The sequence below is a fragment of the Macaca mulatta genome, chromosome 16, assembly GCF_049350105.2.
Source record: "Macaca mulatta isolate MMU2019108-1 chromosome 16, T2T-MMU8v2.0, whole genome shotgun sequence".
NCBI classification, from domain to species: domain Eukaryota; kingdom Metazoa; phylum Chordata; class Mammalia; order Primates; family Cercopithecidae; genus Macaca; species Macaca mulatta.
This window is the reverse complement of record NC_133421.1, coordinates 63797098-63939664: the sequence shown is the minus strand read 5'-3', so window position 1 is coordinate 63939664 and position 142567 is coordinate 63797098. Positions and strand designations below refer to the sequence as shown.

Here is a 142567-nt window from a genome sequence, read left to right as displayed (position 1 = left end):
CACCTCCATGTGATCCCAGCATTCAGCTACCACTTATAAGTGAGAGCATGCAGTGTTTGGTTTTCTGTTACTGCTTTAGTTTGTGGCAGATAATGGCTTCTAGCTTCACACATGTTCCTGCAAAGCACATGCTCTCATTCTTTTTATGGCTGCATAGTATTCCGTGGTGTATATGTACCACACTTTCTTTATCCAGTCTATCATTGATGGGCATTTGGATTTTCTTTGTTGTTGTTGTTGCTGTTGTTTTTGAGACAGAGTCTCACTCTGTCACCCAGGCTGGGGTGCAGTGGTGCAATAATGGCTCACTGCAACCTCGACCTCCCGGGCTCAAGTGACCCTCCCACCTCAGACTCCCAAGTAGCTGGGACGACAGGCGTGGGCCACCATGCCTGGTTAATTTTTTTTCTTTTTTTGAGATGAGGTCTTACTGTGTTGCCTAGGTTGGCCAAGTCTGAATTCTTTATCCACATGTCTTTCCACCTGCTTCTCCTCTTGGCTCCACCACTGCAATGAATGGCAGCACCCAGTTCAAGAGAGAAACCTGAGAGTCACCTTTAAGCTCACCTTGTCCCTCACTCTCCACATAGACTCTCACTAAGAATCACTGCTTCTTGCTCCAAAGTGCATCCCAAATCCAGGCTCTTCTCTCCTTCCTCAGTGTTTTTCCCCCTGAGCCAGGTCACATCAACTCTCCCCTGGGTCTCTACATCTCTGCTTCAGTCTCTTACCTTGCCCCTCTCTGATCCATTCTCTCATAGCAGCTGGGGTAATCTTTTTTTTTTTTTTTTTTTTTTTTAAGCCAGAGTCTCACTCCATCAACCAGGCTGGAGTGCAGTGGCACGATCTCAGCTCACTGCAACCTCCACTTCCCAAGTTCAAGCGATTCTCCTGTCTCAGCCTCCCAAGTAGTGGGAACTACAGGCGCCCGCCACCACACTCAGCTAATTTTTGTATTTTTTTTTAGTAGAGATGGGGTTTCACCATGTTGGCCAGGCTGGTCTGGAACTCCTGATCTTGTGATCCTCCCGCCTAGGCCTCCCAAAGTGCTAGGATTATGGGCGTGAGCCACCGCACCTGGCCTGAGGCAATCTTTTTTTTTTTTTTTTTTTGAGATGGAGTCTCGCTCTGTCGCCCAGGCTGGAGTGCAGTGGCCAGATCTCAGCTCACAGCAACCTCTGCCTCCCGGGTTCACGCCATTCTCCTACCTCAGCCTCCTGAGTAATTGGGACTACAGGCGCCCGCCACCTCGCCTGGTTAGTTTTTTGTATTTTTTAGTAGAGACGGGGTTTCACCATGTTAGCCAGGATGGTCTCGATCTCCTGACCTTGTGATCCACCCGTCTCGGCCTCCCAAAGTGCTGGGATTACAGGCTTGAGCCACCGCGCCCGGCCTGGCAATCTTTTAAAAATATAGGCTGGGTCATTTTACTCCCTGGCTTAAAACCCCCCAGTCTTTAGCATATAGAATAAAATAACTCTGGTTGCCTAAAGCTTGGGGGCTTGGAGGAAAATGGGGAGTCATTTTGAATGGGTATACTTTCTTTTTGGGGTGATGAAAGAATTCAAGCCTGATTGTAATCATGGTCCTCACCTCCCTTCCTGGTGTCCTTTTCTGTCTCTCCTGCTCCCTCTCTATGCACCAGCCTCACTGGCTTTTCATTCCATTTTGCAAACACTAAGAGCCCCATCCTAGGACCTGGGTTTTTTTTTTTTTTTTTTTTTTTTTTTTTTTTTTTTTTACAGAGTCTAGTTCTGTTTTGCCCAGGCTGGAATGCAGTGGTGCGATCTCGGCTCACTGCAATCTCCACCTCCTTTATTCAAGTAATTCTCCTGCCTCAACCTCCCGAGTAGCTGGGATTACAGGCACCCGCCACCATGCCTGGCTAATTTTTGTATTTTTAGTAGAGTCGGAGTTTCACCAGGTTGGCCAGGCTGGTCTTGAACTCCTGATCTCAGATGATCCGCCTGGGCTGCTTTCTGAGAACCAATTTCCTCAACTCCCTCCCACTCTTGGGTTGGCTGACTCGTTTTTATCTTTCGAATCTCAGCTTGCCCATTCACCTAGAAACGCTTTCTGATCTCTTTGCCCAAGGCAGATCCCCCAGGTATTCTCTAGTTCAGCATCCTGTTATTTCCTTCGAGGCACTTGCAGTGCTTTGTTAAACTGTTGGCTGTTTTTGGTTTTGGGTTTTTTTCTTTTTGTTGTTGTTGTTGTTGTTTTTGGTCAGCCTCGTCTCCTGGTGTGTAAGCTCTCTGAAAGCAGGGATCATAGTATTTGTTCTGCTTCCATTGTACACTCTGGGCCCGGCAAGGAAGAGGTACTTACAAATGTGGGTTGAATATTAGAATTGATTAATGCTTCGGCATCTTTGAAGAGGGGTTGGGAAGGATAAGTAGGTCCTCTGACCTGGGTTCCAACCTGCCTCATTAGGACTTGGTCCCACCTTTCTTCCTCTCAGGAGGCCAGTCTGCTGGCAGCCTCCTAATTATGTTTTACTTGACTATAAATCTTTTCGTTAAACGTAATTGAAAAATACAGCTTTTGAATCATCGCATTAACCAAGCATCAGCAGGAAGATGGTAATTAATGCCTTCCTAGAATCTCCCACTAGGTTGAAGAGAACAGGCTCTGAAATAATCTTCTGCCAACCCCAAATGTGTAGGCACTAGTCCTTCTGCCCCCAGGGAAGGTGGAGGTGCAGGAGCTAGAATGACCACGAATGGGTCAGGCTCAAGGGCGATGAGCAATGTCTTCCACTTCTTTCCCCACTGCAGGAGTCAGATAACTAAGAACGATGCCCAAGCCCCCTGCCCAGTACTCCTTTGGGACCTAAGGTCTGCCATATTCCTCCCCCTCATTCTTTCGTGGGCCCCTGGCTCAGAGCAGTCTCAGTTAGAAGGCCAGAAAAGAAGGGGATAGGAATGGAGTGAATGCTCCACAAGCACCTGAAATGAGTCAGGTCCGTCCCCATCAGTCTCTGCAGCTGATTGAGTACAAGTTGAGGAAACTGATGCTCAGAGATATTCTGAAATATAATAGGGTTAATATTCAAATTAAAAAGCCAGGGTCAGCTGGGAACCATGGCTCATGCCTGTAATCCCAAAACTTTGGGAGGCTGAGGCAGGTGGAATTACTTCAGGTCAGGAGTTCAAGACCAGACTGGCCAACATGGTGAAATCCCGTCTCTACTAAAAATACAAACAATTAGCCGGGGGTGGTGGCACACACCTGTAATCCCAGCTACTCAGAGGCTGAGGCAGAAGAGTCACTTGAACCCGGGACTCAGAGGTTGAATGAGCCAAGACTGCACCACTGCACTGAAGCCTGGGCAACAGAGCAAGTCTCCATCTCTAAATCAATCAATCAATCAATCAATCCAATCAATCAATAAAAAACTAAAAAGCCAGGGTCTTACAACCTAAATTCTAAGGGCAATCTCAGCACTGCCCTTGAAGGCCCATGCCCTCAGGCCATCCCTTCCTCCTTTCCAGAACTCCAGTTCTTCAACTATTCTAGTTTACGTTCTTGTATATCCCACATTTGATTCATCAGGGAATTTGTCTGCTCTGCCTTCAAAATAAATCCAGAATCAGCGCATTTCTCCCTCCACTGCTCCCCACTGCCTTCCCTCTCTCCTGGATGACCACAGTTTCTGCCCTTGGTCCGCTCCTGTAGTCTATTCTCAGTGCAACAGTCAGAGTGATTTTTTAAAAAACAGAACAGCTTCGTTGAGATATAAGTCACCCATTTAACATGTACAACGGGCTGGGCATGGTAGCTCACGCCTGTAATCCCGGCACTTTGGGAGACCGAGGCGGGTGGATCATTTGAGATCAGGAGTTGGAGACCAGCCTGGCCAACATGGTGAAATCCCATCTCTACTAAAAATACTAAAAAAATTAGCCAGGTGTGGCGGTGCACACCTTTAATCCTAGCTACTCGGGAGGTTGAGGTGAGAGGATATTTTGAACTTGGCAGGCAGAGGTTGCAGTGAGCCAAGACTGCACCACTGCATTCCAGCATGGGTAACAGAGCGAGACTCCATCTCAAAAAATAAAAAAAAATTTTAAAAAATAAAGTGTACAACAGGGCCAGGCGCGGCAGCTAGTGCCTGTAATCCCAGCACTTTTGGAGGCCGAGGCGGGCAGATCACCTGAGGTGACTCAGGCATTCAAGACCAGCCTTGCCAACATGGTGAAACTCCATCTCTATTAAAAATACAAAAACTAGCTGGTTGTGGTGGCAGGTACCTGTAGTCTCAGCTACTTGGGTGGCTGCGGCACAAGAATCACTTGAGCCTGGGAGGTGGAGAGTGCAGTGAGCTGAGATTGCACCACTGCACTCCAGCCTCAGCGATATTTTAAGATATTTTATTATCTTAAAAATAACAAATAATAACAAATAAATAAAGTATACAACAGGCCAGGAGTGATGGCTCATGCCTGTAATCCCAGTGCTTTGGGAGGTTGAGGTAGGAGTATCACTTGAGGCCAGGAGTTCAAGACCAAGTTGGGCAACACAGTAAGACCTTGTCTATACAAAACATTTAAAAATTAGGCAGGTACGACAGGGCATGCCTCTAGTCCCAGCTACCCAGGAGGCTAAGGCGGGAGGATGGCTTGAACCCAGGAGTTGAAGGCTGCAGTGAGCCATGATCATGTCACTGCACTCCCTCCTGGGTGACATAGACTCTGTCTCAAAAAAATAAATATGTAGGCTGGGCGCAGTGGCTCATACCTGTTATCCCAGCACTTTGGGAGGCCGAGAGGTGGGCGGATCACCTGAGGTCGGGAGTTTGAGACCAGCCTGACCAACATGGAGAAACCCCATCTCTACTAAAAATACAAAATTAGCCGGGTGTGATGGCGCATGCCTGTAATCCCAGCTACTCGGGAGGCTGAGTCAGGAGAATCACTTGAACCTGGGAGGCAGAGGTTGCGGTGAGCCGAGATCGCGCCAATGCACTCCAGCCTGGGCAACAAGAGTGAAACTCCATCTCAAAAATAATAATAATAATAACAAACAAATAAATAAGTAAATAAATATGTAAATAAAACATAAAGTGTACAATACAATGATTTTTAGTATATTTATAAATTTGCATGGCCATCACCACATAATTTTGAACATTTTTCCTTTTTATTTTGAGACAGAATCTCGCTCTGTCACCAAGGCTGGAGTGCAGTGGTGCAATCTTGGCTTACTGCAACCTCTGCCTCCTGGGTTCAAGCAATTCTCCCGCCTCAGCCTCCCGAGTAGCTAGAACTACATGTGCCCACCACCACGCCCAGCTAATTTTTGTATTTTTAGTAGAGACAGGGTTTTGCCATATTGGCCAGGCTGGTCTCGAACTCCGGACCTTGTGATCCGCCCGCCTCAGCATCCCAAAGTGCTGGGATTACAGGTGTGAGCCACCGAGCCCTGCTCTTTTTTTTTTTTTTTTTGAGACAGAGTCTTGCTCTGTCACCCAGACTGGAGTGCAGTGGTGTGACCTCAGCTCACTGCAACCTCTGCCTCCCAGGTTCAACCTCCGAATAGCTGTAATTATAACTGTGCACCACAACACCTGGCTAACTTTTGTATTTTTAGTAGAGATGGTGTTTTGCCACGTTGGCCAGGCTTGTCTCAAACTCCTGAACTCAAGTGATCCACCTGCCTCAGCCTCCCAAAGTGCTGGGATTACAGGCATGAGCCACCACAACTGGCCAATTTTGTGCATTTTCATCACTCTAATAAGAAGCCCATCCCATTAGCAGTCTCTCTCCACCCACCTCCCAATCCCTCAGCCCTAGGCAACTGGAATGATTTTTAAGTACTAAGTCAGATGATGTCACTCCTCTGCTCAGAACTCAGAGCCCTCAGATGGTGTACCTTTTCATTCAGTGTGAAAACCTGAAGGCCCTAGACAGTCTGACCTTAGGGTCTCTGGGCTCAACTCCTTCAACCTTCCCCTTGCTCATTACCTCTTCCAGACACTCTGGGAAAGCTATTGCCTGGGGGTCTTTGCACTGGCTGTTCTTTTTGATAGGAAAGTTCTTCCCCAGATATCTGACCTCTTTCAGATCCATACTAAAATAGCACCCTCTCTAAGAGTCTTTTCCTCGCTGTCCCATTCAAAACTGCACTGCTTTTCCTTTCTTCCTTCCTTTTTATTTTGAGACAGAGTCTTGCACTATAGCCCAGGCTGCAGTGGAGGGGCATTAGCTCCACTCCCTGCAACCTCCGCCTCTCCGGGTTCAAGTGATTCTCCTGCCTCAGCGTCCTGAGTAGCTGGGACTACAGGCATGCACCACCACATCCAGCTTTTTTTTTTTTTTTTTTTGTATTTTAGTAGAGATGGGTTTCACCGTCTTAGCCCAGGCTGGTCTAGAACTCCTGACCTCAAGTGATTTGCCTGCCTCAGCCTCCTCCCAAAGTGCTGGGATTACAGGCGTTAGCCACCACACCTGGCCCACCTTCCCTGTTTTTTTTCTTCTTTCATATACATTTCACCATCTAACACACTATGTATTCTACACATGTAGTATGTTCATTGTCTATCTCCCCCAACTTAGTACACAAGCTCCTTGGTTGGGGGTTGTTTTTAGTAGCACTCCCAGCACCTAGGACAGGACCAGGTACATATTAGGTGCCCCCCCAAAAAATGTGGAGTAAATAGATGAATGGACTCAATAATAAAGGTATGGAGATCAAGGATCTCAGAAGTGGCAAGCATTCTTGAGAGGCAGGCGATAAGACCAACCTGGTGCCCAGCTTTCTCTCTGTCTCCTCTCTACCAGGGCAGGAGTTGGTCATTTCCTCCTTTTTGGTGGAATACTCAGAACCTAGCTTGCTCTGAGTATTAATTGATATAAAAGTAAGTACATGAGCTGGCACGATGCCTGTGTCCCAGCTACTTGGTAGGCTGATGTGGGAGGATAACTTGTGCCCAGGAGTTTCAGACCAGTCTGGGCAACACAGCAAAACCTCATCTCAAAAAATAAAAGTAGGTGGAATACTCCCCCATCTCCTTACTTCCTACCCCAAAAGAAAGGATGAAGTATGCCCTCATGGTAGGGAGCATGGATAGGAGCTCTTCCTTAAAACTGGCAACTGGGGTGGTTTGTGACTCTATTAGATGGGATAGGAGTTAGACAGCCGGAAGGATTTACCAAAAGTTACGAAACGAAGTAAAGGAATGAAGTGTCTTCTTCTTTATTTTTATTTTTATTTTATTTTATTTTATTTTATTTTTTTTTGAGACGGAGTCTCGCTCTGTCACCCAGGCTGGAGTGCAGTGGCCGGATCTCAGCTCACTGCAAGCTCCGCCTCCCGGGTTTACGCCATTCTCCTGCCTCAGCCTCCTGAGTAGCTGGGACTACAGGCGCCTGCCACCTCGCCCGGCTAAGTTTTTGTATTTTTAGTGAGACGGGGTTTCACTGTGTTAGCCAGGGTGGTCTCGATCTCCTGACCTCATGATCCGCCCGTCTCGGCCTCCCAAAGTGCTGGGATTACAGGCTTGAGCCACCGCGCCCGGCCTATTTTTATTTTTATTTTTATTTGAGACGGAGTCTCACTCTGTCATCAGGCTGGAGTGCAGTGGTGCCATCTCAGCTCACTGCAACCTCCGACTTCCAGGTTCAAGCAATCCTCCTGCTTCAGCCTCCCAGGTAGCTGGGACTACAGGCATGTGCCACCACCGCCAGCTAATTTTTGTATTTTTAGTAAAGATGGGGTTTTAGAGATCATGTTGGCCAGGATGGTCTCGATCTATTGACCTTGTAATCCGCCCACCTTGGCCTCCCAAAGTGCTGGGATTACAGGCGTGAGCCACCATGCCTGGCCAAGGTGTCTTCTCCTCTTAAGGGCTAAGAGAATTAAATCCACTAATCTTCCTGTGTGCCTTCCTTTACATCTTCCTGAATGGTCAGCAACAGATCCTCAGAACTCCAGACCTCATTCCTCTCCAGTTTCCCTTCTCCACTCTTCCTCATCCCTTTTCCACCTCCCTCAGCTCAATGCCATTTCCTGGGGCCAAAATAGAGGACCAGCTCCATATGTACCCAGCGAATATTAAGCCAGGTCGAGAGGGAAGAGCTGACTTCTAATGTATGGCCCAATCACCTTATGCAGTGTGGTAGAAGGGAAAGGCTGGAGCTTCAGGTCAGTCCTGGCTCTGAAGTTGGTCAACTTCTCTGAGTCTCGGCTTTCTCATCTGTTAAATGGGGCTAATAATATCTGCTTTGCAACATGTGCAAGTTGGAAATGGCTCAGTGGCACAAATTAAGCACTTATTTTAATCTTATTTTATTTTAAAAAATCCTTACAGAGGACAGGGTAGGCACTTAATAGTGTGATGATGATGATGATGATGATTATTATTAGTGAGACTCCGTCTCACTCTGTCGTCCAGGTTGGCGTGCAATGGCGTGATCTCGGATTACTGCAACTTACACCTCCCAAGTTCAAGAGATTCCCCTGCCTCAGCCTCCCAAGTAGCTGGGATTACAGGTATGTGCCACCATGCCTGGCTAATTTTGTATTTTTAGTAGAGACGGGTTTTCACCATGTTGGCCAGGATGGTCTCGAACTCCTGGCCTCAGGTGATCCCCCCGCCTTGGCCTCCCAAAGTGCTGGGACTGCAGGCGTGAGCCACTGTGCCCTGCCTATAGTATGATTATTATTCCTTGGGCTCCAAAAGGCCCTCTTTTTCATCCCCATGGATAAGGAAGGCCCTTTCCTCCCATCGTTCTCCATCTGGAACTTTCATCTGGACAAGAGAAACAGTTTCACTGCTGGCTTCCCTGCCTCCGGTCTCACCCTGTTCCAATCCAGCCTCTACACTCTGCCAGAATTCTTTTTCTAAAACTCAGTTCACTGCTGAAAATTCCTCCAAAGTTCCCCCATTGCCTACCAGAACACAGCAAGCAAGCGATTAAGAGTTTGGGCTTGGTGTCAGACTCAGGTTTGAAACTTAGCTCTGTCACTTTCTAGCTGTCTCTCTCGGGCCAAGTTACTTCGCATCTCCGAGCCTCTGTTTGCTCATCCAAAAAATGGGATAATAGTACTTGGTTCATGTGGTTATTGTAAAGAAGAAACAAGATAATCAATATAAAGCATTTGGCACACGAGAGATGCTAGCTATGCCTATTATTATGACAACGTGATTTAAATCATAGTTCTTGAGCACAGCATGCAAAGCTGTCTGTAGGAGTCAGACAATAGGAAGAACTTCCCAACTTGCTGAGAAGGATTGTCAGAATGAAGCATCAGGCCTGCCTATCCAACCTTGTTTCCTGCCATCCTCCGCACAAACCCCACGTTTTGGTGAAGAAGCACGTTACTCACTGCCTCCCATGCTGAGTCTCCTTTCGGTGCTTTTGCACATGCTGTTCTTGCCGCCTAGAATGCTCTTTCTCTCCTTGCCCACCTGGCAAACTCCAACTCATCAGTCAAGACCTAGTTCAGGGCCGGGCGCCGTGGCTCACGCCTGTAATCCCAGCATTTTGGGAGGCCGAAGCAGGTGGATCACCTGAGGTCAGGAGTTTGAGACCAGCCCGGGCAACACAGCAAAACCTGGTCTCTACTAAAAATACAAAAATGAACTGGGAGTGGCAGCTTGCACCTGTAATCCCAGCTACTCAGGAGGCTGAGGCAGGAGAATTGCTTGAACCCAGGAGGCGGAAGTTGCAGTGAGCCGAAATCACACCACTGCACTCCAGCCTGAGCAACAGAGCAAGACTCTGTCTTAAACAAACAAACAAACAAACAAACTAGTTCAAGCCTTCTATCGTCTGAGAAGCATTCCTAGACCCCAAGCAGGGTCTATCACATCCTCATGCTTCACCATCCATTGGAGTTAAGAGCCACTGGCCTTAGAATCAGGCTACCTGAATTGGAATCCTAGCTCTGTCACTTGGTAGCTGGGTGACCTTGGGCAAGTTACTTCACTTCTCTGGGCCTCAGTTCCCTGATCTGGAAAATGGGGGTGATGATAATAATATCTATCTGATAAGGTGGTTGTGAGGAGTAAACAGGTTACTATATACAAAGGATTTGCTCCCACATTTGGCATAGTGTAAATGCCTGGTAAGGGTAAGCCACCATAATTCTTTTTCCAGCCTCTTTTGTCTTCCAGGGCAGGGGTCAGTCTGCGTGTCTGTCTCCCTCACCAGGCTGTGAATTTGAAGGGCTGAGGCTAGAGCTGATTCAGCCCATGTTCCAGGTCTCAATTCCAGCACAAGGCTGGCGTAGGGCGGACACGAGGCACCTCTGCCTGGGTGGGCAGTCATGGAAGCTCTCCTAATGTGCTAGGCTCTGTGCTAAAGCAGTGATGTGTACCATCTCATTTGTTCCTTAGGATAATCCTATGGGTACTACTGTTCTTCCCATTTCTTTTTTTTTTTTTTTTTTTTTTGAGACGGAGTCTCGCTCTGTGGCCCAGATTGGAGTGCAGTGGCCGGATCTCAGCTCACTGCAAGCTCCGCCTCCCAGGTTTACGCCATTCTCCTGCCTCAGCCTCCCGAGTAGCTGGGACTACAGGCGCCCGCCACCTCGCCCGGCTAGTTTTTTGTATTTTTTAGTAGAGACGGGGTTTCACGGTGTTAGCCAGGATGGTCTCGATCTCCTGACCTCGTGATCCGCCCGTCTCGGCCTCCCAAAGTGCTGGGATTACAGGCTTGAGCCACCGCACCCGGCCTGTTCTTCCCATTTCACAGATGAGGAAATTGAGGCCCAGACGTAAGTGCCTTCGGGCCCTAGTAAGAAAGCAAACAGCAGAGCCAAGGTTCAACCCTCTGAGCCTCAGTTTCCTCATGTATGCAATGGCATGACAGCTATTCTTCCTATCCCTCAGGTTAACTGTGTGAATTAATATATGTAAATATGGCCGGGCGCGGTGGCTCAAGCCTGTAATCCCAGCACTTTGGGAGGCCGAGGCGGGCGGATCACAAGGTCAGGAGATCGAGACCACAGTGAAACCCCGTCTCTACTAAAAATACAAAAAATTAGCCGGGCGCGGTGGCGGGCGCCTGTAGTCCCAGCTACTCAGGAGGCTGAGGCAGGAGAATGGCGGGAACCCGGGAGGCGGAGCTTGCAGTGAGCCGAGATCGCGCCACTGCACTCCAGCCTGGGCAACAGCGTGAGACTCCGTCTCAAAAAAAAAAAAAAAAAAAAAAAAAAAAAAAAATATATATATATATATATATGTATATATATATATGTAAATATAAGAGACAACAAGAATCGGGCTCATGTTCTCCCTATGAACTGGGTAATGCTTTGTCTAGGACAAAAACAACTTTTCTGGAGGTGAAACTGAGGAGTAGCCGAGACTCTAACTGCCCAAGGCCCCAATTTACCCCTCTCCCTAGGGTTTGTCTGCAGCCTAGGGCCAATTCAGCAACCTCTCCCCTCTCCTGGGCCCACTGCCAGCCCCTCCATCCATTTCCCCCACCCACTGCCACTGAAAGACAATGGTGGGCAGGCCCAGCCTTTGTGAGAGGGGTCAGGCCAGTTAATCTTGGGCTGGCTTGGGGAGGGTCATGTAGGGGGACCAGAGGAAGGGAGTGGGGGCTGCATGTTGGTAGGGGGGAAGAGACAACAGTGGGTTGGTAAGAGGACGTTAGAGGCAGGGGGCCTGAGAAGTAAAAGCTTGAAACAGGCTTTGGGGAGCATTTCCTCCGAATGTAGATTTGAGCTCCTATTAAACTTGCCAAAAATTTGTGTTAGCTAATGGATTCTTAATTCTGTCTAAAATGAGAGAGGGAAAATTATGCCATTCATCTTGTATTGGTTTGAAATTACATCTGACACCTAATCGATCATACTGTGGAACATTAACTCTTTGGAAGAGACCCAACTTTTTCTCTCTCCCTCGATTTCCAGGGCTCTGGAGCCACCCCCCCCCACCCCTGATTCCTTCTTTTGTATTTCATTAACTAAGCAAAGCTCTGGCTGTCTCTTGGGGTGAGGGGGTGGGAGTTGGGGAAAGGGTTCATTTGAACCAAGGAAGATAACCAGGCCCCCGAATCCTCTACCTACAGTCAGAGTCCACATTTCCAACCTTCAATTGACCTCCTCTCTCCTTCTGTTTTTCCCAAGCATTCGGAGATGTGGAAATGCAGAATGGAGGCACTGGGGTGTGGGGTGACCTCAGAGCCACCTTGGGGGCACCAGGGAGAGGCGGGAGCCAGGCAAAGCGGAGCTGGCACCTGGGGCTGGGGCAGGGGCCATGGTGGGGGGCTCACCTGCGACTTGCCTGGCAGATGGGTGAGGAGGAGGAAGGCAGATGACAAAAGCTTTGCCTCTGGGGATCCTGATGAGCTCTGACTGAAAACCCGAACCCCAGACCTGCTTTTCCAGGAGGAGGACTTTTTGGCAGCAGGGAGAACCCACTGGAGGCCGACAGACCTGGGCTGGGATTCTGGCTTCACTCCTGACAAGCTGTGTGACCTTGGGCAAGTTATATAAGGCCTGAGTCTCAGTTTCCTTCTCTGTCAGAGCAGAATAATAATGCCACAGCACAGCACTGGGCTGAGGGCTAAATGACATAATCTATCTAAAACCAGGACACAGCCTGGCACACAGTAGATGCCCAGTAAAGGTGACAAGTCAGAATCCATATCTCCACGACATCTCCCTGCTTCTGAGCCTTCCCCATTCCCCCTCATTCCCCTTCCTCTCTCTGGCTTTTCACTGCCTGACCCTTCCTTGAACGTAGATCAAGGGCTGAGAAGCCACAAGGTCAGGCCAGGCCATGGGGGCCAGCCAGTGCTTCCTGCTAAGATGGGAAGGAAGGAGGCCTGGGCCCCTGGGTCTCTGCAGGGACCATGGCCTCTTCCTCTCTAGAGCTATTCTATCTCCTCCAAGTTGTGGAGGTTGTCTCCTGCATGAAGGGCCCTCTCAGCCATCCCCAACCTGCCTAGAAGGTGGAGTCTCTTGAGGGAGGGAAGATCTAGGAGGTGAGACCAGGAGGGGGGCCCCAGCTGGGAGAGAGACACTTGCTTTTACTAGGGCACCTCTGGCCTCTGCCTGTGGTTCCAAAGGGCTCCTGTCTCTAATTTGGACACCCCATAACCTTAAAGGAGGGAGATGGATTGGGCTGGGAGTGGGGCTTGACTATCAACAGCAAGGGAGAGCAAAGGGAAATAGGTGGGAGAGGGGAGGGGGCAGGGACATCACCCCCACCTCTATTTCCCAGGAGACACTATGGCTTCTCCCTTAGGTTGGCTTTGGACACTAGGGGAAGAGAAGGTTCCTAGTCCCTCCAGCTCCTCATGATGGGGGTCATGATGGAAGGAATGTGGCATGCAGCTGACCTCTGGTACCGGACAGCAAGAGGAAGCTGAGATGCCTCTTTCATAAAAATTTGGGCAGCTGCTCAGCGCAGGGGCTCATGCCTATAATACCAACACTTCCTGGGAGGCCAAGGTGGGTGAACTGCTGAGCTCAGGAGTTCGAGACCAACCTTGGCAACATGGTGAAACCCCCTCTCTACTAAAATACAAAAAATTAGCCGGGTGCGGTGGCTCATGCCTGTAATCCCAACTCTTTGGGAGACCAAGGCGGGGGGATCACCTGAGGTCAGGAGTTCGAGACCAGCCTGGCCAGTATGATGAAACCCCGTCTCTACTAAAAATACAAAAATTAGCTGGGCATGGTGGCGTGCACCTGTAATCCCAGCTACCCAGGAGGCTGAGGCAGCAGAATCACTGGAACCTGGGAGGCAGAGGCTGCAGTGAGCTGAGATTGTGCCACTGCACTCCATCCTGGGCAATAGAGCAAGACTCCGTCTCTAAATAAATAAGTAAGTAAGTAAGTAAATAAATAAATAAATAAATAAATAAATAAATAAAGCCAGGCGCAGTAGCTCATGCCTGTAATCCCAGCACTTTGGGAGGCCGAGGCAGGCAGATCACAAGGTCAAGGTAGAGACCATCCTGCCCAACATGGTGAAACCCTGTCTCTACTAAAAATACAAAAATTAGCTGGGCATGGTGGTGGGTGCCTGCAGTTTCTTTGAGACTCCATGTCAAAGAAACAAATAAAAATAAAATAAAATACAAAAAGTTAGCTGGGTCTGGCAGCTTGTGCCTGTAGTCTCAGCTATTTGGGAGGCTAAGGCAGAAGAATTGCTAGAACCCGGGAGGCAGAGGTTGCAGTGAGCCAAGATCATGCCACTACACTCCAGCCTGAGCAACAGAGCGAGACTCCATCTCTACAAAAAAAAAAAAAAAAATGGGGCAGCCTTAGATCCTCTCAGCACAGACTTCACTCTCAAAAGGCACCTACAAATGCCTGAATGAATGCATGGACAGGTGAAGGGCCCCAGCTCGTTCAAGGTCAATGTAGAATTCCTAGAGTCAAGGTCACTCTAGGAATCATGAGCTTCTGTTGGATATCTGTCCTGGTATAGGAAAGAATGGCCTAGAATGCCCCAACTGTATTCCTGGACTTTGTGGAGGAGGCCCAATGTAGAGACTAGGAATGATGAGAAAATTTCATTTTACAGAGGAGGAACTTAGGACTCAGAAAGGGAGGTATAACATGCCAGAGCCACGGGGTAAGGCAGGAAGCTCAGAACTGGGGCCTCTGACTCTCAGCCCAGTGCTCTTCTTCACCTGCATCATGAATCTGAAGGGACATTTTCAGTCACTTGTCCAGTCCCAGAAGAGCCTATAAGAGGCTGGAGTTTTGGGAGGCAGTGGGAGAGTTGCTCCAAGAGGCTTTTCCTGAGGAGAAAGGAACAGAGGGGCTGGGGAGGCTTCTTACCTCCCTCTCCTGCCCCAACATACACATTGACACACAACGGCAGAAATTTTACTTCCAAATATCCCTTCTCTGGGGAGCTCGCTGTTTCCCAGGAGACGCTGGGTAGAGATACCCCTTCCTGCCAGCCTCCCTGGCAGCCACTAGGCGGCTGTGGCTTCATCTTTTGCCTGGAGACGCCACAGTGAGGGTCCCACGTGGTTTGTATTAATAGGAAGTGGAGCTGAGGGCTATAGGCGCTGAGGATAGGGCAGGCCAGCCAGGGGTGGGTGGGCAGCCAGGCCAGTGGGTAGACTGAGGCAGCCATACACAGGGCCACACTGAACAAAGGTCCTGGGCAGCTTTGCAAGCCTAGATACACGAGCTAACCTGATTCTAGCTACCAAAGGGGAAAAAAATGCTCCTTGGCATCTTTTTTTCCCAAACTGGAAGTATTTTTATTGTGTTTTCCCTTTTAATATAAAGGTAATGAATGACTGGTGTAAAAATAGGGAATTCCAACAAAAGAGAATGAACAAAAGCCCCAGACTCAAATTTTAGGATGTCTTTCCCCAGAGGAAACTAGCCTATGGACACTGTGGAATGCTCTAGAATCTGGGAGATGTCCCTGCACTGGCCCCTAGTATTGGAGAGCCTGTTGTGTGCATTGGTCTGTTGTCCCCAGATCAGTAGTTTCACAGTGGGTTTTTTTTTTTTTGAAATGGAGTCTCGCTCTGTAACCCAGGTTGCAGTGTGCAGTGGCACGATCTCAGCTCACTGCAACCTCTGCCTCCCGGGTTCAAGTGATTCTTATGCCTCAGCCTCCTGAGTAGCTGGGATTTACAGGTGAGCACCACCATACCTGGCTACTTTTTGTATTTTTAGTAGAGACGAGGTTTCACCATGTTGGCCAGGCTGGTCTTCAACTCCTGACCTCAGGTGATCCGCCCACCTCAGCCTCCCAAAGTCCTGGGATTACAGGCGTGAGCCACTGCGCCTAGCTTCAGTGTTCTTTCCATCCTGTGTTTTTTCCATACTCCCAACCTGCTGGGTGCACCATGCTGCCCCGCTGTGGTCACCCAGTAAATGTGGGTTGCAACAATAATGAATTTACAGAAGAGGAAACAGGCCTTGAGATAGACACTGAAGTTGCCAGAGAGGCCCAGATCACATTCACAAGCATGACAGGTATACATTAAACAGCCTCAAATTCTCCACCAGTTTCCTCTTTCCCAGGGCTGAGAGGGACCAAAGGTTTGAGTCTATGGAAGAAATTTCCCAGGTCTGGCCCTTGGACAGGCCAGGGGCGAGGCACTAGAGGGAGACTCTCAGGGATTGTGCGAAGAGAGGCCCCAAGGCAAGAAGGACAGTAGTGGAGAGCCTGGTGTAAACCTAGATATTGAATCCATGCAATGCCAATGAGGTAGAGAGCAGTTTTGCCCCTCTACTGTGACAAGGGGGCAGCTTTGACTGGAAGGTTTGAGGTAAGTTAAGCAGGTTAAGCAGGGAATTTTTTTTTTTTTTGAGATGGAGTCTCACTCTGTCTGCCAGGCTGGAGTGCAGTGGCACGATCTGGGCTTACTGCAAGCTCCGCCTCCTGGGTTCACACCATTCTCCTGCCTCAGCCTCCCGAGCGGCTGGGACTACAGGTGCCCGCCAGCACACCCGGCTAATTTTTTGCATTTTTAGTAGAGACAGGGTTTCACTGTGTTAGCCAGGATGGTCTCGATCTCCTGACCTCATGATCCACCCAGATCGGCCTCCCGAAGTGCTGGGATTACAGGCGTGAGCCACCGCGCCCGACCTAAGCAGGGATTTAAGCATATGGAGAAGACTCACCTCCCTCAAGGGATCCACCCAAAACAGCAGCAGGGATAGCGTTCAGCCCCTTATCTCCCTTTCTTCTTATTGCCAGAGGACTTAAGGTCCTGCCATCTACACATTACATATTATCCCATTTAGTCATTGGCAACTGGCTTATCCCTATTGTACAGATGGATAAGCCATGGCTAAGAAAGGTAAAGGGACTTGCCCAGGCCACAAACCAAGTGGCAGAACTAAGAAGATGCTCCAAACTCAGCAAACTCAGTTCTGGCCCCCAGGTGCTCTTTTTTTTTTTTTTTTTTTTTTTTTTTTTTTTTTTTTGAGACGGAGTTTTGCTCTTGTTGCCCAGGCTGGAGTGCAATGGTGCAATCTTGGCTCATAGCAACCTCTGCCTCCCGGGTTCAAACGACTCTCCTGCCTCAGCCTCCAAAGTAGCTGGGATTACAGGCGCCCACCACCACGCCCAGCGAATTTTTTTTGTATTTTTAGTAGAGGCGGGGGGTGTTTCACTATGTTGGCCAGGATGGTCTCGAACTCCTGACCTCGTGATCCGCCCGCCTCGGCCACCCAAAGTGTTGGGATTACAGGCATGAGCCACTGCGCCCGGCCCAGATGCTCTTTCTACTAAGGGGTCAGTACTTGGTTTGGGTGTGGGGTGGCCACACCCTGCCGGATTCTGGAGAACAGGTCCTCTCCCTCACACAGACTCCTGGCCCTCCTTTGAGCTCAGATTCTTGCGGGGTGTCCTGTGTTGGTTGGGTCCAGACCCTGCCCCTGCCTCTACTGAGAACTGTAGGGGGAAGATGCCCAGGGAGGCACACAAGACACGCGTCACCAGGCCTTGACACACGTGACCAACACTCCTCAGAGATGTCACCTTTTCCGTTTTGCCAGGGCTTGTTCTCCTGAAGTTCTCAGTCCTCCACTGTGTTCTTTCCCCACCCCAACCTTTCCATATCCTCCCGGAGAAGGCGCAAAATCTTTGCTGAGGGCGGGCCGAGGCAGGGTGTACGCGGCCCGGAGCGGGCACCTTGGGAAAAGCACCGACCGGACACTGCTCCCCTCCCCCTTGGGGCCCTCCCCTCCCCGCCCACCAAGAGAGCAGAGGCCAGGCCGGTCCTCCATCCCCGCCCTGCCTGGCCAGCCACAGCAGGGTGGCCTGAGGAGCGGCTGGGGGCGAGGGCCAGGGGAGGGGCCTGCAGATGCCGCCTCCGCCCCCCTTCCTTGTCCGGGGCCCCCATGGTGTCGGGGAGCAGGAGGAATCAATCAGGATAATGAAGCCGCAGCCTGCCACGCACTGCGGGGGCACTGAGGAGCGGGGGCCGGTGCCAAGTCCGCCAGACGGTTCGGAGGAGCCGAGCCCGGCGCGGCCCAGCGGCGGCGGCGGCGATGGCGGAAACCCGAAGCCTGCGCGCGAAAGCCGGACGCAGCTCCGCGCAGGCCGCTGGCAACCGCGCCTTGGCAACCGGGACGCCCGAGAGAAATCTTAAAGCCGCAGCGCCTCTTTCCCCGCCATTGCGGTCGCCGCCAGGAACCCAGGGGAAAGGGTCGTGCGAGGAAAACTTGCTGGGGGGAGTCAAGCTTTGAGCCTCTCGGGACTTGGGGGGCCGATTCATACCCTTGCTCACTTATTTATTGTATTTTATTTTATTTTGAGACGGAGTCTCACTCTGTTGCGCAAGCTGGAATGCAGTGGCGCGACCTCGGCTGGCTGCCACCTCCGCCGCCCGGGTTCAAGCGATTCTCCTGCCTCAGCCTCCCGAGTAGCTCGTATTACAGGCGCCCGCCACCACGCCCGGCTAATTTTTTTTCTATTTTTACTAGAGACGGGGTTTCACTACTTTGGCCAGGCTGGTTTTGAACTGACCTCAAGTGATCTGCCTGCCTCGGCCTCCCAAAATGCTAGTATTACAGGCGTGAGCCACCGCGCCCGACCTCATTTATTAAATGTGTGTTGAACTTATGTACCCGAGCACAGGCTAGACACTAGGGAGGGGAACGGGCGGTGATTAGAAATGAACAAGATCCTGCCAAGAGGAATTCACAGTCTAGCGCGCGAGGCAGACCAGAATGGCTGAGGTGAGCAGAGCCCTGTGTTACCCAGGATAAAGGGGCTTGGTTGGAGGGCTGGCGGGGTGGGGAGGGGGGGGTGTTATAAAATAATCCTGCAGCACCTGCCTTGCTCCGGGCTGTGGGTTGGACGCTTCTTTCCTGGGCTGTGTTATTATCCCAAAGGCCCTGTGATGTGGGTATTGTTACTACCCCTATTATCCATCCCATTTTAAAGATGAAGAATTAGAGGCCCAGAGAGGTGAAGAGACTTAGCCAAAAATCTCATTTTATTTTTTGGAGAATCTAGGACTGGGTCAGTCCTATGACCACAGGACTCCCGATTCTGGCCAATTCTCATTATGCATGATGTCTGCAAACCTGAGTGAGGACTTCCAATATAAATTGTGTAAGAAGTGAGAAAGGAGAAAGGGCAGCTGAAGGAAGAGATGGGCACTTCATCCTGCTGCTGCCCACTACCCCGACCCTGTCTGCTCCTGTCCTCATGACAGGGCTGGGTGTGAACAGAGGACTAGATGAGGTGACCTCCAGACACCCTCTGGTTCTGTGATTTGATAGATCCTGCCTGAAGTCCAGGCACTGTGCCACCCTTCTGGGCAGCAGTAGTTGGCAGGGGGCTGCAAGCTGGGGGGGATTCCGGGCTTCTGAAACAAGGGGTCAGGGTTGGTGGGGGAGAATAAGAGGGGTGGTAAGGGGGCTTTGGCAAAAGAAAGCTAGAGTCAATATCACTAAAAATGCTGGGCCTCATCATTCGTTCTCTTGTCCACCTATCTTTCTTTTTCTGCACATCCATTCAGGCAAGAAACCTGTGCCAGGGCCCGGGGTAGGCTCAGAGGCTGTTGGTAAGGCAAAAAGCATGTTGGCTTTGGAGCCAAGCTCAATCTGGTTTCAAATCCCAGTTCTGTCATTTACCAGCTACGTGACTTTGGGAGCATGACTCAATCTCCCTGAGCCTCAGTTTCCTCATCCATAGAATAGAGGCATTAATACCTACATTTCAGGGTTATTGTAAAACTTAATTGAGGTGAGAAAAATGTATGTAGGTGTCTGGCACATGGTACTTAATAAATGGTACATTTTAAAATGTCTTTGCTTATTTTGGTGGTCTGACAGCTTCTAAAGATATGTCCATGTCCTAATCCCCAGAACCTGTGAATGTTACCTTAACTGGAAAATGGGTTCATCTTTGAGGATGTGATTAAGAATCTTGAGATGGGGGCCGGGCGCGGTGGCTCAAGCCTGTAATCCCAGCACTTTGGGAGGCTGAGACGGGTGGATCACAAGGTCAGGAGATCGAGACCATCCTGGCTAACCCGGTGAAACCCCGTCTCTACTAAAAAATACAAAAAACTAGCCGGGCGAAGTGGCGGGCGCCTGTAATCCCAGCTACTGGGAGGCTGAGGCAGGAGAATGGCATAAACCCGGGAGGCGGAGCTTGCAGTGAGCTGAGATCCGGCCCACTGCACTCCAGCCTGGGCGACAGAGTGAGAGAGAGAGATTATACATACATCAAAGAGTAGAAGGCGATATGAAGACAGAGGTGGAAATTGCAGTGATGGGGCCACAAGCAAAGGAATGCTAGTAGCCACTAGAAGCTGAAAGAGACAAGGAACAGATTCTCCTCTAGAGCCTCCAGAAAGAGCATAGCCCTGCCAACACTTTGATTTTGGTATAGTAAAACGGATGTTGAACCTTTGGTCTCCAGAAGCGTGAGAGAATAAACTTCAGTTGTTTTAAGACACCAGAGTTGTGGTTAATTTGTTACAGCAGCCTTGGGAAACTAATACACTTATACTGGAGATTTAGTCTTGAACAAAAACCAGGAGTTCATGGTCTAGTGGGACAAGAGATAACTAAACAGACAGTGCATAGAGGCACCCAGAAGGGAGGCACCTTGTCAGAACTGGGGAGTGGAGGAGTAAGGTAGGCAAGAATGTTGGAGGACTTAGTCAAGTGAGGGGCTGAAACAGGAAGGGCATACCAGGCAGAGAAAACAGTGTCGGTAAAGGCATGGATGGGAGAAAACACTGCCTTCAGGAAACTGGCCATCCGTGAGGTGCTGTGGGGGCAGCATGACAGAACTAACTGCTGAGGTGGGCAGCAGGGGCAAGAGAGCCAAGTATCTTGGCTTCCACCCCAGAATGGAATCAAATCCTCCACTCTGCTCTGGCACTGGGCCCAGGTCATACAATCCCAGACTGTTGGTACTGGAAAAAAGCCTTAGAGACCATCCAGTAGTCTTGCCATTTCATACACAGGGAAACTGAGGCTCACAGAAAGTGAGCCAATTCAGGGAATAAGCAAGAACCAGATGGCTGCACTCTGGCCTCTCTCTTGAGCCTGGGTGTCCCATATCTGAGGATCTCAGAGACACTGTCTGGAGGGCTCTCTGCAATCCACTTCCAAAAAGCACTGGCCTTGTGGTCTCTAGACAAAGAGGGTGTTATTTGCATATTATTTACATGTTGCTAATTAGATGAGAAAGGCAGATTCATTCAGGCCCTCCCCTTCATGTCCCCCTGTCCTATTTCACTCACATCAAGTTGTTCTTCCTCATACCTCTCTTGACCTCAACAGCTTCTCCCAGGATTCCAGCCCAAGCCTCACTCCTCAAGTTTCCGTACCTAGGCCCAGCTCAACCCCTACTATATTAAACATTTGGTCCTACCTGGCAATATTGCTTGGTGGGTCGTTAGTGTTAGTCTGGGTGGAGGATCTTGGAACAAGTTACAATGGAAAGGGAGGCTGTCCAGCTTGAAGTTTTTTCTGGGAGTGGGGAGAAGTGAGCACTGTCTCCTTGTAGCCCAGGGGCCATCTGAATGAGGCTGTAGGATGGGAGGAGGGTGTTCCTTGGAGATCTGGTGGGCAGGTGTCAGCTGCATGCCCCAGGCCTTCCCCAAGCCTCTTGGCTGGCGGCCACACCAGCCCCTGAAGGAGCTGGCTCCTTCTTTGAGGGAGGAGGAATTCTAGGGAAGGTCTTGGAGCATCCCTTGGCCTGGTAGCCTAACATGAGTAAGGTTGATGTCACCATGTGAGTTACTGTGGACCCTCCAATGGGGACAGCACATCCAGATTCTGAGGGCTGCTGTCAATCCTGAAAATTGTGAGGCATTGTGCTAAAGTAAAGCATGGTGTCTCCCTGAGGGCAGGCACTCAAAAAATGTTTTCTGATAGAGGGGCCACCTATCTCCTGGAGATAGGTAAGGAGAGGGAATCACAAGGAGGCACAGATTCTGCCTCTCTCACCTCCCATTAGCCCCTTCTTTCCTTTGAAACCAAGGCTGTGTCCAAAACCTCTCCCAGATGAGATGTCTGAGCCTGTCATTTGGTGATCACCAGAGAAGGCACCACACTGTGGCCAAGACAGTGCACAGGATGGCCTCAGGTTCCCCCTGCCCCTGTCCTGGCAGAAGAGCTGCAGAGATCCATCACCATGGCTGACTCAAGCAGCTGCCAGGAGCTGGGAAATTAGGATCCATGGAAAAACCTGGGGCACAGTTCAGGCTAGCAACTTGCAGAAGCCAGTTTGCTCTGGGGTTACAATAGTGTCCTGGGTAGGGAAAGAAAGACCGCCCTCCATGTGCAGATAATTCCTCTCCATGCAGGGGTGATGTGTGAGCTATGTATATATGTGCTGCAGGGACCTCATCAAGCATCCCATCCTGCATGCACAGCTGTGTGCACACATCCCATTGGCAACAAGAGTATGTTGTGTGTGAGTGTCTTCTTGGAATTCTACCTTCCCTCTTCTCTGCAGAGCAGGCCTTCTCTTCTTGTTTCCTGGTAAAATGGGAAGTGAGGGAGTAACTTCAGTTTCATTACCTCTAACCCTTCTCCCTTGTGGAACACCCTGCATGTGGCCATTTGCCTGTGACAGCAAGGAGTAGATCCATTCTTGGTCCAGAGTGATCCTAGCTCCTCACTGATCCAGATGACCCCATCTTGAACAAATTCCTCTGCCCTGGTACCTCTCTTTTCCCCTATGGTGTCCCATGCCAATACCTCCTCTAATGTCTAAATCAAAGGGAGGGGTGGGAGGAACGTGGGGTGATGCTGTGGGTGTGGGAGGAGGAAGGGTGGATCGGATACTGTTCGATTTTGCCCAGGTCCCCTCGGAGCACTGCTGCTCATTTAAAATTCCGATTTAAAGCCGGGCGGCTCTTTAAATTTCCACATTAGCATGCCGCCCTGATGCCAGGCCAAGATGTTGGGATGGATTTGGCAGGAACGCCTCCAACAGCAGCAAGCAGCAGCATTTGCCAGCAATAAAACAACGCATGAATAAAAGAAAGCCGCTTGGCAGCAGCAGCAGCCCAGGTAGCTGGGTGAGCCTAGGAGGGGCTTTCATATGTGGGGGCTCAGAGGCATGAAGGCCCATGCAGGGGCATGTGTGTGTGAGGGCCTCTGTGGCTGTCTTGGCTTTCACCCCCAATCTATGCCTGCAGTGGAATCTGGGGTGAGGGCCCAGGCAAGATCACGATTTCTCCCTTGTGCCTGTCTCACCCTCTTCCCCCCAGGGGTTATCCTCTTGGAGGGGACAGATGTTGCCTTTGATAAGGACACAAGGACTTGGCCTGAAGCCTGAGTTGTCCTGCTTCATTAGGGCCCACAGAACAGGTGGGGTCAGAGAGAGCAACACTGCCCAGAGTGGCTTCCCAGATCCAGGACCCTAGATATCTGGGTGCTGAGGGGCACTGTTAGGATAAGGTGGCTGAGAGGCTGCTGTGAGCACTGGGTATTGGCACTGAGGTGGAAGAAGAGATGCTCTGGGCTGGGAGATGGGCAAATGTCTGTTAAGGTTAAGAATGGGGAATAGCAACAGACAGCAAGGAGCTACCATGCTTGGCCTCACTTTAACTCTTAACAGATTTGGGAACATTGTTTGAGGTCGGATGGCAAGGGCAGCAGAGGAGTCAGATAAAGCCCTGGGCTGGAGGCTGGACACCTCACAGAGGTCATTTCATCTACCCTCTGCTTCCCAGGGTCTAGGGAGTACAGCCCTAATCCTCTGCTCCAATCACCTGGCCGAGGCTCATCACCTAGCTCCCCAGACATTTTTAGGAGCAAGCAGCCTGTCCTGTATCTGGTAAACTGCCTATCTCTCCTACTTTTTAACCATCTCTTTCCCTGAAGTCCAGGGTAAGAGGACAGAAGCAAACAGAGGGGTGGCAACAGATGGTCTCTGCAGTCTCGGCAAGGCAAAAAAGAGGGATTTTCTTCAGAGCACCTTCCTCTGATGGAACTCCCCTCCCTTTCCAGCTCACATGAATGATGTGGGGAAAAACTGTTGAGACTTTGAATTCTCTCAGTCCCTGGAAAAGATGAAGAGCAGACAGGCAGGACCAGGCTCTGGCACAGCAATGGCCCCACACCCTGAAACCAGGACTGGTCCTGTCCTGATGAGGGAGCACAAGGTGGCCTGACCTCCCAGGTACCTTGTTCCCTGGTCCACATATTGGGGTGGGTGAGCTCAGAGTGAGGGAGTGGCTAAGAAGGGAGTTTAGGCCAGAGAGATGTTCTTTTGTCATTTATTCATTCATTGAACAAGTATTTACCAAACAGCTGCTTTATGCTAGGCATTGTTTCTGGGCACCGGGAATACATTGGTGAATACAGATAGAAATGGTCACTGACCTTGTGGAACTTTCCATCCAATGAAACCAGGATCATTATTCAAATGACTGGACAAATACATAGGAAATAACTGTGTTAACTGCTCTGAAGGAACAATATATAGTACCATCGAAGTGTATAACTGGGGGACTTGACTGAATCTAAGGAGTTGAGAATGAGTTTGCGAAGGACACAGAGAAAGACCGGTCAGAGCAGTAGGAGAACTGGCAGTGACATCACAAAATCAATGGAGAAGGCAGTCGGCTGCTGAGATATGGGGAGCTCATGAGACACCTATTTGCTCTGACTCCTCACCCGCTAGTTGTGAGTACAGGTGTGGAAAGGCTCTGCCATTGTACCTGGCTCACAGTTGGTGCTCTGCAATGTTAGTTCCCTTCCCCCTCCCCAAGCTGAGCCTCTCTCCAGGGACCTTAGATTTCTGGAACAAAGTAGCTGCCAGGGCTTAGCCTCCTCTGTCAACTCAGGCTCCCAAACTCCAGCCATCCAGTCCTCAGGGAAAGGCCCCAGGCCTCTCCACATTAGTCCCATCACATGGAGCCTTACCATTCCCTAACCTACTTCCTCCTTTGCTCTGGTCTTCCATGAAGAAAGGCTGGAGTCTGGGTCTCAGAGAAGGATGCCATTCTGGGTCTGCTTCTGGAGCTGAGCCTGAGAAGAGAAGAGAGTTGGAATTCTCAGCCCCTTCTAGTGCTGCCTGGGGTGAATCTGAGTGTCTTAGGTGGGGAGAGGGAGTAATGGGGAGTTGGGGAGGGGGGCTGCCCACCCAAGACGGCATAGAGCCCAGAGCCTTTTCCATCCCAGACACCCCATCTGTCTGCCACAGAAGGCTCGGGTTGGAAGAGGTGCAGAGAAGGGGGGTATGGCGGGTGAAACTGTACAGTCTGTGAGCTAGCACGATGGCAGCAAAGGTGCTGACCGCCGAAAAGGGCAGAGGGTCAGGGTCGGGTGTCGGTAGGGCTGCTTTCTCGGCAGCTGAAAACTAGAGGCCAGAGGTTGGGTCTGAGGTAAGATGATAGGGACAACACTGCACAACTCTCCCTAGACTGCTTCGTGTTTGATTTTGATTTTTATAGCTCCTTGCCCCAAAGACCAGAGGGCAGAGTCATACCCCTCTTGCCAACAAACTAATGGAAGACCAGAGGCTGTGAGAGTTGTGGGAAGGAACACTCCTAAGTCCAGGGCTGGGCTGGATTCATGATGCCTCCCTGTCCCTAGCAATCAGACCTTTTTCAGACCTTAAAATAATATTTTAGTTAAATGTGATAGTTTGCGGCATATTTTCTTTCACATATTACTTTAACTGATCCTGCTAAAGTCCAGTAAGGTAAACATTATTATTATTCCTGGCTTACAGATGAGGCAACAAGGGCTTTAAAAGATCAAGTGGCTAATAATCTGGGATCACAGGAGAGTAAGGAGAAGTGACTAAATCTAAGTCTCCTGACTCTGCATACAGGCCTAGGCTACTGTAGACCTTCCTTGCTCATTTTTTGGTTATTGTACACCCCCACTGCCAGGTCAGGTGTGGGATTTTCCAGTGGAGAACTCAGAAGAACTCATTCCTAGTGACTGAAAAACTGGGAGGTACCCAGACCTTGGGGGACAAACATCAGCAGAGCCCCCTCTCCTGGATACCAACATCCAGACGCTAGGAAACTGGAGATCCAACAGGCCACTTACAGATAGAAATATGAGAGGGAAGCTGGGCGCGGTGGCTCACGCCTGTAATCCCAGCACTTTGGGAGGCTGAGGTGGGCGGATCACCTGAGGTCAGGAGTTCGAGACCAGCCTGACCAACATGATGAAACCTCGTCTCTACTAAAAATACAAAAATTAGCTGGATGTGGTGGCCATGTGCCTGTAATCCTAGCTACTTGGGAGGCGGAGGCAGGAGAATCGCTTAAACCTGGGAGGCACAGCTTGCAGTGAGCTGGGATCGTGCCACTGTACTCCAGCCTAGGCAAGAAGAGCGAAACTCCATTTTTTTTTTTTAAACAAACAAACAAACAGACCAGGCGCAGTGGCTCACACCTGTAATCCCAGCAGTTTGGGAGGCCGAGGCAGGCAGATCACGAGGTCAGGAGATTGAGACCATCCTGGCTAACATGGTGAAACCCTGTCTCTATTAAAAATACTAAAAAATTAGCCAGGCATGGTGGCAGGCGCCTGTAGTCCCAGCTACTAGGGAGGCTGAGGCAGGAAAATGGCGTGAACCCAGGAGGCAGAGCTTGCAGTGCTCTGAGATCGCACCACTGCACTCCAGCCTGGGCGACAGAGCAAGAGTCCATCTCAAAACAAACAAACAAACAAACAAACAAACAAAAGAAATACGAGAGGGACATAGACTGGAAGTGGCCAGGAAGCAGGGGCAGGGAAGGGTGTGGGAAGTGGAAAATGCCAGCCTGGAAGCAGCTGTTAGGGTCCACTCAAGGACCTGGAGCTGTCCCTTAAGAATTTCTGTGGATATCCCCTTCTCACATTCCAAGTTCTAAATATTTTGTTTCCCCTCTCTACCTGTACTTAAGAAAATATGTTTCCACAGCTTCCCTTGATGCTCTACCTACTCCAGTCTTTTCTTCCACTCTTCCCTGTTCAGAAGTTCTTCCTCAGTTGTAACCTTCTTTCTTCAGGCTGCGGATAATCCCTCTAAGAGCTCTCTAAGGCAGGTGCTAAGGGAACCCAAGACAGGGCTTCAGTTATTAAATATAAATAGACAGGGGAGGGGAACTGAATATAGACACAGATATTTTATCTCTCCATCCCTGTGAGTTATTAAGAAGAAAGCACAAGTGGTTGCTAAGCAACAGGTCTCCATAGAGGACAAGGCACCTGAGGAAAAAGCCTCCTTTGACTGAATATAGGGGTGGGAGGGTAGGAAAGGTGGGGGTCAAAGACCTCTGAATGGCAGGCCAGCTGTAGGGAATGGTTGGTTTGTCCTCCAAGACCAGCCCTTTCCCCAGGCCTTAGCAAACTCCGCCTTTACAACCCTCAGGATTGGTGGTAGCAGGAAGGCCTGAGGCACTCCTCCATTCCTGCCGGAAGGAGGGAACCTGGTTTCCATAGCAACCCAGAAACAATCCTGGCCTTGTTTTGCTTATGGCTTTTTCTGTAACCCCCTCTTGGGACACACACTATCATAGACTCCCTTCTCTGACCCTCAACTTCTGATTTGAGGCAGAGAGCCCATAGAAAGTTTGGGGGGTAGTGCCACAAAAGCTGGTCTCACTTCGTGCTAAAGTGACCTATTAAGACTATAAAGGAGGGGTGACTTAGGGTTAAGGGCTCCAAGTATCCTCTGACCTCTGCATCTCATAAGGGGCTGCGAAACACCAAATGGTGGCATCAGATGTAAACTGGCTTGCTTTTTAAAGGGCGAGTGCAGACTGGGGTTCAAGGTCAGGAGAGAATGAGAGGACAGGGCTTTTTTGTGCCCCTTGGCCACCCAGGCCTCCATCCTCCTCGACCTCAAGTCCACCGTCATCAAGAACCGGAAAATGGAGATATAGAACATTAACGTATGTCAAGTATAAGTGAGTGGCACCGAGGGGCATAATCTGTTTTTCTAATATGACCACAAGCAGAGTGTTAGAAGAATTAGGCCGACAGCTGCTGGTTTTTTCCCCCTTTCTCTCCCCCCTTCCTCACTCTCCCTCTCCCTTCCTCCTCGGCGTTTGCACACACCAATGGCAACCGAGCCCTGCTCGCGATTTCTCTTAATCTTCCTCCGCCATCCTGCGCTCTTTCCGCAGGCGGTGCTGCGAAGCCCGCACAGCTCCGCGTCACACCTTACTGCTCTCTGAGATTGCTCCACAGAGAGCTCAAGGAGATGGCAATTCGGCGCTGATGCCGGCTGGCAGCAGTTGGGAGAGTGGAAGGAGAAGAGAGAGGGAGGAGGGGAGGGGGAAAAAAAGTTGGCACGGATACCAAGTTTTTCCCTAGAGAGATATGGGGGGGGGCGGTGGGCGGCAGGAAGCAAGAGAAGAAAATGACACAGAGAAATGGAAACAAGGAAAAAGAGGCAGAGAGAGAGAGAGAGAATATTGAGTTCCCTCAGACATTTACATGTGGGTATCCCTAGCCCACCTGACTCATGGCCATCTAAAGATCACACCACCCAGTCAGGGTTCCCACTCACCCACTCCCTACCCTGCCTCGCTTACACACACACTCTCCCAGACAACCTGGAAGTCAAGAGCGGCCCAGGCATGTTGTGTGTATTCGTGTGTGTGAGTGTGTGTGTGTATGTGTATACGCCTGTATGTTGTCTCTGTTTTGGATCGCAGTAGAATGCAGTATGTAAATGAGATGGTTATTACCGCAATGTTCATCAAGCTGAGCCGAGAAGACATTAATAGCCTGATGAATATGCATGTGAATTTGTTAATTAAGTTAATTATTCTGCTGAAAATGCATTCGTCTTCCAAGGACATTTTCCCAATGATTTTTACATGCTCTAGCCATTAGTCATGCTATATTTTATCAGGGAAATGAGTTTGCTTAAGTTGTAAAAAAAAAAAAAAAAAAAGAAAAAGAAAGAAAAAAAAAAAAAGAGAGAGGAGAGAGACAGAGAAAGAAAGGAGAAAAAAAATGAGAGAGGAAATTGCGTTCAAGTTGAGAGTGGAAAAGCAGCTGAGGCAGGCCTGAAGTTTGAGGCCCAGCTGGGCTTTTGAAGCCTACCCTCAATTTTTATGGGTACCTCACTCTACAATTTTTTGCCCTTTTTTTGATGACAAACTTTTTTTTCCAGTGCCAAATTTCCAACACATTAATTAATTGTTGTAGCCAATTAACTGTAGTTGTGCAAATGAGTTTAGCACTAATTACCATGCAGTGCCTGTAATCACATAAAAAACTTGCTGAGAGAGAGAGAGAGAGAGAAGAGAAAGAAGGAATGGGAATGGAGTGGTACCAGGAGAGGAGGGGACCTGAATAGAGGAGCAGCCAAGGAAAGGGAACAAGGCAGGGAGAGGTCTTGAGATTTCCTCACCATCTTGACTCTTAAGAGAAGGTAGCTGTCTTCCCAGCCACAGTCAGGACCTCCCAGAGCCAGAAACTCTCAGTGTGGGTGGAAGTGAAAGAGCTACTAAAGAGTGGTCTCCCTTTGTCTAAGAACCTCCAACCAGAGGACAGAGGTTCAGAATGGATATCTCTAGTTGTTTCGATGATACAGTGTGGTGCCTATATAATCCTTACAGTCCCCATTCCAGGTCTAGCCTCAGTGTTTATATCCCACATGGCTGGGACTACTGGGCAGGGACAGTGGGTACCACTGGGAGATATGCTGTTCCTGATGGGCCCAAGAAGATGGAGGAGTGGTATGTAATCTTAGCCTGATTCTGCAGCTGTAAGTGAATGGGGAAAACTGTTAGGAGTCTACAGCTGCTGGAATAGGCCAAGAGAGCAATGGTAACATCAACTATAAAAGAGCCAGCTCCAGCAGGAGGTGGGAGGTGGGAGCCTTTGGCCACACAGAACTCCCAGGAGAGGAGCCAAACCTACTCTCCTACAAATTGGCATCTCTACATTCATCGTGTCTGGGCCAACTCTAAGTTTCCACCTGTCAGCTTCAACCAGTGCCCCAGAGGCTGAGGGACAGACAAAACAATTTCTCTAGCTTCTCCTGAGCTGTCCATGAGTTCAGTTGCCATGAAGAACAGTGGTAAAGTCAGCACTAAGCACCGAACTGGCATGTTTGCTTCCACTGTGCTCATTCCCTCTCTACCACGTCCTAGACACTGAGCCTGCCCAAGGGGTGTGTGTGGATGTGTGGGCTTATAAATGAACTATAGTTCCCCTGTTCAAAAACAATAAAAAGTGATATATCTCCCTCAGAATAGAGAGCTCACTTATCATCGGTCTCAATTTCCTCAGGCCTCATAGACACATTCGGCTGCACATTTCCAAAGAGGACCTTAATATCTCATCCTCTGATATGCATCCAAAGGCTGGGTCCTCCCTTCCCCATTCCAGGTCTCAGGTGTTTGGATAGATTGTTCAAGGGCACCATTCACTTCAGCCTTGTTCTCTGGCAAAGGGGAAACAATTTCAAGGGCACAGGTCCCCTGCTCCATGACACTATGACACTGCTGCTTTTTTTTTTTTGAGGCAGAGTCTTGCTCTGTTGCCCAGGCTGGAGTGCAGCGGCATGATCTCGGCTCACTGCAGCCTCCACCTTCTGGTGGAGGCGATTCTCCTGCCTCAGCTTCCCGAGTAGCTGAGATTATAGGTGTTTGCCACCACGCCCGGCTAATTTTTGCATTTTTAGTAGAGACGGGGTTTCACCCTGTTGGCCAGGCTTGTCTCAAATTCCTGGACCTCAAGTCATCTACCTGCCTCAGCCTCTCAAAGTGCTGGGATTACAGGCATGAGCCACCCGACCTGGCCTGTGCCACTCTTTTGATCTATGGACTGAAGTTGGCTGTGAGGACCTGAGTTGACCCAGGCTGCTCCAGGCTCTCCCTGCCCCCAACATCTCTCTGCTAGTAGCACCCACACCCTCTTTTCAGCAACCTTAGTGAAGTGTAGAAAGGCCTCCACCTGAAAAGTCAGCTGTGGTGGAAAGAGCCTTATTATCTTGGATTCCAGGCTCTTCTTTGTCACTTAACATCATGTGATCTTGGGAAAATGACTTAACATGAGCCTCAATCTTCCACATCTATAAAATGGAGATAATATTAGTGCCATGCCCAATTAAGAAGTTTAATAATTATGAATATAAAACATTCAGCAAACAAGTGAAATGAGCTATTTCATTCATTGCTAATGAGTACAAAGTGAGAGAACCTTGTTGATGGGCAACCTGGTAATATAAAAAAATGTTTATGTTCACACAAAAATCTGTACGTGAATGATCATAGCAGCTTTATTTGTAATAGCCAAAAACTGGAATTAGTCCAGATATCCTTCTACAGGTAACTGGCCAAACAAACCGTGGTATATTCATACCATGGAATAAATAAAAGGAATGAACTACTGATCCACATAAAAACTCAGATCTCCGGGGAATTATGCTGCATGAAAAAAGACAACCTAGGCACAGTGGCTCATGCCTGTAATCTCAGCAACGTGAGAGGCTAAGGCAGGAACACTGCTCACAGCTAGGAGTTTAAGATCACCCTGGGCAAACATAGCAAGGCTCCATTTTACATTCCTACAAAAATTTAAAAATTAGTCTGGCATGGTGGCAGGCACCTGTAGTCTTGGCCACTTAGGAGACTGAGGCTGGAGGATCCCTTGAGCCCAGGATTTTTTCTTTTCTTTCTTTTTTTTTTTTTTTTTAACATTTTTTCTTTTTTATGAGATGAGGTCTTGCTCTGTCACCAGGCTGGCGTGCAGTGGTGTGATCTTGGCTTACCACAATCTCTGCCTCTCAGGCTCAAGAGATCCTCCCACCTCAGTCTTCCAAGTAGCTGGGACTACGGGGAGCATGCCATCATGCCCAGCTAATAAGCCCAGGCTTTCAAGGCTGCAGTGAGTTACGATTGAGCCACTGTACTCCATCCTGGGTGACAGAGCAAGATCCTGTTTCTAAAACATTAAAAAAAGACAATCTAAAAAGTTATGTACTCTAGTATTACATTTTTGAAACTATGAAATTTTAGAAGAAGACAGATTAGTGGTGGCAGGGGTTAGGGAGGGGATGAGGTGGGTGGGAGGGAAGGAGGTATGATTATAAAAGGGCAACATGAAGAATTCTTGTTGTGTTAAAACTGTTCAGCTTCTTGATTGTAGTGGTAGATACACAAAATTACACAGGTAATAAAATTGCATAGTACTTAATATATACACATATGAGAACAAGTACAACTAGAGAAATCTGGATATGACTGGTAGATTATATCAAGGTCAATATTCTGGTTGTGACATTATATTGCAGTTTTATAAAATGTTACCATTTGGTGAAAGTGGGCAAAATGTACAAGAGACCTCTCTGTATTATTTCTTACAGCTGCATGTGGATCTACAATGATCTCAGTTTTAAAAGCTTTGATAGATTATTAATGTCTCTGTTGGGTATAGGAGGGAAAAGGGGCCGCCTTGTGTTTCCAATGTAGAATTCCAACAAGGAAGACTAATAATTATTATTCTCATTAGGGTACATCAATAAAATGAACACAACCATGGGAGGTGGGTATTTGTATCCATTGACCAATAATTCCACTTCTCAGAATTAACTATTTAAAATGCATGAAGGTTGGGTGCAGTGGCTCACGCCTGTAATGCCAACACTTTGGGAGGCCAAGGAGGGTGGATCACCTGAGGTCAGGAATTCAAGACTAGCCTGGCCAACATGGTGAAACCCCATCTCTACTAAAAATACGAAAATTAGCCAGGCATGGTGGCACACGCCTATAATCCCAGCTACTTGGGAGGTTGAGGCAGGAGAATCCATCACTTGAATCCAGGAGGCAGAGGTGGCAGTGAGCCGAGACTGCACCATTGCACTCCAGCCTGGGCAACAAGAGCAAAACTCTGTCTCAAAAAATAAAATAAAATAAAATAAAATAAAATAAAATGCATGAAGTTTTATTTGTTTGGATATTCACTGTGGTATTTTTTATAATAGTAAAAATATCTAAATGATTCAAAATAGGGGATGAGCCTCATAAATCACAGCATATCCAGTGGATGAAATACTCTATAGTCTTTAAACATACTTTAAAAAACACACTCAGTACAATGCCTGGCATACAGGCATCAATAAATGGAGTTCTCTTTACTGGGTTGTTCTGGGTATCAAAAGAGTTAATGTAGATAAATGTAATTAACAAACTGTAAAGTGCCTAGCAAATGCTAGTTGTTGCTATCCTTCTAATGACTATCTCTCCCACCTCCATCCTGGATGAAGCTGAACTTCCAGGCAGAACAGTGGCCAAGGTACTCTGGCTTGAGAGGCATAGGAATGGGGTAACTGATTTCTTGGGGAGTCTGAGTCAAGGATTGGGACTACTTTCTTTCCAGAGGATGGCCACCCCTACTCCACATCATGTAGAAAACTACATTCTCCCCCAGCATATGCACATACATTCAGCCTTTAATCTCAGGGAACTCACAAAGTCTTGGAAGCAATATCAGCCTTGCTAACTTCATAAAAGTAGTAGTACTCTTGCACCATCCACTGTTGAGTGAGCATCTACTGAGTATCAGGCACTGTTGTAGGTGCTTTACACACATTATTTCATGAAATTCTCACAACAGACTTAAGGAGTAGTTGTTTATCTGCATTTTACAAGAAAACTAGGACTCAAAGAGGTTAAGTGAATTACCAAGGTAGCACAGCTGGTAAGTGGTAGAGAAGGCACTGGAACCCAGAGCTGTCTGTCTCCAAAACTTGTGATCTAACCACCATACATACTACATTACATTTAGAAGAACCGAGAAGCAGTGCACTGTATGGAAACTGTGCTGAGGCTGTGTGGAAGGGGCCTGGAAAAGTAACCCTGGTTCATCCAATGCTTCTTAGGTAGACACAAAAACAAACTGGCAGGCAGAAGAAAAATCTCAGAAGAGAAGCAGGTCCAATCTGAAGTCTTTCATCTCATGAGTAAGTTTTTCCATATGTCTACCCTCTATCCTTTCTGCTAAAATCTGATGCCTTTTCCTCTCTTCTGTTTCCAGTGAGGATGCTGAGTGGAAGACATAGTGCCCCTCCATGAAAGGTCAAGAGAGGACGGAAGGAGTTTTCTTTCCCCAGCTTTGTTGAGGTCATGACTAGGATGCCTCCATCTTCTCAGTCTCTTGGATCTACCCCAAGATATCAAACTAGAAGATGTGTAGGAGAAAATGACCCAGGAAGGAAAAGTAAAAAGCAGCAGCATAACCAGACCAAAAAGACCAGCTTAGAGAATGACCCGGGGGTCTCTTAGGATCCTTTTATTTTTGAGATGGAGTCTTGTTCTGTCACCCAGGCTAAGAGTGCAGTGGCGCGTAGGCCGGGCGCGGTGGCTCAAGCCTGTAATCCCAGCACTTTGGGAGGCCGAGACGGGCAGATCACGAGGTCAGGAGATCGAGACCATCCTGGCTAACACGGTGAAACCCCGTCTCTACTAAAAAAAAAATACAAAAAACTAGCCGGGCGAGGTGGCGAGCGCCTGTAGTCCCAGCTACTCGGAGGCTGAGGCAGGAGAATGGCGTAAACCCAGGAGGTGGAGCTTGCAGTGAGCAGAGGTCCGGCCACCGCACTCCAGCCTGGGTGACAGAGCGAGACTCCGTCTCAAAAAAAAAAAAAAAAAAAGAGTGCAGTGGCGCGATCTTGGCTCACTGCAAGCTCCGCCTCCCGGGGTTCACGCCATTCTCCTGCCTCAGCCTCCCAAGTAGCTGGGACTACAGGCGCCCACCACCACGCCTGGCTAATTTTTTGTATTTTCAGTAGAGATGGGGTTTCACTGTGTTAGCCAGGATGCTCTTGATTTCCTGACCTCGTGATCCGCCTGCCTCAGCCTCCCAAAGTGCTGGGGTTATAGGCATGAGCCACCGCGCCTGGCCAGTCTCTAAGGATCTTAGTGCTGGGCTCAGGGTGATGTTAAGGTGGGCAGTTTCTTCCACCAGACTCAGCAGCGGGCTTCATGTCTGACATCTACCCAGCTGTAGAAGTCCAGCCAGCATTTCTCAAGCCAGTGCCTCTTGTCTTGATATGACATCTCTACAGCTACCTCTCTCTCAGACATAAAGGAGGGATCTGAGGGTCCTCCCACTCTGTATTTACCCTTCTGTTTCAATACTACCTTGCTGTATTTGCTCAGGTGCAGGCAACCCAACTGGTGGCTTAGAGATGCCCAAGGAAGATCATAATTTTGTGAAGAGATGCTAGGATCCCAAGGCTAGATCCAAAGGAGCTCTTCCAGGATCTCAAGGCTAGGTCCAAATTTACTTCCTCTTTTCTCTCCACTGAGAGCCAGGAGGGCAGCAGGGGCCTAAGACTGAACACACAGAATGGAGGGGAGGGGTGTCAATTGCCCCCTCCCTCCTCCACACATTATTCTACCCTGCTGGTACCCAAGCATGCCTGCCGCTCACTTGGCTTCCCTCAGCCCATCTACCCTATGGACAGGAGAGGGTTAAAGGCATGGTATGGGCAAGCTATAAATTTCCCATCAGTGTGGGGACAGCAGGATTGTTGGCAGGGAGGGGGTTGGGCTGGGGGGGAGGGGGAGCTGGGAAAAAGCCAGGAGGTTGTCTCTAGGTAACAATAAACACTGCAAGCAAGGAGCAGCTGTTACACTTACTCTCTCTGCATCACAATGCTGAAATAACACTAATAAACCAGTGTGCCCAATGCACTGGCATACACACATTTAGGGCTGGGACCCCACTGTACCCCTATGGCTGCCCTCTGCTCCAGGGCAGGGTCCTTCATGGCAGTGGACATACCTGTCCTGGCCTCAGTACACTTGTGGGTAAGGATGAAGACTGGCAAGTTCTCCCCATCCCAGTGGCATTCTCAGGGTCAGGATGGTGACGGAGGCTGGAGATCTTGGGTTCAGATCCTGGTGGCATTCACTGGAAAGAGTTGAAACAGGGAGAGCTCTCATTTGGGAGCTGGGAGAAGAGGAGGAGAGTGAGAGAAAAGCATAGGGAACAGACAACTACTTACCACGTCCTTTCAGACTGGAGGGGATGAGGTAGCCAGGAATGGAGGTGGCTAAAGGGAGGTGAAAGAAAAGGCAGGCAGAAAATAGGGTTTGAGAAAGTAGAAGATTAGGGAGCATGTGGTATCATGGCATGTTTTCTTTTTTTTCTTTCTTTTCTTTCTTTTTTTTTTTTTTGAGGCAGGGTCTCACTCTGTTGTCCAGGCTGGAGTGCAGCGGCACAATCTTGGCTTACTGCAATCTCCACCTCCCAGGCTCAAGCAATCCTCCTACCTCAGCCTCCTAAGTAGCTGGGACTAGAGATGTATGCCACCACACCTGGATAATTGTGTGTGTGTGTGTGTGTGTGTGTGTGTGTGTGTGTGTGTAGAGATGAGGTTTCACTATTGTTTCCCAGGCTGGTCTCGAACTCCTAAGCTCAAGCGATCTGCCCACCTCGGCCCCCCAAAGTGCTGGGATTATAGGCATAAGCCACTACGCCTGACCATGGCATGCTTCTTATCTCTCTCCCAGGGCTGAACTCCCTACACCTGCTTACATCTGGCCTGGTGGACCCAAGATCCCCCTCACAGTACTACTTTTATACCCAGGGCCAGGTTGTTGGTTTAGTTCAGCACTGAGCTTTATTATATATGTCCCAGCAGGGAACCTGGGGCTTTTCATACTGCCCAGGAGAGCTTGGGGAATGGAGCTCTTCCTGTCTTCCTACACAAGGAGTGGCTAATCATCTGTCCTTTTTCTAACCAAAGCCATCTCTGGACCACCAGGAGCAAGTGGGCAGAGGGTCCCTCATCCTGGCAGGAGAGCAGAGCTGCCAGCAATGAAAGGAACAGAAATAGGCAAATGAGAACTCAGGCTCTGTCACAGAACCCTCCTCCTCTTAGTCCATCCTTCTCTGAAGATGGGATGTTTATTTTTTAATTACTTAATTAATTAATTTTTTGAGACAGAGTCTTGCTGTGTCACCCAGGCTGGATTACAGTGGTGCAGTGGTGTGATCTCGGCTCACTGCAACCTCTGCTTCCCAGGTTCAAGCGATTTTCCTGCCTCAGCCTCCTGAGTAGCTGGGGTTACAGGCACCTGCCACCATGCCCGGCTAATTTTTTGTATTTTTAATAGAGACGGGGTTTCACCATATTAGCCAGGATAGTCTCCATCTCCTGACCTTGTGATCCGCCTGCCTCGGCCTCTCAAAGTGCTGGGATTATAGGTGTAAGCCATTGCGCCAGTCGGATATTTACTATTATGTGTCTGGATATGCTGGCAAGTAAGATCGCTGTTACTTTTTTTTTTTTTTTTGAGACAGAGTTTCGCTCTGTTGCCCAGGCTGGAAGGCTGGAGTGCAGTGGCGCGATCTCAACTCAGAGATTGCTGCAACCTCTGCCTCCCGGGCTCAAGAGATTCTCCTGCCTCAGCCTCCTGAGTAGCTGGGACTACAGGCGCCCACCACCACACCCAGCTAATTTTTGTATTTTTAGTAGAGACAGGGTGGTTTCACCATGTTGGTCAGGATGGTCTCTATCTCCTGACCTCGTGATCCACCCACCTCGGACTCCCAAAGAGCTGGGAATACGGGTGTGAGCTGCCGTGCCTGGCTATCCTAGCTGTTACTCTTTACCAGATCCAGTATAGGCCCCTGGGACTGGAGTCCAAGGCATGAATGTTCTCCTGGTCCACTTTCTGGCCTCTTTTCCCTGGTGTGACCTCAAACACAGTACCTTATTATCCCCCCTTCAGAAAAATGGAGACGATGCATACTGCCCACCTGGCACACAAGGGAAGAGGAAATTGACACATCTGAAGAGCTATGGTTCTGCATCCACCTCCACAGCCTGCACCACTACCTTGGTTCAGCCAACGTAGGAGTCCCTAGCTACTTCTCTCTTGTCCCAGGTGTCTGTTTCCAGAAAGGAGAGTACTGAGACCCAGCAGTTATCCTTCCAGGTTCTGGTGTTATAACACAGCTTGTTTTACTTCTAAAAATTTAGTGTCAGCTGGGTACCTAGAGTTCTGGGCAGGCAAGAGAGGACAGGGAGGAGTAATTGTGTTTGCCTAGGAAGCCCCTCTTCTGCGAAGTACCCAGGGGCACTGAGCTACCCTAGCACAGGTGGATGCCCCATACCCCCTGTGCACCCAACAAATACAGTAGGGCAAGAATAACTGGCCTCTCCTATTCTTTCCTCACTGAGATACCTTTCACTGGGAATGCTCAGTTTCCCCTGCTGTCTTCTCTCCCATTTCCCTCTTTTTTCATGGTTGGGGCCTCCCCTGCTCCACAATCCAGATGAGGCACCTTCATTCACAGAGCTCAGAGTGGGGAGATATGGGGCAAAAGAGAGCTCTAACAGGCCTGGACCCCTTCCCCTCTGTTGTTTTTGTGAGCCACCTCCACTGCTGTGAGTCACCAGAACCTTGAGCTTGCTGAGCTACCAGCAGCATTCTTCCTCTTTCCTTCCTCCAGCCAGGCAAATATGTGCCCAATGGGCCCCAGAGCCTGCCATCTTCCTATCTTCAAGCCCACAGTCCCTTCCTTCATTTCTAGGAATCCGCAACATAGACACATGGAAATGAGTGAGCAAAGGAGTGTGAGAGACCTCACCATGTGCTCTGTGCTGGGGCAGAGAGCTGGCTGCCTGCACAGCAGAGCAGGATCACTAGCCAGGCGAGCTGCCACACTTGGGCAAACAGCCCTGTCAGCATGTGAGTGGGGAAGCAGGAGAGGATGGGGTAAGAATGCTGTTTCAGGAGCAGGCATCTCCTCCTGGCTTCCTCTCTAGTCACCTTCTTCTCCTTGGCCTTTATCCTTGGGTGCTGATGGACACCATGGCACTGCCACCTCTATCTACCCCTGTCTTGGCCTTTCTTCCCTTTCTTCATGGCTTTGGAAGCTACAGAGAGGGGACCTGCTTAATAAACTCCAAGGTGTCAAGATGGGAGGTTTAGACATCCAGATCTCTCTTTAACCAGTGGGAAAAATTTAGGGGAGAAGGAGGAAAGAGGTCCTATTAGAGTAAGAGCTAAGCCCTAGGCTAACACTGAGCACCTCACCTAGTCCCTTTTCTCCAAAGTGCAGGAAATTCTGGGTACTACCATTTTTAACTTCCACTCACTTCAAGTCACCCCTCTTCCCCGCAAAGACCTGGCACCCTTGTATAAACCTTAGGAATGAGAGGCTGAGCCACACTCCTGTAATCCCAGTACTTTGGGAGGCTGAGGTAGGCGGATCACTTGAGGTCAGGAGTTTGAGACCAGCCTGGCCAATATGGTGAAACCCGTCTCTACTAAAATTACAAAAATTAGCTGGGCATGGTGGTGTATGCCTATAATCCCAGGTACTTGGGAGGCTGAAGCAGGAGAATCGCTTGATCCTAGGAGGCAGAGGTTGCAGTGAGCCGAGATCACGCCACTGCACTCTCCAGCCTGGGCAATACAGTGAGACTCCATCTCAAAAACAAACAAATAAACAAAAAAGCCTTAGGAGTGGGAGGCAGATCTTGTAACAGGAGTTACAAGAAAGGAGGCTCTGTTCCTTGGAGAAACACCCAGATTAGACTGAATGCTTTTAGGGCCTTTTAGCCCTAGCTCTAACACGACTGCAATATGTTGGAGTAGGGATAGACAACGGGTGAAAAACAGGGCTTACGGAAAGCCTACCACCCTCTCTCCTTCAATGCATGCTCCTTTCCACTGCTGTGTGTCCCAGAGTAGAAACAGCAGCTCTGTAAACAGCAGTCATTTAATAAATCCTACAAACAATACTTGCTTTAAATGTCCTGCCACACATTAGGCAGCCAGCCCCACAGGTGGGACTACAGGTCTCATTTCCCAAACTTCACCCTCTGCCTTGTCACCACGTTCAGGCTTTTATCTGCTCTCCCCTGACAAGAGAATCTTCCTTTCCAGCCCCTTGGCACAGCCTTCCTCCCGCTGACACCCCTGGGGCCCTTAGAAGTAGGCAAGGGGTCCTAGATAAATTCTTTCCAAACTGTTTTGGAGGGATCTGAGGAGAGCTCTTCTCATCCTGTCTGCAGTCGAGAAGGCAGGCAATGAGACAGCCAAGGAGATGACTCAGTCTGAAGGAAGGGCTGGGAGAGGCTGGGGGCACTCTGGCAGATCCTGCTCTTCTCAGGGGATTTGGGGATATAAAACGGGGAAGAGAAGGCAACTCTTGAGTCGGGGAAGGGTGTTGGGGGCCTGGGTAGTGTGATAAAGTTTTTACTGGCACTGCTTTCCAAGCTCTGTGCCTATCCTTGCCCCTACCCTAACTTAGTCTCATGAAGCATGGAACTAAAAATGTTGAATTTTCTGAGGAAGGAGGAGGATGGCAAGAAATGCCACCTTGGCAACCTAATGGGAGAGCCCCCTTTCTCCTTCATTCCTTCCCTCCTAACCCAAGCATGTGAACAGTGAAGGAAGCAAGGGGATAGGGATGGGTACAGCTGGAAACTTGCCCCTTTCTCCAGTGTACATCAACACTACAAGAGCCAGAGGGGTCTAAGAGCTCTAAGGCCATGGCACCACATGAATTCAGAAGCGTTTCTAATTCAGCCTTCAGGGCCTTGAATTTAAATTATGTCTCTGTTCTAGGCTTCACCATGGGACAAGAGGTATAAAACTACTCCTTAATACATTTTTTGGCATAAGTTTCTCCAGTGGCTTATTATATTGCAACAGGGAAATATGTGATAAGATTTCAAAAAAAAAGCTCAACATTTAGTCTTGATTGGGGGTTTTGCTTCTTGGTTAAGGAGGTGGGGTAAATAATGCATTTCCTTCCCTGTAGATCTTATAAGACACGGTAAAACTCCATAGGGGCCAGGGGCTGTAAGGGATTTGTGTACTTGGAAGCAAGAGAATGGATAAGATGACCTCTGGAACAGGCTGTATAGAGGAAATGTCCCCGCAACAGTGCTCCATAGAAGCTGAACCTATCCATGACTCCCCTAAGTTGCTTCTAAGACAGGGGATAGAAACTTGAGACTTCAAGCAGTGGAGAATAATATCCTGCATACCTTCTTCCCTTGACTTTTCTCCCCCAACACCTACCTACCTTTCCTTTTCCTGTGTTCCCAGAAATTCTCCAAATCCAGGAACACAAAGCAATTCCAGGACAAGATTCAAATGATTTCCCCTCTCTGGGTCCTGTTTTTCATATCTGCAAAATGAAGTGGTGGGGCAAGATTAGCTCCAAGTTCCCTTTTTTTTTTTTGAGATGGAATCTTGCTCTGTTGCCCAGGCTGATTCTCCTACCCCAGCCTCCCCAGTAGCTAGGATTACAGGCACGCATCACCATGCCCGGCTAATTTTTTTGTGTTTTTTGGTAGAGATGGAGTTTCACCATGTTGGCCAGGCTGGTCTCGAACTCCTGGCCTCAAGTGATCCACCCGCTTTGGCCTCCCAAAGTGCTAGGATTACAGGCGTGAGCCACCGCGCCCAGCCAAGTTCCCTTTCTTGCAACAGAAAGGTTCTATGATTCATACCCCAAAAGGCATCAGGCCTCATTTGCATGCCATTTTGCAATGTAATCTCCATGGCATTTATTTTATGTCAAAACGGACAGAAATATCTCTGAACCCTGCCCTTCTCCTCTGTCTCTCCATAGTCTCTGGTTCTATGGTCCATAGCTTGTCTTCTCTCTACAAGGACCTCAAAGCTCTGTCCCCACCTTCCTTTCACAATTTTATAGCACTCCCTGGGACAAGCCCAACCAGACAAAACCCCAGGAGCAAGAAAACAGCCTCACCTCATATTCTGGCTGTGATTTTGGGCTCCAGACCTGAGTCAACCAGTATAGTTCCAATCCGTTTGGAGGTCCTGGCAGTTGGGGGGAAATTCTGGCACCTCTCCCCAGTGCCTCCCCTCCTCCACCTCGCTATTCTCCATGCCAGAACGTAAAGTGGCCAGTGATTGATGGGCCTGGGTTCTCGGTAACCGCACCCAGTGGCCCAATCCTCCTCCCTTACCCAATCCCTCCCCTGTCCCTATTCAGATATCAGATTGTCTCATGTTGGTCCCTGAGGTCCCATTAATTAAAAATACATCCAATTAAATGGCAGGTGAAAACGTGCTATTGGAGCTGTATACCCCCCTGCCCCAGCTTGGTCTCTCCACCCCCTCAACCCCCCCTTTTAAGGCTCAGCTGTGCTTTCAGCTGAGAGAGAGAGAGAGAGAGAAAGCATGAGGGAGAGAGTAGAGGAAGACATGGGGCAGGGTATGATGGGGGGGTTATTTGATCCTCTGCCAGGGTAGCATGTGCCAGCCTGGGAGGGTGGCACCATGCCCTGGTGTCTAATTTCTGGAGGTGTGAGTAGGTTGTCAGCTGGGTACCCATTTCCATTTCCCTTAAAGGGGCAGAGGGCAGTCAGAGGGCATGGCTAGCTATAATGCCTTCCTTTTGGGCTTGGTGGATGAAGGGCAGAAGTGTAGATGGCAGAGGGGCCTCGGGGGCGGCATGTAAAAATCAGGGATTGGGAGAGTCTGAGGCCTCCATTCCTGGCATATCACTGCTCTTCCCCAAACTGGGAAGAATATAACAAGGAGCAGGCTGGGACCCAGGTGGCAGGGCATGGTGATGCTCCCAAGCCTGGCTGTGCCTACCACTGCCCACAAGAAAGATGAGAGAAGAATGGAGAGAGGGAGGAAGGAGCCATAACTTGGGTGGGAGCAGATGGGTCAGATAGGATAAAATATGCAGAGAGAGATGTTCATGTGGGCATCATGTCCCCTAGCACTTTATAGGTAAAGGACTTAAAAGGACCTGTCCTGTTTATCTTTTCTCCAAGCAAAAAGGAGGAGCAGAGCTGTAGTGTGAAGTCACCTTGGCCTGGCTGCCTGGCAGGCAGTGAGTAGGGTATCTCCCTTGATGAGCACGGACCCACTCTCATTCTCCTCCATACTTATGGTATCCCTAGCATTTTAGGTAAGGCATTTGCCCCCCTCCACCCCTCTGCAAAGCCCTCTGGCCCCAAGCGATACAAAGCTAATGGGCACTGAAAGCTGTTGGGAGAGGAGCTGGGAAAGTAGGGGTGACTAAGGGTGACTCTCAGAATCCAGGCCAGAGTGGGGGTTTTGCCGACCCAGGGCCCCTGCCTGGCCTCCTTGGCAGCCTCAGCACCTCCTCACTTCACTTTAACGCTAATTGGAGATTTTAATCTGCACTGCTGCTCTGCTCGGGGTGCTGGGGGGAGCGCCAGCTGTGCAGTAATTCCAGCAGCACCGACTGTTTAATCAAGCTGTCCTCCTGGGGAGGGGCCCTCAGGCATGGGGGCAGGAAGGAGGAGGAGAACCTCTGTCATCTCCCTTAGCCTGTTCAGCCTGGAAGGGCTTCATGGAGATGGAGGGTCAATTGTGGAGTCCTCAGTCCCATAGAGGCCCCATGGCCATTTGGCACCCCTAGCAGAAACACTGTCTGATATAGGGTGGGTATGAGGCTCATGGCCCAAAGCAGCCCACCCTCCTATCCAGCTTTCTGACACCATTTTTGGCTCAGAGCCCTGGAATGTCCTGGGGTGTATTCCAGCCACTGAGGCTGTAAACATTCACTAGACCATCTTGAATTCTATAGGTTTGTGCTGCAGTAGGTGACAGGGAGACTAACTCTCCCAGGCTTCAGTCACCCCTAACACTTTCTCACTCACTAAATACTTTTCTTAGAACAATTATAAGAGATTTTTTTCCCCTAAAAACCACAGGCACCTCCACCATCTGGGTCGGAAAGTGACTGCCATTAAGGCAGGGGGACAACGGGGCACACAGCTGGAACCCGCTACACCTTGAGGGAAAGAAGCACCTTTGCAAGGTGTTCAGTGCCTGGAAAGAGGGGGGCTTCCCAAGTTCAGCTGGAAGCACATTGAGATGTCAGGCCACTAGGGCAAAGTGTTTAGAGGTCTCAGGCCACTTTAAAGGAAGAACAAGTGGTACCAATTATTTGTCTCACTTTTTGGGCACCTGCTCTCTGGGAGTGTTTCTGAACCCTGTTTTGGAGAAAGGGTGCCCTCATTCCCAAACTTTCTGCTAAGGGGCATGAGTTTTAATTGGCCAGCAGTGCCCTCGTGTGGCAGAAACCATGACCGCAGCTGCCCAACTAGCAGGGCTGTTCTGTGCAATCAGATAACCTGGTAGACAGACATGTAGATAAGTTAAAAATGCTGGTGCTCAAGGTACCCCACGAATACTTACTGCTTGACTACATCCAGGGACGTTTCTTGCTAACACCTGCCCTATCCTTCTGTCTACCTCAGCCCACCTGCTTCACCTCTAACTCAACCCATAAGCGTACCAGGAGAGGGAGCACCTTACCCAGAGGTGGCACTTATTTGAGCTCCTGCATGTGCTGTCTGGATTGCAGGGATGAGAGAGGCACTGCAGAGAGAGGAGGCCTAGGGTCAAGAAGATAACCTGATGTCACCTCCTATGCCCAGGAGGCAGGGAGATGCTCTGCCCACACCTGACCCCCCAACTCTCAACAGGCCCCAGAGGAGAGCTGACACCTGAGCTCAAGACAGTAACACTTAGTAGTTGATTCTGCTTTATGGCCATCTATTTTCCACTCCCTGGGGGCATCTGGGAATGAGTATGGGCAGATTCTCAGAGCCTAAGATCCTGGTCCTGGGAAATAGACACTAGATAAAGCATCTTTCCTTTTGGACCAGTCCGGATATTATTAAAAACAAACACACACACAAAACCATTCCCTCAAAACATACAGGTAGGTCGGGTGCAGTGGCTCACACCTATAATCCCAGCACTTTGGGAGGCTGAGGTGGGTGTATCACCTGAAGTCCGGAGTTTCGAGAGCAGCCTGACCATCATGGAGAAACTCCGTCTCTACTAAAAATACAAAAATTAGCCGGGCATAGTGGCACATGCCTGTAATCCCAGCTACTCAGGAGGCTGAGGCAGGAGAATAGCTTGAACCCGGGAGGCAGAGGTTGCAGTGAGCCAAAATCGTGCCATTGCACTCCAGCCTGGGCAACAAGAGCGAAACTCCATCTCAAAAAAAAAAAAAAAAAAAAAATCCAGGTACTCTCCCAGGATAGCAAGCAACTAGGAAGAATGCACATCTGTGGCTTCAGATTTCTAGCCCCCAGAAGAAAGGCTACCTGTCATTAGACTCTCCCTCTCCAGTACCAAATAAGATCTGTTTACTGGTCCCTTCCCACACCCACTAAATGGGAAAAATGGTCACGAACTATAGAAAAAGGATGGACATTTGATACCAGGAGGTTAGCAGCTCTCTAAAGATTCAGGCTGGAAGTTACAAAGACATACAGGTAAGTCACCAAGACCTTTCCCTTGTTGGAGACATTTAGTAACAGAGAAAAATACTCTGAGAGAGAAACATAACCCTGTTTGGGGTTGATGGGTAGGGGAAGCAGCACACCTACCAGCAAGCAAGAAACATGGGGGTAGACACAGGACGCTGGTGACCTGTCCCATCTGAGCATCGGAGATGGCGGAAGCAGGCTTGCAGGCCTCTACTTCTGGTGTCTCACACAGTGTTTGGACAGGTGGGATTTCCCGTTGAACCTGGAAAGGAAGTGAAGAAGCTGATTAGAGGTAGTGAGAAGAGACAGAATGCCCTATCTTGACTGAGAAGAAAGGGACAGAAAATAGCTTTTTGGTGCTTGCTTTGGCAGCACATCTACTTTAAAAATTGGAATGATACAGAGAAGATTAGCATGGTCCCTGTGCAAGGATGACACGCAAATTTGTAAAGTGTTCCATAAAAAGGGAGAGAGGGAGGGAGGGAGGGAGGGAGGAAGGAAGGAAGGAAGGAAGGAAGGAAGGAAGGAAGGAAGGAAGGAAGGAAGGAAGGAAGGAAAAAAAAATCCTGTAATCCCAGGACTTTGGGAGGCTGAGGTGAACAGAGAGACACCTGAGGTCAGGAGTTCAAGACCAGCCTGGTCAACATGGTGAAACCCCATCCCTACTAAAAATACCAAAAATTAGCCAGGCATAGTGGTGGGCACCTGTAATCCCAGCTGCTCAGGAAGCTGAGACAGAAGAATCGCTTGAACCTGGGAGGCAGAGGTTGTAGTGAGCGGAGATCGCGCCATTTCACTCCAGCCTGGGCAACAGACCAAGACTCCATCTCGAAAAAAAGAAAAGCTTTTTGGGACTGGGTGGCTCATGTCTATAATCTCTGCACTTTAGTAGCTGAGGCAGACTGCTTGAGTCCAGGAGTTCAAGGACAGTCTGGGCTACATGGTGAAACCTCGTCTCTACTAAAAATACAAAAAATTACCCAGGCATGGTAGCACACGCCTCTAGTCCCAGCTACTCAGGAGGATGAGGTGGGAAAAATCACCTGAGGCTGCAGTGAGCTATGATAATGCCATTGCACTACAGCCTGGGCAACAGGAGTAAGACCCTGCAGGGCTGTGTATATAGATGGAGCTGTGGGCTAGAGGGGCAGCTGCCCTGGAGGAGAGGGCTGAGAGTAACCCAGTAACTGACATCAGCAACCCATTGTAGAGGAACATCCATTAGCACAACTGGACAAGAGGAAAGAACAGGAATGCCAAGAAAGGAGGTTATCTGCTCTACCTGGAAGGGAGAATCTATTAATCAGAAGGCAGAACATCAGAATAGGGTCAAATAAAAAGCTAAGGAAACTCCTCTGGAGATCTTTTGGAATAAGAAACTTCCCTAAGATCACCTGTTAGCCTGGCGTGCTGGCTCACGCCTGTAATCCCAGCACTTTGGGAGGCCAAGACAGGCGGATCACCTGAGGTCGGGAATTCGAGATCAGCCTGACCAATGTGGAGAAACCCCATCTCTACTAAAAATACAAAATGAGCCGGGTGTGGTGGCGCATGCCTGTAATCCCAGCTACTCGGGAGACTGAGGCAGGAGAATCGCTTGAACCCCGGGAGGCAGAGGTTGCGGTGAGCCGAGATCATGCCATTGCACTCCAGCCTGGGCAACAAGAGCAAAACTCCATCAAAAAAAAAAAAAAAAAAAAAAAAAAAAAAAAGATTGCCTGTTATCCCAGCTACTCAAGAGGCTGAGGCACAAGAATCGCTTGAACCCAGGAGGCGCAGGTTGAAGTGAGCTGAGATTGCGCCACTGCACTCCAGCCTAGGCAGCAGAGTGAGACTCTGTCTCAAAAAATAAAAATTAAAAAACAAAAAAGAAAGAAACTTCTCTAAGACCAGGGGTGGGGTGGGGTGGGAGTGGGGTCATCCCATACAAAAGCAGGCCAGTGGCCTCTGATTGGCTTTAGGTCCCTACCTGGCTTGGCTTTAGGTTCTGTGAAAGAGACTGAATTTGCCAGGCTCTGGGTGAGAGGTGACTGATGGACAGCATTGCATTCCTCAGAGGGCATTCCAGCTGTTGCTCCTACCTGTAAAGGAAAATGGCAGGTTACATCAGACATGAGACAAGGGACTAGACACCAAACAGCATCTTTTGTCTTGCACCCAGGGAACATGGCATTGGTAGGTAACAGTGATGGTGATGTTAGCACTCTTCTAACTCCTTCAAACCTGAATTCCCCAGAAGGATTCAGACTAACCTTAGTATACTCCCAGAGTCATAACTGTTCTAAAATTCTTGTCCCCAGGGACCTAGCTCCCAGGCTGATAAGAACAAAACCATGGTTCTTGAAGTTAGGAAATTCAACAGAAACAGAAGCTGTGAAACCCAGAATCATAAAGGTCAATGAAGGTTAATGGTTAATATAAGGCTAATAAAAGAAGGTGACTGGGAGGAGGCCACCTAGTTTTAGATCAGATCACCAGGTTGGACCTGTGGCTCTCTCGTCCGTAACAGCTTCTTCAAGAAGGGCTCTAAGGCAAAAAAGGATCCTGACTGTGAGAAAGGAGGTTTGCAGGACAGCAAACTTAATTTAATCTGGACAAGTAGGTCTATCATACATTCCCTAGAGACAAATTTACATGGGACCAGCTCCGCATTTCCTCTATGCTATCCATCAGAGTTGATGAACAAAATGTAAAGGATATGTACTGGGATCTATTTCTTCATCAGCAGCAGACAATATTCATTTTGCAGATCCCCAGTACCTCTCCCCTAGACCCATTAACTCTTTCTAATCTGTCCAATGATGCCCTCCTCCCTTCATGATTCTGCTTCCAGCCTAGGAATGTTCCAGCATTCCACTCTCTGCTCATCAGTGGCTCCCAGACTCATATGCTCAGAGAAAGCGAGCACTGGAAGGGACTGTAGATACATCCAGGAGAGGTCTAAGGAGGGAAAGGGCGTCTTGGTACCAGACTGAGATGACTTTTGGAGCCAGTAACGTATGTCAGCCAACTGAACACACTATTTAGTGTTTTTAGGCCACTGTGGATCACCACATACCACCTTCCTTCTGACTCATCAAAGGAGAGTATCAAACAACTCAAAACTTTAAAAACTAAAATAAAGGAGAGGAGTAGAAGGTCCCCTTACCATTTTCCTGTAATCTCAGAACATACCTCTTTTGGCTGAGTTCTATCATCTCCTCTCTCATTCAGGGACCTCTCCCCCCACCATAGTTTTCTAGCAGATGTGTTTTCTTTCTCCATTCTCTTTTTCTTTTCAATATAGCAAAGGAGCTTCAGTAGAGATTTAGGGTGAATTCCTCACATTGCCTTTGAGGATCTTTTCCTGCTATCCAACTGCCAGAGATAGTTGCAATATGCTCTTTGAAGTTTGGGTTAACTTTGAGGGCATCGGGATCTTTGGCTATGGCTGCCATCTGCTTCCCAATGAACCAGAACTCTTGTCTTTAAATAAAAATTACACTTGTATAATCTGTATGTCATTGAAATATTATTCTTAGACTGGGCACAGTGGCTCACGCCTGTAATCCCAGCACTTTGGGAGGCCGAGGTGGGTGGATCACCTGAGGTTGGGAGTTCAAGACCAGACTGACCAACATGGTGAAACCCTGTCTCTACTAAAAATACAAAATTAGCCGGGCATGGTGGCACATGCCTGTAATCCCAGCTACTTGGGAGGCTGAGGCAGGAGAGTTGCTCGAACCTGGGAAGCCAGAGGTTGCGGTGAGCCGAGACTGTACCACTGCACTCCAGCCTGGGCAACAAGAATAAAACTCCGTCTCAAAAAAAAAAAAAAAAAAAAAAAGAGGCTGGGAGCGGTGGCTCACACCTGTAATCCCAGCACTTTGGGAGGCTGAGGCGGGCGGATCATCCGAGGTCAGGAGTTTGAGACTAGCCTGGCCAACATGGTGAAACCCCATCTCTACTAAAAATACAAAAAAATTAGCCAGGCGTGGTAGTGGGTGTCTGTAATCCCAGCTACTCGGGAGGCTGAGGTAGGAGAATCGCTTGAACCTGGGAGGTAGAAGTTGCAGTGAGCTGAGGTCGTGCCATTGCACTCCAGCCTAGGTGACAAGAGTGAAACTCTGTCTCAAAAAAAAAAAAAAAAAAAAAAAAGATTATTCTTTAAGGTAAAAATATATAAAATTTCTCAGTCTTTCTACTAATGATTTTTAAATCTACCTTTCCCCCTCAATCTCTCTCTCCCTCCTCAAATCTCACAGTCCGTCCTTCCTTTCCTGAAGAAGCTCAGGGCTCTCAGGAATGGGTCACCTTAAACTCAGGGGCATTCCACTTGCAGAAGTCAAGATTCTGGCCTCTTGGATCTAGTTCTGGCTGGCTGCCATTAACTCGCTGTGAGACTGTATGGGCAAGGCACTTTCCTTCCTTAAACCTCAGTTTCCTGCTCTGTAAAGGGAGAGGTTAGATTACCTGACCTCTTTTCTAGCCCTGGCAATCTATGATTCCCTAAGGGAGAAGACATGTGTCATTCCATCAGGAAGTAAGACATTCGTTCCTGCACTTTACAGCTTCTCTCTGGGCCACTGCAGAGAAACTCCCCTATAGATGCCTACCTTTCTCTTGCTGGCTTAACCAAAGGGACAAGTACGTTTCAGAAGGAGGCCTTCCTTTAAGAGCCAAACTTGGGGCCAGGTGCGGTGGCTCATGCCTGTAATCCCAGCACTTTGGGAGGCTGAGGCAGGCTGATCACAAGGTCAGGAGATCAAGACCAACCTGGCTAACATGGTGAGACCCCGTCTCTACTAAAAATACAAAACAATTAGCCAGGCATGGTGGTGGGCGCCTGCAGTCCCTGCTACTTGGGAGGCTGAGGCAGGAGAATGGTGTGAACCCTGGAGGCGGAGCTTGCAGTGAGCCGAGATCACGCCACTGCACTCCAGCCTGGGTGACAGAGTGAGACTCTGTCTCAAAAAAAAAAGAGCCAAACTCCTCCCACTAAGAGGAAAAGAAGTTGAGGCAGTCTAACTCTAACCCTGAATTTTGATAAAGCAGATGGGAGACTGAAAGCAGCTATGGGGCAGGAAGGAGCATGATAAGCATACCTCCCCACCTGCCAGACTTAGCACACACCTAGGGAGCCCCACATAAGTAGTAGCTGCTAATCCAACTCAACTGTGTGCGGATGGGAAGAAGAAAGCAAGGACATGTGTAAACACACCCACAGCATTGACATAAGCATTCTATCAATGTCCATATACTCTCTTTCTCTCCTACTTTAAGCCTGTAAGAAGCCATGGTGGGAGGCGACACCATATCCCAGTCTTCCCCTTCCCCAAAGTTGGAAAGGAAGAGACAGTGAGACAGGAGATACTTGGCTTCCTATAAATTGTTTTGTCCTTCCTCACAGCTGCAATCAGAAGCTAAGGGCTCCCGCAGGCCTTGTTCTGATCTGCTGCAGGCGATGGAGGGTTTTTGAAACAGAGAGGACTTGGCTGCCGCCCCGTTTCAGCTGCCGTTGGGGCTGGCTAATGGGCTTATTTGGGAAGACCCCTGCCTGCCGCACTAAAGAGTCCCCCGCCGACCCCCGCCCCAGTCCCAAACCAATTAATAAATGGGGGCTCCCACTTTATGGCTCTGGGAGCAGGAATCAGAGATACAAATGATCCCTAGGGAGGGACAGAAAAAGGCCTTCCAAGAATGAAGCCAGAGAATTGTGCATCCATAGGCACATGCTGCCACAGGGTAGTCATATCCCATTTTCAGAGCATTAAAGGGGAAGAAACTGGCAAAAATACTATTTTCTTTCCCAGATCCAGAGTAGGATAGCATTCTTGAAGTCTATGGGCACACCCTAGCAACAGACTCCCTCTTGCCTAGTTATTCAACCTGAAAAGGGCAGGGTGCATGCAGGTTATCATCTGGACACATAGTGCATGCTCCACTATTCTCCAGGGGCAGTGCCCCCTCCTAGACTCCACAATACTGAACACTGACACATCCTATCAATTGGTTAATAAGATAAAACACTTCCTACTTAAAAACAAAGCAGTTCCCTCTTACCAAGCTTTCATCACCACCAACAGCACAAATGTGTCCTGGGATCATCATCCTGAGGCTTTTATCCCTCTCTTCACATCCAAGCTGTGACCAAGCCTTGCTAATTCCTATGGACCCATTTCCTTTCCTCTGATTCTCCTTGTCTTACTCTAGTGTAAACTCTCAGTGATTCATGTCTTGGCAAGAACAATAATATTCTAGTGAACTTTTCTGCTTCCTTGACCAAGTACGGCTACAAAGGTCCTCAATGTGATTTTCATCTCATCATGCTCTGTTTCCTGCTACTGCTTAACAAATCAAATTCCTCATTGAACCCAATGAGATTGCTCCTCCAACTTCATTTCCTAATACTCCTTTCCTGTACCATTCTGGTCAGCCAATTCACCGCCTCTGCATAAAACATACATGAGCCCTCTTCTATGAGATTCCTCCCACTGCTCACCTTCCTCTTCTGTTCTATGTCCCTTATCTTCTTTATTTTCAAATAATTGTTTCTGAATAACTCCTTTTTCTGATTATTTCTTTGCTTTGGTTTCCTCTTATTATAACAGTTTTATATTATAACCTGCATTGATATGTTGACTTACAAATACAGATTCCCCACTCTCCACCAGCTGTAAGACTGACCTCTCTCACAAGACCCAGAAGTTTCCTGAAGGTGGGACCCTCCCCCAGTCTTCTTCCTCAGAGGCTGTCCTGTCTGTACTCAGGACATGCCTCTGCTAATGATATTAATGCTCCCCACAAAGCAGCCCTCATGGTATAACTATTGGGATATTATATCAAACAACCATGAGGAACACAATCTTATTCTGTCAATTTTCAAACTGCCACCTGCCTTGAACTTGGCACTGAATCTCCCCAAGATTACAAATTCAGTTTCATGACTTCAAAGTGTTACAAAAGAAAAAATAAGTACAGTCACCAAAGGAATTTATCTCTTTCATTCATGGTATATAAATACCATTCTCTATGAAGACATCTTAGGATGAGAAGCTCCATTTTATTTCCTATTTGTACGATTAATTCCTCATTCTCAGGTCATGACTTGATTTTCCAAAATGAAAATCAATTCCAGAGCCAAGAGTAATCTTGGTCCCTATCAGTCCTATCTCTTATCAACATGTTTTAGAAGGTCTCAAGGAATGGTAAGTTATTTGTGAGTCTCTTTCAACAGTTTGGTAAATACTTCCTTAGATTAACCTCACTCTCAAATGCTGACTCTTTACTTCCTCTAGTTTAGCCCTGTGCGGTTAGAGAGGAAAATGTGGTCTACCACTCCCTGTTACCGCCTACATATTGCTCAGGATAATAGCCTTTTTTATTTTTATTTTTATTTTTTTATTTTTTTTGAGACGGAGTCTCGCTCTGTCGCCCAGGCTGGAGTGAAGTGGAGCAATCTTCGCTCACTGCAACCTCTGCCTCCTGGGTTCAAGCGAATTCTCCTGCCTCAACCTCTTGAGTAGCTGGGACTACAGGCTTGCACCACCACGGCCGACTAATTTTTTGTATTTTTAGTAGAGACGGGGTTTCACCATGTTAGCCAGGATGGTCTCGATCTCCTGACCTTGTGATCTGCCCACCTTGGCCTCCCAAAGTGCTGGGATTACAGGCATGAGTCACCGAACCCAGCTGGCTGAGGTTTGCCTTTTATTAATTCTATCCCTTAGCCTCAAGGTGCTCATTAATCAAGATAAAAACAAAGCACTTAGCGCAGTGCCTGATACATAGCAGGTACCCAACAATGTTAGTTCCCTTTCTCTGCCTTCTTTCTCGCAACACTATACAGGTTCCTCAGCCTTTCTGGGCCTTTTTTACTGGTTAAAGATGGCACTGAACTAAACAAACTAATGTTCTTTTGTAGCTCTAACATTCTATGACTAATTCACATACTCTCGTTTGTTCTTCTACGCATTGCCATCATTTGGATCTAAAATGAGTGGCAGAGGAATAATACTAGTCTCTAGGTTGACTTGGCGTACCTAAAACCACTTGCAGGAGTTTTGAAACTCAAACAATACCAGTAACTTTAATGTGATGCATCCATGTCATTCCTCCTTATTCCTGAATTACTCTCTTGAACTATGTAGATAACAGTGTTAAGTAAATGTCCTTATATATTGCTTAACATATTTGCCCATCTTTTCTGGTTTCCCTACAGAAAATGTCTTCATAGTATCCTAGGGGTTCTTGGCCCATCCTCCAACCTTAAAGGTAAGACTACTTTAATCAAGGGGAATTCTTTACTCAGTAGTGGTGCTTTAATGGGGTCTTCCTGAAATGAATTGTGAATCTCTAAGAAAATTATCCTATAAATTTCACTAGCCCAACCATAATTTTTCCTCCATCCCATATCCCTATCTCTTCTTTATAAGCAATTATGCCCAAGCTGGGCACGGTGGCTCACACCTGTAATTCCAGCACTTTGGGAGGCTGAGGTGGGTGGATCACAAGGTCAGGAGTGCAAGACCAGCGTGGCCAGCATGGTGAAACCCTGTCTCTACTAAAAATACAAAAAATCAGCCAGGCATGGTGGCACACGCCTGTAATCCCAGCTACTCGAGAGGCTAAGGCAGGAGAATCGCTTGAACCCGGGAGGTGGAGGTTGCAGTGAGCTGAGATTGCACCACTGCACTTGTGCTCCAGCCTGGGCAAGAAGAGCAAGTCCATCTCAAAAATAAATCAATCAATAAAAATAAGCAATTATACCCCAAGTCTCTTTCCGCAGCCCAGCTACCAGACTCTTCTAGTTCTCCCTTCTTACCCTTATTTCCATTTCTTATATTGCTTCATTTTCTGAGACTTTTGGTCCCCTAACAGAAATTATAAATATTAACACTAGTGTAAGACCAAACTAAAAAATTCCAGACTTTAAAAAAAGGACCAAGCTACTAAGCTTTCTCTAGGTCTTTCAATTCAGCCTGTTTTCTCCAGGGCCAAATGCATTCAAAATTGCATTAGCCTTGGTGAGGAGGGTTGTCTACAAGCTGATCCTTACAAGGTATAAGGTGTCCCTTACAAGGGTGTCCCTCATTAGGCACTGTTTTAGTTCTGAGACTCAGGAGGGAGAAGGATCCCCTCCTACAGAGAGTCCATCAGATAGGCCCCTTAGGTAGAGAAAAGACATCCTCCAAGACTCAGGCTTTGTTCTTTACTTAGCTCTGACTGCTATATCGTGGACTTCTTAAAGGTTTCTTCATGCTGCCTCCCTCAGGGTTGGTTTGGCCTGGATAAAATGCCCTTCATTCCTTTAGAGCTATCAATACTATCTGTAGTTTACAACCATGCCAGAGCAAGATATCAAAAAGTCCATCCATTTACAGGTCCTAGGGAACCTGGGTCTAAGTTAATTTACTTCATGGCTATACCTTCTTATTCCAGAGAAGTATGCTGTAGCTGATGGATGCAAATTAAGAATGCTCCACTAACAAACTACCCACTTAGAGGGTATGAAAGACAAACTCGGAATCAGCCTCTTTCTCTCAGCCTTGGAGTACTACTTTTTGAGATAAGAGATATGAGAGAAATCCAGTGGTCAAAGTGTTTTGGCACCCCAGTGATTAATCATCAGGACATTAAAGCAACTCTTATCTGCTTTCTCTTAGATACCAGAGAGCCCTCTTCTCACCAAGCTTTACTTCCCACAGGCACCATCTGCAAGTGAGCTTAGAAATGTCATCAGCAAAAGCAACAATCTCAGGATATGGAAGAAGAGGATAAAAAGGTGAAGGCTGAAAGAGGGGAAGCAGGAAGACAGAAAGATGACTCCCTGCCTTTCCTGGCCAGGGTACAAAGGGTACAAAAGATTCGTACCTACATAACACGAATGAAAAGCTCCTTTCATAGCTCCTAGAAATAAGAAAGTATGGTTAGTTTGCTTTCTCCTTCACTTTCCACTGCAGTAGGTTAAGGATCCAGACAGACATTTGTCTTCTGAATTGACTCTTATTACCTTTCAAAACTATGAAATAGCAGTAACTCTAAATACCTGGTAGGGTTAAGCAATCAATACCGATGGTAGGCCTAAAATATTCCAGTTGAATGGTGAGTGGGAAGAAAGAGAAATAGGAAAAGAAGTGGGTGAATAGGAGATGGAGAGACCGTTGCGTACAGTAAGGAGTACCACCAGTAATTCTTTCAGGTGTCGTACTCCCCCAAAGTCTTTCAACTCTGGCTTGGAGTAATCTCCTACTTGAGAGAATTCCTAAAGTTAGGAACACTGGAGGTGTTCCTACAGATGAGAACTGTCACACCTGGACAGTAAAATTAACCAAAGTGTCCAGGAATGCTCACCTTGCCTCTCAGGACAACCAGAAGACTCAGCAGTTCCACCTGTCCCTTGGAATGGTTGAGTGCTTCCTCCCTTGAGGAATTCCCCATTCCCATTACACTTAGCACTTCTGGATGATTAGGATATGAAAAGTCACTCAATAGTTAAAAAACAGTCAAGCTATGAGGCAATCTTTAATAACAACGGAAATCCCAAGATCAGCACCAAGAGCATTAACTGTTCACTTCTTTAAGGCATTAACCATACAGTTAAGGACGCCTATCTAGGAAAGGACAGTGCCTAAGAAATTGAGGTACTGAACAGCATGGTTTCTGGTTAGAAATGGCCTTGGGTATGACAGAAAAATCTAGGTTAGTAAAGTCCTCAACCTTTAGGCCTAGAATTGAAAAGACACTGCTTCAATGTTCACTGCTATGAAGTGAAAACAGTATTTTCTAGTAGGTTGAAGTTTACACCCCAATCATGAACTTGCAACCAGGAACACATAATTCCAGAAATTGGAACAATCTTGAGCTCTCCATTCTCCTTCTAAGATGTGACTTAGCCCACAGGCAAGGGAACACCACTTAAACTTTTGAGGATTCATAAACAGGTTAGCAACTCTCATCATCACCAGTTTTTGAATTCAACTTCCTTCTAACTTCCCTTGCTCTGGTGTATCCTTTAACCTTCTCGTATGACTTGTTCACCCCATTTACAACTTCAGATACCTATCGCCCCTCTTTCTTTCTTCTAGTGGACTTTATCTGCCCTCTGCCTATTTGTCATAACTAGCAGGATTGCAGCACATACCACAGGGGCAAATTTATCCTGTCTTCTAAGCCATTAAAGAGAAGGCGAAGCAATTCTGTCTTCAGGTGGAGATGGGAAAGATTTTGGAAACAATAGGGACTTTAACTTTTAAACAACTTTTTGATTCGCTTTCTGGATTGGCAACGCATTAGGAAATCTCAACAGAGGTAGGTACACTAATCCCTATGCTGACTCTGCATGTAACAACATGGGAACTGGGGTGGGGTGGGTGGTGAAGAGTCTGGTTTAAGACTATCCTCTGAGTCTAAACAGCCTCTTACCAACTTCCCTTGATGACAGCTGAGCTCAAACCCACTTACCTCTCCTGTCAGGAGGAGTCAGGGTATATGAAGCTCAACTCTTTTGATGGTTTGGTACCATTATTTGCATAACTTTTCTACTTTTTTTTTAAAAAAATCACATTTTATGGTTTTTCCCAACTCATTTTTTATTCTCTAGTTCCTACTTTAGCGTTTTCAAGCCCCTCTTCAAATCCTGATAACTTTCTGCTGGGAGGGGGAGTTTGAGTCTATAACGATTCTGAGACAGAGAACCCCTAAGATAAAGTGGAGGAAAAAATGTCCTTTATACATGATTAGATATGCTCAGGGGGTACAGATTAAGAAGTAAATGCAATGGAGCAAAAGTGGTATAGTAACAGGAAATATTTAATTTTCCAATCTCCACTTTCCATTTTTATAAACTGAAAGAAAAAAATGTAATATATTACAAAATACCTGTACATAGACAAGATACACCCAATGGGGGTCAAAAACAAGAGAGAGAAAGGAATACAGTGTCAGGAACCTAAATCAGGGAGAATGAGGTGGCAACTGACACTTTTCTGATGCAGCATTCTCTCTCAAAACCTGCTGGTAACCATTTTAGCACGGTAACTATATATGCATATTATATATACACACACACATACAAGTGGTTGGGTGATGTCTATGGCATAAGCTAATAGAAGTTCTACTTGCAAATTTGTGCTAACTGCCCTGCTTTAAACGTATAGATTTGATGTTGCTTTCAAATATTTATCGTTCCTATGGACAGCTGAAGAAAAAACTAAGGAAACTGGGTCAAATATATTTGTTTTCAAAACCACAAAAATGATCACGGTCAAACCAGTTTTGCCTCCCACTCATGAACAGAATCAGATTTCTCATCTGTTCAAAATAATGTATTTAATAGACTTAATATCTCTCATTGTACAATAATTAAAACAAAACGAAACGAAAACCACTTTTGAATGGAATTACTTGGGTTTGTAATTTTCAAATAGTCAAGTTGAAATTCTGCCAAACCTTTACTTCCATCATGTTTATAGATAACATAACTGAAAAATTAACAAATACCTTTTCTTCCTCCATACAGATTCCAGGATATTTAAATAAGTTTTTTTTTCCTCTGCTTTTAGAAATAGTCAAAACTACCAAACTTTGTTTTCATTTTAAAAGACTCCCAAAATGGGGGTGGGGGTGAGATGGGATCATACATACACATACACTCACACATACACTCATCCCCTTCCCTAGTAGGGATGAGGGAATGGAGGCTTAAGTATATTATTTGGGATATTTGGCATAATTAAAAATAAGAGGTGGGAGAGGGGAGGGAAAAACATTATTGATGACTGCTGATAACCAAAATACAATGAAAATATATAGATAATTTTATTCATATTTGATGGGAAACCAACTTTTTTTCATTGAACAGATACTTCTGAAAGTATCCCAGGCTCAAGTTCTTTAATAAAAAACAGGGAGTGGGGCCCAATAACTCAAATTCAAATATTCTAAAATACAAAGGCCCATGTCTGAGGACTAAGAAGTCAACAGACAGAAGGTTCAGATGAACTTTAATGCAATTTACCAATAGCATGTCAGTAAGCCTAGTAAATCTAACTGGACACACTGGTATAAAAAAGCCATCAATGCCAAAATGGCTAGAAGGTTCTCTTTCCAAATCAGTGTTTGGCCCTGCAGGCAAGGCCAGATCAAAAACCAGAGAATAATAAAGAAATATACACACCGATATCTACCTATTTCTCATTAACAGGGGAAAACAGTCTTCAAGTAAGTATCTGAAGAGGGTTCTTCTTTCATTTCTTTAAAGTTTTTTTTTTCTTTTTTAAAGTAATGCACCTTTCTCTTATAGATTTTATTTTTTAAAATAAGAACTTGGCATTGAAACATGAAACTTGAGTTTTGAAAACTACCCTCGAAGATAATGAAGCATGTTTGCTTTTTCTTTGTAAAAGGGGGCTAACCTATGTTTCCTAAAGGTCTAAGTCTGTGCAGATAAATTATATGACATGTATCTGTTTTTAAAACACTCTATATGCTGGTACTCACATAGAAATAGAAGCCAGAATGAGAAGCCTCCCAAATTATCCCACCCTGACAGCCTTTCCCTTTTTCATTTCCTGTTTATGATAAGGCAAAGTTCTTGCCTGGAAGCACAGTTCAACCCCTTTTACCAAAATCAAATCCAAATCTCTTTGGAGGAAAATCCCTATAAGAACTGGCAGGGTACACATGCTGGGATGTGGACATGTCAATACTGTTCTTCCTCGCAGTATGCTGTTTTAAAATTATTTTTTTAAAAAAGGTCAGGTATTGATGTATCTTCAGAAAAATACCCACCCTAAACTAGGTTACATTTCCATGTATCTTCAGGATTTGTTTTTCTCTTTGACAATATCACAATGCTCTGTTTGAAATTTTTTTTTTTTTGACATAAAAATATATGTGTAAACAATATGCTAAATGCTGTTATTAGCCCTCTAGGTATGGAGGCATCATCTCTAACCACAGCTCAGCAGCAACGTCCAAGCTGTCCACACTTACAAGTCAACTTCCCCATCAGAACATGGTTTAAAAAACAAAACATTTTAGAATTGAAGAGTTACAGAGAACAATGTAGGAGTCTGAATTTCCTTTCCTTTATTTCAAAAAAAGTAAAGAATTATCCCAGGTTCTTGGGCATCTCAACGATTTTTTCCAAACAAATGCCTCAAAGAGAGAGAAATAGCGAGAGCGAGAGTGAGCAAGCAAGCGAGAGAGTGAGCGTGAAAGAGAGAGAGACAGCATATGTGGGCAAAAAAGGAAAGAGGTTGGGTAAAGTCTACCTACTTGCCCAAGAATGCCACTTTCTACAACCTGCTTTATGTGCAGGGAGAAGGGCATATCTTTTGTCAAAGAGGAGTAAACTTTAAGGATGAGTAATTTATTTGGAAAAAAAGTATGTTCAAGATGCTCAATGGGGAAAAAGTGTTCACTTAAAAGCAAAATGTGAGATGGTGGAGAGGAAAGAAACATTTATTTAAATCATCCAGGCCACTCTGTTTCCCTTATAGCAAAAGCCTAAGCGCAGCTCAAATTTTGTGAACACTATTCTCTTTAAAGGAAAAAACCCAAAACACCTAAATTAAAATTCAAAAGAAAGAAACCACACACAACCCCCCACCCCAAAACTTTAAAAATCAAAGAGCCTCTCCTGAGCCATCTCAAAACTGAAACTGTTCTTTCTCTCTTCTGATCAGTAAGTGCAGGCAATGAACTAATAAAACATTTACTTTTCAATGTAATGATCCTCTCCATATTCTCTACTTGTATCTACTAAGGTAGAGTTGAAGTAAATGTTCTGGCTATAGCCCATCCAGGGGGAAATGGTGCCAACATCATTATTTCATAAGTCGCCTGCTAGTAGCAAGTGAGCAAGGAATACAACGGACAGCTTTGCAGTAGCCAAATGCAGATGATTACCTCGCTCTGGCAAATGATTTCATTAAAGATTCAGAGAACTGGATGGAAGGATGGATAGGGAAGGAATCTTTCAGGACACTGAAGTCTCTGGGTTAGTAAGGAACTCCTCTCCCTCTTCCCCCTCTTGGTGGGACTCTCGTAGGCCCCCGATAGAGTTTTCCATAAGCAGAAGACTGAGTTGGGCCCCCCCAGTGAAGGCCTGCTCCTGAGCTGCTGGCCCCAGTGGTTCCTGGCCCCAGCTCCCCATAGTTTTGCAATTTGGTCTCTGCATGTACCACAGAATTGCTGCTTCCCTCAGCCTTCAGGAATGGTTGCCCGACCACCGAGTGTAACGCTAAGGGGACCCTGGCAAAACGGAGGTCCTGGTCCCCTGGAAACTGCACTGACCCTGTGCCCTGGTAACTGCTGGACTCCCCAAGGTGGCTCACAGAGCCTGAGAAGGTCCTGTTCTTCACCAGGGTCTGGACCAAGGATTCTGTCAAGGCTGGACCAGAGTTTCGTTCATCAGTGTCAATGGAACTGAACCCTGTTTCAGGCCCATCAGTGTTTCCGTAAGTCCTGTTTGGATGGGGTCGGGTGGAGTATTCCATTGGTCTCAAGGCCTGGTGCTCATGTGGCAGGTGGCCAGGAGGCTCTGCTTCAGGCTGGGATAAAAGTTGCAGCAAGGCGGCTGTCACGGCTGGGTTCAACTCCTGGGGGGCGCTGGAAAGATCGCCTTCAACCAGAGGGGGTGGAGGTGGCGGCGGTGGAGGTCCGGGGGGCTCAGGGGGCCTCTTCTCTGGTGGAAGAATGTGAGGAGGACATGCTGTGGAAGGGTTACTTCTTTTAAACACCATCTTAAAAAGCACATGTGATTATAAACACAAACACACACACTGCGCAACATAAACAAATATCAATATAAGTAACCAGATATATAAAGAATAAAATCTTGGGATCAGGAAATTGCAATTATACGTAAATCAAGTGATTAAAACAGTTGCATTCTGGATCTAACAGCTAGTGTAAAAATATCATATGTTTCAAATGATTATCCTGATTTTTATCTGAGATTTCCTCCATTTCCTTCCTTTAAAGAACTAATATGTAGGCTGCTGGTAGACTCCCTGCCCCTTTTTGCTGTTAGATGGAAACATTAGAACAAAGCAGAAGGAAGGAAGATAAGAGGGAACAATATACATGCTGTGGTCACATTTCTAGGACATAATCTTGCTGTACAACAGAGACCCTGTGTGGACTTGGCTAACACATTTTACAGAATGTTTGATGACATAGGTTAACCTGAAATAAAACTTAAAGAATATACAGGAGACATAAAATAAAGTAAAAAGTTTTCATTACTGTCATGTATAAAAATACACTTGCTTCTCCAAACTTTAGTCACCTCTCCCCAAAATCATAGTCTGAAAGGATTTTAACTACCATATTATCATTCAGCTTCCTATGTTACAGTAATTTTAAAGACTAAAGTAATTTCTATCATAATTTTCTATTTTGTTTTCCCACCTACTGCATTTTTTTTCCATGCTATGAAAAAAAAAAATCACTATAGCAGTGTCATGCAGAATGAACTGTTGATAAACATCTGTTTATCTTGGAGACAGTGACAAGAACTGAGAATTTAGAAATGTATTAAATTCATACTATAATCTGTCTTTACAAAGATCTTTTGTCTTTCTTGAACTACTTCCCCAGACTTTCTTTTTTCCACTGCTGCATAAATGTGCTTAGGCATGATAAACATTGTCTGATAATGAACTCCTGCCAAGGCAGGAGAGGAGAGATGTAACATGGTATGAGTTTGAGGACATAGAAAACCACTGAGACAGAAGTATGGTCGGAACAATGCCTTTAGAAAATTGAGAGTCATCCTGCTGAAGAAAAGATTTAATGTTTTGGGATAGCTTCCAAATGACCGATTTTTCTTTTCCCTATGGAAGCATATTTTAAAATATATATATATATATATATAGTCATTCTTCCATTATCTAAGCTGTGATGTAAAGTCATTACTCAAAGCAAGCCAAAAAGAGTTTTTAGTTATAATTAGATATTTCTGTAGCATATTTACCTTAATTATATTCTGCAAAGACAATCAGTAAATAAGTTTGTATTCCCTTAGTATGCAGATGAAAGCACTCTGAAAACACTACATAATTGTAAGGTCGTACAGTACAAAAGATGGTCAGGTGCTACATGTAACATCCAAGCAAGGTGACCAACAGTCCCAGTTTGTCTGGGACAGAGGGGGTTTTCCAGGTTGTCAGTGTTCAGCTTTAAAACTGGGATAGTTGAGGAATGAACTGGTGACCCTATGTATAGTACCCACACAAGTTACTTGTTGACTGATTGGCTGGTTGACAGGGTGGCAGGGGAAATGAATGTAAAGACAAAAAATTAGCCATGGAAAATTTTGAACATGGAGAATAGACATGCTGAAAAAGGAGGGCTAACTGTACTACAAGTAATGATAGATTTCAGAGCCTTTTGCTTTCAATACTCTCTATATAAGGACATCACTGTACCAGTTATTTTTAAAAGTATTTCTGGACTACACATAAAATGGAACATGAGGTTTTTTTAATACTGAGGTCAAATAACTTAAAAATGTATAACTGTAAAAGTGAGATAATCTAAACTTACATTCTTCCAGCTACGCTATTTTTTTGTATTCAAACTTTGCCTTTTATGTAAATAGCCTAAATATGTTTCAACAGAACTAACTCTTGAGGTCAAATTCTTTCATATGTATAAAATAAAAATTCGATACCAAGGTAGCAAAGGCTGGGCATGGTGGCTCATGCCTGTAATTCCAGCACTTTGCGAGAACAAGGAAGGCAGATCACTTGAGGTCAGGAGTTAGAGACCAGCCTGGCCAACAAGGTGAAACCCCGTCTCTACTAAAAATACAAAAAAATTAGCCAGGCCTGGTGTCACATGCCTGTAATCCCAGCTACTTGGGAGGCTGAGGCAGGAGAATCGCTTGAACCTGGGAGGTAGGGTTTTCAGTGAGCTGAGATCACACCACTACACTCTAGCCTGGGTGACAAAGCGAGACTCCATCTCAAAAAAAAAAAAAAAAAAAAATTATTAAAGTAAGCCTAATAAAACTTCTTAAAGGAATTAAAAATAAAATGTGAATTATAAATCATATTGTTATCTTTAAAATATCAATGTTGTCAATCCTTAAAAGTACAGACTTTTGGCCGGGCCGTGGTAGTTCACACCTGTAATTCTAGCACTTTAGCAGGCCAAGGCAGGTGGATCACCTGAGGTCAGCAGTTCAAGACCAGCCTGGTCAACCCAGCGAAACCCCGTCTCTACTAAAAATACAAAAAAATTAGCTGGGCATGGTGGTGGGTGCCTGTAATTCCAGCTACTTGGGAGGCTGAGGCAGGAGAATTGCTTGAACCTGGGAGGCAGAGGTTGCAGTGCACCATGATTGCGCCATTGCACTCCAGCCTGGGCGACAGAGAGAAACTCTGTCTCAAAACAGACAAACAGAAAAAAGTACAGACTTTTAGGATTGACAACAATAAGGATGTATTATTGAAATGTAAAAATAAATTTAAAACTTCAGGCCAGGGGTAGTGGCTCAAGCCTGTAATCCCAGCACTATGGGAGGCCGAGGCGGGCAGATCACCTGAGGTTGGGAGTTCGAGACCAGCCTAGTTAACATGGTAAAACCTCATTTCCACTAAATATACAAAATCAACTCAGTGTGGAGGTGGATGCCTGTAATCCCAACTACTCGGGAGGCTGAGGCAGGAGAATTGCTTGAACCCAGGAGGCGGAGATTGCAGTGAGCCAAGATCATGCCATTTTACTTCAGCCTGGGCAACAGAGTAAGACTCTGCCTCCAAAAACAAAAACAAAAACAAAAACTTCATTTTACTCATTTGATTTCAACTAATCACCCTTCCCAATAAGTACAGAATAGCAAAACAGCAGCCAAATTAATAGGCTGTCACTTTCTCTGGCTTATACAGTCTGCCCTCTGGTGGAAGTGCTAATTAACAGTGAAATGGCCAAATAGAGACAGCAGGGGAGAAATAATACCAAGTGAGCCAGTGTAGAGGCACCAACTGAATAATCCAGGGGTGACTGCAATAATTAGTTATGATATTTCTACACTTTCCTCTGAAAAGTAAATACAACAATGTCTGGCCATAGGCCAGGCCTTAAAATACATACTTTCTGTACCACACCTTATATGAAATGTGAATATAGGACCCTAAAGTTGAAGATTAGTATACCTCTTCAGCCCTCGAGCCTCTTCTTATTCCCCAATTCATGGGGTCTTCATGGGCAGTGAGAATTTCCAAGGAATTAAAAACACTTTCACATAAGTAAAGATTTTGCAAATACACTGTGAATCAGAATTTAAAAATTTAAAATGCTTTTTCCTCTAATAAATTGCACACTATGGTCATGTGAGATTAAAGTATAACTTATCCCCATTTTCCTTTTTTTCTTTATAATATACTCACTTCCTGATCTGGGGTCCATTCAATTGCTTCTATTAGAAACAGATTTAAAGGAATTGTTCTTATATACTATTATTTTAGGGAAAAGAAATGTATAGTGTTAATTATCTACTTAGAAATATTCCCAAATTATTCTTCAGGAAATTAACAATGATATTTTATTAGGGTTTTCTTGATTGTATCTTCCAGGAAAGACTGGCATTCAGCATCCACTCCACTGGAGGTAAAGAAGTATAGTCTGATAATGGTTTGTTTGGAAGTCAGATTTCCAAGTGCTAGGATTAGCTGGCCACCACACACAGTTCAAGATGTGTGGTTCAAGATGCATCACTAGCTATGGCTGTGGTTTCGTTGGTTAGAACACAGGGGCTTTACTTACCTATCTCCTAGGAAGTGGAAAAACAATCAATATAGGAAAGGTGCTTTGGGAAGCTCTGAGACTTAAATAAAAGAAGCCAAGCAAGAAATACATTACTTGGTGCTATGTTTTCCTGTAGACTAGGTTACAGAATAACTGAAACCAAGGCCATTGATGTGGGGGAAAAAAAAATGTTAAGATATTTTTAAGAGGGTATAAACAGCACCTGAGCTCAATGAGATTCATGACCGGTCTGTTTACCTGCTGCCTCCTCCTGTGGCATTGTGGGAGTTCTTCGGGGCCCCTGTGGCCCACTGTTCTTGTCACTGTTGTTTTCCTCCAGACTGCCTGCTGGCTCTTGGGTTTTCATCAACTGACTCAAGAGAACTGCCAAAATATTCTGCATGTCAGCTGGTGTGCCTGAAGCTTCAGGGGTCGTCTGTTCTGCTGAAGGCAGGATCACTGGGGCAGAGGGTGCTTCCTTCAAAGACTCCTCTGGGGCCATGGTCTCTGAGTCCTGCTGCTGGGAAGAAGCTTCCGTCAGGGCACTGATGGATTGATTCAGAGCTTCTAGCTGCTGCTGCATCTCTGGGTTGGAGTGGATGTTAAGCAGCTGGGCCATTTGAGGGATGCTCAGGTCGGTTTGGCTCTGCAGCAGGTTTAATAACACTGCCAATTCACTTTGATTCAGCTGTTGTGTGATGTCACCAAGGCCTGTGGAAAGACAGTGAAGCCAATATAAGAGGATGAGACAGGCCAACGACCCTTTGCCTTCTTCAACTGGCAACAACAACTTACAATATCCAAAAAATGAAGTTTTCATTTTAAATGTCTCATTTTTCATGCCTTAAAATGTCATGACACAGTTTGCTATTCTTTATGCTTTCCCTTAAAAAATACAGGCACTAATAACTAAAACATCTCTGGACTATGCATAAAAGTGACTCCATTTTACCTGTATTTTTCAAGGTCTGTGATTTTTCAACCCTTACTGTACATCAGAATTACCAGGAGAGATTTTAAAATCTCTCCTATTCAGATGCCTCAGGACCCATCCTTAGATGGGCATAATTGTTTTTAAAGCTTCCTGGATGATTCCAATGTATAGCCAGTATTGAGAACCACTGCTGTAAGTGAAGAGGGAAGGGAAAGTGAACCAGAAAAGAGTATCTTTTGTTCCGAAGAATTGGTCATAAAACAGGAGAACTACTTTGTTGTAATAGTTCAATATGACATAGCTTCAGATACATTTAGATCAAAATAAGTCTACAGAACAACATTCAGCTATTGTAATTTAACATGATTAGATTCTATGAAGGTCTTATCAAATCTAATATAAACAAGGCTCTAAATTATGTGTGTTAGAAAGTCATGGGTGAACTAACCTTAAATTAAATTTGGCTTACCTAATTCACTGATTTATGCCACACATTTAATTGAGATACAGTGTTCCATACATATTTCAGGAAAGGAAAATGATCCATTGTAGACTTTCTGGACCATATGTACAAAACTTGGTTAATCTCCTTCTCCCCATAATGAGGACATTAACCTCTTTCCTAATGGTTCACTGGACAAAAACTAAAACACAGACACACACACAGAATCCTTACACTTGACCTTCAAAACCTGCCAAATACACTTAGTAAAAGCACAAAGTCCCCATTCTGGCACTGACCTATTGCATCCCCAGCCCCAGGCTCCACCTTGCCAGGAGCAGGCTGAGGTGGTGCTGGGCTGCTGTTCTTTACAGGCTCAGCATTTGTCCCTGAGGTAGTTTCTTTTCGAGAAGTTTTGGATGGAGGTGGCTCTTCCACTACCACACCGCTCTGTCGCTGACGTCGCCGTTTCTTACTCCACAACTCATGGCAATCTTGCCAGTGGGGGAGACTGGAAAAAGACAAAGCAAAGGGGAAATACGTATGGGAATGCGGCAGTGAATGAATGGAGGAGCAAAGGATTAAAATGGGAAGGCAAAGTCTGTGGGAAATGTAAAGAATAAGGAAAACAAAAGTAGGTAACAGCAGTGTAAAAGAAGTCATGGCAGACGGTAGTCTGAGGAAATAAAAGTACAAAAGTACAAGAAAGTTATACAGTGAGAAAGGAGGATCTTGCTAATACTAGGTACAGACTAGCTATATAAATTCCCATATAAATATTGTCTTTCCTTGGCATAACAAGAATAAAGGAGAACTGTATTGATCAAGTTTCAGCAGGGAACAAAGAGGAGGACAGAAATGGCTTGTTAATGTATACAGAAGGTCGAGGAAAGGTGGTGACTTAAACCATGGAACCATGTATCATGATCAAAACATCTCTGTGCAAAATCAACTTATGTGTAATTTCGTTTGTGAGGACCACAGACTAGTTCTTTCCCCTTTCTGCCCACAGAATTTCCACGACTGGATATCAACTTGTTCATCTGTGGAGTTCAGCACTACGTATAACTTAGTACATTTTTCCAGACTTTCCCATACAACCAGACCAAGTAGATAAAATCTTACTACAAAAATCTCTCTATAATAGGAGTCCCCAAATTTTAGTAAAACCCTTATATATATCAAGTCATATTCAATGTATCAATATTCCAATGTAATAAATGAATTTGGCTGGGCACAGTGGCTCACGCCTGTAATCCCAGCACTTTGGGAGATAGAGGCAGGCGGATCATGAGGTCAGGAGTTCGAGACTAGCCTGGCAACATGGTAAAATCCTGTCTCTACTAAAAATATAAAAATCAGCTAGGTGTGGTGTTGTGTGCCTGTTAATTCCAGCTACTAGGGTGACTGAGGCAGGAGGATTGCTTGAACGCGAGAGGTGGAGGCAGCAGTGAGCCGAGACTACATCACTGCACTCCAGCCTGGGCAACAGAACTAGAGTGTGTCTCAAAAAAATACATGAATTTGGACATTTCTTTGGAGCAATCAGATTTAGTTACTACCTACTCATGAACTAACATCCTATCCATTTTTAAGACATGCAGTCTTTCTTAAGGTAAGAAAACGACCCCCAAAATTTGACATTAAAGCTATAATACTGTCAGTGACAAATTCAAAGCTAAAAGACTCTTTTTTTCCTTTTCTTTTGAGACAAAGTCTTGCTCTGTTGCCCAGGCTAGAGTGCAGTGGTGCAATCTCGGTTCACTGCAACCTCCTCCTCCCAGGTTCAAGTGATTCTCCTGCCTCAGTCTCCCTGAGTAGCTGGGACTACAAGTACACGCCACTACACCCGGTTAATTTTTGTATTTTTTAGTAGAGACGAGGTTTCACTATGTTGGCCAAACTGGTCTCGAACTCATGACCTCAGGTGATCTGCCTGCCTCAGCCTCCCAAAGTGCTAGGATTACAGGCGTTGAGCAACTGCGTCAGGCCAGATAAAAGACTTTTTATGTGCTATAATGTGGGATATGAACCTATGAAGCTCCAAAACAATACAGAGGCATTCATAAGATTTTAATGAAATAGAGACACATCAAAATATCATATTTCTTTTATGTTACTTTAATTTTTTCAGATGGAGTATCACTCTATGGCCCAGGCAGGCACTGGCACAATCTCGGCTCACTGCAACCTCCACCTCCTGAGTTCAGGCGATTCTCCTCCCTCAGCCACCCAAGCAGCCAGGACTACAAGTGCACACCACCACACCTGGTTAATTTTTTGTATTTTTAGGAAAGATGGAGTTTTACCATGTTGGCCAGGCTCTCTTGAACTGCTGACCTCAGGTGATTCATCCACCTTGGCCTCCCAAAGTGCTGGGATTACCAGTAAAAGCGACCACGCCCGGCCGAAAGATCTTATTTCTTACATCAAAATTCAGTAACCTGGCCAGGCACGGTGGCTCATGCCTATAATCACAGCACTTTGGGAGGCCGAGGCAGGCAAATAACCTGAGGTCGGGAATTGGAGACAAGCCTGACCAACATGGTGAAACCTTGTCTCTAATAAAAATATAAAAATTAGGCCGGGCGCGGTGGCTCACACCTGTAATCCCAGCACTTTGGGAGGCCGAGGCGGGCGGATCACAAGGTCAGGAGATCGAGACCACGGTGAAACCCCGTCTCTACTAAAAATACAAAAAATTAGCCGGGAGCGGTGGTGGGCGCCTGTAGTCCCAGCTACTCAGGAGGCTGAGGCAGGAGAATGGCGTGAACCTGGGAGGCGGAGCTTGCAGTGAGCCGAGATCGCGCCACTGCACTCCAGCCTGGGCGACAGAGCGAGACTCCGTCTCAAAAAAATAAAATAAAATAAAATAAAATAAAAAAATAAAAATAAAAATATAAAAATTAGCCAGCTGTGGTGGCAGGCTCCTGTAATCCAGCTACTCAGGAGGCTGAGACACGAGAATCGCTTGAACCCGGGAGGTGGAGGTTGCAGTGAGCTGAGATTACGCCACTGCACTCCAGCCTGGGTGACAGAGTGAGAGATCTTGTCTCAGAAAAAAACAAAAACAAAAAAAAAACTGGCAGTGATGGAAACCATTTAAAACTGGGACTATCGGCCGGGCTCAGTGGCTCACGCCTGTAATCCCAGCACTTTCGGAGGCTGAGGCAGGCAGATCACCTGAGGTCGGGAGTTCAAGACCAGTCTGACCAATATGGCGAAACTCTGTCTCTACTAAAAATACAAAATTAGCCAGGCATGGGGGCGCATGCCTGTAATCCCAGCTACTCGGGAGGCTGAGGCAGGAGAAATGCTTGTGGTCAGTCGAGATCACGCCACTGCACTACAGCCTGGGCAACAAGAGTGAAATTCTGTCTCAAAAATAATAACAAAAAAAACCCCCAAAAACTGGGACTGTCTCTGCAAGTGTGAGATATACGTGGTCACCAGAGATATGCATGATTGCAGCAGAAGGAATGGTTAAAAGCAAAAACCAGAAGGAGGCCAAGCGTGGTGTCTCCTGGCTGTAATCCCATGACTTTGGAAGGCTGAGGCGGGAAAATCACTTGAGCCCAGGAGTTTGAGACAGCCTGGGCAACATTGTGAGACGCCATTTCTACAATTAGGAAAAAAAAAAATGGTGGTTCATGCCTGTAATCCCAACACTTTGGGAGGCTGAGGCAGGCAGATCACCTGAAGTCAGGAGTCTGAGACCAGCTTGGCCAACATGGTGAAACCCTGTCTCTACTAAAAATACAAAAAAAATTAGTCGGGTGTGGTAGCCTGCACCTGTAATCCCAGCTACTCAGGAGGCTGAGACAGGAGAATCACTTGAATCCAGGAGGTGGAGGTTGCAGTGAGCCGAGATCATGCCACTGCACTCCAGCCTGGGCGACAGGGCGACACTCTGACTTGGAAAAAAACAAAAAAGGCTGAGAGCAGTAGCTCACACCTATAATCCCAGCACTTTAGGAGGCCAAGGCAGGCGGACCACCTGAGGCCAGGAGTTCAAGATCAGCCTGGCCAACGTGGTGAAACCCCGTCTCTACTAAAAATACAAAAATTAGCCGGGCATAGTGGCAGGCGCCTGTAACCCCAGCTACTTGGGAGGCGGAGGCAGGAGAATCACTTGAAACCAGGAGGCAGAGATTGCGGTAAGCCAGTATTGTGCCACTGCACTTCAGCCTAGATGCCAAGAGTAAAATTCCATCTCAAAACAAACAAACAAACAGGCCAGGCGTGGTGGCTCACACCTATAATCCCAGCACTTTGAGGGGCCAAGATGGGTAGGAGTTCAAGACCAGCCTGGCTAACATGGTGAAACCCTGTCTCTACTAAAAATACAAAAAAATGGCCGGGCGCGGTGGCTCATGCCTGTAATCCCAGCACTTTGGGAGGCTGAGGCAGGTGGATCACCTGAGGTCAGGAGGTCGAGACCAGCCTGACCAACATGGAGAAACCCTGTCTCTACTAAAAACACAAAATTACCTAGGCATGGTGGCGCATGCCTGCAATCCCAACTACTTGGGGAGGCTGAGGCAGGCAAATCGCTTGAACCTGGGAAGTGGAGGTTGTGATGAGCCGAGATTGCGCCACTGTACTCCAGCCTGGGCAACAAGAGCGAAACTCCGTCTCAAAAAACAAAACAAAACAAAACAAAAATACAAAAAAATTAGCCGGGCATCGTGGTGGGCACCTGTAATCCTAGCTACTCGCAAGGCTGAGGCAGGAGAATCGCTTGAACATGGGAGGCGGAGGAGGCAGAGCACAAGATTCCATCTCAAAACAACAACAACAACAACAACAAAAAAGAAAAAAACACGCAGGGCGCAGTGGCTTACGCCGGTAATCCCAACACTTTGGGAGGCTGAGGTAGGTGGATCACCTGAGGTCAGGAATTCGAGACCAGCCAGGCCAGCATGGTGTAACCCTGTCTCTACTAAAAATACAAAAATTAGCCAGGTGTGGTGGTGTGTGCCTGTAGTTCCACTTACTCGGGAGGCTGAGGCATGAGAATCGCTTGAACCCTGCAGAGGTTGCAGTGAGCTGAGTTGCGCCACTGCACTCCTGCCTGGGCGACAGAGAAAGACTCCATCTCAAAAATAAGTAAATAAACCAACCAACCAACTCACAAAAATCTAAAAGGAATACTTTCAAAGAGGCTCTACAGAACAATATTCTGGGCCGGGCGCGGTGGCTCAAGCCTGTAATCCCAGCACTTTGGGAGTCCGAGACGGGCGGATCACAAACTCAGGAGATCGAGACCATCCTGGCTAACCCGGTGAAACCCCGTCTCTACTAAAAATACAAAAAACTAGCCGGGTGAGGTGGTGGGCGCCTGTAGTCCCAACTACTCGGGAGGCTGAGGCAGGAGAATGGCGTGAACCCGGGAGGCGGAGCTTGCAGTGAGCTGAGATCCGGCCACTGCACTCCAGCCTGGGCGGCAGAGCGAGACTCCGTCTCAAAAAAAAAAAAAAAAAAAAAAAAGAACAATATTCTGGGATGGAGATCCAGGGACAAAAGAAGACAGCTTGAGTCAAATTAGAACAAGCATCAAAGCTAAATCTATTACTTATATAAAGAGAAAAACAAAGATAAAACAAAAAAAACCTCAACCATAATACTCAAAGACACCTCTTCATTTGGGTCTTATTGGGCGTTTGTGGTTCTTTTATGAGTTTCTCATCTTCTAAGGCCCAGGGGAAGGTTTAGGGTCACAACGCGGCTACCAGCACTTACTCTGGAGGAGCCATTTTGCTGAGCTCAACATCTTTAAGGAAGTCGCTCTGTAGGGTCTGTTCAGCTGTGCACCGCTTACTAGGATCTAGTGTCAGCATGTGGTCCAATAAATCAAGTGCTGCAGAAGGAATGCTATGGAAAAGAACACAGAAAGGACAAGTTCACAATGACCCTACAGTTCTCAAATTTTGTGTGAAAGGGTCTCACACCTGTAATTCCAGGACTTTGGGAGGCCAAGGTAGGAGGACTGCTTGAGGCCAGAAGTTTGAGATCAACCTGGGCAACATACTGAGACCTCACCTCTACAAATATATATATTTTTAATTAGGTGGGTGCAGTAATGTGCACCCTGTCGTCTCAGCTACTTGGGAGGCTGACAATGGAGAATCACTTGAGCCTAGGAATTTGAGGCTGCAGTGAGCTCTTACTGCACAACTACATTCTAGCCTGGGCAACAGAGCAAGAGCCCATCTCTTTTTAAAAAAAAAAAAAAGGGGCCGGGCGCGGTGGCTCAAGCCTGTAATCCCAGCACTTTGGGAGGCCGAGACGGGCGGATCACGAGGTCAGAAGATCGAGACCATCCTGGCTAACACGGTGAAACCCCGTCTCTACTAAAAAATACAAAAAACTAGCCGGGCGAGGTGGCGGGCGCCTGTAGTCCCAGCTACTCAGGAGGCTGAGGCAGGAGAATGGCGTGAACCCGGGAGGCGGAGCTTGCAGTGAGCTGAGATCCGGCCACTGCACTCCAGCCTGGGCGACAGAGCGAGACTCCGTCTCAAAAAAAAAAAAAAAAAAAAAAAAAAAAAGGAATGGGCAATGGTGGCTCATGCCTATAGTCCCACCCAGCACTTTGGGAGGCTGAAGCGAGTGGATCATTTGAGGTCAGGAGTTCAGGACCAGCCTGGCCAACAAAGTGAAACCCCATCTCTACTAAAAATAGAAAAAATTAGCCAGGCATGGTGACGCATGCTTGTAATCCTAGCTCCTCGGAGGGCTGAGAATCGCTTGGACCCAGGAGGCGGAGGTTGCAGTGAGATCACACCTAGACAGAGTGAGACAGTCTCAAAAAAAAAAAAAAAAAAAAAAAAAAAAAGTCTTTGAATTTCCATGTAAAACCAAAGAAAGGAAGTTGGAAGTTGGCCAACGCAAGCAAGCAGATTTGCTCCCACACAGGATTTAAGAAATGCTGGGCCGGGAACAGGCGTGGTGGCTCAAGCCTATAATCCCAGCACTTTGGGAGGCCGAGGCGGGTGGATCACAAGATCAGGAGATCAAGACCATCCTGGCTAACACGGTGAAACCCCGTCTCTAAAAGTACCAAAAATTAGCCAGGCATGGTGGCAGGCGCCTATAGTCCCAGCTACTCAGGAGGCTGAGGCAGGAGAATGGCGTGAACCCGGGAGGCGGAGCCTGCACTGAGCTGAGATCCTACCACTGGACTCCACCCTGGGTGACAGAGTGAGACTCCGTCTCAAAAAAATAAAAAAAAAGAGAAATGCTGGGCCGGGCACAGTCGCTCATGCCTGTAATCCCCGCACTTTGAGGGGCCAAGGCGGGTGGATAATCTGAGATCAGGAGTTTGAGACTAGGCTGGCTAACATGGTGAAACCTCGTTTCTATTAAAAATACAAAAAAATTAGCTGGGCGTGGTGGCAAGTGCCTGTAATCCCTGCTACTCAGGAAGCTGAGGCAGGAGAAACACTTGAACCCAGGAGGCAGAGGTTGCAGTGAGCCGACATCATGCCATTGCTCTCTGGCTTGGGCAACAAGAGCGAAACCTCGTCTCAAAAACAAACAAACAAACAAACAAGAACTGCTGTGCTATAACACAAGTAAAAATATGGCCAGCTCTGGCCAGGTGTGGTGGCTTGCACCTATAATCCCAGCTCTTCGGGAGGCCGAGGCGGGCAGATCACTTGGCGTGGTGGCACAACCAGTGATCTTCCTGCCTTAGCCTCCCATAGTTTAAGCCCAGCACTTTGGGAGGCTGAAGCAGGAAGATCACTTGAGCCCAGGAGCTCAAGACCAGCCTGGGCAACATTAGGAGACCCTATCTCTACAGGGGGAAAAAAAAAAATGGCAGGTGTGGTGGCAGTTTCCTGTGGTCCCAGCTATTCAGAAGGTTAAGGTGGGGCCAGGCGCGGTGGCTCATGCCTATAATCTTAGCACTTTGGAAGGCGGAGGTGGATGGATCACAAAGTCAGGAGTTCAAGACCAGCCTGGCCAACATGGTGAAACCCCATCTCTACTAAAAATACAAAAATTAGCTGGGCGTGGTGGCAGGCGCCTGTAATCCCAACTACGTGGGAGGCTGAGGCAGCAGAATCACTTGAACTCGGAGGGTAGAGGTTGCAGTGAGCCGAGCTCACACCACTGCACTCCAGCCTGGGCAGCAAAGTGAGACTGTCTCAAAAAAAAAAAAAAAAAAAAAAAAAAAGAAGGCTAAGGTGGGAGGATTGCTTGAGCTCAGCAGGTCAAGGCTGCAGTGAGCCCTAAGCATGCCACTGCACTCCAGCCTGGACAACAGAGCAAGACCCTGTCTCAATTTAAAAAACAAACAAAAAACCATGAAGCAACAGTTCCATTCTCTTTTTCTCATGGGAAGATCAAGAAGGCTATGAGAAAATTTATATATTGTTCAAAATAAAATGGTTTTCTATTCTATTGTCTAAAGCCTTCAGAAGAGAAAATTACAAAAGGGCTATGATAAAACTCATATACTGTTCAAAACTAAAATGTTTTCCTACACTGTGTTGCCATGATAAATTGGGACATTAATTCCCCAGACCAGGAAAAAGTCAAGTCTCAACACCAGCCAGACACAGAAACGAGATGTAACATTTTCCCCAAACTCACAAAGAGAATTCTTCTCGTAGACGCCTTCTATATTGCTTCTTCGGTTTCATGGTGTTGAAGTAGGGCAGTTTGATAACATCAGGCCACACAGCTGGACAAGGGCTACCACAGAGTCGGCTAAAAACAAAGCAAAAAGCAGGAACAACAGAGTGAGTGAGTCAGCATCATGAATTCTGGAGGTTTCAGAAGCAGTAATTACCTCCTGAGGTCTGGGGAATCTTTGCTTATTACATTAGAGGGCATGCAGAAAGGAAAATATGATATTACTGCTTTAAGGACAGAAAGGAATAGAACAGAAAGAACTGGTTATAATAGAGCAAAGAAAACATACTTGGATAATAATCCTAAATGATTCACATTATTTGGATTTGTGGAATGTTTTGATCCCCCTATACAGGTTTTTATTACCAGTTTTGTTCTGTTCGGTTAATACTAATTACAAAGGGCTAAGTTGGTCCTATAGTAACCCTATAGGGTAAACTGTGAGATGAGAAGAGAGTATAAGACTGAACATTTTGATAGATAATTGACGGTTTACCAAATAACAAAAAAAAAAATTGAGTTACATACCACCTTTAAAAAATGTCTACATTGGCCAGGGGCGGTGGCTCATGCCTGTAATCCCAGCACTTTGGGAGGCCAAGGCGGGCAGCTCACAAGATCAGGAGATGGAGACCATCCTGGCTAACATGGTGAAACCCTGTCTCTACTAAAAATACAAAAAAATTAGATGGGGGTGGCGGCAGGCGCCTGTAGTCCCAGCTACTCAGGAGGCTGAGGTAGGAGAATGGCGTGAACCCGGGAGGTGGAGCTTGCAGTGAGCCGACATCACGCCACTGCATTCCAGCCTGGGCGACAGAGCGAGACTCCGTCTCAAAAAAAAAAAAAAAACAAAGGTCTACATTAGGCTGGTGTTGTGGCTCATGTGTGTAATCCCAGCACTTTGGGAGGTCAAGGCAGGAGGACTGTTTGAGCCCAGGAGTTCAAGCCCAGGCAACAAACATAATGAGACCCTGTCTCTACAAAACAAATGAATGAAAAAATAGCTGGGACTACAGGTGTAGTCCAAGCTACTCAGGAGGGTAAGGAGGGAGGATCACTTGAGTGCAGGAGTTTGAGGCTGCAGTGAACTATGATTACGCCACTGCACTCCACTCTAGGTGACAAAGTGAGACACTCTCTATTTAAAAACAACAAAAAACAAAAAACACTACACTAACCTGCTATATTCTTCCCTTTAATTTTATTGAAAAAACAAAACAAAAACAAATCCGCCCAAATGCCAGCCCAATCCTGGGCCTTCCCCAAATTTTCTATTATAAGTTGTATTTCATAACTATTTACTTGCTATATACCTTACTAAATTCTAAATTCTTTGAAGGCAGGGACGTACTTTATCTCTGAATCCTAAAGTTTAATGTTAAAAGTAATCTGTTGTACAACAGGCTCAATAAATGTTTACTGAATAAATTTAATCTAATCTGAGCTATGAATGGAAGGGCCATCCCAAAAATGGTATCCTTTTATATGAAGAGCTAATAAAAAATATGCAAGGTAAGACCTAAAAATGAGATGAAATAAAACTTCTTTATATGCATAGCCCATGACAAAATATATGGTAAACCTGACTGAGTAAAGAGAAACTTACTTGGACATAAGAAACAAACTCATTCAGAATGACTAGAAAGTGTTAGAAACTGGAGGATGAGATTACCTATCACACCTGGGCACTCAAGAGCACATGTACAGCTGTACCTGATCAGTTCCAGCTGAGCCAGTTCCAGATTGGCTTGAAAAATAGGCTTCTTTGTGAACAGTTCCCCAAGAATACATCTAGAAAAGGTAAAATTGAGAGGTCAGAAGAGAAATTCTTAGAGCCTATTTAAAGTGTCTCAAAAATTTTTTATATTAATGTATCAAGTTGCAACGAAGATAACTAGCCCCAAATTTCAGTGTCTGAGTTTCCAAAGAGAAAATATTTCTTACAGTGAAACAGACAGTATAAAGGATTTAAATTTGCCAGCAGATCAAACTTCTGTCACCTATTAAGGACACTCTATGAACAGAGAAAGGGAGTCAAGAGTCCTTTTCTATCATGCCATTGTAAATTAAGGAAATAACTAAAGACAATTTTACAAGGATGCTCAAAATTAAAGAATACTAACAAAAAATAAATAAACAAGGATGCTCTCTGTAGTTAGTTTCTATAAAGTTTGTATTCGTTTTTGTCATTAATCTGCTCTGTAGAAGATGCATTATACTATAGCCCTCTTGGCACTGTATTGCAAAGAAAATAATTTACTGTCATCAGCTAGGATCACTTGGACTTTTTTAGTTTTATTTTTTGAGATAAGGGTCTCACTTTGTCACCCAGGCTGGAGTGCAGTGGCGCAATCTCTGCTCACTGTAACCTTTGCCTCCTGGGTTCAAGTGATTCTCTGCCTCAGCCTTCCAAGTAGCTGGGACTACAGGCATGCACCACCACACCCGGCTAATTTTTTTGTATTTTTAGTAGAATCTAGTGAATAAAACATGACTATATCTCAAATCATTTATGCTGATTAAAAGAGTGGGGGGAGTATATACTATATAATTTCATTTGTATAAAATTCTAGAAATAGAAATTAATCTATATAGTGACAGAAAGCAGAACAGTGGTTTGCTTGGTAATGGGAGGGTATGGGTAGAGGAAAGGGATTATAAAAGAGCATAAGGAAACTGGCGGGTAATCATTATCTTGGCTGTGTTGATGGTTTTACTGGTGGATATATTAGGTAAAAACATATAAAAATATATGCAGTTTATACTTCAATAAAAAAGGTTTAAATATTGAATGAATTTGATAAGGCTATACTAAAGTTTTCTGTACTATTCTTGTAACTTTTCCATAGATTGAAATTATTTCAAAATAAATTAAAATAAAGGCTGAGCATGGCAGCTCATGCCTGTAATCCCAGCACTTTGGGAGGCCTAGGCAGAAGGATCACTTGAAGCCAAGAGTTCAGGACCAGACTGTTAACATAGCAAGACCACATCTCTTTGAAATAATAATAATAATAAAAGATTACATGAATATTCTACAGTTTTTGTTATATACCTGAAATTTTTCATTTTTTTGAAGTGAGGAGAGAAAAAAAAAATGGTCAATCTGTCTGACCTATCCTTTGAAATGAAACAAATACAAAACCAAATTTATAGTTTTACTTTGAAATTCTTTAGTTTGACTTAATTTGAGAAAGCAAAACAAACCTAGCTTTTTAAGTAGTATTTTTCTATTAGAATTTGGACCTTTAAACAAATTATGTTAAAACAACTTTAAAGATAAATTCTTACTTCCTGCATTCTCTCAAACCCTATTCAGAGATGGAAAAGTAAAAGTAAAATTTAGGCCAGGCCCAGTGGCTGATGCCTGTAATCCTGGCACTTGGGGAGGCCAACGTGGAAGGATTGCTTGAGCCCAGGAGTGTGAGACCAGGCTGGGCAACACAGTGAGATCTCAACTCTATAAAAATTAAAGAAAAGTAAAACTTAGGCCGGGGGCGGTGGCTCAAGCCTGTAACCCCAGCACTTTGGGAGGCCGAGACGGGTGGATCACGAGGTCAGGAGATTGAGACCATCCTGGCTAACACGGTGAAACCCCGTCTCTACTAAAAAATACAAAAAACTAGCCGGGCGAGGTGGCGGGCGCCTGTAGTCCCAGCTACTTGGGAGGCTGAGGCAGGAGAATGGTGTGAACCCGGGAGGCGGAGCTTGCAGTGAGCTGAGATCTGGCCACTGCACTCCAGCCTGGGCGACAGAGCGAGACTCCGTCTCAAAAAAAAAAAAAAAAGAAAAGTAAAATTTAATTCTGCTTTCAACATTAACTGCCACATCAAGTTCTAAGTGCAGTGTTGTCGTCACAGAGGGTAAACTCAGACATTTAAAAAAGAAAAAAAGAAAAAAAAAAACCACTAAGTTTTCAGATTCCCAACATAATTTGCTGTACTAGTCTTTCTAGTTTCTCCTCTTGATTCTAATTTGCACACTGAACTGTCATACCAATTCTCTATAAAAAATCCCATAGAAATATCTTCAGAGAGACTACCATGGATCACCAAAGTAGTAAGTTCACATCAAAACTCAAACAAAATCTTAATTCAATGAGCCACTGGGCTTTGAAGAATGTCTAAATTTCTGTAGTTGTAATTTCCAATTGTGTTTTTCTGTTTTATTTTCTTTTGGTTTCCAGTCCTTTGGTGGGAAGACATCTTCATTATGTAATCAACACTTTGCTACTGCACTGAGGTGGCAGGCTGCACAGACTGAAATAATAGTACCAAACAGAGCTATGAACTTTCCCCATGCATCTTAATGGGGCGTTAACTTTAGAGCCTGGTTGTGATAATTTAAATGCTAATACTGTTAAAGCAAATAGTCCAGAACAAAAACACACCCAGCTTGAGTCAGTAAAATTTAACTAAAGCTTTATTTGATTTGGGTAGGCTACTACAGAAATTATGCTCTTTCTCCATCATTCTGTTGAATTTTAAAATAAAACCCCTGTAGTGCTCCTCTTAAAGACTGACATTAATAGAGGAAGGAAAAGAATGGAAAGAAGTGATTTGCTCCACTGGGAAGTATATATGTCAGAATTGTAAAGTATAGAGGTCAAGGACAGTGTGTGAGTGGGCATAAATCATACGACATAAGATACAATTAATGGCCGGGCGCGGTGGCTCAAGCCTGTAATCCCAGCACTTTGGGAGGCCGAGACGGGCGGATCACGAGGTCAGGAGACGAGACCATCCTGGCTAACACGGTGAAACCCCGTCTCTACTAAAAAATACAAAAAAAACTAGCCGGGCGAGGTGGCGGGCGCCTGTAGTCCCAGCTACTCGGGAGGCTGAGGCAGGAGAATGGCGTAAACCCGGGAGGCGGAGCTTGCAGTGAGCCGAGATCGCACCACTGCACTCCAGCCTGGGTGACAGAGCCAGACTCCGTCTCAAAAAAAAAAAAAAAAAAAAAAAAAAAGATACAATTAACAAACATGGCCCATTTAAAACATCCATGCCCCAACACACAAACTGTAGTTTCTAAATATAATTTTCCACTAAAAGGAACTAAGACTCCTTAGAGAAATGGCTGATTCCAGTTCTGGGACAGGAAATGAACAGGACAAGCTTAGAACCAAAAACAAGATGTTTTCTACTATAACACTACTATGGTGTGTCAAAAAGACTCAAAATATAGCCTGAATAAGCTCCCACTGGCTAAAGCCTGCACAGTTTGAACAAGAATAAGGATAATAACCACAATGGATTAAAATACATCAAATAAGTTTAAATCTACGAGTTCATAATAAAACGAAAAAACAAAAACATTTTTCATTGGTCATCTTTGAAGGATACTAGGAAACTACTTCATTATTTTGAAAACTGTTAAATAAAATTAAAGAATTAACTTTTATCCTACCGTTTCTATATTATTTAGACCTGAGTTCAGCCAAACAGATGGGAGGATATAAAGCATTCCAATAAGAAATGATATAATTAGAATGTGACCATCATAAAATAACCACAAATGAATTAACAGATGTGGGCAATGGCCAAGTAACTGAAAACATCCCAAAAAAAGACTATTACTATTATGTAAAGTGGTGTGTGTGTACAAATCTGCTCATTTAGAACTGCCCTCACAAGGCCATAATAAAAAGCTGACTAGTTTATACTGGATTGTTTTGTTTTGTTGTTTCAAAATCTTCCACAGACAACATACTCATTTACTGCTTGTACTCTGGGCAGAGGCTCCCACTGCTCCCCACCTCCCAACTCTGATGTACCACTGATTATACAACTTTTGTTAGAAGTATTCAAAACCAACTGTAAAGTAGTTTCAGGGTCTACTACCTGACCCTGGGTGGGTGGTGAGTAATCAACCTTTAATCCATTTACAATTTGTGAAAAGTAAAAAAGATAAGCTGGGTACGGCAACATGCGCCTGTAGTTACAGCTATTCAGGAGGCTGAGGCAGGAGGACTGCTTGAGCCCAGGAGTTCAAGGATATAGCATGTTATGATCATGCTTATGAACAGCCACTGGACTCGAGAATGGGCAACATAGAAAGACTCTGTCTCAAACAATAAAAAGATAAAAAATCGGCCAGGCGCGGTGGCTCACGCCTGTAATCCCAGCACTTTGGGAGACCGAAGCGGGCGGATCATGAGGTCAGGAGATCGAGACCATCCTGGTGAATACGGTGAAACCCCGTCTCTACTAAAAATACAAAAAAATTAGCCAGGTGTGGTGGCGGGCGCCTGTAGTCCCAACTTCTAGGGAGGCTGAGGCAGGAGAATGGCGTGAACCCGGGAGGTGGTGGAGCTTGCAGTGAGCGGAGATCCCACCACTGCACTCCAGCCTGGGCAACAGAGCGAGACTCCTTCTCCAAAAAAAAAGATAAAAAATCATGCTAAAATATATATGTATCATCACAAAGATACAATCTGCGAAATCCAGACTACAAAAGGCTGGATAGGACAAGTGAAATAGTTTCTTCTAAGGAAATTATAAGGAAACAAAATAAATCAAAATTAGGTAACACAGAAGGGGAATGTAAAATTAAAAGATTTGATGTAATCAATTGCAATCTATGAACCTTACTTGGATAGCTTATTTCCAAATAAGGTATCAATTCAAAGTTTAAACAAAAAAAAGAAGAAATCTGTTTTTTAAAAAAAGTGTCTCTGACATTAAGAAATATTCAACAGATTCCCCAGAAATCTGGCCAAAAGTTTATCACCATAAGAGCTCTAAAAAGCCAGTGTACAGAGAAAACAAAGTACAAGTCAACAATACGTAAGTTACAGACAAGAGAAAAAGTTAACAGAACCTTACCCACAGCTCCAAACATCTATGGCTGGTGTGTAACGTTCTTCTCCTAGCAGTAGTTCTGGAGGTCGGTACCACAGAGTAATGACTTTGTTTGTGTAAGGGCGACTGAAATATAAAAAACAACCATGACATAAACTTACAATGGCTTCTGATGAAAAATATTCATATAACTAAATACAAATAGAAATAGGTGCCAAATGAAGATGAGACTGAAAAACAAATCCATAGCAACCTAACACTCCAAAATTAAACTGGTCAGAAGTGGGAGATGAAGAAGTAACTTCCAGGCTGGGTGTGGCGGCTCACACCAGTAATCCCAGCACTTGGGAGGCCGAGGTGGGTGGATCACAAGGTCAGGAGATCGAGACCACAGTGAAACCCCGTCTCTACTAAAAATACAAAAAAACTAGCCGGGTGCAGTGGCGGGCGCCTGTAGTCCCAGTTACTCGGGAGGCTGAGGCAGGAGAACAGCATGAACCCGGGAGGCGGAGCTTGCAGTGAGCCGAGATCACGCCACTGCACTCCAGCCTGGGTGACAGAGAAAGACTCCGTCTCAAAAAAAAAAAGAAAAAAAAAGAAGTAACTTCCAGGCCTGGCGTGGTGGCTTATGCCTGTAATCCCAGCACTTTGGGAGGCCTATAGGGGAGAATCATTTGAGGCCAGTTCAAGACCAGCCTGGTCAACACTGCAAGATCTCACCTCTATTATTTTTGGTTTTTGAGACGAAGTCTTGCTCTGTCCCCCAGGCTGGAATACAGTGGTACCATCTCGGCTTATTGCAGGCTCTGCCTCCCAGGTTCATGCCATTCTCCTGCCTCAGCCTCTCGAGTAGCTGGGACTACAGGCACCCGCCACCATACCTGGCTCATTTTTTGAATTTTTAGTAGAGACGGGATTTCACCCTGTTAGCCAGGATGGTCTTGATCTCCTGCCCTCAGGTGATCCACCCACCTGGGCCTCCCAAAGTGCTGGGATGACAGGCGTGAGCCACCGCGCCTGGCCTATTAAAAAAAAAAGAAAAAAGGCCAGGCGCGGTGGCTCACGCCTGTCATCCCAGCACTTTGGGAGGCTGAGTGGGTGGATCACCTAAGGTTGGGAGTTCGAGAGCAGCGTGACCAACAAGGAGAAACCCCGTCTCCACTAAAAATACAAAATTAGCCAGGCGTGGCGGCGCATGCCTGTAATCTCAGTTAGTCGGGAGGCTGAGGCAGGGGAATTGCTTGAACCTGGGAAGCAGAGGTTTCAGTGAGCCAAGATCGTGCCATTACACTCCAGCCTGGGCAACAAGTGCAAATCTCTGGGAAAGAAAAAGAAAAAGAAAAAGGAAGAGAAGAGAAAAGAGAGAGAAATAAATAACTTCCATTCTAATTTATTTATTCCAGTCAAGGGACGATTCAAGAATTTAGATAAAATTTGCTGCCTAAAATCTAAGTGATAACGCTTTCAGATAATTAGGGAACTCTAACAGTTGCTGCAACTTGCAGAATACTAGAATATCCAGGAATAAAAAAGATTCTTAGCCGGGTGCGGTGGCTCATGCCTGTAATCCCAGCACTTTGAGAAGCCGAGGCAGATGAATCACGAGGTCAGGAGTTTGAGACCAGCCTGGCCAACATGGTGAAACCCCGTCTCTACTAAAAATACAAAAAATTAGCTGGGCATAGTGGCGGGCACCTGTAATCCCAGCTACTCGGGAGGCTGAGGCAGGAGAATTGCTTGAACCGGAGAGGTAGAGGTTGCAGTGAGCGGAGATCACGCTACTGCACTCCAGCCCAGGTGACAGAGTGAGACTCTGTCTCAAAAAAAAAGAAAAGAAAAGGCCGGGCACAGTGGCTCACGCCTGTAATCCCAGCACTTTGGGAGGCCAAGGCGGGTAGATCATGAGGTCAGGAGATCGAGACCATCCTGGCTAACATGGTGAAACCCTTTCTCTTCTAAAAACACAAAAAATTAGCCAGGCATGGTGGCGGGCGCCTGTAGTCCCAGCTACTCGGGAGGCTGAGGCAGGAGAATGGCTTGAACCCGGGAGGCAGAGCTTGCAGTGAGCCGAGATTGCACCACTGCACTCCAGCCTGGGCGACTGAGCAAGACTCTGTCTCCAAAAAAAAAAAAAAAAAGATTATTGGCTGGATGTGGTGGCTCACGTCTGTAATCCCAGCACTTTGGGAGGCTGAGGCAGGTAGATAGCTTGAGCCCAGGAGTTCAATACTACCCTGGGCAACATAGCAAAATCCTGTCTCTACTAAAAATACAAAAATTAGCCAGGTGTGATGATACCCACCTATGGTCCCAGCTACTTGTGAGATTAGGGTGGGAGAATCACCTGAGCCCACAGAGGTTGAGGCTGCAGTGAGCTGAGATCAAGCCATGCACTCCAGCCTGAGCAAGAGTAAGACTCTGCCTCAAAAAAACAAACCTGATTTCCCACATGTAATTTTATTAATGCCTTACCTCTCTTCAGAGTTATAGAGCCGAGCAAGTCCAAAATCTGCTAGTTTGATTTGCCCACTGTAAAACAAAAAACAATTATTTTCATAAGCAATAGCAGTGGCCTCCAAAATACACCTGAAAAGTCATGCGCCAAGTTAGGAGCTAAAGGAATTACAAAAATAAATTTTAACTTCTGCTCTCTTCGTTCTACTCTTTTCTCTTTCTTTTTTAAAAATTTCATACAATACCCAGTTCATGGTTACTTCTACTCTTAACACTCAATCCCCCTAATTAAACCTTTTTTGACTACTTCAATTATAATGCCTTAGGCTTTTAAAAGAAACAAACTATTATTACATTTTCTGAATTTGACTCCTTAGCTAAGTTTATTTCATGGTAAACAACAGTACCTAGAACCTGCTAGATTAAATACTTATTGTTGGGAAAAAAATAAATGAGCTGTTCTAGATTGGGAAAGATTTAAGAGGGCAAACAGACTGGGCATGGTGGCTCACACCTATAATCCCAGAACTTTGGGAGGCCACTGCACTCCAGCCTGGGCAACAGAGCAAGACCCTATCTCTGAAAAACCAAGCAAAGAAACCCAGTTTCCTGGGCCCCATTCTTAAGAGATGCTGACTCAGTAGAACGTGGCTCATGAATCTGCATTTCTAGCAGGCCCATATGTGATGCTAATGCAGCTGGCCTGAGAATCAGGCTTTGAGAATCACTTCAAGGAGATCCCAACCATGTTTCACTCTGCTCAGTAATTTTTTTTTTTTTTTTTTTTTTGAGACAGAGTCTCACTCTATCACCCAGGCTGGAGTACAGTGGTGCAACTGTGGCTCACTGCAGCCTTGATGATCTCCCGGGTTCAAGTGATTCTCTAGCCTCAGCCTCCCGAGTAGCTGGGACTACAGGCATGCACCAATATGCTCAGCTAATTATTGTATTTTTTTGTAGAGACAGAGTTCCCCTGTGTTGCCCAGACTGGTCTTAAATTCCTGTGCTCAAGTGATCCTCCCTCCTCAGCCTCCCAAAGGGCTGGAAGTACAGGCATGGGCCACCATGACTGGCCTCTGCTCAGTATTCTATCCTTGACAGTGATATAAAGGAATTTTTTTTTTTTTTAAGTTCCAGGGTACATGTGCAGGTTTGTTACACAGGTAAATGTGTTCCATGGTGGTTTACTGCACCTCTTGACCCATCACCAAAGTATTAAGCCCAGCAAGCGTTAGCTATTTTTCCTGATGCTCTCTCTCCTCCTGCATGAAGGAATAATTTTGAAAACTGCAAGGCAAAATGTTGGGAATCTATTTAAAAACTATTTATTCATTGGAGGGGGTGGACAATGCAAAAAAACCCAACAACTATTTATTGACTACTTTGGATTAATGATAATTATCTAAATTCATGTAACCTCCTTAGTCATATTTACAGCCTTCCTACCTCTTAGGGCATGAAAAGCCAGCTCACTCTCTTACAGGAAGCTGGTGTAGGTGTCTAATAGCTCAGATCAGGCAAAAAAATGAGATACAGATTGCGCATCCAAATCCAAAAATCTGAAATCCAAAATTTTTCAGAACCCTTTCCCCCCATCTCTGTCTGAAGCAAAATCTGAAACTTTTTGAGTGCCAACATGATACTCAAAGGATATACTCACTGGAACATTTCAGATTTGGGATGTTCAGAACCAGTAAATATAATGTAAATATTCCAAAATCTAAAAAAATCTGAAATCCAAAAGAATTCTTGTCTCAAGCACAGGGGACTCAATATGTAGTACAGAAAAAAGGCCAAGAGGTACTCCCCAAGATATGAACATGGGACAATATTAAAACAAGGTAACTACCAGCAACAAACTTCTACATTAAATCAATGCTTATTCCTAGTCAAGTTAAAGGTACCTTATCCATTTGCTCCAAACACCATTACATTAAGTTCAATTTATAAGCAAATTCTGAGAAAAGCAGAAAGAAATAGTTAACTTATATTGAGACAAAGATGATTCCTCAAATTACTTGGCATCCTTACTCTGAAAGCCTGAGACGATTCAAGATTCAAGGCACATAGTATGACTGAAAGTTAAAATGGAAATGGATATATAGTTACAGAAATCAGGGTAGACCTGAATATCACCAGCATCTAACATATTTCCTGCCTGGCTCACACTAGGTACTAAATAAATGTTTATTAAATGAATTTAGTCTGCTATAGAACCTGTTGATAGCACTTTAAAAAAAAAAAAAAAAAAAGACTGAGTTTCACTCTTGTTGCCCAGGCTGGAGTGCAATGGCACTATCTCGGCTCACTTGCAACCTCTGCCTCCCAAATGGCTGGGATTACAGGCATGCACCACCACTCATGGTTAATTTTGTATTTTTAGTAGAGATGGTGTTTCTCCATGTTGGTCAGGCTGGTCTTGAACTCCCTACCTCAGGTGATCCACCTGCCTTGGCCTCCCAAAGTGCTGGGATTACAGGCATAAGCCACCACGCCAGGCCACTGATAGCACTTTTACTGACTCCTGCTTTTCCTTACAACTAAACCATTAAGGTGACTCACTATGAAGTGTGGAAGTATTGGTAACTTTTTGCAATATAAAATAGAACAGGCTGGGTGCAGTGGCTCACGCCTGTAGTCCCAACACTTTGGGAGACCAAGGCAGGCGGATCATTTAAGTCAGGAGTTTGAGACCAGCCTGGTGAAACCAGGTGAAACCCCCGTCTCTACTAAAAATACAAAAATCAGATGGGCGTGGCAGCGGATACCTATAGTCCTAGCCACTTGGGAGGCTGAGGCGGGAGAATCGCTTGAACCCGGGAGGCCGAGGTTGCAGTGAGCTGAGATTGTGCCACTGCACTCCAGCCTGGGTGACACGGCGAGACTCCATCTCAAAAAATAAAATACAAAATAAATAAATAAATTAATTAAAATAAAATACAAAAGAAGTGCCATCATGTTGTTTGTCCTGTCTCAAAGGAATAAGATGAATACAGAAATATGTGGAGAATTCTTTCTGAGACCATGGTTTAACATTTTTGCCTTTTGACAAGACCTTCAAGTACACAGTGCCTCCACTCACTCCCAGTTCAGCCCTCTCTCACATAATACTTCCTTCCCTTGCCTGCCTGGACCCCTTGGTTAATTAACCAAACTACTATCTTCCTGGTTCCCTTAGCTTGTGATATAGCTAATCCTTAAGTCCCTAATTCTGGATCATTAGAAAATCTGCCTTTTCTGCTCTACCTAGAGAGCTGAACACAAGGGCAAAGAATAAAAATCATATAACTGGCCGGGCGTGGTGGCTCACACCTGTAATCCTAGCACTTTAGGAGGCTGAGGTGGGTGGGTCACTTGAGGTCAGAGGTTTGAGACCCAGCCTGGCCGACATGGTGAAACCCCGTCTCTAAAAATACAAAAATTAGCCAGGTGTGGTGGCATGCGCCTGTAGTCCCAACTACTCAGGAGGCGGAGGCAGGAGAACTGCTTGAACCCGGGAGGCAGAGGTTGCAGTGAGCCGAGATAGCGCCACTGCACTCCAGCCTGGGTGACAGAGTGAGACTCCATCTCAAAAAAAATAAAAATAAAAAATCATATAATCATATTGTATGGTGCCACTGCAAAATGTGTGACTTCCTCTCTCTGTTAATTCCTGAATGCTACTGATTAGTCCTTTTACTTGCCTGTAATCAGCAACTTCCATTCAGCATGGCTGTCCTTACATACCTTTGGCATTCTCCTTAATGCTCTAATCCATCCCCTACCCTCTTACACTTACTTAATAAATGACCTTTTTCAGTGAAAAAATTAAAGTCATTAGGTGAGAGGTACTTAACATCCTACCTTTTTCCAGTAAACCTACTTCCATCTATAATCTTACTTTCCTCTTTCCTTTTAATTACAGTTATCCCTCAGTATATCTACGGGATTGGTTCCAAGACTCCCATATATACCAAAATTCAAGTAAACTCAAGTCCTGCAGTAGGTTTTACAGAAACAGCATATATGAAACACTGGTACTCCATATACACAAGTTTTATATACTGCAAACATTGTTTTTTATTCGTCTTTGGTTGGATAAAAATCTGTGTATAAGTGGACATGCCACAGTTGAAACCCGCGTTGTTCAAGGTTAAACGATACATAAAAAGTATGTCAATCTCTTTTCTTGACCAAGGGTAATCACTCCCTCCACCTGTGGCCTCGATCCCATCTATTCTAGAACCTTGCTCCTTTAAATTATTTTGGTTCTTTGCCAAATCTTTTTTATTTTTTATTTTTTTATTTTTTTTGAGACGGAATCTCGCTCTGTCACCAGGGTGGAGTGCGGTGGCGCGATCTCAGCTCACTGCAACCTCCGCCTCCCAGGTTCAAACAGTTCTCCTGCCTCAACCTCCTGAGTAGCTGGGACTACAGGTATGTGCCTCCATATCCAGTTAGTTTTTCTATTTTCAGTAGAGATGGGGTTTCACCATGTTGGCCAGGATGGTCTTGATCTCTTGACCTCGTGATCCGCCCACCTTGGCCTCCCAAAGTGCTGGGATTACGGGTGTGAGCCACCACACCCGGCCTTTTTTTTTTCCGAGACGGAGTCTTGCTCTGTTGCCAGGCTGGAGTGCAGTGGCGCGATCTCAACTCACTGCAACCTCTGTCCCCCAGGTTCAAGTGATTCCCCTGCCTCAACCTCCCAAGTAGCTGGGATTACAGTCACGTGCCACCACACCCAGCTAATTTTTTGTATTTTAGTAGAGACAGGGCTTTACCATGTTGAGCAAGATGATCTCGATCTCCTGACCTCGTGATCCACCCACCTCGGCCTCCCAAAGTGCTGGGATTACAGGCGTGAGCCACTGTGCCCAGCCCCCAAATCTTTAACTGCTCCCTTTGTACAGATATTCTCTCTCCTTAGCATTTTTTTTTTTTTTTTTTTTTGAGACAGGGTCTTGCTCTGTCACCCAGGCTGGAGTGCAGTGGTGCAATCTCTGCATCCCAGGTTCAAGCAATTCTCATGCCTTGGCCTCCTGGGCCTGGGATGGGATTAGAGGCGTGCACCACCAAGCTCAGCTAATTTTAGTAGTTTTAGTAGAGACAGAGTTTTGCTATGTTGGCCAGGCTGGTCTCCAACTCCTAGCATCAAGTGACCTGCCCAGCTCAAAGCCTCCCATAGTGTTAGGATTTCACATGTGAGCCACCACGTTGGCCTCCCCTTAGCATTTAAATATATTCAAATATCTGCCATCCTTAAAATTAAAAATTAAAGACACCCCCTACCACTACCTTCTCATTAATTGTGCTACTCATCCCCTTACTCCACACTAATATCACTACTGACCTTTTAATTTTCAGATTCTCTTATAATTTGCCTGCATCATCTGACATCAATGATCACTCCCTTCTTAAACTTGCCTATCCTGCATTCATATTTTCCTTATTTTCTTCCTATCTCTCTGACAATTTCTCTTGGGTGACATTTCTGACATATTTCCTATGCTTGGTAACTACCAAATCTGTACTGGTAGTTTGGAATTCCCAAATGACCATATGCTATTAAATATCACTACCCTGAATATATAAAAGACACATCCAAAAGAGATTTGCCTGTTACCCCATCCATCCTACTCTTCCGTCTTCCTTGTATTGGCTAGTAGTGCCACCCATCTAGATAGTTTTTCAAGTCAGAAACCTGTGAGTGATCTTACTTTCTCTAATTCACTATCTACCATTCACTCATTCAACCAAAGTCTACAGATCTACTGAGTCCATCCCTACTAGTAGTGTCTGGGTTATTTCAAGCACTGACCACTTCTTACAAAGTTCTTAGAGGGTCTCTCTGCCTCCAGTTTATGAGCATAAAGTGATAATTTGGCAACCTTTCCAAAACAGAAGACTGACTGCGTCTCTCTTCTATATAAAATGATTTGGTCTCATTTATACTTTGTAATTAAAATATAATGAACATCAAGGAATCCAACTCTGGTCTTCTCTCTCTCTCTTGCCAACTGTTCTCTCTTTTCCTTGCCCAGATGACAACCCTTCACCGTTTTCTCCAGGCCGTCTCACCCAGAGGTCTGAGTAGACACAGCTAAGTGGGTAAGGGAAGAGGCTGGATGGATCAGGCTAGACCATGGGATTCCTGTATCCTACTTAGCAACCTGAGGAGGAAATTCAATTTAGTCTGGGACCTCATCAGCTTTCTGACTCTGGAAAGTCAGGAAGAAAAAGGGGCCTTACCCACCAGAAAGGACACCAAACGGAGCTGCAATTATTCCCTGCTTTGAGACATCTCCTCATGGAGGAGTAAAGGGAACAGCAGAAAGTATATTATACTATAGGCCAGAAGTTCTTAATGCATTATTTATTATAGATGGAGAGTCACCAATCTCCAACTTTACTAGGAATTATGAGTCAGAGAAAGCAACATAAAGAAATACTCTTGGCCGGGCGCGGTGGCTCACACCTGTAATCCCAGCACTTTGGAAGGCCGAGATGGGCGGATCACGAGGTCAGGAGATCGAGACCATCCTGGCTAACACAGTGAAACCCCATCTCTACTAAAAATACAAAAAATAAGCCAGGCATGGTAGCGGGCACCTGTAGTCCCAGCTACTCGCGGAGGCTGAGGCAGGAGAATGGTGGGAGCCTGGGAGGCAGAGCTTGCAGTGAGCCGAGATCGCGCCACTGCACTCCAGTCTGGGTGACAGAGCCAGACTCCTTCTCAAAAAAAAAAAAGAAATACTCTTTTGGCCGGATACAGTGGCTCACGCCTGTAATACCAGCACTTTGGGAGGCTAAGGCAGGCAGATCACTTGAGGTCAGGAGTTCAAGACCAGCCTGGCCAATATGGTGAAACCCCATCTCTACTAAAAAAAGAAAAATTAGCTGGGCATGGTGGCGGACACCTGTAATCCCAGCTACTCAGGAGGCTGAGGCAGGAGCATCGCCTGAACCCAGGAGTTGGAGGTTGCAGTGAGATCCTGCCATTGAACTCTAGCCTGGGCGACAGAGTGATTAGACTCAGTCTAAGATTATTTCTTTTTTTGAGATGGAGTCTCGCTCTGTCGCCCAGGCAGAATGATCTCGCCTCACTGCAACCTCCACCTCCTGGGTTCAAGTTATGCTGATCCTTGTCAAATACAGATAAAGTTTAAGTTCCTCAGTGGGGCATACAAGATCCATAAATGGGCTCCATGCAACTATCCAGCTTCATCTCTTGGCCATTACGTGCTTCCCTCTTCTTACTCTAGAAATACTGACCTGTTTACAGGTTTCCAGACATAACGTGTTATTTTCATGTTTATGTGCTTTTGTGGCATGCAGCTTCTTCTGCCTAGAAATTTGATCACCCACTATCAGTTTTTCAGATAAATTCTTATTCATTCCTCAAGGATACATCTTTCCAGATACTCTCAAATTCAAAGGGAAAAAAAATTGAGCTTAATAAAAGTTTACCGAACTGAGTAATTTATTTCTCCTGCAAAAGTTTTGAGTTCCAGTGTTCAATCATCGCATGTGAGCCTTTTAGAGCTAAAATCTGGAAAGTCCCAGGAAACCATCCACGATTGGTTATTTTACACCATAAAGAGAGGAAATGTGTCATAATCTTTCCTTTTTCCTATATAATGTCTGCCAGATAAAACTGAACCGAAATGTTTAAAACAATGAGTCAATCAGACAAAAATAGAGGTAACCAACCTAATTACCTAAAGAACTAAACACTTGCCCGATTTAAATGGTACCAGATTTGTTCTTTATTCCTCAGCAAGTAGGCTGTTAAAAAAACTAGTGTGCCAGGGCCAGACGCAGTGGCTCACACCTGTAATCCCAGCACTTTGGGAGGCCGAGGCGGGCGGATCACAAGGTCAGGAGATCGAGACCATCCTGGCTAACATGGTGAAACCCCATCTCTACTAAAAATACAAAAAATCAGCTGGGCGTGGCAACGGGCGCCTGTAATACCAGCTACTCGGGAGGCTGAGGCAGAAGAATGGCGTGAACCCAGGAGGCAGAGCTTGAGGTGAGCTGAGACCATGCCACTGCACTCCAGCCTGGGCGATAGAGCAAGACTCTGTCTCAAAAACAAACAAACAAAAAAACTAGTGTGCCAGGCGCGGTGGCTCACATCTGTAATCCCAGCACTTTAGGAGGCCAAGGCGGGTGGATCACGAGGTCAGGAGTTCGAGACCAGCCTGGCCAATATAGTGAAACCCCATCTCTACTAAAAATACAAAAATTAGCCGAGCATGGTGCTGGGTGCCTGTAATCCCAGCTACTCGGGAGGCTGAGGCAGGAGAATCACTTGAACTTGGGAAGTGGAGGTTGCAGTGAGCTGAGATCACGCCACTACACTCCAGCCTGGACAACAAGAGTGAAACTCCGTCTCAAAAAAAAAAAAAAACCCTACTATGCATAATACTTCTGATATTACCAATGCAGTATAGGCAAATAAACAGAAAAGAAGAAAGCAGATAATAAAAAACTTCTGATGAATTAACACCTGTTCATCACCAGATTCCTGCTTGTTTACACTATTAAAACCTATGAGTAAGTACTGGGCAGAAAAGGCCAATCACCAACTGCACATCAATGTCTACTCAGAAAGCTGGTAACTGAGAAAGGCTCAAGAACAACTGAAGGAGCAGGCATGTTTCTCCCACACTGAACATAGGGAATATCACTAAAAACTCAATGTGTGTGCGAATACTGCACTATTAGGTCTAATTATAACACCAATTAACCATTTGAAACTAAAAAGGTCAGAGGAGAGGAGAAAAGAAATTAATCTTATTTGGTTACTATGTTACCTGTTATTCAGCAAAATGTTAGAACACTTAATATCCCGATGCAGGAAATTCTTTTTGTGACAGTAATCCAATCCTTCCATTAGCTGTTTCATGAACGACTTGATATGGTCTTCAGAAAAGTGCACCAAACCAGATTCTAGCAGTCCCATTAAGTCATGGTCCATATACTCAAATACAAGGTAAAAGGCACCTACATAAGACGAAAAAAAATTAAAAACAAGAAAAAAAAAGAATGCTGAAGTAACAATGCCTCAATCCTAATATAATTTTGGAGTTGACCATAGACTGTCTAGAAAAAAACCTTGAATTTTATAGATGAAGAAACTGAAACTAAGAGTAGTTGAATAATTAGCCCTTCCTAATAATAAATAACGGAGCTAACATTTGAATTAATCTTCTGTGGCTGGGCGCGGTGGCAGATGCCTGTAATCTCAGCACTTTGGCAGGCCGAGGAGGGCGGGTCACTTGAGGTCATGAGTTCAACACCAGCCTGCCCAACATGGTGAAACCCCATTTCGACTAAAAAAAAAATACAAAAATTAGTTGGGCATGGGTGGCACGTGCCTATAATCCCAGCTACTTGGGAGGCTGAGGTGGGAGAATCACTTGAACCCAGGAGCTGGAGGTTGCAGTGAGCTAAGATGGTGCCACTGCATTCCAGCCTGGGTAACAAAGCAAGACTCCTTCTCAAAAAAAAAAAAAAAAACAAAAAAAACAAGGCCGGGCGTGGTGGCTCACACCTGTAATCCCAGCACTTTGGGAGGCCGAGATGGGCGGATCACGAGGTCAGGAGATCAAGACCATCCTGGCTAACACAGTGAAACCCCATCTCTACTAAAAATACAAAAAATAAGCCAGACGTGGTGGCGGGCACCTTCAGTCCCAGCTACTTGCGGAGGCTGAGGCAGGAGAATGGTGGGAACCTGGGAGGCGGAGCTTGCAGTGAGCCGAGATCGCGCCACTGCACTCCAGCCTGGGCGACAGAGCCAGACTCCTTCTCAAAAAAAAAAAAAAAAAAGGAATTAATCTTCTGATTCCTAGTCTAGTACTGTATGGCCTACTCACCTCTTCGTGGGGGCAACTGTCCTGATCGGGTTGCATTACTAGGCTGTTTTTTTAAGACAGACTCTCACTCTGCCACCCATGCTGGAGTGCGGTGGCACTATCTCAGCTCACTGCAACCTCTGTCTCCTGGGTTCAAGCCATTCTCCTGCCTCAGCTTCCCGTGTAGCTGGGATTACAAGCATGCGCCACCAAGTCCCGGTTAATTTTTATATTTTGAGTAGAGACAAGATTTCACCATGTTGGTCAGGCTGGTCTCAAACTCCCGACCTCAGGTGATCCGCCCACCTGGGCTTCCCAAAGTGTTTGGATTACAGGCGTCAGCTACCACACTCAGCCTTTTTCTATCTTTTTTTGAGACAGAGTCTCATTCTGTTGCCCAGGATGGAGCGCAGTGGCATGATCATGGCTCACTACAGCCTCAAACTCCTGGGCTCAAGCAAATCTTCCACCTCAGCCTCTCATGTAGCTGGGAATACAGGCACACGCCGCCACACCCAGTTAATGTTTTTCACTTTTTGTAGAGACAGGGTCTTGCTATGGTACCCAGGTTGGTCTCTAACTCTTCGGCTCAGGCAATCCTTCCATCCCAACATCCCAAAGTGCTGAGGTTAGAGGCATAAACCACTGTGCTCAGCCTGTCTTATTAGACTTTAATGACCTAAGTCAGTTAGCAAATTACAGACCTTAGACCAGAGCCAGCCTGCTGCTTGTTGCTGTAAATGAAGTTGCATTTGTAACACAACCATGCCCATTAGTTACATATTATTGATGACTATTTTGTAAAGGTTTTTATACAAGTTAACAGGACTCAATATGCCAAGGACAGCATAATAAATGTGTTATAAATTATTAGTGAAATTCATAGTACTGGCCGGGCGTGGTGGCTCACGCCTATAATTCCAGCACTTTGGGAGGCCAAGGCAGGAGGACTGCCTGAGGTCAGGAGTTCGAGACCAACCTGGCCAACATGGTGAAACCCCATCTCTACTAAAAAAAAATACAAAAATTAGCCAGGCATGATGGCAGGCGCCTATAATTCCAGCTACACGGGAGGCTAAGGCAGGAGAATCGCTTGAACCCAGGAGGCAGAGGTTGCAGTGAGCCAAGACTGCACCATTGCACTTCAGCCCAGGCAACAAGAGCAAAACTCCATCTCAAGAAAAAAAAAAAAAAAAGAGGCTGGGTTCATGCCTGTAATCCCGGCACTTTCGGAGGCCAAGGCGGGCAGATCACTTGAGGTCAGGAGTTCGAGACAAGCTTGGCCAACATGGTGAAACCCTAACTGCTAAAAATACAAAAATTACCTGGGCGTGGTGGCATGCACCTGTAATTCCAACTACTCAGGGAGGCTGAGGCATGAGAATTGCTTGAACCTGGGAGGCAGAGGTTGCAGTGAGCCAAGACAGTGGCACTGCACTCCAGCCTGGGCAAAAAGAGCAAGATTCCGTCTCAAAAAAAAGAAAGGAAAAAAATAAAATCGTAGTATTTAAAAATTGAGAGAAAAATGAATCAACGAATTCAATCCCTTAAATTTGGGGCTGTGTTCAGTGACTTATGCCTGTAATCCCCACATTTTGAGGAGCTGAGGTGAGAGGATTGCCTGAGTTTTGGAAACCAGACTGGGCAAAATAGTGAGACACCATCTCCACAAAAAAATTTATAAATTAGCTAGGTGTGATGGTGCTTGCCTGTATTCCTGGACACTCGGGAGGCCGAAGCAAGAGAATCATATGAGCCCAGGAGTTCGAGGCTACAATAAGCTGTGATTGCACCAATGTACTCTAGCCTGGGTGAGAAAGCAAGATTCCGTCTACAAAAAACGAAAAAAAAAGGAAGTATGGCCGGGCGCGGTGGCTCACGCCTGTAATCCCGCACTATGGGAGGCCAAGACGTGAAGATCACAAGGTCAGGAGATCAAGACCATCCTAGCTGACACAGTGAAACCCCGTCTCTACTGAAAATACAAAAAAATGAGCCAGGCGTGGTGGTGGGCGCCTGTAGTCCCAGCTACTCGGGAGGCTGAGGCAGGAGAATGGCGTGAACCTGGGAGGCGGAGCTTGCAGTGAGCAGAGATCATGCCACTGCACTCCAGCCTGGGTGACAGAGCGAGACTCTGTCTCAAAAAAAAAAAAAAAAAAGACAGACCAGGCTGGGCAACACAGCAAAATCCTGTTTCTACCAAAATTTTTAAAAATCAGCCAGGAGTGCTGTCTAGTCCTAGTTACTTGGGAGGGTGAGTCAGGAGGATCACTTGAACCCAGGAGTTCAGTTACCGTGAGCTGTGATCATGTCACTGCACTGCAGCCTGGGTGACAGAGCAAGATTCTGTCTCAAAAAACAAAAAAAGAGAGAAAGAGAGAGGGAGAGAAAGTAAAAGTAGTAACACAGAGAAAACCCAAAATATTAGGAATATAATCCAAAGTGACATTGGCTGGGTGCGGTGTCTGTAATCCCAGCACTTTAGGAGGCTAAGGTGAGCAGACCGCTTGAGCCCAGGAGTTAGAGACCTGCCTGGGCAACATAGAGAGATCCCGTTTCTACTAAAAATATAAAAAATCAGCTGGATGTGGTGGTGCATGCCTGTTGTCTCAGCTAATCAGGAGGCTGAGGCATGGAGAATCACTTGAGCCTAGAGGTTGAGGATGTAATGAGCTATGATCACCACTGTACTCCAGCCTGGGTGACACACTGAGACTCTGTCTCAAAAAATAAAAATTAAATTAAAATAATATATAAAATAATAATATCATACTTAACCTATCCAGATGACAATTTTTTTTTTGGAGACAGGGTCTTGATCTGTTGCCCAGGCTCAAGTACAGCGACACTATCTCGGCTCACTGCAACCTCTACCTCCCGGGTTCAAGCAATTCTCCTGCCTCAACCTTCCCAGTAGCTGGGATTAAAAGTGCCCAGCACCATGCCCAGTGAATTTTTGCATTTTTAGTAGAGAGGGGTTTCACCACGTTGGCCAGGCTTGTCTCAAACTCCTGACTTCAGGTGATCCACCTGCATTGGCCTCCCAAAGTACTGGGATTATAGGCATGAGCAACCACACCTAACCCAGATGACAATTTTTAAAAAAGATATACTTGGCCAGGTACACTGGCTCACGCCTGTAATCCCAGCACTTTGGGAGGCCAAGGTGGGCGATCACCTGGGGTCAGGAGTTTGAGACCATCCCAGCCAAATGGCGAAACCTTGTCTCTAATAAAAATACAAAAATTAGCCGGTAGTGGTGGCGTGTGCCTGTAATCCCACCTACTCCAAAGGCTGAGGCAGGAGAATCACTTGAACCCAGGAGGCGGAGGTTGCAGTGAGCCAAGATTTTGTCGCTGTACCGCATCACTGCACTTGAGCCTGGGCGACAGAGTGAGACTCCTTCTCAAAATTAAAAAAAAAAAAGATATACTCAATGTTGGGGATGATACACTGAGACGGACACCCACTGGACATACTATTTTTCTTAAAAGGAATCTGACATTAAATATGAAAATCCATTTGACCAAATAACTCTTACATCAAAAATACTATACAATGAAAATAAATCATAATGCAAAGATTTATGCAGAAAGATACTCAAGGCATTGCTATTATGTTTTTGGGGTTTTTTTTTTTGAGACAGAGTTTTGCTCTTGTCACCCAGGCTGGAGTGCAATGGCGTGATCTCGACTCACTGCAACCTCCACCTACCGGGTTCAAATGATTCTCCTGCCTCAGCCTCCCAAGCAGCTGAAGATTACAGGTGCTTGCCACCATGCCCAGCTAAATATTGTATTTTTAGTAGAGATGGGGTTTCAACATCTTGGCCAGGCTGGTCTCGAACTCCTGACCTCAGGTGATCAACCCGACTCGGCCTCCCAAAGTGTTGGGATTACAGGGGTGAGTCACTGCACCTGGCCTATTATTTTTTTTTTAATTGAAAATTGGCAACTAATTGCTCAACAGGGACTGGTAAATTTGGGTTCATGTTTATGCATAGCCATTAAAATGTGTTAATGATATGAGAAATTGCTTATGACAACACTAAATAACCTTTATAATAATTGGTTATTATACAACACTAAATAACCTTTGATCTTAGCTTTGTTAAAATAAATACAGTAGATATGGCATAAAGTACTAAAAAGCAGGGCTTTCAAAGTAGTAAAAGCAGGGCTGAGTGTGGTGGCTCACCCTTGTAATCCCGGCTCTTTGGCAGGCTGAGGCGGATGATTGCCTGAGGTCGGGAGTTCGAGACCAGCCTGGTCAACATGGTGAAACCTGGTCTCTACTAAAATTATAAAAATTAGCTGGGAGTGGTGGCACGTGCCTGTAATCCCAGCTACCCAGCTACCTGGGAGGCTGAGGCTGAGGGAAGAGAATCGCTTGAACCTGGGAAGTGGAGGTTGCAGTAAGCCAAGACAGAGCCAATGCACTTCAGCCTGGGTGAGAGAGTGAAACTCTGTCTCAAAAAAAAAAAAAAAAAAAAAAAGAACTAAAAGCAAATATACCAAAATGTATTAATACTTCAGTGGTTTCCCATGGATGGTGGTAGCATATAGGGAGAAAATAGGAGATAAACTACTACCATCTTCTTTTTCTTCTATGTTTTCAGTTTTTCCACCAAAGGCATACATGCATCATATCCATTCATTCACTTATTATTTTATAATTTAAAAAACACACACACACACACACGAGGCCAGGCATGGTAGCTCACTCCTGTAATCCCAGCACTTTGGGGGGCCAAGGTGGGCGGATCACCTGAGGTCAGGAGTTTGAGACCAGCTTGACCAACATAGCGAAACCCCCCCTTAACTAAATATACAAAAATAAGCCTGGCATGATGGCGCATGCCTGTAATCCCTGCTACTTGGGGGCTGAGGCACAAGAATCACTTAAACCTGAGAGGCAGAGGTTGCAGTGAGCCAACACCACACGACTGCAATCCAGCCTGGGCGACACTGTGAGACTCTGTCTGACAATAAATAAATAAATAAGAAAGAAAGAAAGAAAAAAGAAAGGCAAAGATTGAACCAGTCTACCCTGTAAAAATGTGATTCTTTGCTGGTACCTTTATCCTTCTTGAAATCCAGTGCATCTTGTTTATCTGTGACAATTTCCTTCATGTTAACAACACTTCGGTGGATTAACTGACGAAGAATTTTGATTTCACGAATGGCTGTGATTGGGAAGCCCTCTTTCTCATTGTCTAGTCTCACCTTCTTCAGAGCCACTAGTTCTCCTGCCGAAACAAATGTAAACTGTTATTACCAATGAGCATTTTTGGCCACTATTGTGAACCAGCAATATATGCCCTTGCTCTGGAAGACAAACTTAGTGCTTACTTTAATGCTTACACACGAGATACTTATACACCTTTAAAAAGTAAACTTGGCCGGGCGCGGTGGCTCAAGCCTGTAATCCCAGCACTTTGGGAGGCCGAGGCGGGTGGATCACGAGGTCAGGAGATCGAGACTATCCTGGCTAACATGGTGAAACCCTGTCTCTACTAAAAATACAAAAAACTAGCCGGGCGTGGTGGCGGGCGCCTGTAGTCTCAGCTACTTGGGAGGCTGAGGCGGGAGAATGGCGTGAACCCGGGAGGCGGAGCTTGCAGTGAGCCGAGATCACGCCACTGCACTCCAGCCTGGGAGACACAGCGAGACTCCGTCTCAAAAAAAAAAAAAAAAAAAGTAAACTCTAGGCTGGGCGCAGTGGCTCACACCTGTAATCCCAGCAGGTGGGCGGATCACCTGAGGTCAGGAATTCGAGACCAGCCTAGCCAATGTGGTGAAATCCCGTCTCTACTAAAATACAAAAATTAGCCGGGCATGGTGGTGGACGCCTGTAATCCCAGGTACTGGGGAGGCTGAGACAGGAGAATCGCTTGAACGCAGGAGGCAGAGGTTGCAGTGAGCAGAGGTTGCAGTGAGCTGAGATCGCATCATTGCACTCTACCCTGGGTGACAGGATGACTCCTTCTCAATAAAAAAACAAAAAAGGAAATTCTATATTCCCTTTCTTGGTTTTAATTTTATCTTAAGATATGGATTTTTTCTTTTTTTGGAGACAGTCTTGCTCTGTCACCCAGGCTGCAGTGCAGTGGCGTGACCTCCGCTCACTGCAACCTCCGCCTCCTAGGTTCAAGTGATTCTCCTGCCTCCGCCTCCTGAGTAGCTGGGACTATAGGCGTGTGGCACCATGCCTGGCTAATTTTTTCTATTTTTAGTAGACACGGGGGTTTCACCACGTTAGCCAGGATGGTCTCAATCTCCTGACCTTGTGATCTGCCCACCTGGCCTCCCAAAGTGCTGAAATTATAGGCATGAGTCACCGCACCCAGCTGGAGAGTTTTAAAAGTTATAATTATAGTATTCTTTTGGAAACCTTTGATCTACTCAATTAACTTTTGGAGACAAAATTAGAACTAAAAATTTGGCCAAGCATGGTGGCTCACGCCTGTAATCCCAGCACTTAGGGAGGCTGAGGTGGGTGGATCATTTCAGGTTAGGAGTTTGAGACCAGCCTGGAGTTCAAGCCTGGCCAACATGGTAAAACTCCATCTCTACTAAAAATACAGAAATTAGCTGGGCTTGGTGGCATGTGCCTATAATGTCAGCTACTCAGGAGGCTGACGCAGGGTATCACTTGAACCCAGGAGGCAGAGCCTCCAGTGAGCAGAGACTGACCCACTGCACTCTAGCCTGGATGACAGTGCAAGACTCCGTATCAAAAAATAAAAATAAAACAAGGCCCAGCGCTCACACCTATAATCCCAGCTCACACCTACAATCCCAGCACTTTGGGAGGCCGAGGCAGACAGACTGCTTGAGGTCAGGAGTTCAAGACCAGCCTGGATGACATAGTGAAACCTTGTCTCTACTAAAAACAACAAAAATTAGTCAGGTGTGGTTGCACATGGTCTGTAATCCCAGTTACTCAGGAGGCTGAGGCAGGAGAATGGCATGAACCCGGGAGGCGGAGCTTGCAGTGAGATCACACCACTGCACTACAGCCTGGGGGACAGAGCAAGAGTCCGCCTCAAAAAAAAAAAAAAAAAAAAGAAAAACACGTCAGAATTTACTTTTGCTAAGTCCACTTAAGATATTAGGAATGCTAAATTGTTAACATTCTGACATCTAAAATTTTGTGGCAATATTTACCGGTGTCTTTGTCCTTGGCTTTATATACTTGGCCATAGGTTCCTTCTCCAATAATCCCAATAATGTCAAACTTGTCCACACAGCGTTTCCCCCAGTCGCTTTCTGTTTGTCTTCTTTCTCCATAACGAGGACAACAAATTCTAAAAAGGAAAAACAACAAAACAGTTATTTAAGAAAATGAAGTTGGCCTGGCGCGGAGGCTCATGCCTGTAATCCCAGCACTTTGGGAGACCGAGGCAGGCAGATCACGAGGTGAGGAGATCGAGACCACCCTGGCTAACACGGTGAAACCCCGTCTCTACTGAATATACAAAAAATTAGCCGGGCGTGGTGGCGGGTGCCTGTAGTCCCAGCTACTCAGGAGGCTGAGGCAGGAGAATTGCTTGAACCCAGGAGGCGGAGGTGACAGTGAGCCAAGGTCATGCCACTGCACTCCAGCCTGGGTGACAGAGCGAGACTCCAACTCAAAAAAAAAGAAAATGAAATCTAGTCAAAGAAAAAGGATTCTTTTATGATGATTTCACTAACTCCTGTACCTTTTTTTTTTTTTTTTTGAGATGGAGTCTTGCTCTGTCACGAGCTGAATTTAAAAAGCTTTTATTCTTCCTTAGTACTCTACAGGCAGGCGCCACAACGCCCAGCTAATTTTTGTATTTTCAGTAGAGATGGGGTTTCACCATGTTGGCCAAGATGGTCTCGATCTCTTGACCCTATGATCCGCCCGCCTCGGCCTCCCAAAGTGCTGGGATTACAAGCGTGAGCCACCGCACCCAGCCACTCCTGTGGAGTATCTTTTATATATTTTTTACTAAAAAGTCAGAAATTAAACGATATGAAATATATAAAGACGCAGTCGGCCATGGTGGTGGGCGCCTGTAGTCCCAGCTACCTGGTAGACAGAGGCAGAAGAATCGCTTGAACCTGGGAGGCGGAGGTTGCAGTGAGTGGAGTTCGCGCCACTGCACTCCTGGGCAACAGAGATTGCGCCACTGCACTCCTGGGCAATAGCCTGGGCAACAGAGTGAGACTCTGTCTCAAAAATAAATAAATAAATAATAAATAAATAAATAATAAATAAAAACCTAACATAAAATACATAAACAAGCCGGGCTCAGTGGCTCCTGCCTGTAATCCCAGTACTTTAGCAGACTGAGGCAGGTGGATCACGAGGTCAGAAGTTCAAGACCAGTCTGACCAAGAAGGTGAAACCCATCTCCACTAAAAATACAAAAATTATCCAGGTGTGGTGGTATACACCTGTACTCCAGCTACTCTGAGGCAGGAGAATTGCTTGAATCCAGGAGGCAGAGGATACAGTGAGCAAGATCGCACCACTGCACTCCAGCCTGGGTGACAGAGTGAGACTCGGTCTCAAAAAAAAAAAAAAAAAAATACACAGTCTCTCACAGTGTCTAAGGCACAAGGCTATAGCTTTAGGAAGACATAAGCTGAAATAACAGATTGCTTACTTTCTCACCTCTCTCAGGTATGGCTTCAACTATAAAATGGGAAATTAATCGCTACATGCTAAGGCTACTATGAAAATATAAGGCCAGACACGGCGGCTCATGCCTATAATCCCAGCACTTTGGGAGGCCAAGGCGGTGGATCACCTGAGGTCAGGAGTTCGAGACCAGCCTGGCCAACATGGTGAAACCCCCAACTCTACTAAAAATACAAAAATTAGCCTGGTGTGGTGGCGTGTGCCCATAATCCCAGCTATTCGGGAGGCTGAGGCAGGAGAATCGCTTGAACCAGGGAGGCGGAGGTTGTGATAAGCAGAGACAGCACCACTGCATTCCAGCCTGGGCAACAAAGAACGCAACTCCGTCTCAAAAATATATATATATAAAACTATGACAATAATACGTGCTCAATAAATAACTATTTTTATTATTAAGAGAGAAATGCTAACAATCAGAAGATTAGACCCAGATTATACTCTATTTATGGCATGACAATTTATATGCTTTCAGAAAAAAAATCCCACATCTATTAATTTTTCATTAATGTGTACATGATTGACACATCCTGAATTTAAAAAGCTTTTATTCTTCCTCAGTACTCTAAATATTATGAATAAAAAAGACATAATGACATAAATGTTCATAGTATATCTGGATTTGGGAATTTTCTGTTGTTCTAAAAACAGAGTTGGGTATCTGAGGGCACAGATGAATGACCTGGGTCTCCAAGGAAGGCTTTTGTCCACTAAAATAAAATAAAAGGTATACTTTGGGACCAAACTTCTATGATCTTACTGGTATAGGTTATAGAAGAAACATGAGGGATTTAGTTCAAAAGGAAGGGAGAAAACTATCATGAAAGATAGATTCCTCCAAAAACTTACTTTGGTCTCTTTTTATATGGTTGCTGAGGTGGTGTGATTGCCTTTGGTTCTGGAGAGTCTGGGGGAGACAGATCTCCACCAGGGAGCTCTGGAGGGAGAGGGAGGTCTGTGAGTAGGTGACGCGTCCTCTGTTCCTTCTCTTTCTTCACAGGTTTTGAAGGAAGAGTTTCTTTTGGACTAAACAATAAAGGGGAAGAGATGACAAAATTACAATTAAAGATACGCAAATAAAAATTTTCAAAGATCATAATGCCTGGTTACTAAAAGATTACATCTCATTTTTAAGGAAAAAGACCTGTAACGTTAAAAAATATAATTTACCACAACTAAAGATACTTTTTTTTTTTTTTTTGAGACAGAGTATCACTGTCACCCAGGCTGGAATGCAGTGGTGTGATCTTGGCTCACTACAACCTCTGCCTCCCGGGTTCAAGCGATTCTCCTACCTCAGCTTCCCAAGTAGCTGGGATTACAGGCATGTGCCACCACGCCCAACTAATTTTTGTATTTTTAGTAGAGATGGGGTTTCACCATGTTTGCCAGGCTGCTCTTGAACTCCTGGTCCCAATTAATCCACCCGCCTCGGCCTCCCAAAATGCTGGGATTACAGGCGTGGGCCACCGTGCCCAGCTGAGATAAATTTTATAAAAAGAAATCTATAGTATATTAAAGAAACGATCATTTTATTTGTGATATTACTTGCAGTTCCCTTCATCAAACTCTTAATATATCGTTCCTAAGATTTTATTCAGATTTTTATCAAGATGAAATAAAATTCACCTTGGCATGGTGGCTCACCCCTGTGATCCCAGCACTTTGGGAGGCTGAGGCACGAGGACTGCTTGAGGCCAGGAGTTTGAGACCACCCTGGAAAACACATGTGTAGTGAGACCCTATCACTACAAAGAATTAAAAAAAAAAAAAAATTAGGCTGGGCACGGTAGCTTGCGCCTGTAATCCCAGCACTTTGGGAGGCTGAGGCAGGCAGATCATGAGGTAAAGAGTTCGAGACCAGACTGGCCAACATAGGGAAACCCCAACTCTACTAAAACTACAAAAAATTAGCCGGGTATGGTAGCAAGTGCCTGTAATCCCAGCTACTCAGGAGGCTGAGGCAGGAGAATTGCTTGAATCTGGGAGGCAGAGGTTCCAGTGAGCCAAGATCGTGCCATTGCACTCCAGCCCAGGCGACAGTGCGAAACTCGTCTCAAAAAAAAAAAAATTAGAACAGGCACAGTGCTCACGCCTGTAATCCTAGCACTTTGAGAGGCTGAGGCGGGCAGATCACTTGAGGTCAAGAGTTGAAGATCCGCCTGCTCAGCCTGGTGAAACCGTCTCTACTAAAAACACAAAAATTGGCCAGGCACGGTGGCTCACGCCTATAATCCTAGCTAGCACTTTGGGAGGCCGAGGTGGGGAGACTGCCTGAACTCAGGAGTTAGAGACCAGCCTGGGCAACACAGTGAAACCCAGTCTCTAATAAAATACAAAATTTAGCCAGGCGTGGCGGTGTGCACCTGTACTCTCAGCTACTCAGGAGGCTGAGGCAGAACTGCTTGAACCCCAGGGGCAGAGGTTGCAGTGAGCTGAGATCACACCACTGCACTCCAGCCGAAGAGACAGAGTGAGACTCCATCTCAAAAAAAAAAAAAAAAAAAAAAATTAACCAGGTGTGGTGTTGTGTGCCTTGTAATCCCAGCTACTCGAGAGGCTGAGGCAGGAGAATTGCTTAAGCCTAGGAGGGGGAAGATGCAGTGAGCCAAGATTGCATGACTACACTCCGGTCTGGGTGACATCAAGACTCTGTCTCAAAAAGAATTAGCTGGGCATGGTGGTATATGTGTGTGGTTCCAGCTACTTGGGGGCAGATGGTGACAGGCAGTCCTGAGGTGGGAGCATCATTTGAGCCCAGGAAGTCAAAGCTACAGTAAGCCATCACCATGCCATTGCACTCCACCCTGGGCAACAAAGGGAGGCTCTGTCTCAAAATATAAAAAATTTAAAAATAGAAATAAAATGCAGGAAGTAATCATCTTAAATTCACAAAGTATCACTGCAACTCATGGAGTTCATTGAATTTACTCTACATCTTAGCAAAGATTTAAATAACAAGAAGAGCTCAACAATTTAATACTATTCTATTGTTAAAGAGGTACAAAAACCTTGGCAAAAAGAAATAGTATTTTAGAATGCTTTGCCTGTAAGAAATATAAATTGTTGAAGATATTTACAAAAAAAATAGAAATATAGCTAAGCTGTAAGTCAAAACTAATGAAAAATATACTGAATCATTCTGTTCACTTCAAAGCAGACAGCAAGCCTCTCTGACCAGCCAAAATAGATATCATCAAACTAAATATCTAAGGAGAAAGGGTCCAAGCAACTATTTCAGAATTATTAAGCCACACGGTGGCAGAAGCCTCTCATAATAATCAGCAAATTATAGTAGTCAGTGGGATTTTGTAAAAAGATAGCTTTCCAGGAATAGATCAGAAGAGTCAGTTTTCAATCCTGTTTTTTTTGAGACAGGGACTCACTTTGTTGCCCAGGCTGGAATGCAATGACACAATCATGGCTCACTGCAGCCTCAATTTCCCATGCTCAAGCAACAGTTCCAGCTTAGCCTCCTAAGAAACTGGGACCACGGCACATACCACCACACCCAGCTGATTTTTAAAATTTTTTGTAGAGACAAGGTCTCGCCATATTGCCCAGGCTAGTCACAAACTCCTGGACCTCCCCAAGTGGTCCTCTTGCCTCGCCTCCTACCACGTATGGCCCAGATACAATTTTTTGCCTATCTCAATTTATTAATAAGTGATAGACAAATTTTGCGCCAAGAGCTGGATGTGGTGGCTCACGCCCATAATCCCAACACTTCGGGCAGCCAAGGCAGGCCGATCAGTTGAGCCCAGGAGTTCAAGACCAATCTGGCCAACATGGTGAAACCTCGTCTCTATTAAAATACAAAAATTGGGCTGGGCTCGGTGGCTCATGCCTATAATTCCAGCACTTTGGGAGGCCGAGGTAGGCGGATCACGAGGTCAGGAGATTGAGACCACGGTGAAAGCCCGTCTCTACTAAAAATACAAAAAAATATTAGCTGGGCACGGTGGCAGGCGCCTGTAGTCCCAGCTACTAGGGAGGCTGAGGCAGGAGAACGGCGTGAACTCGGGAGGCGGAGCTTGTAGTGAGCCGAGATGGTGCCACTACACTCCAGCCTGGGCGACAGAGTGAGACTCCATCTCAAAAACAAACAAACAAACAAATTAGCTGGGCATGGTGGCATGTGCCTGTAGTTCCAGCTATTGTGAGACATGAGAATCACTTGAACTGGGGAGGTCAAGGTTGCAGTAATCCAAGATCGTGCCATTGCATTCCAGCCTGGGTGACAGGGCAAGACTCTCTCTCAAAAAAAAAAAAATTGTGCCATGCACATCCTCAGAAAAAATAAGACATCTATAGTATAACAGACTAACTCATGTCTACAAATAAAATCAGGCCACATAGGTCTTATCTATTCCTTCACAGTATCAGACGGTTGAAAAAGATCTGAGAACCTTAACCACAGGGAATCTTCTCTATTTTTATGACAAGTAGTTATAAAGGAAAACATTGGTGCTTTGCATGAATATTTCCTAGATCACAAAGATCTATCTCTTGCAATGTATCTTTTTAAAGAATACTGTTGCCCCTTGTGTGAAATTTTAAATACTTTCCATAAAAGAATGTCATTTAGTCAAAATACAAGAACATAAATCTCAACGGCTATTGACTCCTGCCAATTTTTATTGTTTTAATCCCTTGTAAATCAGACAGAATACAATACAATATAGGTTAGTTTGTACCACATCAACCAGAACTGGGGTAGTCAATGGAGTGTAAAATGATCATCTGAAACTTTCTGTTAATAAAGTTTCAGACAGATAAACATGCAACATTATTATAATGTGCACTCAGATTTTTCCATCCTAGGAACAAAGCTCATTACCAGAAAACTCTTTGAGTCACAATGTAATATAAATTTTTTTTTTTTTTTTTTTGAGACGGAGTCTCCCTCTATTGCCCAGGCTGGAGTACAGTGGTGCAATCTCGGCTCACTGCAACCTCTGCCTCCTGGGTCCAAGAGATTCTCCCGCCTCAGCCTCCCAAGTAGCTGGGACTACAGGCATGTGCCAACACGCCCGGCTAGTTTTTTTGTATTTTTAGTAGAGACGGGAGGGGGGGTGTTTCACCATATTGGCCAGGTTGGACTCGAACTCCCGACCTCGTGATCCACCCACCTCAGCCTCTCAAAGTGCTGGGATTACAGACAAGAGCCACCGTGCCCGGCCAATACAGAGTTTTTAAATTATTCTAATTTTTAAGATGTTCAGGGAAAAAAAATTGTAATTTCTCAACCACTGTCAGAATATTCTTTACAAATCTCAATTTCTCATTATTCAAAATAGATTTCTTCTTGGTTTGGCTTCACTAGAAGAACAAGAGAAATCAGGCTGAGCAAGGTGACTCATGCCTGTAATCCCATTACTTTGGGAGCCAAGAAAGGAAGATTCCAAGAGCCCAGGAGTTCAAGACCAGCCTGAGCAGCACAGTGAGACCTTATCTCTAAAAAAAATAAAGTTAGCTGGGCCTGGTGGCATGCACTTCTCGTCCCAGCTACTATGGAGGCTGAGGTGGGAGGATCACTTGAGCCAGGGAGGGAGGTCAAGGTTGCAGTGAGCCATGATCGTACCACTGCACTCCAGTCTAAGTGACAGAGCAAGACTCTGTTTTTCTCACACACACACACACACACACACAGGCAGGGTGCAGGGGCTCACATCTGTAGTCCCAGCACTCTGGAAGGTCAAGGCAGGCAGATCACCTGAAGTCAGGAGTTCAAGACCAGCCTGGCCAACATGGTGAAACCGCATCTCTACTAAAAATACACAAATTAGCTGGGCATGGTGCACGCCTGAAATCCCAGCTACTCGGGAGACTGAGGAAGGAGAATTGCTTCAACCCAGGAGGCAGAGGTTGCAGTGAGCCAAGATCACCCCACTGCACTCCAGCCTGGGCGACAGAGCGAGACTCTGTCTCAAAAAAAAAAAAAAAGAAAAAGAAAAAAAGAAAAATTAAGGTATTTTAATTATCTCATCATCATTGCAAATAAATTCAGTCTATGGCTTTTTGTCTGTTTGGAGACAGGATCTTGCTCTGTCACCCAAGCTGGACTGCAGTGGTGCAATCATGGCTCACTGCAGCCTCGAGGCTCAAGTGATTCACCCACCACAACATTTCAAGTAGCTGAGACTACAGGTGCACACAACCAAGCTGGCTAATTTTTTTTTTTTTTTTTTTTAAGAGACAGGGGCCAGGCACAGGGGCTCACGCCTATAGTCCCAGCACTTTGGGAGGCCGAGGCGGGGGGTCATGAGGTCAGAAGATCAAGACCATCCTGGCCAACATGGTGAAACCCTGTCTCTACTAAAATACAAAAAAAATTAGCCAGGTGTGGTGGCACCCGCCTGTAGTCCCAGCTACTCAGGAGGCTGAGTATTCTCCACTTCCCTGAACCTGGGAAGTGGAGAATACAGTGAGCCGAGATCGAGCCACTGCACTCCAGCCTGGCGACACGGTAAGACTGTCTCCCCACAAAAAAAAAAAAAAAAAAAAAAAAAAAAAAAAAGATGGGACGCCCAGACTCTGGTCTCAAACTCCTACCTGAAGCAATCCTCCAGCCTTGGCCTCCTAAAGTGCTGGGATCACAGGCATCAGCCACCATGACCAGCCAGTCTGTGTTTCATATTTAGGTTTTCTCCAATGTTTACTTTATGAGTTCAAATAAAGTGCTAATACAGGTTAGGTACTCCCTTATCCAAAATGCCTCAAACCAGAGTGTTTCAAATTTTAAAAAGTTTTAGATTTTGGATTATTTGCATTATACTGGATGAGCATACTCAATGCAAAAATCTAAATACTGAAAAGCTCCAATGAGCATTTCCTTTGAGTATCATGTCAGCACTCAGAATGTTTCCGATTTTGGAGGATTTCTAGATTTTTGGATTAGGGATATTGAATCTGTATGAAAAATGTACATTGCTTCTAAAATACTACATTTTTAGCATGTTTATTTCTTTTTTTTTTTTTTTTTTTTGAGACGGAGTCTTGCTCTGTCACCCAGGCTGGAGTGCAGTGGCCGGATCTCAGCTCACTGCAAGCTCCGCCTCCCAGGTTTACGCCATTCTCCTGCCTCAGCCTCCCGAGTAGCTGGGACTACAGGCGCCCGCCACCTTGCCCGGCTAGTTTTTTGTATTTTTTAGTAGAGACGGGGTTTCACGGTGTTAGCCAGGATGGTCTCGATCTCCTGACCTCGTGATCCGCCCGTCTCGGCCTCCCAAAGTGCTGGGATTACAGGCTTGAGCCACCGCGCCCGGCCTAGCATGTTTATTTCAAGACAGAATGAGTGTTTGATAGGTTATGTCCTACCAGTTCAGGATATACAATTTGAATAGAGGTCAAATCCTGTTTCAACAAATTCCAATGTTGGAATTTAAAACCTTGAAACTTGAAAATTTAATGACAGCCTCAAAACTACAATGCTTAACATTATTACCTTTAGCATAGGACACTCAGTATTATAAAGGGTTGAGGACATGCGGTACATGCGAAATGAGTCTATCACAGGGGAGCAGATACTATACATCAGTCATTAATTGAAAAGTCACTACCAGGAAGCGCTGATATACCCTATCCATATCAGTAGTTCCTAGTTCCCTATTTATACCTATACACAAATTCACATTTGGTAATTAGGTTTCATAATACATGTGTAATTTAAAAACCTACCAAGCTCTAGGACTGCCCAACTTTTAGAATATGAATAGTATTTTGGAATCTGTGATGACAGAACTGAATCTGTGGGTATAATGGAAACACTTCTAATAAAAATACTGTTAATAAAAAAAAGAATATAGACCAGGAATGGTGACTACCACCTGTAATCCCAGCTCTTTGGGATGCTGAGGTAGGCATATCACTTAAGGCCAAGAGTTCGAGACCAGCATGGCCAACATGGTGAAACCCTGTCTCTACTAAGAATACAAAAACTTAGCCAAGTGTGGTAGCTTGTTCCTGTAATCCCAGCCACTTGGGAAGCTGAGGCATGAGAATCACTTGAACCTGGAGGCAGTGGTTGCAGTGAGCCAAGATCGCACCACTGCACTCCGGCCTGGGCAACAGAGCAAGATCCTGTCTCAAAAAAAAAAAGAAAAGAAAAATATAAAATTTGTAAATATTGGCCGGGCGCAGTGGCTCAAGCCTGTAATCCCAGCACTTTGGGAGGCCGAGACGGGCGGATCATGAGGTCAGGAGATCGAGACCATCCTGGCTAACACGGTGAAACCCTGTCTCTACTAAAAAATACAAAAAAAAACTAGCCGGGCGAGGTGGCGGGCGCCTGTAGTCCCAGCTACTCGGGAGGCTGAGGCAGGAGAATGGCGTGAACCCAGGAGGTGGAGCTTGCAGTGAGCTGAGATCGCGCCACTGCACTCCAGCTGCACTCCAGCCTGGGCGGCAGAGCGAGACTCTGTCTCAAAAAAAAAATAAATAAATAAATAAATAAATAAATATTTAGGCCAGGGGTGGTGGCTCACGGTTGTACCCTCAGCACTTTGGGAGGCCAAGGCAGGCGGATCATGAGTGAGAATCTACCTCAAATATAAAAAATAAAAATAAAAAATAAATTATAACTATTTAAAACACATTGGGCCGGGCACGGTGGCTCACGCCTATAATCCCAGCACTTTGGGAGGCCGAGGTGGGCGGATCACGAGGTCAGGAGATTGAGACCATCCTGGCTAACACGTCTCTACTAAAAATACAAAACAATCAGCCAGGCGTGGTGGTGGGCACCTGTAGTCCCAGCTTCTAGGGAGGCTGAGGCAGGAGAATGGCGTGAACCCGGGAGGCGGCGGAGCTTGCAGTAAGCGGAGATCGCGCCACTGCACTCCAGCCTGGGCAACAGAGCGAAACTGCCTCTCAAAAAAAAAAAAAAACACTGAATTTTTCAATAGATAATTTGCCAATTTTAACAGCGTAAACTACTTTAAACATGATCATTTATCTCCTTCCCCTTGAAGTTGGTTGTTTAAAACGTGATTTCAGACCAGGCATGGTGGCTCACGCCTGTAATCCTAACACTTTAGGAGGCCAAGGCAGGTGTATTGTTTGTGTCTAGGAGTTCAAGACTAGCCCGGACAACACAGTCAAACTCCATCTCTACAAAAAAGTACAAAAATTAGCCAGGCATGATGGTACACGCCTGTAGTCCAAGCTACTTGAGAGGCTGAGGTGGAAGGATCGCTCCAGCCTAGCAAGTAGAGGCTACAGTGAGCCATGCTCAGGCCACTGAACTCCAGCATGGGCGACAAAGGGAAAACTTGTCTCTGAAAAAGAAAAAAAAAAAGAAAAGAAACAGTGATTTCACTGCTATTTACAAACTTTTATCAAAAATTTAGTTGAGCCAGGGCAAGGTGGCTCACACCTGTAATGCCAGCACTTTGGGAGGCCAAGGCGGGTGGATCACTTGAGGGCAGGAGTTCAAGACCAGCCTGACCAACATGGTGAAACGCTGTCTCTACTAAAAATACAAAACTTAGACCATGAGTGGTGGCACAAGCCTGTAATCCCAGCTATTCGGGAGACTGAGGCAGCAGATTCGCTTAAATCCAGGAGGAGGAGGTTGCAGTGAGCCGAGATCGTGCCACTGCACTCCAGCCTGGGTGACAGAGTGAGACTCTGTCTCAAAAAAAAAAAAAAAATTTAGTTGAGGCAGGCATAGTGGATCTCACCTGTAATCCCAGCACTTTGAAAGGCTGAGGCAGGTGGATTGTTTGAGGCCAAGAGTTAGATACCAGCCTGGCCAACATGGCATAACCCCTCTCCACTAAAAATATAAAAATCAGCAGGCATGGAGGCACATGTCTGTAATCCCGGCTACTTGGGAGGCTGAGGCACAAGAATCATTTGAACCTGGGAGGGGTAGGCTGCAGTGAGCTGAGCTCATACCACTGCACTCCAGCCTGGGTGACAGTGAGACACTCTGTCTCGGAAAAACAAAAAAAAATTTTGTTGAGTGTTCACTTCGGCAGCACATACACTAAAACCGGAACAATACAGAAAAGATTATCACGGCCCCTGCATAAAGATGACACAAATTCGTGAAGTGTTCCCTAAAAAAAAAAAGTTTAGTTACGTACATAAAAAATGGAAACCAAGCATCCCATTCTACTAGGAAAATCCTGGTTCATTTGGAGTGTACTGAACTTACAGAGATACAGCCTTTAAAAATAATGTAGACTCCCTTGAAGTTCAGTATACTCCAAATGAACAAGGCTATTAGAAAAACAGAGCAAGGCCAAGTGAGGTGACTCAAGCCTGTAATCCTAGCACTCTGGGAGGCAGAGGCAGGTGGATCACCTGAGATCAGGAGTTCCAGACCAGCTTGGCCAAAATGGTGAAACCCCATCTCTACTAAAAACACAAAATTAGTGGGGCATGGTGGCACGTGCCTGTAATCCAGCTACTCAGGAGGCTGAGGCAGAAGAATTGGTTGAACCTAGGAGGTAGAGGTTGCAGTGAGCAGAGATCACACCATTGCACTCTAGCCTGGGCAATAAAAAGCGAAACTCTGTATCGAAAAAAAAAAAAAAAAAAAACCAGGTGCGGTGGCTCACACCTGTAATCCCAGCACTTTGGGTAGCCAAGGCAGGCAGATCATAAGGTCAGGAGTTAAGAGAACAGCCTGGCCAACCTGGTGAAACCCCATCTCCACTAAAAATACAAAAAATTAGCCAGGCGTGGTGGCATGCACCTGTAATCCCAGCTACTTGGGAGGCTGAGGCAGGAGACTCGCTTGAACCTGGGAGGTGGAGGTTGCAGTGAGCCGAGATAGCGCCACTGCAGTCCAGCCTGGGCAACAGGACGAGACTCTGTTTCAAAAAAAAAAAAAAAGAAGAAAAAAGAAAAGCAGAGCAGAAGTGCTGGGCGCAGTGGCTCACACATGCAATCCCAGCACTTTGGAAGACCAAGGTGGGCAGACTGCTTGAGCTCAGGAGTTCGAGACCAGCCTGTGCAACATGGCAAAACTTGGTCTCTAATAAAAATTAAAAAAAAAAAAAAAGCCAGCCAGGCATTGTGCTTGTAGTCCCAGCTACTCAGGAGGCTGAGGCCAGGAGGTGAAGATTGCAGTGAGGCAATATCACACCAGTGTACCCCAGCCTGGGTGACAGTGAGATTCTGTCACCAAAAAAAAAAAAAAAAAGAAAGAAGAAAAGATGATTTTAAAAATTCTATGTGTTTAACTGAAATTTCTTTTTTTTGAGAAGGAGTTTTGCTCTTGTTGCCCATGCTGGAGTGCAATGGCATGATCTTGGCTCACTGCAACCTCCGCCCCCCGAGTTCAAGGGATTCTCCTGCCTCAGCCTCCCAAGTAGCTGGGATTACAGGCATGTGCCACCATACCCTGCTAATTTTGTATTTTTAGTAGATATAGGGTTTCTCCACGTTGGCCAGGCTGGTCTCGAACTCCCGACCTCAGGTGATCTGCTGGCCTCAGCCTCCCAAAGTGCTGGGATTACAGGAGTGAGCCACCACTCCCAGCCGGTTAACTGAAATTTCTAAGAAAAGTATACAGATGATCTACTTAAGGCAGGAATATATTCATTAATAGCTATGGTCATGTAGACTGTACTATGTTGGATGTGGGCTGCCCTGCTTCTTGAAAACAAGAACTGTAGACCACAAATGAGAAAGGCTTTTGAAATACCATTAGCTAAATTAACTACTGTATTTGATACCTGAACTAGTACACTCCTACTCAAAATATATGTTTGAAAGAAAAGTTTCGGCTGGGTGTGCTAGCTCACACACCTGTAATCCCAGCACTTTGGGAGGCAAAGGCAGGTGGATCACTAGAGATCAGGGGTTCGAGACCAGCCTGGCCAACATGGTGAAACCCTGTCTCTACTACACATACAAAAAATCAGTTGGAATCCCAACTACTTGGGAGGCTGAGGAAGGTGCATTGCTAGAACCCAGGAGGCAGAGGTTGCAGTGAGCTGAGATTGCACCATTGTACTCCAGCCTGGGCAACTAACAAAACTCCGTCTCAAAAAAAAAAAAAAATTTTAGCTGGGCATGGTGGTACATGCCTGCAATCCTAGCTACTCGGGAGGCTGAGGCAGGAGAATCACTTGGGATTCAGAGACGGAGGTTGCAGTGAGCCAAGATCACACCACTGCACTCCAGCCTGGACAACAAAGTAAGACTCTGTCTCAAAAAAAAAGTAAAGTTTCATTCTTTTCCCAAAATGACACTAAATCCTCTAGGCTGGACACGGTGGCTCATGCCTATAATCCCAGCACTTTGGGAGGCCCAGATGAGTGGATCACATGAGGTTAGGAGATCGCAACCAGCATGGGCAAGATGGTAAAACCCCGTCTCTACTAAAAATATAAAAATTAGCTGGGCGTGGTGGCGGGGGCCTATAACCCCAGCTACTCAGGCAGCTGAGGCACGAAAATCGCTTGAACCCAGGGGGTGGAGGTTGCAGTCAGCCAAGATCATGCCATTGCACTTCAGCCTCGGCAACAAGAGCAAAACTCCGTCTCAGGGGGAGAAAAAAAAAAGCCAGTGCGGTGACTCATGCCTGTAATCCCAGCACTTTGGGAGGCCAAGGGGGGTGGATCACCTGAGGTCAGGAATTTGAGACCAGCCTGGCCAACATGTGGAGATCCTGTCTCTACTAAAAATACAAAAATTAGTCAGGCATGGTGGTGACCATCTATAGTCTCAGCTACTTGGGAGGCTGAGGCAGGAGAATTGCTTGAACATGAGAGGCGGAGACTACAGTGAACCGAGATCATGCCACTGCACTCCAGCCTGGGCAACAGAGCAAGACTCCGTCTCGGGGAAAAAAAAAAGCAGACAAACCCTCTAATGTAGGCTTTATGTTCTTTATGTGCACACTGACTTATTTTACATGTCCACTGTCATTTCACACAAGCCCTGATCCTGGCTCCATTAGAAGTTTTATTTACCCATCAATTAAAATAACCAACATTTACTAATTGCATTCTGTATTTCATCCATAAGGTACTGTAGGTAATAAAAAGATGTGTAAGTCACACTCTCAACATCCATGCTGCTGCAGTCTCAGGTGAGAAGATAAAAGAGAGAATATAAGTGAGTTCCTTATGAAACTTTTAGATTTCTTTTTTAAAAGTTTTCCTACGTAAAAATTACTTCTCATGTCAAAGATAGGAGCAGCTAGTACATGGATATGGAGCAACTGGTACATGGTTGTATCAGCACACACACACACACAAAATAGAAACAGAAACACATCATGAATTTAAAATAAAAAAATAAAATTGCTGGCCGGGCGCGGTGGCTCAAGCCTGTAATCCCAGCACTTTGGGAGGCCGAGACGGGCGGATCACAAGGTCAGGATATCGAGACCATCCTGGCTAACACGGTGAAACCCCGTCTCTACTAAAAAATACAAAAAACTAGCCAGGCAAGGTGGCGGGCGCCTGTAGTCCCAGCTACTCGAGAGGCTGAGGCAGGAGAATGGCGGGAACCCGGGAGGCGGAGCTTGCAGTGAGCTGAGATCTGGCCACTGCACTCCAGCCTGGGCGACAGAGCGAGACTCTGTCTCAAAAAAAAAAAAATAAAGAAATAAATAAAATTGCTCATGGAAGACACTCTCATCTTCTTTTTTTTTTTTTTTTTTTTTTTTTGATACATCTCACTGTTATCCAGGCTAGAGTGCAGTGGTGCAATCATGGCTCACTGTAGCTCCAACCTTCCAAGCTCCAGTAATCGTCCCACCTCAGTCTCCCAAGTAGCTCAGACCACAGATGCATGCTATCATGCCCTTTTTTTTTGTTTAATGGTAGCAACAGGGTCTGGCTATGTAGTCTAGACTGGTCTCAAGCACCTGGGCTCAAGTAATCCTCTTGTCTTGGCCTCCCAAAAGGCTGGGATTATAGGAATAAACCATAGCACCTGGCCTATTTCCATTTTTCTACCCTTAATAATTTATTTATATGTAGAAAACTGATAATAATCATGGCCAGGCTTGGGCACAGTGGCTCATGCTTCTAATCCCAGCACTATGGGAGGCCAAGGCAGGTGGATCACCTGAGGTCAGGAGTTCGGGACGGGACCAGCCTGGCTGACATTGTGAAACCCTGTCTCTGCTAAAAATACAAAAAAATTATCCGGGTGTGGTGGCATGTGCCTGCAGTCCCAGCTACTGGGGAGGCTGAGGCAGGAGAGTCGTGTGAACCCCAGAGGCAGAAGTTGCAGTGAGCTGAGATTGAGCCACTGCACTCTAGCTTGGGTGACAGTGGGAATCCATTTAAAAAAAAAAAAAAAAATCATGGCCAAACTCAGCAGCTCACACATGTAATGCCAGCATTCAGGTATGCCAAGGTAGAAGGATAACATGAGTTGAGGAGTTTGGGACAAACCTGGGCAACAGAGTAAGACCCCGTCTCTTAAAAAAGAGCTGGAGGAGGAGGTGGCTAAAAAAAAAAAAAAACATGTTTAAGAATAATTAGATCGGCCCGGTGCAGTGGCTCATACCTGTAATCCCAGTACTTTGGGAAGCCAAGGGACAGACCCTGAGGTCAGGAGTTCAAGATCAGCCTGGTCAAGGTAGTGAAACCCTGTCTCTACTAAAAATACAAAAATTAGCTGGGCGCAGTGGCTCATGTCTGTAATCCCAGCACTTTGGGAGGCCAAGGCAGGTGGATCACAAGGTCAAGAGTTCGAGACCAGCCTGACCACCATAGTGAAACTCCGTCTCTACTAAAAATACAAAAAACTTATCCGGGCATGGTGGCATGCGCCTATAGTCCCAGCTACTTGGGAGGCTGAGGCAGGAAAATCACTTGAACCTGGGAGGCAGAGGTTGTGGTGAGCCAAGATCGCACCACTACAATCCAGCCTGGGAAACAGAGACTCCATCTCAAAAAAAAAAAAAAAAAAAACCCACCACTACAAAAATTAGCCGGACATGGTGGCACACACCATGTACAGCTGTAGTCCCAGCTACTCAGGAGGCTGAGGCAGGAGAATCGCTTGAACCCTGGAGGTGGGGGTTGTGGTGAGCCAAGATTGCGCCACTGCACTCCAGCCTAGGCAACAGAGCAAGACTGTCTCAAAAATAATAATAACAATAATAATAATTAGATTACGGCCAGGCCTGTGGTTCACACCTGTAATTCCAGCACATTGGAAGCCCGAGGCAGGTGGATCATTTAAGGTCAGGAGTTCGTAACCAACATGGTGAAACCCCATCTCTAATAAAAATACACAAATTAGCCAGGCATGGTGGTGGGCGCCTGTAATCCCAGCTACTCAGGAGGCTAAGGCAGGAGAATCGCCTGAACTTGTGAGGTGGAGGTTGCAGTGAGCCAAGATCACCCCAATGCACTCCAGCCTGGGTGACAGAGCAGAACTGCCTCAAAAAAAAAAAAAAAAAAAAGGCGAGGCACAGTGGCTTATGCCTGTAATCTCTGCACTTTGTTGGGGCCAAGGCAGGCAGATCACCTGAGGTCAGGAGTTCCTGACCAGCCTGGCCAACAAGGCGAAACCCAGGCTCTACTAAAAATACAAAATTAGTTGAGTGTGGTAGCAGGTACCTGCAATCCCAGCTACTTGGGAAGCTGAGGCAGGAGAATCGCTTGAACCCAGGAGGCGGATGCAGCTGAGATCGCACCACTGCACTCCAGCTTGGGTGACAAGAGCAAAAATTCCATCTCAAAAAATAAATAAACAAATAAAATAATATTAGGTGTGGCACGGAGGTTTACACCTGTAATCCCAGTACTTTGGGAGGCCGAGGCAGATGGATCACGAGATCAAGAGTTGAGATCATCCAGCCGAAATACAGTGAAACCTCACCTCTACTAAAAATACAAAAAAGAGGTTGGGCGTGGTGGCTCAAGCCTGTAATCCCAGCACTTTGGGAGGCCGAGACGGGCAGATCACGAGGTCAGGAGATTGAGACCATCCTGGCTAACCTGCTGAAACCCTGTCTCTACTAAAAAATACAAAAAACTAGCCGGGGGAGGTGGCGGGTGCCTGTAGTCCCAGCTACTTGGGAGGTTGAGGCAGGAGAATGGCGTAAACCCCGGAGGCGGAGCTTGCAGCGAGCTGAGATCCGGCCACTGCACGCCAGCCTGGGGGACAGAGCAAGACTCCATCTCAGAAAAAAAAAACAAACACAAAAATTAGCTGGGTGTGGTGGCACATGCCTGTGGTCTCAGCTACTTGGGAGGCTGAGGCAGGAGAATTGCTTGAACCCTGGGAGGTTGCAGTGAGCCAAGATCTTGCCACTGAACTCCAGCCTGGCTATGGAGAGAGAATCTGTCTCAAAAAAAAAAAAGAAAAAAAAAAAAAAATCAAGATTCTTTTTGTTTCCTAAACACTTTTCTGAAGTAAAAAACAAAATTCAAGATTCTTACCCATATTAATGTTCTAGTCACTATGTAAACAAGTATTGAAATGAGGTTCCTATAGCTAAAGGGCTAGGGTCCCTTTGGATAATGCTCAACTATTTCCTTTTCCAACACATCTATAAGAATATGGCTTTTATCTTTTTATCTTTGGCTTTTATCTATCTATATTTTGGACCTCAAGTTAATTTTTTTCACATAAATTTGAGGTTCGGTTCTGGGTGCAGTGGCTCACACCTGTAATCACAGCACTTTGGGAGGACGAGGCGGGCGAATCACGAGGTCAGAAGTTCCAGACCAGCCTGGCCAACATGGTAAAACCCCGTCTCCACTAAAAATACAAAAAATTAGCTGGGCGTGGTGGCAGGCACCTGTAATCCCAGCCACTTGGATTCTATCACTTGAACCTGAGAGGCAGAGTTTGCAGTGAGCCAAGATTGCCACTGCACTCCAGCCTGGGCAATAATGAGAGACTCCGTCTCAAAAAAAAAAAAAAAAGAAAATTCAGGTTCTCGCCTTCTCTTCTGTAATTTTCATCACGTGGCAGAATTTGTTATTATTATTTTTTTAATTAAAATTTTCTTTTTAAAGACAAGGTCTCTTTCACAAGCTGGCGTACAGCAGCCCAATCACAGTTCACCACAGCCTTGAACTCCTGGGCTCAAGTGATCCTCCTGCCTCAGCCTCCCAAGTAGCTAGGGCTAAAGGTACCTGCCACCACATCCAACTAATTTTTAAATGTTTTGTAGAGATGGGGTCTCACTATGTTGTTGTCCAGGCTGGTTTTGAACTCCTGGCCTTAAACAATCCTCCCGCCATGGCCTCCCAAAGTGCTGGGATTACATCCACAAAGCTCAGTCTATAAATACCTATTAATGTTAGAAAGAGTATGTGGAATTTTTATTTAAAATCACATTTTGGGTTGGATGTGGCGGCTCACGCCTGTAATCCCAGCACTTTGGAAGGCCGAGGTGGGAGGATCATTTAAGGTCAGGAGTTTGAGACCAGCCTGGCCAACATGGTGAAACCCTGTCCCTACTAAAAATTACAAAAATTAGCCAGCCATGGTGGCACATGCCTGTAATCCCAGCTACTCAGAGGAGCTGAGGCAGGAGAATCGCTTGAACCCAGGAGGTTGCAGTGAGCCGAGATCACGCCATTGCACTCCAGCCTGGGCAACAGTAAGAGACTCTGTCTGAAAAAATAAATAAATAAAAAATCAGATTTTGGCAGTCTGGTCACGCCAAAAAAAAAAAAAAAAAGGAAACATTACACGTCATATTTCTTTCTATAAATAGTGATGGGCCATTTCTTAAAATTTTTCTCCCCATTCCATTTACTGTATTTGCATCTTCTTTAAAGGAACAGAGGGTCAATATGAAAAAACATACTTTCTCACCCAGAGGGCTGCAATGTATCATCATTCAAATCACCAATATTGGCCGGGAGTGGTGGTTCATGCCTGTAATCCCAACACTTTGGAAGGCAAGGCAATGGATCACTTGAGTCCAGGAGCTCAAGACCAACCTGGGCAACATGATGAAATCCCATCTCTACAAAAAATAAATTAGCCAGATGTGGTGGTGTGCACCTGTAATCTCAACTAGTCAGGAAGCTAAGGTGGGAGGATCACCTGAGTCTGGGAGGCAGAGGTTGCAAAGAGCCTAGATCGCATCACTGAACTCCAGCCTGGGGGACAAAGCCAGAGCCTGTCTCAAAATAAAATGAAATAAAACTACAATTATTACCTTGAAAGGTACAGAGGCCTGGGAATTAGGCTAGGATGCAAGATCAGTGGCACTTAATTTTGTGCTTACAATGAAAAGTTCGTTTCAATAAATGTCATTCACATCCCAAAGAGCATAGGATCGCAGTAGAATAAGCAAACCGTAACACAAAGACTGCCATCACATGTCACTGCTAAAGCAAGTGTGTTTGGTGGTACATGCCTAGTTAGTCCTGTCAAGATATTAAAGAAATACATATATATTGTTTTGAAACAGAGTTTCGCTCTGTCGCCCAGGCTGCAGTGCAGTGGCATGACCTCGGCTCACCGCAGCTTCCGCCTCCTGCGTTCAAGTGATCCTCCCACCTCAGCCTCCTGAGCATCTGGGATTACAGGCGCCTGCCACCACGCCTGGCTAATTTTTCTTTTTTTTTTTTTGAGACGGAGTCTCACTCTGTCACCCACGCTGGAGTGCAATGGCCAGATCTCAGCTCACTGCAAGCTCCGCCTCCCCGGGTTCACGCCATTCTCCTGCCTCAGCCTCCCAAGTAGCTGGGACTACAGGCACCCGACACCTTGTCCGGCTAGTTTTTTGTATTATTTAGTAGAGACAGGGTTTCACCGGGTTAGCCAGGATGGTCTCGATCTCCTGACCTCGTGATCCGCCCGTCTCGGCCTCCCAAAGTGCTGAGATTACAGGTTTGAGCCACCACGCCTGGCCTCATTTTTATTTTTTTTTTTGAGGCAGAGTCTCGCTCTGTTGCCAAGGCTGGAGTGCAGTGGCACAATCTCAGCTCACTGCAACCTCACAAGCAATTCTCTGCCTCAGCCTTCCCAGTAGCTAGGACTACAGGCACCCATCACCACGCCCAGCTAATTTTTGTATTTTTAGTAGAGACGGTTTCACCATCGTGGCCAGGCTGGTCTTGAACTCCTGACCTCGTGATCCACCCGCCTCAGCTTCCCAAAGTGCTGGGATTAAAGGCATGAGCCACCGTAACCGGCCACGCCTGGCTAATTTTTGTATGTTTTTAGTAGAGATGGGGTTCCACCATGTTGGCCAGGCTGATCTTGAACTCCTGGGTTCAAGTGATCTTATCTCCCTCAGTTTCCCAGAGTGCTGAAATTACAGGCGTGAGCCACCAAGTCCAGCCTGAAAGAAATATTTTTGTTAATGTCTTCTATAAAATTAGATTCATGCTTCGTAATCATTTCAATTCTCAATATTCAGAGAACTTACTAAAATTAAAGTTCTTCCCATCATCCCACTGTGAATTATATTCTAATTAGCAAATATTTTACATATTATTCTTTTACTTTTTATGGAATAATTTTTTTTTTTACATGTTACCCTGTGTCTCAATTTCCTCATCTGAAAAATGCATTTTTTTAAGTAAAAAATTTTTAATTATGGCAAATTACACATAATCTAAAATTTACCATGGTAATTTTTTTTTTCTTTTTTATTATTATACTTTAAGTTCTAGGGTACATGTGCATAACGTGCAGGTTTGTTACATATGTATACTTGTGCCATGCTGGCATGCTGCACCCATCAACTCGTCAGCACCCATCAACTCGTCATTTACATCAGATACAACTCCCAATGCAATCCCTCCCCCCTTCCCCCCTTTTTATGGAATAATTAAAAAACAAAAAAAAAGCAGCCCTTTTCAAAATAAACCCAGTTTGGACCCTGGATCAGGAGAGAAAAAACAAACTCAGCTATAAATGACATTTTGTGAGTTATTCTGAATTCCAATTGAAAACAAAAACCAACAATGAAGACATTTTGGGGGCTACTGGGACTATTTGGTTAAATATTATTATTGATAGCATTTTTGTTTGGTTTGGTTTTTCTGAGATGGAGTCTCGTTCTGTCGCCCAGGCTGGAGTGCAGTGGTACGATCTCAACTCACTACAAGCTCCGCCTCCCAGGTTCGCGCCATTCTTACCTCAGCCTCCCGAGTAGCTGGGACTACAGGCGTCTGACACCACGCCCGGCTAATTTTTTATATTTTTAGTAGAGGCGGGGTTTCACCGTGTTCGCCAAGATAGTCTTGATATCCTGACCTCATGATCCACCCGCCTCGGCCTCCCAAAGTGCCGGGATTACAGGCATGAGCCACTGCGCATGGCAGATAGCATGTTATTTATGTAACTATTGATGTTATTAAGTCAATCCTAAATTTTTCAGGGTGATGAAGGTATCGTAATTACACAGAACAACGTCATTATTAGGAGAGACATGCTGAAGTACTTAGAAGTGTCATGATACCCACAGTTAAAGCAAAAGCAAATATGTCAATTAGCAATCCTGGCTCGCTGCAACCTCCGTATCCTGGGCTCAAGTGATTCTCCTACCTCAGCCTCTCAAGTAGCTGGGATTACAGGGGCCCACCACCACGCCCAGCTAATTTTTATATTTTTAGCAGAGACGGAGTTTCACCATGTTGGCCAGGCTGGTCTTGAACTCCTGACCTCAGGTGATCCACCTGCCTGCCTCAGCCTCCCAAAGTGCTGGGATTACAGGTATAAGACACTGTACCCAGCCTATTACTTTTAATTATTCTATAGGTATTAATATTTTCAACAAAAATTTAAGGGAAAAAATCGTTTTCTTCAAATTTTAATCAAAATTAGCATTATCAATAAACTTAGGCTAGGCACGGTGGCTCACGCCTGTAATCTCAGCACTTTAGCAGGCCAAGGTGGGAAAATCACTTGAGGTCAGTTCGAGACCAGCACGGCCAACATGGCGAAACCCCGTCTCTATTAAAAATACAAAAATTAGCCAGGTATGGTGGTGCATGCCTGCAGTCCCAGCTGCTGAGGCGGCTGAGGCTGAGGCGGGAGAATCGCTTGAACCCGGGAGGCAGATGCTGCAGTAAGCCGAGATGACACCACTGCACTACAGCCTGGGCGACACAGCAAGACCATGTCTCAAAATAAAAAAAAATAAATAAAATAAACTTAATGATAAAATGGGTTAACCAGGCCTCAAATTCTAATTCTCTCTTTCCGAGTAATAATGTCATAAATACAGACTTTCCCACTGAAAATATCAAAGGCATTTCCTGCTCATAAAACCATGATGGTAGTTTTGACAAAGATTAAAACAGAAAATGCTATATGTTTAGATCAAGTGGGTTTTTTCCAGTTCACTATAGGACTTACCTATCCATGTCATCATCTCCAGGTAATAAGGGTGGGAGGGGCAGAGGAGGCAATGTTGAAGTTTTCAGGTGTGGAATAGCAGCTGTTACAGATACTTGAGTCTTCACAGAAACCTGTACAGGGGGCTGAGAATTTGCCTGAGAGGACACAGAAGATGTCTTTGAGTGAGTAGAAGAGGGCAAAGTTGAAGTACTGGAAGCAGGAACCTGACTAAATGCTGGCTGAGAAGGAGGCAGAGGTGGTTGCTGCGGAAGAGCTGGTACTGGAGGCAAAGGTGGCAAAGGGGGTGTCTGAGGTGGAGGGGTAGTAGTTGGTAGAGGGGGTGGGGGAGAAGTAATTGTAGGAAGAGGTGGAGGGGTCTCCTTTTCTGATGTTTCTGTCTCCTTTGGAGTAACAATCTCCTCTTTCAGTGCTATGGGTTTAGAGTCTCTTGTTCCCTGTGCTTTCAAATCTTTAACAAGATGCTTCTCAGAGTTCTCATCCAACTTTACTTTCCCTGTATCTAAAGAATTTTTTACCTCTGTGTTTAGATGTGTTACATTCACCAGATCAGTATCTGGAGCAGATTTTTCCAATTTTACACTTCTGGGTAACTTTTTAGACTCCAAACCTGAATCCTTAGCCTCTACTGAACTGTTCTCTTTTCTAGGCAAAAATACAGGTGAACCCTTGGATTCCTTTCCATCCATTTTTGCTGCAGCAGCAGCAGCTGCTCTTTCCTTCTTTTTCCTACTGAGTTCAGCTCCCAGACTGGAATTCAGTGGAAGCCTGACAGGTGAGATACTGGAATGACGACTGCGTGAACTGGATCTCTTCTTTTTACTATGAGAAGATGAATGTCTTGAATATGCAGGACTTCTACTTCTGGACTTCATGGATTTCCTACTGGAAAAATAAAAAGGCAGTTTTAAATGAATAGACTACAGTAGTATATGGAGGAAAACAGATCAACAAAACAAACTATGAAGAACTGTAACTTATCAATCTTAAAATAGATTAAGTGCCATCAAAACCAAGGAAAGTCTGAGAAACCAGCCCAATCAAGAGGCATCCCAAGGAAACAGGACTAAATGTAAGATGGTATAATGAGTAAGATCCTGGAACAGAAAATGGACATTAGGCAGACTAAGTAAATCTAAATAAAGTATGGACTCCAGTTTACAATTATGTTATCAATATTGGTTCATTAACTGTAACAACTGTACCACGTTAATGTAAGATGTTAACAATAAGGGAAACTGGATGCAGGGATATATGAGACTTCTTTGCACTATCTTCACAATTTTTCTGTGAGTCTTTTTTTTTTTGTTGTTGAGACGGAGTCTCGCTGTGTCGCCCAGGCTGGAGTACAGTGGCTGGATCTCAGCTCACCGCAAGCCCCACCTCCCGGGTTTACGCCATTCTCCTGCCTCAGCCTCCCGAGTAGCTGGGACTACAGGCGACCGCCACCTCGCCCGGCTAGTTTTTTGTATTTTTTAGTAGAGACGGGGTTTCACCGTGTTAGCCAGGATGGTCTCGATCTCCTGACCTCGTGATCCGCCCGTCTCGGCCTCCCAAAGTGCTGGGATTACAGGCTTGAGCCACCGCGCCCGGCCTTTTTTTTTTTTTTTTTGAAACAGAGTCTCGCTCTGTCACCCAGGCTGGAGTGCAGTGGCCGGATCTTAGCTCACAGCAAGCTCCGCCTCCCGGGTTCACGCCATTCTCCTGCCTCAGCCTCCCGAGTAACTGGGACTACAGGCTCCTGCCACCTCGCCCGGCTAGTTTTTTGTATTTTTTTTTTTAGTAGAGACGGGGTTTCACCATGTTAGCCAGGATGGTCTCGATCTCCTCACCTCGTGATCCACCCGTCTCGGCCTCCCATGAGCCACCGTGCCCCGCCTTCTGTAAGTCTTTTTTTTTTTTTTTTTTTTTTTTTGAGACAGAGTCTCGCTCTGTCGCCCAGGCTGGAGTGCAGTGGCCGGATCTCAGCTCACTGCAAGCTCCACCCCCCAGGTACACGCCATTCTCCTGCCTCAGCCTCCCGAGTAGCTGGGACTATAGGCGCCCGCTACCTCGCCTGGCTAGTTTTTTGTATTTTTTAGTAGAGACGGAGTTTCACCGTGTTAGCCAGGATGGTCTCGATCTCCTGACCTCGTGATCCGCCCGTCTCGGCCTCCCAAAGTGCTGGGTTTACAGGCGTGAGCCACCGCGCCCGGCCTGTAAGTCTTAAACTACCCTAAAAAAAATAAAGTTCATTTAAAAAATAGATTAAACTGGCCGAGCACGGTGGCTCACACTTGTAATCCCAACACTTTGGGAGGCCGAGGCGGTTGGATCACAAGGTCAGGAGATCAAGGCCATTCTGGCTAACACAGTGACACCCCATCTCTATTAAAAAATACAAAAAATTAGCTGGGCATGGTGGCAGGCACCTGTAGTCCCAGCTACTCAGAAGGCTGAGGCAGGAGAATGGCATGAACCTGGGAGGTGGAGCTTACAGTGAGCCTGGGTGACAGAGGGAGATTCCGCCTCAAAAAAAAAAAAAAAAAAAAAAAGATTAAACTAAATAATCCTACATGAAAACATATCTGAATCATATAACAATAAAATTATCTACTACTTGTTCATTTGAAAAAAGATGGGTCACAAAGAACCATATTCACAATGATTACTTTCAGAATTCTGATTTTAATCCTTGATAAAGTGAAAACAGGATAAAGAAGTCATGCTCGGTTGGGCGCAGTGGCTCACACCTGTAATCCCAGCACTTTGGAAGGCCAAAATGGGCGGATCACCTGAGGTTGGGAGTTTGAGACCAGCCTGACCAACCATGAGAAACTCCGTCTCTACTAAAAATACAAAATTAGCCAGGTGTGGTGGTGGGCGCCTGTAATCCCAGCTACTCAGGAGGCTGAGGCAGGAGAATTGCTTGAACCCAGGAGGCAGAGTTTGTGGTGAGCCAAGATTGCGCCATTGCACTCCAGCCTGGGCAACAACAGCAAAATTCCGTCTCAAAAAAAGAAAAAAAGAAGTCATACTCCACAGTAAAATTGGGTTATATCCATCAGAAAGGTAAAAGCAACAAGCATGCTTCACCAAAACCTAAATTTGTTAACTAGAGTTATTTAATTGGCAGATCTCAGAAAAATATATTGTTCCTTGCATCCTCAGTTTATAATAAAGTTGTAAAGTTTAAAATAAAGTACTAAACAAATTCCCAACACATAAAACTTAGGATTTACAAAACAAAGTGGAGAAAATATTTTACCAAAATTTGTTAGAACGTTTCAAAAACATGAGGGCTCCTGATATCTTTATTATAAAATGATTTCTAATCAACTATGATTAGAAACTCCTAAAGGAAGGTATTATTGCATGTTTGATTAACCTTCTTAAGGAAGGCGTTGGAAATAAAATCTGGGAATCTATGGGGCAGATCATTTTAAATCGAAACCCAAATCTTTTACTAAAGCCTAACCTGCTGAAGTCTCAATGTGAGATAAAACAAAAAACAGGCCGGGCGCGGTGGCTCAAGCCTGTAATCCCAGCACTTTGGGAGGCCGAGACAGGCAGATCAGGAGGTCAGGAGATCGAGACCATCCTGGCTAACACGGTGAAACCCCGTCTCTACTAAAAAATACAAAAAACTAGCCGGGCGAGGTGGCGGGCGCCTGTAGTCCCAGCTACTCGGGAGGCTGAGCCAGGAGAATGGCGTGAACCCGGGGGTGGAGCTTGCAGTGAGCTGAGATCTGGCCACTGCACTCCAGCCTGGGCAACAGAGCGAGACTCCGTCTCAAAAAAAAAAAAACAAAAAAAAAACAAAAAACAAAAAACAAATCTGTAATCCCAGCACTTTAGGAGGCCAAGGCAGCGGATTACGAGGTCAGGAGATCAAGACCATCCTGGCTAACATGGTGAAACCCCGTATCTACTAAAAATACAAAAATTAGCTGGGTTTGGTGGTGCGTGCTTGTACTCCCAGCTACTTGGGAGGCTGAGGGAGGAGAATCGCTTGAACCCAGGAGGCAGAGGTTGCAGTGAGCCAAGGTTGCAGTGAGCAGAGATCTCGCCACTGTACTCCAGCCTGGCGACAGAGCGAAAATCTGTCTCAAAACATAAATTAATTAATTTAATTAAATAAAAATATTAAAAGCGCCAGGCACTATGGCTCACGCCTGTAATCCCAACACTTTAGGAGGCCAAGGCAGGCAGATCACCTGAGTTTGGGAGTGAGACTAGCCTGACCAATACGGAGAAACACTGTCTCTACTAAAAATACAAAATTAGCCAGGCATGGTGGTCCATGCCTGTAATCCCAGCTACTTGGGAGGCTGAGGCAGGAGAATAGCTTGAACCTGGGAGGCAGAGGTTGTGGTGAGCTGAGATTGCGCCATTGCACTCCAGCCTGGGCAACAAGAGTGAAACTCTGTCTCAAAAAAATAAATAAAATAAAAACATTAAAAGCATAACTGGACAAAACAAAATTTTCCCAGTAGTCTAAAACAAATTGCTTCCATTATAGATCATCAATGTCTTCCTTTATCTTTGATCAGGGAGATATGGTAAGACTGACATATAGTAAGACTGACATGAACCAAAATGTTTCAAAACAACATATATGTGTAAGGGAAACAACTTGTATAACGGCAGGGCAGCGATGATTTTCTTTTACCTATACTGCTTTTTGCAAGTTTGTTTCCAACAGTTAGTTAAAATATAAAATTAATATTGGAAGCTGGGTGCCGTGGCTCATGCCTGTAATCCCAGCACTTTGGGAGGCCAACGCGGGTGGATCGCGTTAAATCAAGAGTTTGAGACCAGCCTGACCAATATGGTGAAACCCCATCTCTACTAATACAAAAAAATTAGCCAGGCATGGTGGTGTGTGCCTGTAATCCCAGCTGCTCGGGAGGCTGAGGCAGAAGAACTGCTTGAACCCAGGAGATGGAGGTTGCAGTGAGCCAAGATCAGGCCACTGCACTCCAGCCCGAGGGACAGAGAGACACACTGTCTCAAAAAATAAAAATAAAAATAAAAATATTGTTGGAATCAACAGAACTAAAAAACAACACAAACATGAACATGAGAATATAAAATACTGAAAAGTACTGATATTTACCAAATATCCACTTACCCTTAAAACTAATATTCCTTCGGTACATATTTGGCTGAATCAAGAGGGTTTCTCTGCTTGAAATGTATCCAAGTAACATCTCTATCCCGGGGAAAACGTGTAAAACCCAAAACATTAATGCTAGCTAGCTACCAAGTTCTATTGTTTTAGTCAGCATGACCAAATCTTCCTAAGGAAGTCTGTTACAAACCCTTCAATTTCTCACAGAAGCCTACTGTTAATAGATTTGGATGGCCATACACTTGCAGTATTTTTAGTGATACAAATGCTACATTTAAGTTCCAGGTTCACTCTTCTAGAAAAAAGCGGAGGAGTAGATACAAATAGGTAAACACAGCCAGCAATAAGCAATGTAGAATCAAGAAATGTCTTCAAAAACAAATGTATTTCCCCCCCACTCCCCGAATTAAGTTAGGTTCCACTCAACTATTCATCATTGCTAAACTGGCAAATGCAAAGACATTGCATTTCTGCCAAAGCATCTTCAGTCTTTCAAAATGAGGTTGTTTGGCCGGGTCCAGTGGCTCATGCCTGTAATCCCAGCACTTTGGGAGGCCGAGGCAGGCAGATCCCAAGGTCAAGAGATCAAGACCATCCTGGCCAACATGGTGAAACCCCGTCTCGACTAAAAATACAAAAATTAGCTAGGCATGGTGGCGCGCACCTGTAGTCCCAGCTACTTGGGAGGCTGAGGCAGGAGAATCGCTTGAACCTGGGAGGCGGAAGTTGCAAAGAGCTGAGATCGCGCCACTGCACTCCAGCCTAGCCACAGAGTAAGACTCTGTTTCAAAAAAATAAAATAAAATAAAATGTTGCTTATTTCATTTTGACTGTCTCCCAAGGAAGAAAACACAGAGAATATTGAAGAAGGGATCTATATGTTCCTCTATTTTGACTCTACAATATTTCTGTACTGTTTAGAATTTCAACCAATGAAGAAAAACATACAATGCACACATACAAACATACAATGCTCTCTATAAGCCAACTAAAAGCGTTCATGTGTCTCTGGGAATATTATATAATGATTATATTTGCATGCTACGCTACCATATTGTGTCTCCAATTTTCTCTAAACTTATTTTTACCATTACTGACTAGTTTAAATTATGTGAGTAGATTCCTCAGATTTTTATTTTTATTTTTATTTTAGATGGAGTTTCCCTCTTGTTGCCCAGGCTGGAGTGTAATTATTGCAATTGCAGCTCACCACAACCTCTGCCTCCTGGGTTCAAGCAATTCTCCCACCTCAGCCTCCCAAGTAGCTGGGATTACAGGCATGCACCACCATGCCTGGTTAATTTTGTATTTTTAGTAGAGACGGGGTTTCTCCATATTGGTCAGGCTGGTCTTGAACTCTCGAACTCAGGTGATCCGCCCGCCTCAGCCTCCCAATGTAGTGGGATTACAGGCGTGGCTTTTTTTTTTCTTGAGATGCAGTCTTACTCTGTTGCCCAGGCTGGAGTACAGTAGCGTGACCTTGGCTCACTACAACCTCCGCCTCCTGGATTCAAGCAATTCTCCTGCCTCAGCCACCTGAGTAGCTGGGATTATAGGTGCATGCTACCACGCCCAGCTAATTTTTGTATTTTTAGTAGAGACAGGGTTTCACCATGTTGGCCAGGCTGGTCTCAAACTCCCGACCTCAGGTGATCTGCCCACCTTGGCCTCCCAAAGTGCTTGAGATTACAGGCATGAGCCACCACGCCCAGCCTCCTCTACTCTCTTAAGAGAACATGAGATACACTGTTTTCTCTAAGAATTCAAAAGGAATCACTAGAAAGATGCACTTCTTACTGAAACTCCTTTTAGTGTTTTAGTCTTAGCACACTCTTCTGTATTCCCATACCCTACAACAGTTAACAATTTTTACAACCTTAATGAACTACTCTATCAAGAAACAAATATTCTGAGAATACTTTTTAGACTTCCTTAAAAAACTAAACAGCGTGGCCGGGCGCAGTGGCTCACGTCTGTAATTCCAGTACTTTGGGAGGCTGAGGCGGGCGGATCACCTGAGGTCAGGAGATCGAGACCAACCTGGCCAACATGGTGAAACCCTGTCTCTACTAAAAAAATATAAAAATTATCCAGATGTGATGGTGGGCGCCTGTAATCCCAGCTACTCTCAGGAGGCTGAGGCAGGAGAACAGCTTGAACCCGAGAGGTGGAGGTTGCAGTGAACTGAGATTGCGCCACTGAACTCCAGCCTAGGCGACAGAACAAGACTGTCTCAAAAAAAAAAAAAAAAAACAAAAACAAAAACAAACAAACAAAAAAAACTAAGCAGCTTTACAAATGCTACACTTAAGACTTAGGCATTTTACTGTATATAAATTTTACTCCTCACCCCTCCAAAAAAAATGGTAATCCAGCTAATGGTAAACATGTTGAAGTGTTTAGAATTAAGTATACTGATGTCTGCAACTTACTTTCAGATAAATGAAAACAAAAGATAGATTAATGGATAGGTAGACAGATTACAAAATATATAGCTTTTTTTTTTTTTTAGACGGAGTCTTACTGTCTCTGTTACCTAGACTGGAGTGCAATGGCACGATCTCAGCTCACTGCAACCTCTGCCTCCCGGGTTCAACCGATTCTCCTGCCTCAGCCTTCCGAGTAGCTGGGACTACAGGTGCACACCACCACACCCAACTAATTTTTTATATTTTTAGTGGAGACAGGGTTTCACCTGACCAGGGTCAGGCTGGTCTCAAACTCCCTACCTCATGATCCACCGGCCTCGGCCTCCCAAAGTGCTGGGATTACGGGTGTGAGCCACTCCTCCCAGCCCAATTTTTTTTTTGAGACAAGGTCTCACTCTGATGCTCAGTCTGAAGTGCAGTGGTGTGATCACAGCTCACTGCAGCTTTGATTTTCTAGGCTCAAGTGATCCTCCCACCTCAGCCTCCCAGGCAGTGGGGACCACAGATGTGCACCACCGCGACCAGCTAATTTTTTTTTTTTTTTTCTGTAGAGAAGGGGCCCTCACTATGTTGCCTAGGCTGGATATAACAAATATTTATCGTAGAAACTAGGTGTTAGATATATGGGTGTTCACTACAATTCTTTCAACCTTTCTGTGCTTAAAATTTTTTTATAATAAAATGGAGGAGGGGCCGGGCGCGGTGGCTCAAGCCTGTAATCCCAGCACTTTGGGAGGCCGAGACGGGCGGATCACGAGGTCAGGAGATCGAGACCATCCTGGCTAACACGGTGAAACCCCGTCTCTATTAAGAAATACAAAAAAAAAACTAGCCGGGCGAGGTGGCGGGCGCCTGTAGTCCCAGCTACTTGGGAGGCTGAGGCCGGAGAATGGCGTGAACCCGGGAGGCGGAGCTTGCAGTGAGCTGAGATCCGGCCACTGCACTCCAGCCTGGGTGACAGAGCGAGACTCCGTCTCAAAAAAAAAAAAGTTTAAAAAAAAAATAAAAATAGGCCGGGCGTGGTGGCTCACGCCTGTAATCCCAGCACTTTGGGAGGCCGAGGTGGGCGGATCACAAGGTCAGGAGATCGAGACCACGGTGAAACCCCGTCTCTACTAAAAATAGAAAAAATTAGCCGGGGGCAGGGGCGGGCGCCTGTAGTCCCAGCTACTCGGGAGGCTGAGGCAGGAGAATGGCGTGAACCCGGGAGGCGGAGCTTGCAGTGAGCCGAGATTGCGCCACTGCACTCCAGCCTGGGCGACAGAGCGAGACTCCGTCTCAAAAAAAAAAAAAATAAATAAAATAAAATAAAAATAAAAATAAAAATAAAAAAAATAAAAATAAAAAAATAAAATGGAGGAGGAAACATTAAGAATTCCAGCCCCTGACAGCTAGGAACACTCTGCAGCTTGATGTACTCACATCATTTATGAATAATTGTAACTTTAAGTCAGCAAAAATTACACTGAAATACAAAAGCCATGTATGAGGCAGGCGTGGTGGCTCAAGCCTGTAATCCCAGCACTTTTGGAGGCAGGAGGATTGCTTGAGCTCAGGAGTTCAAGACCAGCCCCATTTTACACCTGAAGCAACTCAGGCACAGAGAAATTAACTAATTTGCTAAAGGTCAAAAAGCAACATTAGGATTCCACAAAGTTCTAACTAAAGCCCACCTTCTGTTTTCGTGAACAGAGGTGAGGCCACAAAGGAGTCAAAATATAAGGAAGGCATTATTACCATGTGTTTTAGAGAAAGATTTTGAAAATTGTCAGCGGTCACAAGGTAGGTCAGTGATGATGCTGTAAAGAAAACCAAATTGTCCTTGGAACCAATTTCTGCTAGGTTATACCATCAAAAGGGTAACAGATTAATCAGTTGAATTTCCACTAAAACATCAGTTAAAAGACAGGAATCTTTTGTAAATTATTAAAACAGTGCCAAGTAGGAAATGAATAAATGTACAGATTTGGGGACTCAGTGGACAACACAAATAGGATAACCTAGGCAAGTAACTTTAATACAAACGAAACTTTGTAATTTCTTAAGTCTTCAACCAGGTCCCATAGAGTCTAAAGCACTAATACCAATATGATTTTTAAAAATTTTAAACTAAGCAACAGAAACAGCTAAACATGCTCTGGGAACTAGTATCAACTCCATCCACTCACTAAGCAGAAGCCTTTGACATTTCTCACTTACAAGCTTACAACTGAAGACCCCACCACTGGAAGTACCTACCTTTAGGGGTTTGAGGCCTATATACTCTTCACTTTTCGTTCTGGGTTAAGGGGAGACAGATTCACACACTGCAACGACTAGCCAACAGCAAAGTGTTCTAATCAATGATGAACACTGCAGGCTTCCACACAATGTTAACACGCTGAATGCCAATTCCTCGCAACCCACCCTAAATGAGGAAGGACTGTTAGACAAATAGCTCACCTGGGGAGTGGACTCCGACTCAGGGACCGCTTGCTCAGGAAAGGGCTGCTGGACCGCCTTCGACCATAGGGGCTGGGCGATCGCCCGCTGTAAGAGCCGCTCCTTTCGTAGCTGGACGACCGTCTCCTGCTATAGGGACTGACAGACCTCTGTCGCCTACTGTAGGGGCTCGGTGACCGGGTGCTTGACTGGTAGGCCGAAGGCTCTTTGTAAGGGGGGCTGATCGACTGCCTTCTCGAGGTACTTCCAGGACTTTTCTTGTAGGAGTCATAATTGCTCGAGGTATGAGATCTTGGGGGACTAAGGTCATAATCTTGGCCATAAGAAGCTCCCGAGGGGCTATCATCTTGTTTGGAGCTGTCAGACCACTTCCTGTGGGGGCTCCTGGATCTCCGTTTGGGGCTGTCCACTGTTTTGTAACTTTTGGGTGTTTCCCTTTTTCGATGACTTTTACTCCGGTCTTTGTGCCCAGACTTCAGCTCCCGTTCTTTCCTGGTCTTCTCCTTGTGGAGCTTGGATGACCTGGATTCCTTGCTGCTGCTTTTGGCTACCTGCGCCTTCCCATAGTCATCAGTCTCCTCATTCGAACGCTTTGAACTTCCCGATATCCGGTCCTTCATCGATCCCGACTTGCTGGAGACTTCCTGGCTTTTTTCTTTTTCGGTCTGTTTAGCTTTTAGTAAGTCCCGGGAACGCCTGTGCTGGTGGTGACGATGTTTGTGCAGGCGGTCGCTCCGATCTGATCCACGACGTTCGTCGTTCTCCCTTCTGTCTAGTTTGAAGGCCATGTCATCGGAGAAGGTGTCGGAATCAGAGCTGATATCATCATACTCCACCAAAGGTTTGATAACCGTGCCCAGGGATGCTGCTTCGGGGGTCACCAACCCCATGTCTTTGGAGTGTTTGGACTTATGCCGCTTGTGCTTCGACACCAAGCGGTGACGCTCTCTGCTGTTAGAGCTGCCGCCTCCCGATGACGGCTGCAAAGTTCCAGAAGCTCCTCCACTCCCGTCCTTCTTGCCCCCATGTCTCTCTGAATTGGGCATTCCCTTTCCCCTGACCTGAAGAAGGGAAAAAAGTTCCCCAGCACTCCAAAAAGCAACCCCCACCCTCCCCCCCAACCCCAACTCCACGCCCACCAAAGCGCCCCAGGAAGGGGGTGGGGAGGGCAGGGACCGTAGCCCAGACTCCTCCTCCCTCCCGACGCCTCAGCACCCTCCTACATGAGGTGGGGGGTGAAGGAGCGAGGGAAGAAATGAGAGTTCCTCGGCAGTGGAGTTGCGAGACAACGGGGAGCTGCTCAAGTCTGTTTCCTTTTCTCCCCGCGCCGAGCCAGTCCTCAGGCCCGGGCGCCAGGGAGGTCGAGGAAGTGAGAAGCCGACGGCCCGGGGCTGTGGGGCCGACTCCGGCTCTGGGGCCCTGCGAGGACTACGCGGGCCCTTCCCCTACCCGGTAGCCCGGCTCAGGGCGGCTTCCTGTCGCCGGGATCCCGCGGCCTAGGTGCCTCACGCCCCCTTTGTCCCTCGTTCCTGAGGGAGCCCCTTTTCTTGCCTCCGTTTCACCTCCACACCACACACACACTCTCCCTCACACAGACTCAGTCACACACTAGATTAAACCGAAACGGCACTTAGAGGAGGGGGGAGGGGCAATCCCAGAAATCGTCGCGAAAGTCCAGTAGCCTCTCGCGATGTTTCATGCTTTGCTTTCACCTCATCCCGCTGCTTCATCAAACAACGCGAGATCAGGTCCCAAACTAGAAACGCGTTTCACCTGACTCTCGCGATGAACTCTCTCTCCCCATTTGAACAAAGCTTTATTGAAACGGAACAAACCGAGTTTTTTTTTTTTAACCAAAACTTTATCGATAAGTGATTAAACAAACACTCCCAGGCTCCCTGACAAACTAATTTTAACTTCCTTTTTAACAAATCTTTTAACTACCAGGATGACTTTGTTTTTTGTTTTCTTTTGAGACGGAGTCTCGCTCTGTCGCCCAGCCTGGAGTGTTAGTGGCGCGATCTCGGCTCACTGCAACCTCTACCTCCCAGGTCCAAGCGATTCTCCTGCCTCAGCCTCCCGAGTAGCCGGCATTACAGGAGCCCGCCACCATGCCCGGCTAACTTTTGTGTTTTTAGTAGAGACAGGGTTTCACCATGTTGGCCAGGCTGGTCTCTACCTCCTGACCTCAAGTGATCTTCCCGCCTCGGCCTTCCAAAGTACTAGGATTACAGGCGTGAACCGCCGCGCCCGGGCGTTTTGTTTGTTTGTTTGAAACAAGGTCTCTCTCTGTTGCCCAGACTAGAGTGCAGTGGCGCGATCTTGGCTCACTGCAGCCTCCATCTCCGGGGCTCAAGCAATCCTCCCACCTCAGCCTGCCGAGTACTTGGAACTATAGAGTCGCGCCACCACGCCGTGCTAATTTGTTTCTATTTTTCGTAGTGCTGGGGTTTCGCCATGTTGCCCAGGCTAGTCTCGAACTCCTAGACTCAAGCGATCCTTGGTCTTGAACTCCTAGACTGAAACAATCTGCCCACCTGGTCCTCCCAAAGTGCTGGGATTACAGGCTTGAGCCGCTGCACCCGGCTGAGATTATTTTTTACAGAGCAAAAGACAAATGTGGGGACATTTCAACCCAAGTCCCTGAGTGTTTTAACAGTGCTTCCAACATATAGGGTGTGTGCTACGTGCCAAGCATTTTACATACATTATCTCTAATTTTCACAAGTATCCTGCAAAACACGAGACTTTCATCCCCATTTTATAGAAAAGGAATCCCAGCCTCAGGGAAGTTGAATCATTTAGTCCAACAAGTGCCACAGTTAACATTCAAATTCATGTCTTTTTGAGACTAAAGCACAAGCTCTTCCATCCTATGGCGCTATCTCCTCACCAATCTTTGCTTCAAATCTCAGAACCTAAAAGCTCATCCCATCTTGAGATCCTCCCATGGCTATTATTGGATAATTTAGCCTTTCATTCTCATGTGAAAGATTATAATATGAACAAGAAAAGCATAGTATTAATTAACAAGAAAATAACATTCTCTTACACTGGCCCCTCATTTATTACTTTTAAAAATTTTACGTACCTTAAGTCATTCCATCTTCACAACAGTCCTCTGAAATAGGTCGTGTAAGTGAGAAAACTAAGGCATGGAGAAGTGAAGGGGGTTGTCCAAAACTGAGAAGTTCAGTTGGTAAATTCAGGACCAGAAAACATTCTGAATTAAGGTAAACTCCATTCTCAAAAATCACTCTCTTGGCCGGGCGAGGTGGCTCAAGCCTGTAATCCCAGCACTTTGGGAGGCCGAGATGGGCGGATCACGAGGTCAGGAGATCCAGACCATCCTGGCTAACACGGTGAAACCCCGTCTCTACTAAAAAAAAAAAAAAAAAAAAAAAAAAAAAACTGGCTGGGCGTGGTGGCGGCCGCCTGTAGTCCCAGCTACTCGGGAGGCTGAGGCACGAGAATGGCGTAAACCCAGGAGGCGGAGCTTGCAGTGACCTGAGATCCGGCCACTGCACTCCAGCCGGGGCGACAGAGCGAGACTCCGTCTCAAAAAAAAAAAAAAAAAAAAATCACTCTCTTTAAATGTTCTTGTTCCTTTTGCTCACAAGGCTATCCAAAACATTTTTTTAAAAAAACCTAAGTGTGTGTGTGTGTGTGTGTGTGTGTGTGTGTGAAGGGTCTCACTCTGTCACCCAGGCTGGAGTGCAGAGGCACAATCATAACTCACTGTAGCCTTCACCTCATGGGCTCAGGTGATCCTCCCACCTCAGCCTCCTGAGTAGCTGAGACTACAGATGCAGGCCACCAGCCCAGTTAATTTTAATTTTAATTTTTTTGTAGAGATGGAGGGCTCGCTATGTTGCCCAGTCTGACCTCAGACGCCTGGGCTCAAGCAATTCGTCCACTTTGGCCCCCAAAGTGTTAGGATTACAGGCGTGAGCCACCATGCCCTAAATTATTGAGTCCATAAATACTGGTTCTAAAATAAAAAGATCAGGCTGGGCACAGTGGCTCACTCCTGTAATCCCAGCACTTTGGGAGGCCAAGGCGGGCAGATCACAAGGTCAAGAGATGGAGACCATCCTGGCCAACATGGTGAAACCCCGTCTCTACTAAAAACACAAAAATTAACTGGGCTTGGTGGCGCACGCCTGTAGTCCCAGCTACTCCTGCGACTGAGGCAGGAGAATTGCTTGAACCCAGGAGGCAGAGGTTGCAGCAAGCCGAGCCATTGCACTCCAGCCTGGCAACAGAGCAAAACTCCAGCTCAAAATAAATAAATAAATAATAATAATAATTAAAAAAAATCGGCCGGGCGCGGTGGCTCAAGCCTGTAATCCCAGCACTTTGGGAGGCCGAGGCGGGCGGATCACAAGGTCAGGAGATCGAGACCACAGTGAAACCCCGTCTCTACTAAAAATACAAAAAATTAGCCGGGCGCGGTGGCGGGCGCCTGTAGTCCCAGCTACTCAGGAGGCTGAGGCAGGAGAATGGCGGGAACCCGGGAGGCGGAGCTTGCAGTGAGCCGAGATCGCGCCACTGCACTCCAGCCTGGGCGACAGAGCGAGACTCCGCCTCAAAAAAAAATAAAAATAAAAATAAAAATAAAAATAAAAAAATAAAAAATAAAAAATAAAAAGACCAAGTTTTCCGTGACAACTTTTTGATCTTCTATGGAAGTAAAAATGCTATCAAGAAAAAAAAGTGGGCCGGGCGCGGTGGCTCAAGCCTGTAATCCCAGCACTTTGGGAGGCCGAGACGGGCGGATCACGAGGTCAGGAGATCGAGACCATCCTGGCTAACACGGTGAAACCCCGTCTCTACTAAAAAATACAAAAAACTAGCCGGGCGAGGTGGCGGGCGCCTGTAGTCCCAGCTACTCGGGAGGCTGAGGCAGGAGAATGGCGCAAACCCGGGAGGTGGAGCTGGCAGTGAGCTGAGATCCGGCCACTGCACTCCAGCCTGGGTGACAAAGCGAGACTCCGTCTCGAAAAAAAAAAAAAAAAAAAAAAAAAGTGGCTGGGAGCGGTGGCTCATGCCTGTAATCCCAGCACTTTGGGAGGCCAAGAGGGGAGGATCATTTGAGGTCAGGAGTTTAAGGCCAGACTGGCCAATGCAGTGAAACCCTGTCTCTACTAAAAATATAAAAATGGGACGGGTGTGCTGGCTCACTCCTGTAATCCCAGCACTTTGGGAGGCGGAGGCGGGCAGATCACGAGGTCAGGAGATTGAGGCCATCCTGGCTAACACGGTAAAACCCCGTCTCTACTAAAATTACAAAAAAATGGCCGGGCGCGGTGGCTCAAGCCTGTAATCCCAGCACTTTGGGAGGCCGAGACGGGTGGATCACGCGGATCACGAGGTCACAAGATCAAGACCATCCTGGCTAACACGGTGAAACCCCGTCTCTACTTAAAAATACAAAAAAATTAGCCGGGTGAGGTGGCGGGCGCCTGTAGTCCCAGCTACCCGGGAGGCTGAGGCAGGAGAATGGCGTGAACCCGGAAGGCGGAGCTTGCAGTAAACTGAGATCCGGCCACTGCACTGCAGCCTGGGCGACAGAGCCAGACTCCGTCTCAAAAAAAAGGAAAAAAAACAAAAAAATTAGCCAGGCGTGGTATCGGGTGCCTGTAGTCCCAGTCACTCAGGAGGCTGAGGCAGGAGAATGGCGGGAACCCAGGAGGTGGAGGTTGCAGTGAGCGGAGATCGCACCACTGCACTCCAGCCTGGGCAACAGAGCAAGACTCGTCTCCAAAAACAAAAACAAAAACAAAAACCAATTAGAGGCCAAGCACGGTAGCTAATGAATGTAATCCCAGCACTTTGGGAAGCCAAAGTGGGCAGATAACTTGAGGTCAGGTGTTCGAGACCAGCCTGGCCAAAATAGTGAAATCCTGTCTCTACTAAAAATACAAAAATTAGCCAGGCGTGGTGGTGCTTGCCTGTAATCACAGATAGTCAAGAGGCTGAGACAGGAGACTCGCTTGAACCCAGAATGCGTAAGTTGCCATGAACCAAGATCGTGCCACTGCGTTCCAGCCTGGGTGACAGAGTAACACTCTTTGTTTCCAAAAAAAAAAAATATATATATATATATATATATTTATATATATGTACAAAAAAAAAATTAGCCGGGCATGGTGGCACGCACCTGTAATTCCAGCTACTCAGGAGGCTGAGGCATGAGAATCACTAGAACCTGGGAGGCAGAGGTTGCAGTGAACTAAGATTGCGCCATTGCATTCCAACCTGGGCGACAGAGTGAGAATCAGTCTTAAAAAAAAAAAAAAGTGGCTAACAAAAAGAAAAATGGGCTGAGTGTGGTGGCTGACACCTATAAAACCAACAATTTGGGAGGCCAACATGGGAGGATTTCATGAGCCCAGAAATTGGAGACCAGTCTGGGCAACATGTTGAGACCTCTGTCTCTCCAAAAAAAATACAAGAAATGACAGGCCAGGTTCGGGGGCTCAGGCTTGTAATCCCAGCAATTTGGGAGGCTGAGGCAGGCAAATTGCCTGAGTTCAGGAGTTCGAGACCAACCTGGGCAACACGGTAAAACCCCATTTCTACTAAAATACAAAAGAAATTAGCCGGGTGTGGCAGTGTGCGCCTGTATTCCCAGCTACTCGGGAGGCTGACGCGAGAATTGCTTGAACCCGGGAGGCAGAGGTTGCAGTAAGCCAAGATTACACCACTGTACTCCAGCCTGGGCAACAGAGCAAGACTCCATCCCTACAAAAAATAAACAAACAAAAGCAAGAAATTTTTTTTTTTTTTTTTTTTTTGAGACGGAGTCTGGCTCTGTCACCCAGGCTGGAGTGCAGTGGCGCGATCTCGGCTCACTGCAAGCTCCACCTCCCGGGTTTACGCCATTCTCCTGCCTCAGCCTCCCGAGTAGCTGGGACTACAGGCGCCCGCCACCTCGCCCGGCTAGTTTTTTGTATTTTTTAGTAGAGACGGGGTTTCACCGTATTAGCCAGGATGGTCTCGATCTCCTGACCTCGTGATCCGCCCGTCTCGGCCTCCCAAAGTGCTGGGATTACAGGCTTGAGCCACCGCGCCCGGCCAAAAGCAAGAAATTAACCAGGCATGGTGGTGCTTGCCTGTAGTCCTACCTACTCTGAGGCTGAGATGGGAGGATCACTTGAGCCCAGGAGGTCAAGGCTGCAATGAGCCATGATCATGCCACTGCACTCCAGCCTGGATAATAGAACAAGAAACTGCCTCAAAAAAGAAAAGAAAAAAGAAAAACACTGGCCGAGCATGGAGGCTCAAGCCTGTAATCCCAGTACTTTGGGAGGCCGAGGCAGGCAGATCACCTGAGGTCAGGAGTTCAAGACCAGCCGGACCAACATGGAGAAACTCCGTCTCTACTAAAAATACAAAAATTAGCCCAGTGTGGTGGCACACGCCTGTAATCCCAGCTACTCAGGAGGCTGAGGCAGGAGAATTACTTGAATCTGGGAGGTGGAGGTTGCGGTGAACTGAGATGGTGCCATTGCACTCAGCCTGGGCAACAAGAGCGAAACTGTCTCAAAAAAAAAAAAAAAAAGGAAAGAAAGAAAAACACAAGTACTGGAACTCAGTTGTGAACACTCCTTATTCACTGCTATAGGACGATAGGAGGCCCTGGATATAAAAGTCCTCACCAATTTATTTTCTTGAGACAAGACCTTGCTCTGTTGCCCAGGCTGGAGTATAGTGGTATGACCATGACACACTGCAGTCTTTTTTTTTTTTTTTGAAGATAAAGTCTCGCTTTTGTCCCCCAGGCTGGAGTGCAATGGCACAATCCAGGCTCCCTGCAAGCTCCACCTCTTGGGTTCAAGCGATTCTCCTGCCTCAGCCTCCCGAGTAGCTGGGATTACAGGCGCCTGCCACCATGCCCAGCTCATTTTTATATTTTTAGTAGAGATGGGGTTTTGCCATGTTGGCTAGGCTGGTCTCGAACTCCTGACCTCAGGTGATCCACCCACCTTGGCCTCCGAAAGTGCTGGGATTATAGGTGTGAACCACCGCGCCTGGCTGACACACTGCTGTCTTTACCTTCTGAGCTCAAGCAATCCTCCAGCCTCAACCTCTCCTGGCTGGGATTACAGGCATGAGCCACAGAGCTTGGCTAATTTTTTTTTTATTTTTTGTAAAGATGGGGTCTTGCTATGTTGCCCAGGCTGCTCTTGAAGTCCTCAGCTCAAGGGATCCTCCCACCTTGGCCTCCCAAGATGCTTGGAATAGAGGCATGAGCCACTGTGTTTGGCCTTGAATGTTTTACATGATGACAGATGGCATGAGACTTCCTGGGCTGATTAAATGTAGTGACTGGTCAGCCATAGTAAGCGTTGGCATGGGTTTGTTGTCATGAGTTCAACAAAATTCACCCTGATTTTTCTGTCTTTTAAATGAGATCAAGTTTTTTATTTGTTTGTTTGAGATGGAGTCTTGCTCTGTTGCCAGGCTGGAGTGCAATGGCACTATCTCAACAATGGCTCACTGCAACCTCTGCCTCCTGGGTTCAAGCAATTCTCTGCCTCTGCCTTCTGAGTAGCTGGGATTACAGGCGTCTGCCACCACGCTCAGCTGATTTTTTAAATTTTTTAGTAGAGACGTGGTTTCACCATCTTGGCCAGGCTGGTTTGAACTCCTGACCTCGTGATCCCTCTGCCT

The 142567-nt window shown here is 46.0% G+C and overlaps 2 protein-coding genes, 3 long non-coding RNA genes and 2 other non-coding genes across 18 annotated transcripts; 4 read left to right on the top strand and 3 right to left on the bottom strand.

The window, feature by feature from the left end:
- Positions 1-24136: 24136 nt before the first annotated feature.
- On the bottom strand, positions 24137-47165 carry LOC144335651 (uncharacterized). Of its 6 annotated transcripts, none has more exons than XM_077971513.1 (8): positions 45818-45941; positions 45233-45374; positions 44145-44224; positions 40897-41001; positions 35852-35899; positions 35629-35757; positions 34983-35177; positions 24137-24906 (listed from the first exon to the last, which is right to left on the bottom strand). In XM_077971513.1, the coding sequence occupies exons 2-6, from the start codon at positions 45290-45292 to the stop codon at positions 35640-35642; spliced, it is 411 nt and encodes a 136-aa protein (XP_077827639.1). In that variant the 5' UTR covers positions 45293-45374; positions 45818-45941; the 3' UTR covers positions 24137-24906; positions 34983-35177; positions 35629-35639. The 6 variants fall into 6 exon arrangements, with proteins under 6 accessions (XP_077827639.1, XP_077827641.1, XP_077827642.1 ...); XM_077971515.1 differs by lacking the exon at positions 34983-35177 and adding an exon at positions 26819-26927; XM_077971516.1 differs by lacking the exon at positions 34983-35177 and adding an exon at positions 26823-26927.
- On the top strand, positions 45469-45578 carry LOC114673244 (U6 spliceosomal RNA). Its single transcript, XR_003723973.1, has one exon. It is a non-coding gene; the product is annotated as a U6 spliceosomal RNA (small nuclear RNA).
- An 11592-nt stretch (positions 47166-58757) lies between the features above and the next one.
- CDK12 (cyclin dependent kinase 12) lies at positions 58758-135520 on the bottom strand. 7 transcript variants are annotated; one of them, XM_015119514.3, is made up of 15 exons: positions 135338-135520; positions 133889-134949; positions 123905-124789; positions 103490-103666; positions 101140-101279; positions 99048-99218; positions 92927-93116; positions 84144-84200; positions 81696-81797; positions 76582-76659; positions 74827-74943; positions 71971-72102; positions 66528-66739; positions 65111-65563; positions 59160-60809 (listed from the first exon to the last, which is right to left on the bottom strand). In XM_015119514.3, the coding sequence occupies exons 2-15, from the start codon at positions 134932-134934 to the stop codon at positions 60097-60099; spliced, it is 4473 nt and encodes a 1490-aa protein (XP_014975000.1). In that variant the 5' UTR covers positions 134935-134949; positions 135338-135520; the 3' UTR covers positions 59160-60096. The 7 variants fall into 7 exon arrangements, with proteins under 7 accessions (NP_001248675.1, XP_014975000.1, XP_028691311.1 ...); XM_028835478.2 differs by having other exon boundaries at positions 59160-60782; XM_077968594.1 differs by having other exon boundaries at positions 59160-60782; positions 123905-124786.
- On the bottom strand, positions 85432-90913 carry LOC144335671 (uncharacterized). Its single transcript, XR_013406720.1, has 2 exons — positions 90178-90913; positions 85432-86404 (listed from the first exon to the last, which is right to left on the bottom strand). It is a non-coding gene; the product is annotated as an uncharacterized LOC144335671 (long non-coding RNA).
- On the top strand, positions 89554-93518 carry LOC144335675 (uncharacterized). The gene is made up of 2 exons (XR_013406724.1): positions 89554-91251; positions 92223-93518. It is a non-coding gene; the product is annotated as an uncharacterized LOC144335675 (long non-coding RNA).
- LOC114673254 (U6 spliceosomal RNA) lies at positions 112608-112712 on the top strand. The gene has a single exon (XR_003723981.1). It is a non-coding gene; the product is annotated as a U6 spliceosomal RNA (small nuclear RNA).
- Positions 122175-135498, top strand: LOC144335668 (uncharacterized). Its single transcript, XR_013406717.1, has 2 exons — positions 122175-122621; positions 132809-135498. It is a non-coding gene; the product is annotated as an uncharacterized LOC144335668 (long non-coding RNA).
- Positions 135521-142567: the final 7047 nt, after the last annotated feature.

Coding starts and splice junctions, on each gene's coding strand:
- LOC144335651 (XM_077971513.1), bottom strand. CDS start 45,292: ATGCTCAGATGGGACAGGTCACCAGCGTCCTGTGTCTACCCCCATGTT. Junction 41,002..44,144: donor CAAATAAGTGCCACCTCTGG/GTAAGGTGCTCC, acceptor TTCATTTTGCAG/ATATGAAAAACAGGACCCAG. Junction 35,900..40,896: donor GGAACACAGGAAAAGGAAAG/GTAGGTAGGTGT, acceptor ACCTCCCTTTAG/CCACCTCCATTCCTGGCTAC.
- CDK12 (XM_077968591.1), bottom strand. CDS start 134,934: ATGCCCAATTCAGAGAGACATGGGGGCAAGAAGGACGGGAGTGGAGGA. Junction 81,798..84,143: donor CTCTATAACTCTGAAGAGAG/GTAAGGCATTAA, acceptor TTTATATTTCAG/TCGCCCTTACACAAACAAAG. Junction 74,944..76,581: donor GCTCAGCTGGAACTGATCAG/GTACAGCTGTAC, acceptor CTTTGTTTTTAG/CCGACTCTGTGGTAGCCCTT.